Consider the following 143,235-nt stretch of genomic DNA (forward strand, 5'->3'; position numbering starts at 1 on the left):
GGAGACTGCTTATCTGAGTCCTGTGCACACAAATGAACGTAATGTGTCCAAGTTAATCACCAGTCTGGAAATCACCCTGGGCAGAGCAAATGTTTAACAAAGAACTAGGCTGGGGAGGGCAGCCTGAGGAGCTCGTCTGGGGATCCAGGCATCTAAATGCCAGGAAACCTGCACGATTGGATGCAAATCTTGGCCCTGAAGACATTGGAATGTAGATAGGGATACAATCCCAGGGGATGTGGAGGACCCCCGTGACTGGGGAAGTTTTTCATGGGACCCAAGCAGGCTGATCAACAGGCCTGAGTCTGGGCTGTATTAGCAAGCTGGCAGCCTAGGGCGACTTAAGGGCCAGTTGTCCAAAACTGGAGGAGACCCAGGGTCCAGCCTAGCTTCAGAGGACTAGAAGAATAGATTGTGGAGAATATCATTCATTGTAAGATCCCCAACAGCCCAACCTCCAAACACACAAACACACACACACACACACACACACACACACACACACACACACGCCCATACAGGATAAGCTCCCTACTTGATGAACTTTAACTGGTTTCCAGTCCTGTGCCGCCCGCTGTTCTAGGTGCTCGGGAGACAGAGACTGATAAGCTTCAGGGGGCTGGGGCCAGATTCATTAAGAAGGGCTCTTCTTTCTCTCTTCCTCCCCTTCACAAGCCCATTTGAGCCCCCTCTCAATTCCTGGCATAAGTAAGGCACCATATCATGACATTTCTGCCCTTTATGAAAAGGTCTCAGATATCCAATTGAAAAACAACAACAACAACAACAGGCAAATGACTCAGACTGGCACTTCACACAACAGGAATACCCAAATGTCCAGGATACATGTGACAAGATGCTCCACGTCAGTGACAACAGGGAAATGCACATTGGAACGGGAAGTGCTCTTATGGTGCCCTCCCTAGGATGGCTGAAATCACACCTCAGAAATATCAAGGTGGGCAAGGATGTGGAGCAACTGGAAGCTTACGGACGGTTGGTGGGAGTGTAAATAGGTGTAAGCACTTCAGGGAACTGTTTGGGCAATTCCTTCTAAAATTAAACATACACTGAGGCGCCTGGGTGGCTCAGTCGGTTAAGCGTCCGCCTCTTGATCTTGGCTCAAGTCTTAATCTCAGGGTCATGAGTTCAAGCCCTACATTGGGCTCCAGGCTGGACATGGAACCTATTAGAGAAGAAAAAGAAAAGGAAAGAAAGGAAAAGACGTTAAACATACACTCAACGCATGACCAAGCAGTTCCACTCCTGGGTATATACTCAGGAGAAATGAGCGTGTTTACGCACACCAAAGGACACATACAGAAACGTACATGGCGGCTAAATTGGTAGTAGCCAAAAACCTACCAATTGAAGAAGGATAGATACGTTGCGTACAGCACAGAAGGAAAATGAGTGAATTGCTCTTACACACAATAATACGGATGAATCTCAGAAACAACGTCAAGGGAAGGAAACCAAATACAAAGGAACACATCCCATACAACAATGTACAAAGTTCGAGACCAGGCAAAAGTCATGTGTGGCAATAGAGGTCAGGATTGTGGTCACCGGGTGGGGAAGGGGGAGGTGGGGATTGACCAGAAAAGGACTCAAAGGAACTTTCAGGAACAAGGGAAATGTTCTCTGCGCTGATCTGGGTGGTAGCTCCACAGATGTGTACATAGGTAAGAATTCATCAAACCACCCACTTCAGATCTGTGCATTTCACTGGATGTAGATTGTGCCTCAATAAAAGAGGGAACACAATTAAAAGTCTTGGGTGACCACACTTGATAGAAGCATAGCTGAACACCAAAAGCTTGTGTGGCATACGGTGGCAACAGTTGTCTAGGGAGTTTAACAGAACAGCCTCCAATTCAGTCATTTCCCAAAGCCCTTGGCCACAGTTTCAATCCTTACTGCTCTCTGGCACCAAAAAAGCAGAGAAACAGACGCGTTTCCTTCCCGCTGAGGAGGCTGTGGCCCCTGCACAGAGCTTACCAGGGACTCACTCCCCTGAGTTGTCCTCTTCCTGCTCCCAGAGTAAGCACCTGGGCCAAGCACTCTGGAAAGCCAGGCCTGCTCAGAGCCCCCGAGAGGGCCCCGCAGGCCCTTAGAGGGAATTTATGGTGACCTGAGTGCCCTGGACGCCCGGAGCTGGCCTGTAAGGGAAGACCAGATGAAGAAAGAAGATTCTGTGTTCAGAGCGCCACTTACACCACCGGAATCACACAGCTCAGCCCGTGGACCCAGAGTTACCAATCTCAGCTGCACATCAGAACCACCCGGAGCTTTCGAAGCGTAGGCTTCCCCCAGCCCGCCCACCCAGCCCCAGGCCAAGAAATCAGGACCTCCAGCACAAGGTTTCTCAAAGTGGATTCCAGAAGCAGGAACTTGTGAGAAATGCACAATCTTAGGCCCATTCCAAACTGGCTGGATTCTGGAGCCGCCCCAGCAATTTCTGGTCTCACCGTCCTGATGAGCCCTCCCATGATTTGATGCACGCTCAAGTGGGAGGCCCGCTGCTGTGGGTAGAAATCTGCCTTTCTGGGGATCCCTCCTACATTGTTGTTGGGAATGCAAGTTGGTACAGCCACTCTGGAAAACAGTGTGGAGGTCCCTTAAAAAAGTTAAAAATTGAGCTACCCTATGACCCAGCCATTGCACTACTGAGTGTTTACCCCAAAGATACAGACGTAGTGAAGAGAAGGGCCATATGCACCCCAATGTTCATAGCAGCATTGTCCACAATAGCTAAATCATGGAAGGAGCCGAGATGCCCTTCAACAGATGACTGGATTAAGAAGTTGTGGTCCATATATACAATAGAATATTACTCAGCTATCAGGAAGAACAAATTCTCAACATTTGCTGCAACATGGACGGCACTGGAGGAGATAATGCTAAGTGAAATAAGTCAAGCAGAGAAAGACAATTATCATATGATTTCTCTCATCTATGGAACATAAGAACTAGGAGGATCGGTAGGGGAAGAAAGGGATAAAGAAAAGGGGGGTAATCAGAAGGGGGAATGAAACATGAGAGACTATGGACTATGAGAAACAAACTGAAGACTTCAGAGGGGAGGGGGTGGGGGAATGGGATAGACTGGTGATGGGTAGTAAGGAGGGCACGTATTGCATGGTGCACTGGGTGTTATACGCAACTAATGAAGCATCAAACTTTACATCGGAATCTGGGGATGTACTGTATGGTGATTAACATAATATAATAAAATAAAATTAAAAAAAAAAAAACTAATGATGTACTGTATGGTGACTAACATAATATAATCAGAAAGAACGAATTCTCAACATTTGCTGCAACATGGACGGCACTGGAGGAGATAATGCTAAGTGAAATAAGTCAAGCAGAGAAAGACAATTATCATATGATTTCTCTCATTTATGGAACATAAGAACTAGAATGATCGGTAGGGGAAGAAAGGGATAAAGAAAGGGGGGTAATCAGAAGGGGGAATGAAACATGAGAGACTATGGACTATGAGAAACAAACTGAGGGCTTCAGAGGGGAGGGGGTGGGGGAATGGGATAGACTGGTAATGGGTAGTAAGGAGGGCACGTATTGCATGGTGCACTGGGTGTTATACACATAATGAATCATCGAACTTTACATCGGAAACCAGGGATGTACTGTATGGTGACTAACATAATATAATAAAAAAACATTAAAAAAAAAAAGAAATCTGCCTTTCTAGCATGATCCTAAGTGGTGCAGCTGCTGCAGCTCTGGGCACCACGCTTTGAGACACCCCCGCCCCCACTGTCCATCTCATGGGCAGAGCCAGGCTTGGGGACAGAAAGGGGGGATTCAAAGCTACCCAGGTAAGTGACTCTAACAGAAATGCAGGTTAAGAAGAGCTTCCATAGACTTTCATCATGTAATCTGGCAGGAGGCCCACACTTGGGCAGGAAGCCCACGCAGGTGAGAATGTTACAGGAGAAGAAATACAATTTACTGCTGAATGTGACCTGTTTGGGGGCCTCTTTTTATCCCATAAAACTGCAATTCATGGTTCCTGGTGGTGGAAGATTTACCTTCTAGGCGTCCATCCCTGAGAGTTTGTTTGGACACTACTGGACCTGGAGAAATTTCTGGTGGAACACTTTGCATAAAAGCAAATTTCCCCTCAAATTGGGAGAATTTCCCCCCAATTTGGGGAAAGGCTTGATTTCACCCTCAAAGGTTAATTTTTGGTCGAAGGTAGATGGAAAACAAGGGCAGGGGCAATTAAGGAAGAGTAAAGGTAATGAACAAAAAGAGATTTTGTGCAGGGCTTGGCGAGAGGCAGGGAATGAGGGGGGGAGTGGAAGGGAAGAGAAGAGAGAGGACCACAGGTGAGAAGGGCAGAAAGATATTCTCTTCTTTCCAAAGAGACATGACTCTTTTTTTCTTTCTTTTTTTTTTTTTTTACTGAGCACTGAGAGGAGTTTTGTGCACAAATGGAGGGAGGAGCTGGGCAAGCTGATCTGCAAAGCCAGAAGGGAAAAACTTGAAGTGAGTCAAGGGGAACTGCGGGGAGTCAGGGGGTCAGGGAGGCCAGCAAGCCATGGAGGAGGGTCAGCCATCACCAGAATTACAACTTCCTGCTCTGAAAAGGCAAACCACATTCTGGGAGAAAATATTCACAACAAGTGTATCTTTAAAAAGAAGAAGAAGAAGGGGGAGGAGGAGGGCAAGGAGGAGAGGGAGGAGGGGGAGGAGGTGGGAGGAGAAGAAGAAGACGACTTACGCTCTGAACATATAAAGAACTTGTACAAGTCACTAACAGGAAGGCAAACCACTCAATGAAAAACAATGGGTAAAAGAAATGAACCGCCACTTCACAAACAACATACGAATAACCAAAAAGCACATGAAAAGATGATGAACATCATTAGTCACCAGGGAAATGCAAAATAAAACCACAGCAAGATACCACATAACACCCACTAGAATGGCTAAAATTAAAGGTTTGCAAACCCAAGCGTTGGCTAGGACAGAGAGCAACTGGAACTCTCGTATCTTGCTGGCAGGAACTGAAAATACTACAACCATTCAGGAAACCACTGGAGTTTCTTTTAAACGTACACCTCCCAAATGACCCAGCAATTCCACTCTTAGATATTTACAGGAGCAAACAAGAACAACAACAACCCCACAAACATCCCCCCAGATGACTTGTACATTAAGTATAAATAGCCACACCGAGCCCGTGACTGCCATGTTGGACATGCCAACTCTACCTGATCGAGTTGCTCAAATGTTCATGAAGGTCTATATTAAAATAGATAAGTTATCTTAAGAAGTAAAAGGCTTGTACACAAATGTGCATAGCAGCTTTATTCACAATTGCTAATAACTGGAAACAATCCAAATATCCATCAACTAAGAAATGGGCAAACAAAATTTGATATGTCCACAGAAAGGGATCATAATAAAAAGGACAAAATTACTCGTAGATGCAACAACATGGATGAATCTGGAAATCACTGTGCAGGATACAAAGGAGATAGATGCAAAAGAGAGCCTACCCCATGATTCCATATAAAATTTTTAAACAAGTAAAACTGATTTAGAGTGACAGAAAGCAGATCGGGGCTTGCCTGGAATTGAGGAGACTGCAAAGAGAAACTAAAGAACATTCTGAGATGGTGGACAGGCTCCAGATCTTGTTAAGGTTCTAGGCATTGATCAAAAGTCATTGAACTCAATGTGTAAAATGCATAAATGGATTTCATTGGATGTAAATTACACCTCCAGTGAAACAGCAACAAAATTTAATGAGGCATACATCATTTTGTTGCACTCTGTTTTATTGTGTTTCACAGATACTGTACTTTTTTTTACAAATTGAAGGTCTGTGGCAAACCCGTGTGGAGTAAATCTATCAGCAGCATTCTCCCAGCGGCATTTGCTCACCTCATGTCTGTATGTCACATTTTGGTAATTCACCCAATATTTCAAACTTTTTCATTATTATGATATTTGTTATGGTGACCTGTGATCAGTGATTATGACTCACTGAAAGCTCAGATGATGGCTAGCATTTTTTAGCAATAAAGTGTTTTTTAATTAAGGTATTTACATTTCTTAGATGTATATTATTGTATGCTTAATAGACTATGGTATTGTGTAAACATAACTTTTGTATGCACTAGGAAACCAAAACATTCATTGGACTTGCTTTATTGTGATATTCACTTTATTGCACTGATCTGGAAGGGAACCTGAGAAATAGGTCAGAGGTGTGCCTCCGAGGAATTGCCCTTCATTCCTGTACAGCGGTGTTAACTGTAGTCATCATGTTGTACATAGCATCCCCGGGACTTATTTATCTTATAACTGCAATTTTGTACTTTTTGACCACCTTCACCCATTTCCCCCACCTCCCACCCCCGGCCTCTGATAAGCACAATCTGGTCTCTTTTTCTATGAGGTTTTTTTTTTTCAATTCTACATATAAGTGAGTTGATACAGTATTTGCCTTTCTCTGTTTGCCTTATTTCATTTAGCATGATGTCCTCAAGCTCCATCCATGTTGTCACAAACGGCGGGATTCCCTTCTTTTCATGGCTGAATAGTATTCCATTATCTCTATAGCTTTATCTGTCCAATTTTCTTTACCCATTCATCGTCAATGGACACTTAGGTTGTTTCCATTGTAAATAAAGCTCCAATGAAGAGTCATTCTTGAGAGGCAGATTGAGGAGTGATGATTGGGACTAAGGGAGCAAGGAGGGCACATTAGCCAAGCAGCTTTGTCAGGGTGCTTGAGGAAGGAGAAGGTGGGCTCCTACCAGAGCCTGCTATGAGAATCCCCAGGAAATCCCACCTGGCCACCTGAATTTCCCCACATCTACTGTGTATCAACTCTTCATTTCCACAGAAGGATGGACCTTAGTCTAACTGCCACTTGGGGGCAAACCATGCCGAAAATCCCCATGCCCTTCTTCTCTAAAGACTTGTCCTATATTCGCCCTGAGGAAGACTGAAGAAACTCCGTGAATGGTCCCACCTCAAGTTCCCAGGATTAAGGCTGGCTTGTCCATCCAGGGCTCCTTTCCCACTCACCTGTGCTGCTGATGGGAATACATACTGGAACAACCTCCGTGGACGGCGGTCCGACAAACATCTATCAAAATCACACGCGTACCCCACACTTCTACCTCAAAGCATTTGTTCTGCAGGAAAACTTGCACGCGTATGAAACCGTACACGCACATGGTTATTTCTTGCCTCACGTTTTGTAACACTGCTTGACCAGGAACAACACAAATGCCCCTCGGGAGGGTCATCCAAAAATATTAATATTGATTAAACTATTTATATTGAATATTTATTATTTAATATATTTTTTAAAGTATGGAACAGAACAACAATGGATACTAGTCTGGTAGAAAAAAGTAGTGAAGATGCTCTCTACAGACGTTGAAAGTTTTCAAGATATACATATATATTTTTTTAAGATTTTATTTATTTGAAAGAGAGAGAGAGAGAGTAAGATACGGGCTCAGTCCCAGAACCCTGAGATCATGACCTGAGCCGAAGGCAGATATTTACCCAACTGAACGACCCAGGCGCCCCACCAAGATATATTTTTAAGTGGAAAAAAAAAGCAAGATGCTTAACAGTCGTACAGTATAAAACCAATCATGTCTAAAAAATAAATAAAAGGTGTATAAGTCAGATTCAGAAGATTATATTTGTTTATGAATCCCCACAAAAGAGTCTTGGTAAGAGTCCTCTAGCCTCTTAGGTTCGGCACATGAGGGCCTGCAAATTAGACTGACAAGAGACAGATCAACAAGAGAAAAGACAGCTTATTCACACCTGCAACACACATACATGTATTACTCATTACTCATGCCCATTACTCAATGATGAGTGCCTTAAAGTGCTCATTAGAATTTGAGCCTTATATATTCTTATATACCTAACTTTGTAGGGGAAAGGGAGGGAGAGAATAAAGGCTTCTATGAGAAGAGCAAATAGGTTTCTTTAGGAAAGACAGATGGGTTTAAAGAACAAACTGGAGATCAGAAAGTTTGTGATAATGCTTGTTTATGCAGCAGCAGGTGGTCCTTCCCTGTTCTTCATGGCCATAAAACTTCCCTGGAGAGGGCACTTATGGCAGGCTTACTCTTGGTCTCTCTCCTGGAAGTAGAAACTTCCCGCAAGAGAGGATTTATGGCAGTCCTCCTTTCTCAGAAGTTTCTACTTTTAGTCAGATAAGGGAAACTCCAAAGGCTTCCTTCTGCATCTGTTGAATCTCAAATTGTCTTCAGCTTAAAATAATCTTTCTACCAACTCTGGGGTTCTGAGTGGGTCCTCACACAAAGATACACCAGAAACTGATAACAGTGGTAATGCATTTGTAGGGCAGGGCAGGGCAGGACATGGAGGTGGAGAGGAACTAGGAGGTTGGGGACAGTGGTATAAAGAAGACTTTCTGGGTACACTTTTTTTTATCTTCATTTATCAAATATTTTAGCAAAATGTGAATGTGTTGCCCATGAAAAATAAAAGTTCTAAGTATGTTCTGATCTATTTAAGGAGTGGTTTCCCACACACACTCTTTTTAGGAAAAGATAGATTTTTGCCTCATTAGTAAGGCCTAATGGGATCCAGCCCTGAGGGAGGTGCAAAGATTTTATCATCATTGGCTGCAATCTCTACCCAGAAAGGTTACAAAACAGAGTCAGAGCACCCTTTTCACTTTGCTGGGAGAGACACTTACAAACCGAAAGTCCCAAAACCCTCTTGCACTGTCCCCCTCCAGTCTCCAGAAACACAAAGGTAGCCACAGAGGATGGCGGGTGGGCTGGGGGTAGAGCCAAGACCCAGCGGACAATGGGAACCTGCCCCCTTCAAACAGATGTCTGGATTATTATTGGGGCTTTGTATGTGGTGGAAGATAAAAGGACTGGCAGAACCCCAACCAATGCCTAAATCTTGTCCTAACATCCTGATTCATTGCCCATAAAAGAATCAAAGTGCTTTCTAGCCCAGAGACGGAGACACTCCTGATCTGAAGATTCTGAAATAGGAATTCAAGATCAATTGAAGCTTTTTCAGATAGAATTGATGAGCCGATCTTAAATGCCCTAAAATTTAAAAAAAACAAGCCAAAGAGAGAAGGGATCAAGATTCTGTTCTGGGGACACATCTCAGTTCTGGAACATACCAAGCACACTCCCACCTGAGGGCATCTAAACCAGCTGTCCCCAGTGTCCACAATAGCCAAACTGTGGAAGGAGCCAAGATGTCCTTCAACAGACGAATGGATAAAGAACATGTGGTCCATACGTACAATGGAATATTACTCAGCCATCAGAAAGGATGAATACCCACCATTTACGTCGACATGGGTGGAACTGGAGGGCATTATGCTAAGTGAAGTAAGTCAAGCAGAGAAAGACAATTATCATATGGTTTCACTCATTTGTGGAATTTAAGAAATAGCCCAGAGGATCATAGGGGAAGGGAGGGAAAACTGAAGGGGAAGAAATCAGAGAGGGAGACAAACCATGAAAGACTCTTGACTCTGGAGAACAAACTGAGGGTTGCGGAGGGGAGTTGGGTGAGGGGATGGGGTAACTGGGTGATGGGCATTAAGGAGGGCACATGTTGTGATGAGCATGAATCATTGAACACCACATCAGAAACTAATGATGTACTATATGTTGGCTAATTGAATTTAAATTAAAAAAATTAAATTAAAATAAAATTAAAAACCAGGAAAAATAAAATAAAATAAACCAGCTGTCCCCTCCACCTAGAATCCTCATCTCAATCTTCTCACCCTGGCCCCAGCTTCTCAACCTGATCTCAATTTACACCCCTCTTCTCAGGGAGGCCTTCTGTGATCACCCAAAATATAAGTTCACACCGAACACTCTCCAACACATACATCCCCGTTTTCATTTATTCTCTTCATAGCCCTTACTACCCTCAAATTCTGTATCTTCTTGTTGTCTGTTTCTCCCAGCTAGAGTGTCCTCCAATGATACAGCCATAACTGGCTCACCCTCTGCACATCCCCAGTGTTTGGAACAGTTGCCAGGACATAGTGGCGGCTCAATCAATGCTCATGCAGCTGATGAAACAACGAGTAAACATTAAATTTGAGATGTCTGTGAACTATCCAGAAAGGAATGGGAAGTAAGGGACTTGTTGAGTTGTCAGCGTGGGGAAGATCCAGGCTGGAGGCTCATCACTGGACATCATTAGAACAAATTCAGTTTTTAAATCCATAGGAGTTAATGAACTTTACCCAAGGAGGGATTGAAAGGAAAAAGAGCCTGAGCTCCAAGGAAGCAAAAATTGAGAGGTTAGAGAGAAAAGGAAGCAAGCAAAGAAGAGCAAGAAGAGACCAGCGAGGTACAAGGAAAACTAGCAGCAGGTGCCCTGAGGCTGAGTCTAGGGTTTTTGGAGACAAGGAAGCAGCCATCTGTGTGGATCACTGCCCTCACAGCTGCCAGCCTGGAGGGGGTCAGGACATAGAGGAGAGAGACCAGTTTTGGTGCAGTGGTGGGACAAAAACCTGCCAGTAATGGACCAGATGACTGGTACGTGAAGGAGAAGTTTGGCTGAGTCAGACGGCAAATGTACTCAAGAGGCAGACAGATATGGATTAAGGGAAGAGTCTTCTCGTTTGCTCAACGTTCTATTTTGAAAAGTTCCAAGCCTGTAGAGCCGTTGAAAGAAGAGTACCACACACACCTCTTCACTCTTTACCTTAAAGCATCATTTGTAAAGACTTTGCCACATTTACCTTCCACACACACCCATATATATTCATTTTGGGGTGAATCATTGGAAATAAGGTTGCAGATACCTCTAAATACTTCAACATGCTTTTCCTAAGAAAAGGGCCATTCTCCTATGTGACCTCAAGTTCACATCCCACTGGAAGAAGTTTAACACTGAATCAATGACATCATCTAATAAACAGATCATATTCACATTGCCCTGACAGTCCAGAAATGTCCTTTTTAGCTGCTTTCTTTTTCTCTGGCATATGATCCAGTCAAGTTTCATGCATTCCATTCGGTTGCCACGTCTCTACAGTCTCCTTTAATCTGAAACAGTCCCCAGTGTTTTTTTTTTTTGTCTTTCATGGCACTGACATCCTTGAAGAGTTCAGGCCACTCGTCACGTAGCATGTCTCACATCCTGGATTTGTCAGATTGTTTCTTCATGATTGGATTCAGGTTAAACATTTTTGGCAAGAATACCACATAGATGGTGTGAACTTCTCAAGGGAGAGGTTTTTTTAAACATGGAAAATATTCAACCTACTTAAACACCGGCGGAAATGATGCAGTAGATCGGAGATGGATGATGGGGAAGGAAATCAGAATATTTAATGAAGTAATGAAGTACTTGAAATTGGAGGGAGGGGAGTGACTGCGTAGGTGGGTAGCTGTTGGTCCAACTATGTCCATACCAAATTGGAGCTTTAACTCTTTCCATATACATACTAAAGTAAATTTTAGCTGAGTTAAATTAAACTTATAAATGTCCATAGAGGGGACACCTGGGTGGCTCAGTCGGTTAAGCATCTGCCTTCGGCTCAGGTCATGATCCCAGGGTCCTGGGATTGAGCCCTGCATCAGGTTCCCTGCTCAGTGGGGAGTCTGCTTCTCCTTCTCTTCCCTGCTCATGCTTGCTCTTGCTATCTCTGTAGTTATCTCTGTCTCTCTCTCTCAAATAAAAAAATAAAATCTTAAAAAAAAAAAAGAAATGGACCAATTTATTGAAAGATATAACCTGCCAAAACTCACAGAAAAAGAAATAAACTATCTGAATTGGCTTATCTCTATTATAGAAATTGAATCAATAATTAACCTTCCAAAATAGAAAGTCTGAGGCCCAGATGGTTTCACTGGTGAATTCTACCATTTAAGGATGAGATTTTACCAATCCTTTACGATCTCTTTCAGAGTATGGAAACAGAGTGAATACTTCCAAACTCATTCTATGAGGTGAGTCTCCCACCAAAACCAGACAAAAATATTTCAAGAAAACTACAGTCCAATATCTCTCATGAACATAGATGCAAAAATCCCCAACAAAATATTAGCCAATTAAATTTAACAATGTATAAAAAAATTATATACCACAACTAAATGGAATTTATCACAGGTAGGCAAAGTTGGTCAACATTTGAAAATCAATTGATGTAATCCGTATATCAACAGACTAAAAAAGAAAAAAATCATATGATCATATTAATACATGCAGAAAAAGCCTTTGACAAAATCCAACACCTGTTCATTATAAAAACTCTCAGTTAACTAGGAATAGAAAAGAATGTCCTCAACTTGATAAAGAATATGTACAAAAACCCACAGCTAATATCATACTTAATGATGAAAAACTTGCAACCTTCCCACAAAAATCAGTACAAGGCAAGGATGTCCACTGTCACCACTCCTTTTCAACATTGTACAGGAGGTTCAAGCTAATGCAATAAGACAAAAAAAAAAAAAAAAGGAAAAGGAAATAAAAGACATACACACTAGGAAGGAAAACTAAAACTATTTATGGATGACATGACTGTCTATGCAGAAAATCTGAAATAATCAACAAAAAGACTCCTGGAACTAACAAGCAATTATAGAAGGTTACAGGATACAAGGTCAATACATAAAAATCAATTGCTTTTTTATATACCAGAAATGAACAAGTGAAATTTGAAATAAAAAATACAATATCACTGGAGTGCTGGGACAGACACAGGAACCGAGTGGATATCTGGCCTGAGCCCATCCTCCCAGATCCTATGTTCCCCAACTCTGCAACTTCTCCAGCCAATTCACAATCAACAAAGAAATCTCACACCCTCTCACTCCTTCCTTGTCCAACCCCTGCCTCTGTCCCTGCCCCAGTAACCACCACCACTTAATAAAAATATTGTTTGTTTAGAGAAGGGGGTGGGGAAATAAAAACAAAGGAAAAACTAACCTGGAAGAAATGAACCAGTGTAGAAAGCAGGAAAAAAATTCTCTATTACAGATTAAGCATGAGAGAGATATAAGAAAATAATGCAGGGGTACCTGGATGGTGCAGTCAGTTAAGCGCCCAACTTGGTTTCAGTTCCGGTTGTGATCTCAAGTTCTTGAGATCAAGCCCCCCATTGGGCTCCACACTCAGCATGGAGTCTGCTTAAATTTCTCTCTCCCTCTGCCCCTCCCCAAGCCCCACTCTCACATGTGTGTGCCCATGATCTCTCTCTCTCTCTCTCATTAAAATAAATAAATAAATAAATAAATAAATAAATAAATAAATATTTTAAAAAGAAAATAATGCATCCAAGAAACAAGAACAGGATGTCAGGAAAAAGGAAACAATTAGAAAACAAGAAAGATTCTTTGGAAATTAAAAATATGACAGCCAAAATTTTTTAATTCGATAGAAGTGGACTTCTGTTTCCAGGAATGTGGAGTAAACATAATTTTCCCTATTCTTCCTTCTGCATTTAACTAAAACCCCTGGACATTATACGTAAAAGAAATATAAGAAGACCTGAAATAGGTAGAAGGCACATGATTAGGGGATATGGAACCCAAAAAATGACATGGCAGTAAGTTTCTTGGTTTTTCTTTTTGCCCTATATATCCCATAGCTTCCTGACCACAATCCAGAAATGCCAACAGGCATCCAAAAGAAAAAAAAAACCAAAAACCCTCCTCTTTAACCAAAGGACTGGGGCAAAAGCAGCCTTGCAAGCAAACTGAAAGGTAAAACTGTAGAAATTACACAATCTGAATAACAGAGAGAGAATGGACTTTAAAAGAAGAAAAAAACCTTAGAGCCCTGTAGGACTATAATAAAATATCTAACATTTGTGTCATCAGAAGCCTGATGACATAAACCTATAGATTCACATAAGATTAATCTAAAGAAATTCACATCAAAACAAACCATATTCACACTTCTGAAAGCTAAAGACAAAAAAATCTTGAGGGGTGCCTGGGTGGCTCAGTTGGTTAAGCATCTGCCTTTGGCTCAGGTCATGATCCCAGACCCCTGGGATCAAGCCCCAAGTCAGGCTCTCAGCTCACCAGGGAGCCTACTTCTCCCTCTCCCTCTGCCTGCTGCTCCCCCTGCTTGTGCTCTCTCTCTCTTTCCGTCAAATAAATAAATAATTTTTTTTTAAATCTTGACAGCAGTGAGAGAAATTACATGTTTTCTATAAGGGAAAATTTGAATGTTACATATATATAATGTAATAACCACTAAAAAGAGCTATTCAAAAAGATGCACTCAAAAATACTATAAATAAGTCAAAATATAATTCAAAAAAGTTCACACCACCAACAGAAAGGCAAAGGAAAGAAAACAGAGAAACAAAAAAACAGAGACAGCAACAGAAAATAAAAATAAGATAGCAGATTCAACCCCTAGTATATCAATAATTACATTAAATGTAAATGGTCTAAATATACCAATTAAAAGACAGAAATTGGTAGAGTGGATCAAGAAACATGACCCAACTATAAGCTATCTACAAAAAACTCATTTCAAATATGATATAGGCAGAATGTAAAAGAATGGAAACAGATATAGAAAAAGCCTCTCCCCACCCCTCAAAGTTACACTGGAAATGGTTAAAGAAATGGTATCAATACCAAGGAATACTACAGGCATGAACTATTGGTACAATCAATAACCAGGGTGAATCCCCATTATGTGATTCCATTTATGATTCCATTGTTGAAATGACAAAATTATAGAAATGGGTTAAGAAAGGAATGGCTGCAACAGGCAAGTGGATGTACCTTCCAATAGTGCTACTAGAGAGATCCTTATGGTGACAGAGTGTTCTGTATCTTAACTGTAACAGTGTCAATGTCCTGGCTGTGATGTTGTGCTATAGTGTTGCAAGACATTACCAACAGAGAGAAGGATAAAGGGTACGCAAGATCTATCTGTATTATTTCTTACAACTACATGTGCATTTAATTGAAAAAAAAATCCAATAGAAGCATTAGAGGATGAAGTTGATGACATTTTCCAAAAATAGAACAGCAACAAAAATGATAACCTGGAAAATGGGAAAGAAAACATGAGAAAAATACAGCATTAATCCAGATGATTTGACATCCAGCTAAGAAGAGTTCCAGAAAAAGAACAGAGAAAACAGTGGGGGAGGAAATTATACAATGAAACTACCAGAATGGAAGGAAGTGATTTTTCCATATTGAAAGATTCATATAAAGGTAAATCATCACAAAATGTCACAACTCTTGGGTCAGAGAGCCCAGAGAGGAGAAAATAAAAGAGCCTTTGGGGGTTCTGTGGTGTAAGTCATGTAACTTTCCACTTCCCTACTGCCTCCTGTCTGCTAAGTCCCTCAGCAACTTCTCCATTAGCCTTCCAGCTCCATTCTCTCCATCTTTGTTGAATTTTGTCTCTCTCTCTGTCATTTGAGCCAAGATTCAGCAGGGAGCCAAAGCTGAATACCTGTGTTCAATCTACCCTCAGCTCAGAAGTCAGATGCTAGAGTTTTACTTTATATTTGAATCTAAAATCCAAATTCTTTCTTCCGCCTCTGGCCACCTCACAGGGGGCTCAGATGCAACCAACCAACCACTCTCCCAACTTCTCAGCCTACAACAGGGGCCAGGGTGCCATCTTTTTTATGTGAGTTTGCCCTTGATCCTTACTATTCAATCCATATTGCACCTGCATAGCAGAGCGGGTGGTGTGTTCCTCTCTCAGGAGGTAGGGAAGAGTTGAGAACATTTGGTTTCCAGTGTAACTTTGAGGGGTGGGGAGAGGTTTTTGCTTGCCTTAGATCAACCTCGCCTAGATGTTAAATTTGTTTTAATTATGCAAGTAATATTTAAATGCATTATTTTCATAAAAATTAAAACATTACAAAAGATTCCTCTTCTACCCACCATTCCTAATACCACAGGCATGCATTTCCAGTCCCTTTCTTTTTTTTTTAAAGATTTTATTTATTTATTTGACAGAAAGAGAGGCAGTGAGAGAAAGAACACAAGCAGGGGGAGTGGGAGAGGGAGAAGCAGGCTTCCCACGGAGCAGGGAGCCTGATGCCAGAGGGCTGGGATCATGACCTGAGCCGAAGGCAGACACTTAATGACTGAGCCACTTAATGACTGAGCCTCCAGTCCCTTTCTATATACTTTCATTCATATTTATGTACCTATAGGAAATATAGAGTGTTGTCGTCTTTTCCCACTCAATGTGTGTCAGCCACCTTTCCATGTCAAGTCTCGTGTCTTTATATTTTACTATTACATGGGTTTTATAGTAGGGACATAAAATGTTTATGTATTGATAAATATTTAGGTTCTTTCTGATTTTGTTTGTTTTGCAAGCAACACAGCAGAGCAGCCCTACCCAAAGACTGTGGTCCAGCACCTGGTGCTGGCCCATGAGCTGTTCATTAGAAGTCTCTGGTGAGATACGAAAAGAAACTAAGGGTAAGCACCGAGAAACTTATATTTGACAGAGTGATGTCATGTTGAATCCCACAATAAAAATCACAGACTTATATTTTGTAAGTCTTGAATTTTAAAATTTCATTCTCTAGTAATTCATTCTTATTGTAAAATTAAAAGTGTACATGTTTGCCACTGATTAGAAATAAAAAGCCTACAGATGGTTGAGAAGAGCTGCTTTGGTGAACAGGCTCGTGCGTACCTCCTTCCTCATGCTTGTGCACGAGGGTCTCTCTGCTGTAAGTGGAAGAAGTGAATCTCGGGGTTTTGGATATGAACATTTTTTTCATTGTACGGGCATACCTCAAAGGTATTACTGTTTCGTTTCCAGATCCCTGCAGTGAAGTGAGCCAAATGAACTTTTTGGTTTCCCAATATATATAAAAGTTATGTTCACAATATTCTGTCGTCTGTGAATTGTGCAATAGCATTATGTCTAAAAAAAACCAATGTACCTAGCTTAATTTAAAAATATTTGATTGCTGGGGCGCCTGGGTGGCACAGCGGTTAAGCGTCTGCCTTCGGCTCAGGGCGTGATCCCAGCCTTCTGGGATCGAGCCCCACATCAGTCTCCTCCGCTATGAGCCTGCTTCTTCCTCTCCCACTCCCCCTGCTTGTGTTCCCTCTCTCGTTGGCTGTCTCTATCTCTGTCGAATAAATAAATAAAATCTTTAAAAAAAAATTTGGTTGCTAAAAAATGCTTACCATCGGGGAGTTGGATGGGGGGGATGGGTAAAATAGGCGGTGGGGATTTAGGAGTACGCTTGTCGTGGTGAGGCGCACCAGGTGATGTATGGACCTGTTGAATCACTATATTGTACACCTGTTACTAATATAACGCTGCATGTTAACTATACCTGGAATTTAAAATAAAATTTTTTAAAATGTCAACACTTAAAAAGATTAACAAAAATAAAATAAAAAATACTAACCATCATCTGAGATTTCAACAATTCATAACCACTGATCACAGATCACCATAACAAATGTCATACCAATGAAAAAGTTTAAAATACTGCTAGGATTACCACAGTGTAATACAGGGACACCACGTGAGCCAATGCTGTTGGGAAATGGTGCCAATAGACTTGCTCGGCACAGGATTGCCACAAACTTTCAACTGGTAAAAAATACACTATCTGGGAAGCGTCATAAAGCGAAGCACAATAAAACGAAACACGCCTGTCATACCTGGGGTCAGCTTGCTAGCTAGACACCCTCCCCCCATTCCTAGGGTCTTGTTTTAATTCTCGTGTTCCTGAATACCCGTGAGGTGGAGCTGCTTTTTATATGCTTATTGTCTGTTTATAGGTCTCTTAAAGCCTCAAGCCCAGGAAGTCAGCCAGGCCCTGGGTGGTAACAATCCTTTTGTACCCTCATCTGCTTTGATGTTCCAGGCATTCCTAGGAGGTGTGCTGGGGAAGGGTAATGTCCCCCGCAACACCGCAATTCCTCTGGTGGGAAATGGAGGCTGGGGCTCCACACGTGTATCTGTTGGCAGAGCCCAGGTCCCCTGGCCCAGATGTCCCTCTCTGGACTCAAAAGGATGGCCTAGGTGCAAAAGGCAAAAGTTCACCAGGAGAACAGCCTGGGAATATATGGAGGGTCAGGGAGTCAGAATAAAAACCAAGAAGTAGATGGGGGGGCGGGGGGGGACAGTGAGAAACTGGGACACATCCCAGTGCATCCCAGTGCTGGGAAATTGCAGCTGCTGGAGATTCAGAGGAACCTGTGACTAGCGATTAAACAGGTTCTCTGTCCGCCCAGCAGTCTAAGCAAACAAGAAGCCAGGAGTTTCTTCCGTCTATTTGCCTAATCTTTTAACACAGCTTCCTGGTGGGTTGACATAACTCTAGCTTCCTGAAATAGTATGGGAGCGCGTCCCCACCCAAGTCACACAATGAATGTACAATGACCAAGACATTAGGGCGAACCATCACTCATTCTGATGGGATGTGACATTGTGCAAATATGCACCTGTTTCCGAGTCAGTCCACCTCATAGCAAGTGAGCAGGCATTGAGTGGAGGAGGAACTTGACATGAGAAGCGGAGGCAAAGGGAGAAGATTTCAGGGTCAGATGGAGACTTAGAACCATTTCATGCAATCCTTACCCGAATCATAGCGCTCAGTACCATTTCTGCGTATCTCAGTTTCTTCATCTGTGAAATGGGGATATGCCTATAGTGGGCGCTATTGGTGCCTCACCTGTGTCCTGCAGAAGACCCTTATCATCTCCAAAAGCACAACTTTGCCTGAGGACTTTCTCTAGCATCAAGAGCCCACTCTTGCCTGCGTGCTTAGAAGTGCTAGAGAATTAACATGCCCAGGAGGACGCCTCAACCAAAAACTAACAGGAGTTGGTATATAAATACCCCAGCTCATGAGGAACAGAAAATCTCTTACATACTGTCTCCCTCGAGGTTCTCCAGCAGGACTGAACTCCAGGGGCACGCAGTGATAATGTGCTTGATGATACAACAATGGCTGCGCTCCACTCCCTGTCTCACTTTCCCGCTCCCCATTGAGATCACGTCCCAAAGCAAATACTTGCACTTTAATCCATATAACAAGGTCAGCTTCTGGGAGAAGCCAAACTAAGAAACTTCCCAGCTTTCCCAGTTGTTGGTAAGATCAGGTGAAGCTCTTGGACAAGGGTCAAGGTTATCCAAGAAATCTTGGCGCTATTGTGCATGCCAGGCAAAGGGAGCTAAGGTCAATACGAGTTGGGCATTCCGGGGCTTTTGAATGCTGGGTTTCACTGTACAGACACTAAGGCAGAAGGAACATAGGTTGTAGAAGACAATAGACATGGAGCCTCCCAACACAACAGTCACAACGTCCAAACTCCAAATGGTGGAAGTTTCTTCCAAAGAACCAGCTCTGCCAACACACCAGTCAACTAAGGAGTAGGTTTTGGGCACGATCTGGCCCCTAATTGATATCAAACAGAAGATGTACTCTGTGACCACAGTAGATCACAATCTACTACGCAGCACACAAAGAAGGATACCTGACAGGGGCGCCTGGGTGGCACAGTAGGTTCAGCGTCAGACTCTTGGTTTCGGCTCAGGTCGTGATCTCAGGGTTGTAAGATTGAGCCCCAAGCCGGGCTCCTCATCACTTGACCACAGATTTAGGCCATCAGTGTGGAGTCTGCTTAAAAGATTCTCTCTCTTGGGGTGCCTGGGTGGCTCAGTCTTTGGCGTCTGCCTTTGGCTCAGGGCGTGATCCTGGCGTTATGGGATCGAGCCCCGCATCGGGCACCTCTGCTGGGAGCCTGCTTCTTTCTCTCCCGCTCCCCCTGCTTGTGTTCCCTCTCTCACTGGCTGTCTCTATCTCTGTCTAATAAATAAATAAATAAATCTTTAAAAAAAAAAAAGGGGCGCCTGGGTGGCACAGCGGTTGGGCATCTGCCTTCGGCTCAGGGCGTGATCCCGGCGTTATTGGGATCGAGCCCCACATCAGGCTCCTCTGCTGTGAGCCTGCTTCTTCCTCTCCCACTCCCCCTGCTTGTGTTCCCTCTCACTGGCTGTCTCTATCTCTGTCAAATAAATAAATAAAATCTTTAAAAAAAAAAATAAAAAAAAAAAAGATTCTCTCTCCCTCTCCTTCTGCCCCTTCTCCCACCCTGCACTCGCGCCCTCTCTCAAATAAATAAATAAGTCTTAAAAAAAAAAATGGGTATCTAACAGTTAGCTGAGTGAGGCCAGCAGCAAATCCTGGAACTTCTTGTGAAGCCATTAAAAAAAGGGCCTGTTGAAAGAACACAGGAGCTCCGAACAGCCAGGGTTGAAATCATCTGAACAATAAAATAATGATGGTAGGAGAGTATAACCCCCAGAATAAAATATCCATGAGTCCACACCGATATAAATAACTACTTGACTAAATAAATCAATGGAGCAGAAGTGACAGGTCTTTCTTGCAATGGAAATTCAGTGAATAAATGTGGGAGGATGGAGAGAAGGGGAAAATCAGCACTGGGCAAACAGACGCCTACTACGGACCTGATCTGCTTATAGATGCTAGAATCTGTGGAAGGGTTAAGAAGAAAAGGGATTCGAGTAGCCTCAAGGCATCTCTCCCAGGTTGTTAACTAGTCAGGGGGTGGCGAGTACATATAATCCTACAGAAGAAAAACCCCTCAGAGATTACATGACCACAGATCCAGGCCATCAGCGCAGAAGTAAGAGGCGTCAACTCCATGATGCCGCGGCATGGTGCCTTGAGCTGCACACTGCCCTTGCCTGGGATGCAAGACCTCCACCCAGTCGTGAGAAGCCCCAGACAGGCCTGCACGGAGGGGCGTTCTGTGAACTAACTGCTCAGTAGGTCTCTGTGGGCATCCAGGTCCTGAAAGACAAGGAATGACCCTTGCAGACAACAGCACACCAGAAAGAAAAAAAAACAAGTAAATGCCAACATGGGGTCCCAAATCCTTTCCTGGAGCAAAAGAAGGACATTAGTGTAAAACCATGGGAGGCTTTAGTTTGATTAAGATGTTTGGGGCACCTGGGTGGCGCAGTCGTTGGGCGTCTGCCTTCGGCTCAGGGCGTGATCCCGGTGCTTTGGGATCGAGCTCCACATCGGGCTCCTCCACTGGGAGCCTGCTTCTTCCTCTCCCACTCCCCCTGCTTGTGTTCCCTCTCTCGCTGGCTGTCTCTCTGTCAAATAAATAAATAAAATCTTTAAAAAAAAAAGATGTTAATACCAAGGTCATTGTCCCGGTTTTAATCACTATGGTATGGTTTTGTAAGGTTGGGGCGAGGTTGTGGGAAGGACATAGGGAAACTTGGATTTTTTTTTAAAGATTTTATTTATTGAGGCACCTGGGTGGCTCAGTCGTTAAGCGTCTGCCTTCAGCTCAGGTCATGATCGCAGGGTCCTGGGATTGAGCCCCACATCGGGCTCCCTGCCCCGCTGGGAGCCAGCTTCTCCCTCTCCCACTCCCCTGCCTGTGTTCCCTCTCTCGCTGTCTCTTTCTCTGTGTCAAATAATAAATAAAGTCTTTTAAAAAAAGGCTTTATTTATTTATTTGAGAGAGAGAGAGCACGGGGGGGGGAGGGGCAGAGGGAGAAACAGACTCCCCGCTGAGCAGGGAGCCCCACGCGGGGCTCAATCCCAGGACCCTGGGATCATGACCTGAGCCGAAGGCAGATGCCTAACTGACTGAGCCACCCAAGTGACCCAGAAACTTGGATTTTTGTCAATAAATACAGTACAAGACTGTAAATGTATTTTCTCTTCCTTATGATTTTCTTAATAACATTGTCTTTCCTTTAGATCACTTTATTGCAAAAATGCAGTAAATAGGGACACCTGGGTGGCTCAGTTGTTTAAGTGTCTGCCTTTGGCTCAGGTCACCCATCACAGGGTCCTGGGATTGAGTTCCGCATCGGGCTCCTTGCTCAGCGGGAAGCCTGCTTCTCCCTCTACCTGCCTCTCTCTCTCTTTGACAAATAAACAAATAAAATCTTTTAAAAAACCAAAAAACAGAAAACAAAAAGAAAAAAAGAATACAGTGTATAATACATATAACTTACAAAATGTGGTTAATCAATTGTGTATGTTATTGGTAAGGCTTCGGGTCAACAGCAAGCTGTGGGTGGTTAAGTTTTGGGGGGAGTTAAAAGTTATACGTGGTTTTGGACTACAGGGGGGTTGGAGCTCCTAACCCGCCACCTTGTTCAAGGGTCAACTAGATTTCAAAATCCAGTAGTGGGGAGGAAAGAGCCAAGACATTCTCTCTCTGAAACATGCCCCTGAGGTTCAAAGGAGACAAAAATTACAAGATCTCATCTGAACAGATTTGGAAAAAATAAGTGTTCAGTGACCTGTGTGAGGGCTTCACGCATTTCTCAGGGGCTCCGTGGCTCCGTGGCTCTGTGGCTCCAGCTCAAGTCTTCCTGGCCTCAGCCAACGCCAGGATCTGATTTCACAGAAAATGATGCTCACATCTGTCTCAAACCACACAGCCTTTCACCACAATGACCTCCCCAGGGCTTGTGAGGACTTGGGTCTGGAGCCATGCTGTAGCCAGGGGATTTGGGGAACATTTAGAATGTTCTGAGTTCAGGCCCTTAGTGCAGACAGGACGAATATGGAGCCAGAGGACAGGTCGGGGGGGTCTCTGAGGGGAAGTGGAGTCAAGGGTGATGTGAGAAAGCTCTCCTCAGGCCTTGAGCCCTGTGCTGGAACCAGAGGCAGAGGTGGGCTGCCCGGTGAGTGGAACGTGCCGAGGACCAGGCCACCTGCGCAGAAACGCCAGGAAGCAGAGGGCAAGGTCTGCCACATCTGTTCCTGCCCTTTAAGCAAATACCAGGCTGTTGGAGGCTGTGGAAGAAATAAATATTGACAAAGGCGAGAAGCAGCACGAGGCCCAGTGGCTGAGGCCGCAGAGAGAATGTGGCCTAGAGGGGGTCCCCTGGAGGGCCCACAGAAATCCCCAGGCCAATGAGCGTCCCTTCTCTCTTACCGAGGTCCTTGATGCCTTTCAGCCGATGCTCCAGGGCCCTGGCAGACTCTGAATCAGGCCTCCAGGATGGGGGAGCCGTGCCAGGGGCTCAGCAGCTTCTTTGGCCAAGGTGTAGCCCCAAGGGGCCACCTGTAATCTCTGACGAGTGCCGGCGCTGGGAGGTCCCAGGTAAACAGTGGTCCTGCGGCAGCAGGGTGCTTGGCGGATCCCAGGTCCAAAGGGCCAGCTGGCAACCTCAGTGAGTCGGGATGAGCTCCTCAAGTGTGGGTGCAGGGCTCTCATCAGAGGCCTCCGGGGTGCTTGGACTGCCCCTACCCCACATCTGTCCCTTGAGACAGTCAGGGATGAAGCCCGGGAATGTGCATTTTTAGCACCTTTCCTGGTGATTCTGATGCCCTTCAGCTGTGAGGCCCATCAGACCCACTTGACAGAAGAGTAAGCCAAGGCCGGAAAGGGGGTGAACTTTCTTTGGCCGCACAGGCAGTGAGGGGCAGTGAGCGAGGAGAGCCCCGGGGTCCTGGCTTCTACTTCCTCTCCCCACGGCCCCGCGGGATGGAGCAGTCAGACCCGCTTTCGTCACTCTGCTTGCCCCTCCCTCCCGCCCAGATGGTCCAGACAACTTCTCCGAGCCATGGAAGTCTCAGTCCCTTCCCACAGGAAGCCTTCCCTGACCTCCCAACCCCTGGGCTTCCCACTCCTCTGGCCCTGGCCGCACCGGAGTGTGACAAGCCACCGACCTGTGGCTGCCCCACTGCAGCATGGTGCCTGGCACGTGGACACGGGCAGGGGCGAGGTCATCAGGGGTGTCTCTGCAGTGGCCCACAGGAAAATCTGGGGTAAGGAGGTTTACTCGGGGTGGGAGGTGCATCACCCCAAAGAGAGACGGCAGCTGGTAGGCAAAGCCCAGCCCACATCTGCATCCAGCCCCACCTCCCCTCCTCTCCTCCTCCTCTCCTCCCCTCCTCCCTTCCCCCCACCAGGGGGCTCATCGTCCTGAGGGCTGTGCTGCTGATCAAAGTTCTTCAGGATCGAATCCACTCCTGTCTCCCTGTCTCTCTTACACCAGCTTCTGGCTTTTTAGGGCTGCCCAGAACCACCTTTCCCTTTGTTGGCCTGATAGCCCTTTAAGGATTTGCTGACAGCTCTCATGTCCTCCACCAACCACCCCAACGGCCCTCCCCTCACATCGGTGAATCCCTGGCCCTGCACTCCCATTTCCTCTGCCCAAAATTCCAGACCCCTCCCACGCCCACTGCCCACCCAGCCCTGGACACCTGGTGTTCGTCACAGAGGCACCACTCCCCTTCTCCAACCCTCAATGGCACCCCATTCTCTGCCATTCCAACCCTCACTCTAAGATCCAACTAAACCTGACTAGCAGTTAGTCATTATCCCAGAAGACTGTTCTGATGATTTATAATAAAAAAGGTAAATATCTCCAAATTCTCTAACCCTACTAGAGATTGGACCCTCTCATGGGCACTCTTTTCTTGGGCAAGCTCCCAAGACAGCAAGTGGAAACTCCTGGGAGCTTGCCTGGCTGCTGAGAGTGCAAGCCTGGTCTAGCCCGCGGCAGGCGGGGGTGGGGGAGGATCACATGGAGCAGAGGTGAGCCAGCCCAGGTGGGGCCATTCTAAACCACCAGCCCCAGACCACCTGGCAGGGGGCCTCAGACAACCAAGGGAGCCCAGCTACCAGAACTGCCCAGCTGGGCCCACCCATTCAAAATACACATTTTAAGCACTGGAATAGTTTGTTATGTAGCAATAGCTAACTGAAAGCATACTGGAAATGTCCCTACTTCATGACCTTTACCCTTGCTCTTTCCTCAGCCTGGAATCCCCTTCCCCCAGATAGCCTCATGCTGGTCTACGTCATTGCCCCCAGGTCTCTGCTCAGTGAGGTCATCCTGGCTGGTCCGTATAAACCACCCCCATTCACTCTCCCGGATAGATACCTCACGATAGCACGCATCACTTCTCCTCTTATATTGGCCTATTTGTTTGTCTCTCCTGCCCCAACGCTCACAGTAGAGTCTAAGCTCCATGAGAGGAAAGATACTATTTTCTCCATGCTAGCCCTGGTACCCAGCACGTGGGGGCTCAGCTGCTTGTGGAATGAACGAAGGGCTCATCTCACACCCTGGTGATTCCTATCCGGCTGGACACGGACCACCACCGTTCTGGGCATCCCTGCACCTGCCCGCCTTGCTCTGGGCCGTCAGCTCCCCTGAATCACAGCTGTCCTTGCATTTGAATAATCCCATTAGGGTGTAAAAGGGCCCTCCGCATTTATGTGCTTGGTCCTCCCTTCCCCTCAGTCCGCCAGTGGAGGACATTCTCACTCCTGCTTCTCAGATGAGAAACCAGAGGCTGAGCAGCTTACAGAAGGAATATTCTGAGGCCCGTACTGCCTGGAGCTCCCGCAGATCGCCAGACAGAGGTATCTCCAGCTACCACCCGAGGGCCCCCCAGACTCCCGGTCAGGAGACCCCGCTCTGAGCCCCTGTGCTGGGGCCTGGCCTGGCTTTCCCCCCCCCCCCCCAACCCCCACCTCCCCCACCTCCACCCCACTAGTAAGAAGCCAGACAACCCCAGCTCCTGATTAAATGGACGTTCATGGTGTCTAGTGCGAGGCGAGCAAAGGATAAGGGAACAATGGGCTACCAGGTCTTGGCTGTGGGCCCCTCCACTCAGAGCTGGAGAGACTAAGAGAGAGGGGAAAGGAGGGGGCTCCCCAGCAGCCCCAGGCTGCTCCCACCTGCATCTCAGCCTCCCTCACTCCCTCGGGGGCGCCTCAGGGGAAATGCTGGGAATTTGGGAGGAAAGCCACAGAGAGCAAGTCTCTGGAGTTCACTGTAACGTTTGCCTTTGTCTGGGCTCCTTCCAGGGTGGACACTTTGCTTGGGCGGTAGCCCCAGGAAATCCTGGCGGGGCTGAGGGACTGGGCAGCACCCACCTCCAATTCATCCCACCAGCTCCCACCTCTGGCCAGGTGAGGGTCACTCCTGGGTGCAGCAGGCAGGCGCTCCCTGGGACAGAGAGCCAGGCTGCTGCGTGTGCAGGGACAGCTGAGGTGGCCTCCGTGGCCAGGGCCCCGGGGGAAAACGGATAACCCCGAGGATATATCAAAGAATGGCTCCCGAGGGGGTCTTTCTGCAGAGCAGGCCAAGGCTTGGCCCAGGACTGCTGCAGGCGCCCTCCACCCTCAGGCTGGGTACTAGTGCGCTGTCCAAGCCCGCCCGGCCCACAGAGGCACCTGCGCAAAAGCGCAGCAGGGTCCCGGCCGCTGCGGGAGCTGTTGCCTCCGGGTGGCCTCTGGGAACCCTTCTTGGGCAGAGATGGAATTCCTAGAATTAGCCCCCAGGGAAGGTATAAACCCACTAAGTCGGCCTGAGCACAACAGGCACAGCCCCCAGCCAGGAGAGGAGCAGGGACCAATCGTATGACCACAGTCACATTTATGAAGCAACAACTGTATGCCGAGCACGGTGCTTAGAAGGCTTTGCGTGGACTCCCCCCACCTTTGGTCTCACAGCCCTTCAGACTGGTCTGAATTATGATCTTCATCACAGAGGGGACCGATATTCCAAATGCCTCTTAGGTGCCCGCGAGGGGGCCAAACTCTTCACCAAAGGGACCACCTCCTTGTGCTTAGAGTGAAGATCCCCCACTTCACGAATGCCGAAAGGAGTGCGCCCCCGGTCACCGCTGCTGGGAAGGGAGGCAGAAACCTACCCCTGCAAGGCCGGGACGATTCCAGAACGCCACAAAATCCTTTGCCATGGGAGCCACGGTTCGGTGGGGGAAAACAAGACCCAGAGAAGTTAAACCCCAACACAAAGCGGTCACAATGGAGAGGCTCCAACCCGGAGTGGGCACCCAGGTGTCCTAGCCGCTTCTCCCCTGGTGGGGGACCCCCTGCTCTCTTTACATGCTCTGTGAAGTTTCTAAGAAAGTGTCTGAAAGACTACTCTGAGTGGCACTTGGTGGACACAGGCGCTGTTGCCTTCTACTCTGAAACATTTGCCACCGGATTTTGCCACCCACTGTAGGTCTCTAGAGCTGCTGCCCCCCCCAACCCTATCCCCCCACCCCCCCAGGACAAGCAGCCAGCTGCAGGAAAGCAGCCCCTTTCATTAAGCCAGGGAGGGGCCTCCCGCTGGAAACGGAGCCCCCAGGTCCTGGGAAACTGCTGAGGAGGCAATAAAATTAGAGGGAAGGGCAGAGAGCAAATTACAGAGGGGGAGTGGGCGGGGCCAGAGAGCCTCTCATTAGCCTGATTAGCTAGGGTGAGGGCCCGGAAGGAGGGAGGACGGGCGCTGGGGGAGGTGGTTATCCGCCCCCTGTGGGAATACAGAGCTCTTCTGAAGACCTCGGGGCCCTAGCCCCAGGCCTCTGCCTTTTGGTCAGACCCTGTCCCCTCGCTGTAGCTCTGTAGCGGGAGGACCATCTGGACTCCCAGATGCACCACTTCTCACCCTTTGCCTCTGGGTACGTGGCAGAGCCTCTGAGCCTCATTGTCCTCATCTGTAAAATGGGGCTGGCTCACGGGCAATAACCAGAATTCATGTAAACAAGTGGTTCTATTTTTTTTTTAAGTAGGGCCCACCTCCATGCTGGCCTTGAAGTCAGGACCCTGAGATCAAGACCTGAGCCGAGATCAAGAGTCGGATTCTTAACCAACTGAGCCACCCAGGCACCCCTAAACAAGTGGTTCCAATCCTGCCTATACGTCAGAACCACCAGATAAATTTTGTGAACTGCCAACATTTGGGCTATACCCTGTACCATTGAAATCGGAAGCTACGGAGGTGGGCCCAGGCACCAGCATTTTAAAAAATCATCCCTGGTGACAGGCCGAGACAAGACCATGCCTAGGAAAGTGGCTACGACGCCTGTGTTCATGTCACCAACACCAAGTTAAACGGTGATTTGAGGGTTGCCCTCCCAGAACCTCAACCTCTTAGAGGAGAGACTACCTGAGGACAGGGCCGTCACCTGTCATGGGCACCTCTGTATCCCCAGGTCCTGGGACAGTACCCGGCATGGAGTGTTTGTTGAGTGCCTACTCTTAACAGGGAATCTAGGGACAGTGAACAAAACAACCACACCTGAGGGGCATCTGGAAAGATGTCACCCCCTCATCCCCTGAACAATCGTTCACTCATTCCACAAATATCTACTGACTACCCATTGTGTGAAGGGCACTCTTCTCGGCATCTGGGGCACATCAGAAAACAGGAAACGTGAAGAGCCCTGCCTACCCTCCTTGATCTTATGGTTGAAAAGAAATAGATGGAAAATAAGCTATAAGTATAGAGTCAAGATGGAGAGCCTTGTGAAAATTTTTTTAAATACAGTAAGGTAAAGTGAATCAAGAATTAAATTGGGTGGTCAGGGAAGGCCTTACTGAAAAGTGAGCTTTGAGCAAAGATTGGAAGCAGGTGAGGACGTGAGCCAGTATAGGGGGAGAACATTCCCTCCCCATCCGGGGAAAGGGTGAAGCAAAGGGCCTGAGGCAGAAGTGTGCCCAGAGTTCCCTAGAGTGGAATGGGGGAGCAGTCTAAGGAGGAAAGATCAGAGAGGTCAGGGGAGTTCAGCCGCTGTTGCTGAGAGCAAACCACCACAGTGTCATTACCTGAAACGACCACCACGTCACGCTTCAAGACAGGGTTTAATGGTTACACAAAGTCTGGGGCTTCAGCTGGGGGGACGAGACGGTCTTGGGACAGGAGTGCCTGGATCTGGAATTTTCTAGAGTGCTCTGTCCAATGCAGTAGCCACCAGGCACATGTGGCAAATCAAATTAAAATTTAAATTAAATAAAATGTAAAAGTTGCTTCCTTGGTGGCACTAGCCACCTTCCAGATGCCAGACTTAGCCAATAAACATGGAGGACGCCCAGGAAATGTGGATTTCAGATACACAATGAATAATTGTTCTTAACGTAAGTATATTCCAAACAGTGCATGGGACATGCTTATACTACAGATTTACTGTTTAACTCAAATTCAAACTGAACAGGGTGTTCTGTGTTCTATCTACACCTTAGCTAACATGCAGCTATGGCCACTGTATTGGACAGCACAGATAGAGAACATTTCCATCACACATGAAGTTCTATGGGACACCGCTGATCTAGAGACCTCTACAGACTTGTCTGGTTCCTGGGCTGGGATGACTGGAAGGCTAGGCTTAGCTGGGACACATGGCCTCTCCCAAATGAGGCTTGGCTTCTCCCAGCACAGCAGCTGGATTGCGAGACAGAGAGAGAGAGAGAAAGAGATAGAGAGACAGAGAGTTCCGGGGGGAACAAGGGTCATCCAGAAAGCGAGGCTGCACAGGGCATCACCATCTCCTGTCCCCAACTCTGAGGCAAGTCACATCCAAACAGCTCAGTGTCCCCTGCCCCTCCTAGTGGGACAAGGGCTTTCACAGTGCAAGAGGGGCCCAAAGCGCTGCAGACACAAACCAGACCTTAGAAAAACACTCTGTGCAAGCCCCATAGGGACTCAGCGGGCGTTTCCAGCGTTTCCCTCACGACCGCCCAAACGGAATTTCCTGTCTTCTGGGGCTTTCGCGCTGAGCAGGCCAAGATCAGCTTCACGGAAGGAGGGAAGGAAGGAAGGAAGGAAGGGGGCTTTATCCATCGCCTATCTGCACACGCTCCCTGGCTCCTTCTCCTCTGCCCCCCTGAGGATCCTTTCCCTGTATTCCTCCTCCTGCTGCCCCTTTTTCTGCCCCCTAACACAGGCTCGGCCACCTGCCTCTCAGCACGACTGAATTATGGGCTCGTGTGATACAACCAGCAGCTCCCAGGAGCAGAGGCCCTGGGAGCCACAGCTGGAGCCAGCTGGAATCTCGAAGGCTGCCTCTGGCTCGACGTTTCCACACCCAGCAAACTGCTTTGCAGAAACCTCCCTATACTGGCAGGACAGGCCAATGGGGAATTGCAACTTCCACCAACTATGCCAAGAATGACCGTGTGTATCAGGCCGGAATCAGGAATCACTGGTACTAGCCTAACGCCCCCAGCAGCAGTCTCTATTTGCTATTCTGGAATCTTGCCTCGTCTTGGCTTCATCATCCAGGGCATGAAAAGTTCCTTCGGTGGCTTTGCGGTGTGGAGGGGACATGGCAAAGAAAGGACAAACAATCTCCATTCCATCTGCAAACAACTCTAAAGTGACAGGAGAGATCTGCGACGTGGCAGCTAAAAAAATACCAGTAACAGACGGTTTCTGAAACACAAACAGCCCACCAGCCTCTGCCACGTAATCAAAGTTCAGTGGGAATCTCACACCCCGACTACCCAGATCCCTCCCCTCTGACTGAGGCTAAAAATCCCCCTGAGGCTGAGGGTGCACCTGATGAATTAATGCAAGGGCTGAAGAAAGAAAAATGGCTGTGGGCTGGGATTATGGGTCTCCTTTTCCCGAGCGTTTTGAATATTACAGGTCCCATGGCTTAACAAGCTTTAAAGTTTTGTAAAGCGTAAAAGACCCAATTAAAATTAAAACCCTCCTAAAATGACCACAGACTTCATTCATAGTCTAAGTAATGAAATCTTGGCAGGGGCAGGGGAGTTGTCTGCTGACAGAATGGGGGTGGGGGGAGGATGGGCAGTGGAAAGACAAGATTCCAAAGAGATGTTCAGACTGCAGGGCCATGGAAACCATTCCAGGGAGATACCCAACAGCTACGAACCTCCCAAAATCACCCCAACTCTGGCATCCCTAAAATTGCTTTCTGTAAACCACACTACACATATGGCTAGGGGGAAAAAATCAGAAACCTGCTTAATAACTGACTTTTTAAAAAGTTTTATTTTTTAGTAACCTCTATACCAACGTGGGCCTTAAACTCATGACCCCCAGTAGCACACTTCCAACTGAGCCAGCCAGGTGCCCCTGTAATGTAATGGACTTTATGGGATGCATAAAAAAGAGGACTTTTACTTTCTAGTTTATACATATTTTGTTTGGATTGCTTCTAAGTATGTATTGCTTTTACAGTCAGAAACAAAGATTAAAAACAAAAAGTAAATGCCTTTGAATGGTGACAAAACAAACCTCTGATAAGGAATCTTGCTCTGTCCAAGGGGAGCCATGTGTTCAGGGGATAGGATGGGGAAGTGTTCTCCCGGCCTTCCTTCCAGGCATATCACTTGACCCAGCTCTGAACCCCCCCCAACCCCATTACCTCATAGCTGTTTGACACCAGTCCCAGAAGGTGAGTTCCCAGAACAGAAGGAGCAGCCTCAGTAATAGAGGTTGTGTCTTGGATCACCAGGGATCAGAGGCCCACACGAATCCTGGAGAGGACTGCTGGTCTAGGAACACACCATTCGGAGTAACTCGAAACCTTGGGTCCCATGACATTTCCTACCTCAAGATGATCCTTTGAAGGGTGCCTGGGTGGCTCAGTTAAGAGTCTCCTTTCAGCTCAGGTCATGATCTCTGGGTCCTGGGTTTGAACCCATTGGGCTCCCTGCTAAGTGGGAAGCCTGCTTCTCCCTGCCACTACCCTTGCTTGTTCTGTCAAATAAGTAAATAAAATCTTTAAAAAATTAATTAAAGGGGCAACTGGGTGGCTCAGTCAGTTGAGCATTTTGCCTTCAGCTCAGGTCATGATCTCGGGGTCCTGGAATCAAGTCCCACGTCGGGCTTCCAGCTCAGCGAGGAGCCTGCTTCTGCCTCTCTCCCCTGCTCGTGCACTTTCAAATAAATAAAATCCTTTATTTAAAAATTTTAAAAAAAGATGATCCTTTGAGCAACTCTGCAGGACCACCAGGCTTTCCCCCTTCTCACGCGAAGAGGCCCACAAGAGGGCATGTGGCTGCCCTGGGAGCCTCTGCCGCCTACAGGCGGGAGGCTGATGGTGCAAGGCGTTTACTTTCCTGTCTGCAGGAAAGAGCTTCCAAGTAAAAATCCACCCCTTACAGGGCTGGGTCTAGGCATTCTCTCAAATGAACCTCACAACCCCAAAAACGTTGGCAAGGTAAATACACCAAAAAAAAAATGGGGGTGGGTCAAGTGGGGACGTAGCTGGCCCACAGCTTGTGCTAAGTGACTGAAGTTTTACAGACCAGAGTGGTCTTCCCTTGTCAGCTTGGAACCATGGCTGTGCATGCTGCAATTCAACATCCCTAGGGTCACCAGCGGTCACTCACTGAAGCGTTACCGACACCCCCACAAATCATTCTGAAGTGACCCCAACTCACCCAATGGCCTTAAAACATTTTGGAAGGTTCTAAGCCCACCTTCACTCCCAGTAAGCTCCTCAGCAGCTAGTTTGCCACTTGACTTTCCCTGTCGAGGCCCACACAGAAGCCTTCTTTGCTCTGCACCCCACCCACACAGGCTCTGCAGCATGTGGGAGACACGCCAGCCCCCAGCACACTACCTCGCCTTCACGGTCCAGGATATTGGCTACCTCTCTGCCAGTCTGCCTGGTTCCTCCGGAATACGGAGCACAAAGCAGCACAAAGGCAGTGATGGCACCTTGACCGACACCCGTAGGAAAGGGCTGGAAACACCCCTCACCCACTCAGAACCCCATGGTTTCATGGAAATGACCGTCGACCCAGCTGTGACAAAATTATCCTTGAAACCGAGATAGTACAGAAGGTGCACACCTGGAAATGTGCCCAAGATTATACTTGGAAGTCACTGGTATAAAATTGAGGGGTATCTAAAGAATTGCTTCCCTCAGGACTCAGGACCCCAGCGTATGGCTGCCTGTTTGACACCCAGCCAGACCTAGTCCGAAGTGCAACAAGGCCCCAGTCAAGCCTTGAAACATGGTGGAGCAGCAGCTGGAGCTCCTTAGACCAGTTGTGACCCTGGGACACTGTTACCCACCCCAAACACGCCTAACATTTGTGCTACTATGAACAGTATAGTATGGGGCTGTCAAGTAAGGAGAGAAACCCAGACTGGAGTTACAACTGTTTAAATTCATTTTGTGCACCATGATTCCTAAGTATGTTCCTAAATATGGAAGAAGCAAGCTACTGTGTCTGGCATGCTTAGTAAATTTAGGTACCTGGTTCATTTTAGTAACGGGCTGGGTGGGGGAAGCAAGCCTTCAATGCCAGTTTAATAGAAGAAAAACTGCTCCCTGCAGTGTTCAGACACCAATATTCTGCAACCCTTATAGTTATAGCTAATCCAAGAACAGGGTAAAAGTGGTGGGTAAACACCTTTTACACAGCCTCAAAGGATCTTCCCAATAGTTACCTACAAAGGTTAAGATGTAAATCCTCACAGGGAACCCCTGGCAGGTACTACCTTAAATGCTCAGTCATCACAACAGAATCGATGCAGCCTTTCTGAGAACACAGCATCACTTATGCTAAGCCTGTCAAAAATGCAAACCCAAATCGAACCCATGGGCAAGCCAGACAAACCCAGATATGGGGAACCTTCTAAAAGATGGGACATCAGTAGTCCTAAAAGAAATTAAGATTAGAACGGAGGCGAAGACTGTGGGCAGAGACCTTGATGCCCTCAGCATCATCGAGGGTTAGCATCAACTGCAGTCTTGGGACACAGCTGGGCCCTGTTTTCCACAAAAATACTCCATATGGTAACATGATTTATTATTTTATTATACACTTTTATAAAAAGTCCACACACATACACGCACCTCCCCCTATGGTCAGGAAGGGGGCTCACATCTTTCTTAATGTAGACTGGCCATCTTCTAAAGTAGGCCATATTCTTTATACCCTAAGATATTTATATCCCAACTACAAAAAAAATGGAGCTGCAAAGGGTATATAAAGACAAACAAGATTTTCTCGCTCTTGTTACAGTACAATCACTTGAGGTGACTAAAGAACCGTGAGTTTAATAAGGGAGGGGGGAAATCACGTTAAGGAATGGAATGTGTGTTACCTGCAACAAGCAGCTGACTTACTTGTTGTCAGTGGCTCCTACTCTAGATTAACTGTAGGGACATGGGCACATGAAACTGTGAGACATGTGCCAGGCCATTGCCTGTACTTGGTTCCAGAAGGCACATGTTTCCTGCACTCTTTAATAACTAAAGACAAATTACAGGAGGACCCAGCATGTAGATTCTGCCCACTTTGAGGTATTAAATGCATAAGGAAAAAATTAGTTATGTCCAAGTAGCATGCAATAGAAATATTTTTAAACCAACATGGTTAAGTGTTAAGATTTTTAGAAATCAAAATATTTATTCACATAATTTTAAACTAAAGTCAAAGGTAATAAATCTTCTGTGGTAATGATTTAAGTGCAAGTGATGCTGGCTTTCTTTCACATTCACGTCCTTCATTCAGAGAAAAGGCAGATCAGTTGTTCTTGAACAAGTCGATGCAGCTCTGCAGGAGGGAGACATTGTTCTGGAAGAAAGACGAAGTCGAGACAGACCAATGAATCTCTCTAGAGTCCAGACCTCCTACACATCTGTAAGAACTCAACTCAAATCTACTGACTTAAGCTTTTCACAAGAGATTTAAAGCCAGCCCACCCCAATTTCATGTTGGCAAGTTCCTCTCCCTGAGGGTCTGGGACTGCCACCTGGAGAGGCTCACAGCTCCAGCCCAGGTCTGCTCTCAATGCAATCCCGGCCAATTTTGCTTACTGTGACTTAACCTAAAGGCTATAGAAGAGTTGTTCTTTGAAATCGAAGGCCTTGGAAAGACCAGATTAAAAAGTTGCTAAAACTGGGGCGCCTGGGTGGCACAGCAGTTAAGCGTCTGCCTTCGGCTCAGGGCGTGATCCCGGCGTTATGGGATCGAGCCCCACGTCAGGCTCCTCTGCTGTGAGCCTGCTTCTTCCTCTCCCACTCCCCCTGCTTGTGTTCCCTCTCTCACTGGCTGTCTCTATTTCTGTCAAATAAATAAATAAAATCTTTAAAAAAAAAAAAAGTTGCTAAAACTTAATTTCGAGTGAGATTATATAGATAAATATTCATAAAGAACTTAGCACAAATTGCTTTAAAGGAATTGAGTTCTTGCTTTAAAGGAATTGAGAAAACGCAGAACACCCAGAATATTACCATTATGATTTACACATACAGGACACTCCAAAACCCCAATTTAAAAGGTCATACACAACAGGACTTGGACTTAAAATCAAAAAGTAAATAAATGTTGTAGTCAAAATAAAGAAATTCAAAATACACACATATGTTCAAAGTCTTCCTGCTTTACCAATGCTGACTGGCCAGTGACAGTTCCCTCCTACCATGGCTCCCTGCTGATCCTGCTGCCCCGGGCCAGACAGCACTTCTGCGACTCACAAGGAGCTGTACCCAGGAACCATGCCCAGAAACCGAGCACCGAAAAGTCTTTAAAAGCTCCTTAAGGAGATTCGAATGTGTACCCAACATTGAGAACCATTTTTCATCGTCTTTTCTGTACCAAATTAAGCTACAGACATTAAACACACAAGGAAGTTCTTTCCTGTCTAAACAAAAAAAAATTTAAATATCAGAAGACACTAATATGCTCTTCTCAAAAGCAGTTATTTCATCATGATGTTAGAGAATTTTGGTTTGCAGCAGAAAAAATAATCGAACAAGTAACTCCCACCTACATCACACGAGATTAATACCATAAAGCAAACCTTATCTGCCCAATGATACTGGGACAGTGAACCGGGAAAGTAACTTGAGACGGGGAACCCTACAAAGTTTCTGGCTTAATTTGAAGGAAAAACACTTACCCTGGCATGCTTTATTTCCAGTTCAGACATTTCAATTAGATTCTTTCTAAATGCTGCCACTCTCTTTCGTTTGAAATTGATTAGTTCTGTAAAAGAAAGTTTACCAACAAAAGCTGAACAATTTTCATTTTTAATTTCCAAATATCATTCTTAAATATAATCTCCAAAGCTTTGACACACACATTTTCTCATATTTTTATCATCTCTGCCAAATGGGACACATATCTGACATTTTATGAACAATGTAGTGATGTGCCTGCCATTGCCATTATTTATTTAAAGATTTTATTTATTTACTTATTTGAGAGAGAGTGGGAGGGAGAACGTGAGCGGGGAGGCAGTGAGAGGGAGAAGCAGACTCCTCTGCTGAGCAGGGAGCCTGAGGCAGGGCTCAATCCCAGACTCTGGGATCATGACCCAGCCGAAGGTAGACGCTTAACCAACTGAGCTACCCAGACACCTGCCTTTGTTTTTTAAGTTATCTCTTCACCCAACGTGGGGCCCAAACTTACAACCCCGAGATCAAGAGTCACATGCTCCAGCTACCGCGTGAGCCAGCCAGGCGCCCCTGCCATTGCCTTTAAAATGAGCACCGCACCCATTACTGAGCATTAAAATTCAGAGAATGCCACAGACTACTTGGAGAATGAGCAGTTTTGCCCTGAACCTCTAGCTACCAGCGCTTGTAGAAAGAAGGCTGGGGAGGTGGTGAGCCAAACATACATATCTGCACCAGTGGCTATTTCTTCAATGATTACTTTTAAACTTTGAAACTACCGCTTATGTTCAGACAGCCTCTCTGTATATATGATCTATACAATGTCACCTTTGTATCTGTTCTTTCCTATCACCAAACACTATTCAGGATTAATGCTCCATTAAAAATTAGGATAAAACAAAAGTAAGTACTTCCTCCCTTGGATTCCTTCCATAAACCTGTAGTTCTGATCATCACTCCTTTGGTCAAACCCTCCCCAGCTCAAGCTGGTGCTCCAGTCCTCAGGAGAAACTTACCCTCCTGTACCGAGCCTATGTAGCACTGACCAAAAGAAAAGATCAAGCAGCCAACAGTAAAAAAGTAAATACTTGCAGAACAAATCTTACCATGATGGGTTATGACATTACCTTGGATATGCTAAATAGGTCTTCCCAAGGGTCAAGATAAACTCGCCTTTCCTCTAGGCCGGCACCCAGGACCAGGACTCAAGGCTAACCTGTCTCATCTCCCGTGATGTCTGTCCACACCACCACCATTTATACTATGCTCGTTCAACTGACCAATCAGTTCAGCCACGATTAAGAACCTGGACCAGAGGCAAACTAGTTAAGACCCATTCACTGCAGTATTGTACACAATACTGTGCTTTTACATATAGTATACCCAGCCTTACATTTTGAATAGAGGGTAAAATCTAATACAGGGACAAACCTTAGGAAAGGACAATCCTCAACCAGCACTTCAAAGCTCTGTGGTTTTTCTTTAATCCCCTTTGAAGCTGTCAGAGCTAATAAACTCTGGCCTATGTAATAACCTAAGATTTCGACTCTGAAGTTTTGAAGTTTGTTCTTTTCCTTATAAATTTAAATTAGCTAATTAAACAAAGGGCGAGAATTTATTTTCCTAGGGCAGCAAGGAGATTCCTTTGAAAGAATCCAGAAGACAGCCATGTGAGCATATCTGCATGCCCTTTTCAAGATTTTTATACAGAAAAACTCTGTTACAGCTAAGCAATGATAGTACTGAAAACAATGAGCCAAGACAAAGGAATTCTACTGGCTCATTGCTAGTATGAGGACATTTTCAGATAATGCTTATCTGATTCCGGAACCACAGGGGAGGGGGGAAAATGTTCTGAGAAAACAAAATCTTAAAATGAGATAGGGATCTCTCACAGAACCCGAGTTTGGGGATGAATCAGGTACAGAGTATCACTACAACTATATTCACATTCAGGAAAATACATTCTTCGGCGCCTGGGTGACTCAGTCAGTTAAGTGTCCGCCTTTGGCTCAGGTCATGATCCCAGGGTCCTGGGATCGAGTCCCACATCTTCTCCCTCTGCCTCTGCTTCTGTTTCTCATGAATAAATAAATAAAACCTTACAAACAAACAAACATGTTCTTTACTTTTCATGTTCTTTTACTTCTTACGCCCCCTAAGAAGACTACAATATACACTCCTGTCCTGTGGAAATGGAACACTATCTCCTTAATAAAGTTAAGCCATATTCCCCCCTACTCTGGAATGAGGTAAGGCAAGAAAGAAGCCCATGGCTATGGACTGGCACTGAGTCACCACCATGGACTCCTGATTTCTGAACACAGAGTTACACACCCCTCCATTTCCTGGCTCTGTCATCTGAAGGCCTAGAAGCAGATATACCTCAGGAAGAATGAGCACTTAGCATCCAAATCTTGTCACAATTCTGTAACTAAACAGAACCTGGGTTTCTGGAAGAAATGATGATTTCCAGGGCTAAAGAGGGACACAGAACATCTCAACTGCTCAAAAGATTGGACACACCAACTTAAAGGTGCTTCCCCCTAACTCTGGACAAACTGAGCACCAAAACAATGGAGTACAATAATGAATTTAAAAACTATTTTCAAAAATAGAAACCTAGGGGCGCCTGGGTAGCTCAGTTAGTTAAGCGTCTGCCTTCCACTCAGGTCATGATCTTGGGGTCCTGGGACCAAGCCCTGCATCAGGCTTCCTACTCAGTGGGGAGCCTGCTTCTCCCTCTGCTTGTACTCACTCATAGGCTCTGTCAAATAAATAAAATCTTAAAAACAAAACAAACAAAAAAACCCCATGACTCTTAAATAATGACAAGGAAGGAAATGTGGGAAAGAAGGGAAGGCTTATGTTTAAAGGATTGTGATGCCAAGGGTGTGGAAAGAGAACGCTAGAACTGGGGGAGGGGAACCGCCTTTCTGCAAACATCACAGTAAATAAAGGCTGGCTCAGGTAAGAACCAACACAGACTAAATTTAGGGAAATGAAGAGCAGGCTATCTGCAAGGTCTTACACCGTCTCCCCTCACGTTGCTGATTAGTGGCACAGGGGAAAAAAAAATTATGCAGTGGAGAAACTGGGCAATACCTTGATTGGGCAATCAAAATTAACACCACAAATGAGGAGCCCTCAGATGTTAACACCTGAAAGACACATTACTCGCATAGTATTCTGCTGGAAATGCCTAACCAGAACCTACTCATGAGGGAAGACATTCTGAAAATGAGGAACACTATTTGTAGAGACTGGTCCCCAAAAAGGCAAATGTCATTTAAAAAAAAAAAAAAGGCAGAGGCAGGGGTCCCCGAAAAGGGTTCCTTCCAAATTAAAGGAGTCATAAGAGCTATGATAACCTAACAGCAACCCCAGGAGATTATTGGGACAAACAACAAAATGAGAATACAGACAACAGGTTGGAATGTATTGTATCCAAGTTTACCAAAGTCAATAAGTATACCACAGGGATGTAAGAGAAATACACAACAAAGTTTTTTTAGGAATAAAAGGACAGTAGACACAACTTAATCTCAAATGGCTGAAAAAGGGAAAAAAAAATTCCACCCTGTGTGCATTTATAAACATAAACATGTGCCACCACATGTGCGTGTGCAAGTGACAAAGCAGAAGAGGCAACTGGACAGCGAGGGGACTCCAAGTAAAGAATGCATGGGTGTTCTCTGTATTATCTGTGCAACTTTTCTAAGCTTGAAATTATTTCCAAATAAAAAGCAAAAAGTAAAGAACAGCCCTGCTCAACCTTCTTTCGCAGATTCAGAAAGCTGTTCAAATTTCTGGCAGCATTCCTGCTGGTGTGTCTCAGCCAACTTAACATCTTTGCTTTTCAACCGGGCCTTATCCAAGGCTTTGTTTGAGTTCTCATAGTCGGTGAGGGCTTTGGTGCGTCTGTATAAGAGATCCTGAGGAAAAAATTGATAGGACATGGTAGTTAAACTTATCCTGATAAATTGATAGAGAACAAAACAGAAGACTAAGTATCTAAACTACTCTAGAATTTAACAAGGCCCAAGTACCACGGTGCCAATGCGCTGCCTGAAATGTCAGAAAGCNCTGTCGAATAAATAAATAAAATCTTTAAAAAAAAAAAAAAAAAAGAAAGCAACAATCTAGTCCACTTCAGCCTCCCCCTTCCATTATGGTTTGTTTTTTTTTTTTAACCTCAAGATTAACCTGGGAACAGCAATTCTTGCGGCACTGTTGACAGCTTTTTGAAATTCTTTACATGGATCAAAAAACCTCAAAAAGCTAAAAACAAAAGAACACTCAACAGTGAGAACTAAAGGATTGAATGAATCATTTCCATGATTCAATCGTGGAAAGCAGTTTCACAAAACTAACCAACGTCTACTGAAACAGCAGGCACTGCTGGGCGTGTCAAGTGATGCTACTAGAAGAGTGAGGCAGCAGGAAGAACATCTTCTAACCTCACCCCACTGCAAGCCCTGCCTCAAGTCCGTCAGAGGCTCTCATCTGAAATAAAGACTATCTCCAGCAATGTACAAATTACCTCTGTATTTAAAATAGAATAGATACGGGAGGTTCAACATACATGTTTTTGCGTACACTCAAAAAACTTGGGTTTATCATCAGCTCAAATCTATTGGAATTCGAAATAAGAAATATAAAGCATACAAAAATATATTCAAATAGAAGACTAAGGAAACATGCCAAGCAAGACGAATTAACTAAAAACAACACTATGAGGAAAATAACAAATTTCTATTTCCTAATGACATTCAAGGCAGTGTTATGCCCAGTGAATGCATGTTTCATTCCCAAAGGTCATTCTACTTACCACTTAGTCTTGCTTTTTTGCTAAGTAATGGTTTATAGACTCCAAAACTACAATTCAATAAAAAAACTCACCAAACCCCAAAACCTTCTCTCTCAAAAATAGCCCTTTCGGGGGGAACCTGGGTCTCAGATGGTTAAGCGTCTGCCTTCAGTTCAGGTCATGCTCTCCAGGTCCTGGGATCGAGTCCCATGTCCAGCTCCCAGCTCAAGGGGGAGTCTGCTTCTCCCTCTCCCTCTGCCTCTCCCCCTGCTTGTGCTCTCTTTGAAATGAATAAAATCTTAAAATCCCCCCCCCAAAAAATAGCCCTTTTGGAATGTGTTCAATTATACCCGCATCCAATAATCTTTAATTCCCCAAATTACTATCTGTCCACTCAGCACCATCTCTACTGCTCCTGATAACAAATTAAGGACACAATGCCACAAAAAGGTATGTTACTGTAGAAAGATTTCAATCTAAAATGGAACCAGAGACTATGAAATGGGAGACTCTCACACACGTGCCCTCAAAAGAAGGGAACCTAAGAACTAAGGGACTGATTTCAAATGCCCAATTTACAGAAGACCCAGAAGATAAAGACTTCTCTCCTGACTGATCAACTCACTTCTTGGCACAAACATCCTCAAGCCAATGAACTTACTGCTTGGACATCCCTCTCTTCACACCCCTGCTAAACACAAGCCCAGCCCAAACCCTTAGTGTACTTGCCTATAGCTCGCTACAGCATGTGTTTCCTGAACTGCGATTCCTCTGCTATTCCCAAATCAATTCAATTTCTGGTCATTCAGACTTGTCTCAGTTTACCTCTTTATTTAGACTAGTACTACTTACACAAACAATCCTGACAATTCCTATCTTCTTTCATTTTCAACAACAACAAAATACATCTCTAACCTGAGACCTCCTCTGGGTCACGGCAAGGTGGTCTTGTATTACTCCGACGAGTTACACAGCTGCTGCCTTACCTTAGCAGCCTCTATGTTGAGCATGTAGTATCGGAGGAGCTCCGTCAGCTTTAAGTCTTCATCTGAGGAGACTCGACTTTCTACTTTCTATTAAAAAAAGGAAAGGTCACCATCATCTAAGCAGCAATCTACAGATTATAAAATACACATTATAAAGACACATAAAAATCCTTACCCTAAGTTTTTCAAATAGTTCAGCGACCTTCAATAGATACCTGAAAAGATACACGGTTTTGGATTAAGGTCTTAAAAGCATGTATGAAATAGAACCTCATCAATATGAAATGAATGAGTAAATGCAGGACTCTGAGCCTTTGGTGCTTTAGAAGTAATTTATCAAAGTAGTACTTTCATCACCAACTGGCCCAATCTAGTAGAGAAGGTGGTTACAGAACTGAGAACGTCTACAGTGCCACACTCGTGGCTATCAACCTCTCTCAGTGCCCCTCTGCCACCTTGTCATGCAAACACTGTGTCCCAAGACAGTCTTTAACCAATGTCAAAGCTGTGTTAACCAAGCGCAGGTTCTAATGAGCTGCCACCATGGGTGCCCCAAAGCCATAAATATGCTATTTAAATAAGCAAAATAAATAAAAATAAAAAATTTAAAAAGCTACATTTGGGTTTTGACATTACCCTGACTTCCATCTTCAAATCAGAAATACCACCACCTGTTACACGAAGCCCTACGTATTAAGCAGAATGCAGTCTCACAGCAGAAATGCCCAGGATGAAGAAACTGTGAAAAATTCACAGTCAAAACCAGACTGGGATCACTGCACTACCCTTAAGGCCACCTTAACCAAAACATATTTCTTAGGTCCAGGGCACTACCAGGTGAAACACCATCCGCCAGAAAACATATAAGGCAAACTTCATTCAGAGACAATTCCAGAATTAAATCAATAAAAAGAGACCGTTTGACAAAAAATAAAGGCTTTGACAACAGTTACCATGTTTGGTATAAAAGTGCCCTCTGAGTACTCTACAAACACCTTAAACATGTCTATGTTCAGAGGATGTGTAAAGATTTAACCGCTCGACTACACTTTCCTCTACTCTTGATGAGCTGGTACTCAAAAGGAGAAGTGAAACTATACAATCATTCTCATTATACCCTCAGGAGTTTTTAATTAGGGGAGGAGGGAAAATGCTTTTCCAACAAAAACTTACTTTTTGATGACCGTGGGCTCTTCTAAAGCCAGGCTATGCAGACAGGCTGCAGTGTGGATATAGTCATCTGCAACATCTGCAGAAACAAGGACAGTCCTTTTTATAGGAACAGAGCTAGCACATTAGCAAAGTTAAGTGGCTAGTGGGTGAATAGTATTTACTTTTATGAGATCGGGTCATTTTGTCAGCTTTTGCACATGAATCCTTGATCCTATTATAATAGTTAATGAGGAAATTCTTCTCTTGCTCAAAGAAGTCATCTACCTCCTAAAAGGGGAAAAAAGATATTTAAGAAGCAAAACTCTCAGAAATATGAATGTATTTTGCATCAGAAGAAACATTAAGGAAATTAGCTCATGCATAAGAACTTTAACCTCCATGGACCAGGGAAACCCAAACTGATAAGACAGCATTTCATACCCAAGATGAGCAAAACTCAAGTGCTGGCAGGAAATGTCAAAAGAGAAAACCATTTTCAAGATCCATTCAACAATGCCCAGGAAAACTCTGGTATCCTAACATCCAGCAATCCTGGCAGAGAAGTGGTTCTGCCTGGCACTAGCAGTGAATACCCACATCTGTTTGTATGGTGGGCACCAGTCAGGGACGCCAAACATCCTGTGATATGTGGGTCCAGGACAGCCCCATACACCTTCAAATGCACCAAGGAGAAAATTCCTAGAGTTTCCAAATTCCTGACAATGCCCTCTACTCAGCACCTATACTCTGGGCTCCTGGCTCAAGGCCTCAACAAGTGGCAAAGTTAGACACAAGATGGTAACTCAGTTAAAAAGTGGAAGGGGCTGAGGAGTGAGAGATAAATATCACCTATGAGGGTAATTAGAGACCTGTTTGTTAGTCTTTTAAAACAGCTCTGTCCAACAGAAATATGTGAACCACATGTGCTATTTAAAAATTTTCTAGTAGCCACATTACAAAAAACCCACAAAAAAACAGGCGAAACTACTGTTAGTATCTTACATTCTTTTCTTCACATCAGATCCTTGAAATCTGGACAGGCAAATAAAATTAAAAATCTGGTGTGGCTGAGACTACCAAAATGGACAATACAGTTCTGGAGAATGGCATGTAATACTAATCTTGTAGCTTATTTTCTTTTTAAGAAATGATTGAGTAACCGCTCTCTGTACAGAAAAGGAGAAAATTAAGAATTAAGTGTGAGACTGTTCTTTTCCCCTCACTTGAGAACAGGGTATTTTAGGAATATAAGTGAAAATACAGTGAGTAGATAAAAATAACCAAAATTTAAAAAATTATTTACATTTCTGTGACATTAATACCATTTGTTTCACAAATATCTCTTGTGAAGAAATAGAAGGTCAGCTATTCACATGAAGTGAAGAATTTTTTGTAACAGCTAAAAGCCCTTACCTTAACTCCAGAAAAAAGGACCTCATCAGCACTTTTCACCACACTTTTGAAAAAGCCACCAAACATCTCTTTGGTATTTTTCCGCCTAACACTTAGCTGGAAGGAAAAAAAAAAAAGGAAAGAAAAGAAAAAAATTATGAAAAAGTAGTTTATGGCATACATATTTCTCTAAATACTTTAAGCTCTAAGTATCTTCCAAGTGATACTATGTACTAACATAGGAACACACCTAAGATACCTATAACTCCATCTTAGCCATGAAGTCTAAAAACACAGGTCATAGTTCTGAACGCATGACCTAACGATATTTTGAAAAAATACCTGGCACTAAGTCTCAGTGGCTTTTATTTTGTTTTGTATTTTAGTTTAGTTTTTTTTTTTTTAATTTTTTTAAAGGAGGCTCTGCACCCAACATGAGGCCTGAACTCATGGACCCAAGATCAAGAGCTGCAAGCTCTTCCAACTGAGCCAGCCAGGCATGTGTTAATGGCCTTTAAATCCTTGGCTGAATTATTGTACTGTTCTATGTTGTTCACTGAACTTCACTGGTTAGAAGATGCTGAGGAAATTTTTAAGCCAGGGCTTGCCTCGCACATATTTAAAAACAAAAAAAAACAACCCCACACCATTAAAAAAAAAAAAGGCAACAGGGTGTCTGAGGGGCAGAGATGGTTAAGCATCTGCCTTCAGCTCAGGTCATGATCTCCAGGTCCTGGGATGGAGCCCCGCATCGGGCTCCCAGCTCAGCGGGGAGTCTGCTTCTCCCCCTCCTGCTCCTAGATTGTGTGCACATGCACACTCTAACAAATACATAAAATCTTGGGGGGAAAAAAAAAGGCAAAACCTAGAACTCCTTCTAACAAACCGGTAACCAGAAACAAATGTGAACTGAAATTCCTCTTAATCCCAAAACTGGGGTGCCTGGGTGGCACAGTCAGTTGCATGTCTGACTTCAGCTCAGGTCACGATTCCCACATCAAGGCTCCCTGCTCACTGGGGAGTCTGTTTCTCCCTCTCCCGCTGTCCCACATCCGCTTGTTCTCTCTCTCTCTCTCTCAAATAAAACCTTTCAAAACAAATAACAATCCCAAAATTAACTGAGGGCAAAAACTGGTCCTTTATTTTTTTAAAGATTTTTTTATTTATTTGACAGAGAGGCAGCCAGCGAGGGAACACAAGCAGGGGGAGTGGGAGAGGGAGAAGCAGGTTTCCAGCGGAGCAGGGAGCCTGATGCGGGGCTCGATCCTGGGATCACGCCCTGGCCCGAAGGCAGACGCTTAACGACTGAGCCACCCAGTTGCCCCCAAAATTGGTCCTTTATTAAAAGGGGAAAAAGTAATCTTTAAGCAGCATTTTATAAAAATGTCTTGAAATGGACCTATGGGGGAGATGGAAACCGTATCTAAAAAGGGATTCCATTATGCCACTGAAAATTCAGTACTTTAAAAGTCAATTTTTCAGAAAATGTATCATCAGGCCGTCAAGTATATTTGCTAATTTTTTTAAAGCAATCTCAACACATAGTGTGGGGCTTAAACTCATGACCCCAAGGTCAAGAGCTGTGTATGCTCTTCTGACTGAGCCAGCATGGTGCCCCTCAAGCCTTTTTTTTTTTTTAATACAGTCATGTGGGGCCCCTGGGTGGCTCAGTCATTTAAGCATCCACGTCCAACTCTTGATTTCAGCTCAGGTCATGATCTCAGGGTTGTGGTATTGAGCCCCAACATCGGGCTCCGCGCTGGAAGTAGAGCCTGTTCCGGATTCTCTTACTCTCCCTCTGCCCCTCCCCCCTTCCCTAAGGAAAAAAAAGGAAAAGAATAAAAAAAAAAATTATCATGTGCACTTTCACTCGATCATGGAAATGGAACAAAAATGCCTTACATCCTGATCATACTCCAGGAACACATGGAAGTTGCGATCTTTACTGAGAACAGGGTGAGAAGAGAGCCGCTGCAGAAAGACTTCATGGGAGGATACAGTCTTCTTAAAGACCGCGAGATACTCACTGGAAGAGAAGCACACAAGGCATTCAGCTGGCACCGCTCGACTAAACGACCAGTACTGGTCCCGGTTTATCACCACTGTTCTGCTCATGCCACTAAGGAAAACACCTGAACTGGACCAAAACATTTTGGTATAACCTTTCATCTAATTAGTAATAAGGCATTTGCCATTTGGGAACCTGTGGAATAAACCAAAGAAAGGGGAAAGTAATATTATAACTGGAGTTGAGAGAGCAAGAATACAAAGCCCAAACCTACATGCAATATGCTAGTATTTAGCAGCCACAGAACACTGGTTTCTGTCCAACAATGAAAACGCCTTAGTCCTGCAGCCACATACATAGCGCTGAAGTCTAACAAGGCATGGAATTATCAGACATTATAAAGTGACTTTATCTCAACCTAGGCATTACAGATCACTCTAAACTTCTCAATGGTAGGACTTCAGTCTGTTGTGCTCAGTACCTTATCCTCAGAACAAGCCACGACAGGTACTCCAGCATGTGCAGAATGACTTAGTACCTGAAGGTGTGAACACTGGCCCTAGAGAATATGGACATGGGGCAGAGCACAGAGGACAAATGCTGAGATGACCACCATACTGATAGTGGAAGGAGAGCGGGGGCAAGAGAAAGAAGGGCAAGGATAATTTCACAACTAACTTTAATGCAAATATCCAACTGTGATACATTTTTGTTCGAAATAATTATAACCAAATTAAAATATGCTTCCTGTGAACATAGGACTTCTTTCAAACCATCAATGTGATTATTTTTCAGAGTGCTTCTCTGTAACCGCATCACTGCAATCTAGTTTCAACTGTACTTCCAGTCACCAAACTTCAGGGAATAAGACTTATAGTACATTATCAGCAGCCTAAAGAGTTCTTTATCCATAAAGACACAAAGGCTTACTTCTTCACTATGCCAGACCAGCATTCCATAACAAGTAGTCCACACGGGAGAAAACAATCAGTCTATCCAGTGCCCGTAGCCCCCAGGGAATCAACTGCAAAATGTAGTTCTACCAGACAGCGAGCGTGCTAGGCAACTACTTAACTGCCATACTTTAAGAGAACTGCCAGCTTCTCCTGATTTCTGTACACATCACTAGTTTGGTTCTTCTCAAAGGATTACAGCCCCATCAAGAAAACCCACTTACGCTTCCAGCTCTTGCTTCATCTTAGCAAATTCTTCTTTGGTCATAGACCCTTCACCCTCTCCCAGTTTCTGCATCTTTTCTCGAGGGCCATCGAAGTCAGGCTTTGTAGGAGCAGGCGGAATCTGTAGGAGAGGCAGGTTAACTCTCAAGCATTCCTGTCCTGGCAGTGATGTTCAACTCAGTGCCTATGCACAAGGAGGAAGCCAGCCCAGGGGGCTAACAGGTCAACCTCTGTTTTTCTCTTAACCGTATTCCTTTTGGCTGTATAAAAGAAGTCTCCTCCTCACAACTGGGCACTCGGACTATAATCACTTGTTCAGGTTACCCATTAAGGATTCGTACGGGATAACAGTGTTTAACCTGCTTCAATGTCAGTTTAAAATGTATATATTACGATCAGTGCTAAAATGAAGTCAATGAAGCACCATCAAAATTAGTCTCTAGACATCAAAGGCAATTTTTAATTCCAGAGGAGAATGAAAAGATTCCAATTTTGAGGGAACAGAATATTCTCAAACACAAGCTTCAATACTACTTTTATTAGCACAAAGAAAACTGCTTCCTCTACTCTTGAGTGGATGACAACACTTGTGAGAAATCTATCATACACCATCACCACTACTGAGGATTTCCTAGTAATCAATTCTACTTGATGCCTGAAAGTACCAGAGAAATACCAAACCCAAAGGTAGAGAAGATTCAAACCATGAAACCATTTAGTCTATTATACAGGTCTTAAGACTATGCTTCCCCTCATAGCTGTAACACAATTCTCATGTAGTTTAGCCTTTACCAATAGCACAGGCTCTAGTTGGTACATGAAATCAGTTTTCATAACCCATTATAAAAAATGGGTAAAAGTCAAAATGAACAAGATAAGGTAGAAAAACTGGCTTCAGTAACTATTTGATTTTCCAAAATGCACTTACGATAAGCCCAGCATAGTCTGCAGTTTCAATAAGAGTGTCATGTAGCCACACAAAGTCTTCATGTTGCCTTGTAACAGAAAACTCTGGGCTCTGAAACGTGGGCAGCGTGGTCTGTGAAAAACAGTAAGAAGTTAACTGGGAACCACCACTTTTTGATAAAGTGGTTTGGGTTTCCTGGACTGTGTTATGGGAAAATTCTGCATAACAAAACATCTCAGTGAGACCCAGTCAAGAACAAAAGCTGCAACACATGATCTCACTACAGAAGTCACTGCTGAAGATTCAACATGTTCTTTAAGGAATTCTTTTCACAAAACACCTCTCAGGTCATCTCAGGCAGATATAATCACATAGTGATCACATTGCCTCCTGAGTGAGGTATGCTAATCAAGCCACCAAGGTATTAAGAGAAAACTACATGGAGGAGGACCGTACAGATAGCATGTCTGTACGCTGGAGATGGCATGTAACCCAGAGGCTTTGTATAGCATCAAACTGCCCAATTCAAATCGTGCCTCAGCCATTTATTTTACTTAAACCTGTGGCTCGGTTTCCTCACCTGTATAAAAGGGGATAAGACAATACTATCATAGGGTTATTATAAAGAGAAAATTAAATCCATGTAAACCCTTTACAACAATGCCTGGCATAAAACAAGCATTCAAGACATTTTAACTAGTATGGAAGAAAGGACACTGAAAATGTTCCTGAAAGGATGGACACTGAAACATTACATATACTCTCCGTATTTTTCAGACTGGCACACTGCCTTTGTCAAATAAAAATTTGTATATGAGGCTCTTCGGTGGCTCAGATTGACTGGATTTTTGGCTCAGATCATGTTCTCAGGGTTGGAGATGAAGCCCTACACAGGGCTCCAGGCTCAGAGAGTCTGCTGAAGATTCTCTCTCCCTCTCTCTGCTCCTTCCTCTGTTCATGCTTTCTCTCAAATAAATATATTTCTCTAAAATAAATAAAATCTTTTAAAAAAATTGGATAAAGAAAAAAGTGTTTTGAATCACAACAGGAGGGGCAAAGGCCAACTTAATATGGGAAAAAGCAAGCACTTCTCACTCATGCAAATAAAAACAAAGGTGGATGATTTGAGCTGTGTAGGTAGTGGCTCCACGTTATCACTATGCCTGGTTTGCTTCCTCACAGAGCAGAGTATAAGCCACACAACCACCAGCAATACCACAGCCCTAGGGCTCCAGCCCAGTGGAAAATGCTGAAGGAAGAGCATTTATCTGATGCTCACTACAAGCAAGATGAGGGATCAGCAGTAGTGGTACTGCTGCAAAATAACAGCAACCATTTCAGTTCGGGACATCTCTTCTTGCTCACGGTGAATCACATAGCATTGCTTTGATGGCTAAAGTCATTCTGTCACTTACCTTGGTGTGCACTGTAAATTTGACCTTATCTCTCTCACTGAGTGCATCGGGTATGTCAATCTGAAGCAAGGGATCAACATTCAGGTCCACAGATACAGATCTCAGCTGAAATACATTTTTTGGCTATTAGTCCCAATTTCACTGTAGTGTTAAAAAGTATACTTCCAAAAATGAAAGCTAGGAATTAAGAAGCAGTCTATACAAGATCATTTATAACAAAGTCAGTTTAGATCTCTCAAGTTTACTTGAAATTGTGGGGAAACCTGCTCTTTAAATGAATGGGTAGGTCCAAAATATTCCTGTATTTCTGAACAAAGCAATCACAAGATTTTATGTCTACATGAAAAATACACTTAACCAAATATTTCAACTAAAGTTGCCTGGAACTAGATAGAATGAGACCTTGAACTTTTCACATAAATGCCCCAACTACAAAGAACATTCAAAAGGCATTACTAGATAGTACACCAAACTGAAAGAAGTTAGAAACTAAGAAAACAAAGAGAAGATACAAAGAACAGTCATGTGGTATGGGATTTCTAGGTAGAAAGATAAGAAAAATCAGCTCGAGAGAACCAGGATTGTTTCAAAGAGATGAGAAATCTAGACACAAGACGTGAATTATTATAAAAACAAAAGCCTCAATTAGGAGTACCCACTGTGGTGACACATGAGGACAAGTGTGAACACTGTCCTGGAAGCAAAAGTAACAGATTTTGTGATCTGTAAATACAGAGTGAAAAGAATACCCAATTTCTTTTTCCCAGTTTAAGAATTCTGAAAGAACTAGACTGTTGCGGGGGGATGTGGTTAAAATGGCTTCCTACTAAATTTAAAACATGATAAATTACCTAATTCTGAAAGCAGACAAGCTGATGGTCAATCTGAAGATCTGACACAAACACAGCATGACAGTATATGTGGAGTAAGCAGCTCATCCCCCGCTCACCCAACTAGTAAGCTGGTGCTGAAGTGTCACAACACTTTAGATTACTGAACCCCGGGAATGCCAAGTGAAGACTGGCTTTAAGAGGATGACAGAGCAGGGAACACGGACGTATTTTCCTTTGGATTCTTTGCTCCAAAATTTGAAGTTCAATACCAAGGTTTAACTTCTGAAACTAGAAAATCTGGTTAAATCAGTTCTATAAAGATTAAATATATTCACATACAAAAAATGGATTATTTCTTTCTATCTTAAAATCAAAAAGTACTCTCCTTTCCCCATGAGCACTGCAACTAAAAAATTTTAAACTGCAGGGGCGCCTGGGTGGCACAGTGGTTAAGTGTCTGCCTTTGGCTCAGGGTGTGATCCCGGCGTTATGGGATCCAGCCCCACATCAGGCTCCTCTGCTATGAGCCTGCTTCTTCCTCTCCCACTCCCCCTGCTCGTGTTCCCTCTCTCGCTGGTTGGTTGTCTCTATCTCTGTCAAATAAATAAAATTAAACAATGGCTCCCCTCTTAAGAAATCAGCTTCAAATAATAAAAAATAGTTCTTATTCAAAGAAAGGCTTCAGGTATTAGTAAGATCACAGTATACTTAACAGTCCCTGATATCTCAACCTCAATACTTCTTTCGAATGGATTCTTGATGACTCCTATGAAAAATTTGCTTGTTTGGCTTAATAGTCACATGTCCATTTAGGATATCTCTGCAAACGGAGATAAAGCTTCAAGGTCAGGGATACTTCATTTTATCACAACTGTGACTCTAGCTCTGACATTTCTGATAAAAGCTTCCTTCCTTCTATTCATTTACCACTGAGGAAATACAGTGTTGGAAAAGACAGCAAAATACACACCAAACTGATTGCAGAGAATACTAGCCATCCCATCTATCTTATGTTTATATCTGGTAGTCCAGGAAATAAAGTAGGCCAGGTGTAAAAGAGGCAAGAGATACTGCTGGAAAGACAGCGTAGCCCATGGGACAGGTCTAAGGTGCATTTAAACAACTTCTCTTTCCTAAGATTCCAGCTCCCAAGGATGTCACAAATCCTAGCCAGCTCTCAGTTTCTGAACACTGACAATTCCAGCTCCCAAGGATGTCACAAATCCTAGCCAGCTCTCAATTTCTGAACAGACAATTCCATTTTAGCCCATTACAACTGAAGCAAACTCCATGAGCCTACAAACACCACATGGACTACATTTTGAACTAAGATTGAATGACCCAAGGGGAACACACTCTAGTAAATGGGGTTCATTTAAGCACCTCAGTCAAAGCTAAAATGGACTTTCCCAACTGCTTTTTGTTCCACTCAACAAATTATTCTGGTTTCCTCTCTTCCCATACTTTCAACCATATAGAGGTAAAACCCCAGACTATTTACTGTATTACTACCTTCCTTTCTTGTCAGCATAGAAATATCGGGGGTTTTGTTTTTTGGGTTTTTTTGCAACAAGTACACAAAGAAATAGCAAAAACCACTGGAGATTTCAAAAGACTTTCCATCATAGGATATCAACCATCCAAGCTTCTCTAGCACGTAATCATTTTTGCCAGGGCACATCACCCTACAAAGGGATTGAAACAAAAATCCAACCACCCGACATAGTCTTAACCAACAAAAAAACTTCACATAACAGAAAGCCTGCATTTGAGCCTTAAAGAATTATTGTCTGAAAAAAAGATACTAGCAAAATTCCAAGCATTCAGGCCATTACCAACTCAAGAGTCCTCATTCACAAGTTAAGTGAACTTTCTTGTACTAAGAAGCATGTGCTGCGGGGCGCCTGGGTGACACAGCGGTTAAGCGTCTGCCTTCGGCTCAGGGCGTGATCCCGGCGTTATGGGATCGAGCCCCATGTCAGGCTCCTCTGCTGTGAGCCTGCTTCTTCCTCTCCCTCTGCTTGTGTTCCCTCTCTCACTGGCTGTCTCTATCTCTGTCGAATAAATAAAATCTTAAAAAAAAAAAAAAAAAGAAGCATGTGCTGCTTCCAGATAATGCAGCAGATACACCATCAAGGAATAAAAAGTTGTGAAATGTTCAAAGCTTCTAAGTCAGCACTGCATCCTGACTCCGGAAGCAAAAGTGTGACTAAAAGGTCAGCATTCCTTCTGCTTAGTCAACAAAAACAACACCCGGCAGCCCCATGCCACAGCATTTGCTAATAAATCACCAGGACAGCACCCCTCCATATACTTTCCCCCATGCACCCACCTCCATCCCCTATCCTAAAGAAGTATTCATTGTACTGCTTAGTACTGCAGGCCAACACTGTCAGTCTTTGACTTGGGCCACAGATGCCAAAAATGCCTAGAATGGCTATTTAAATCAGCAAGGAGGCAGACTTGAGAACTATCTGACCTTAGGCATATTAATTTTTCTGTTTCCCAGTTCCCTTAGGTACCTCCTGAGAATCGAATTTAAAATGTTACCTACTCTCAAACAATGGAAGTTTTAAAACTTTCTTTTGTAGATTTCCATAGAAACCACTGCATCACATACCCAAAGTTTTAGATGGCGTTTCGGCCCCCAGCGTACTTCCCTACCAGATTAATTCTTAGTTAGGATTACAATAATTTTATGAGAAGAAAAAAAGGGTGGGGTGGTAAACAAGCATTGTTCCATTTAGAATGTGAATTTTGAACTGTTTTTAAAAAAACCTGAATGCTGGGGCGCCAGGGTGGCTCAGTCAGTTAGTTAGGCCTCTGCGGCTTGAGTCGGCTAGGGTCATGGTCCCAGCTCTGGAGTCAGGCTCCCAGGGAGCCTGCTTCGCCCTCTCTCTGCCCCTTCCCCCTGCTCGTGCTCTCTCTCTCTCTCAAATAAATAAAATCTTAAAAAAAAAATCTGAATGCTTGGAAAGAGAACCTGAAACGGAGAAAAACTGACACAATCCCTGTGCATTTCCTCACCTATTTATTACCTTTACAGCTGGGGCACCTGATACTGCTACAGGACAATTCAGCAGACTCTGAGCCACTAAGGACCGCTTTTGGTCCAAATCTTACTTATGACTCACCCTGGTACAAGACAACACCATCTGCAAAGCTCCCTCTTCAAATGGCTTAATGGGTTACAGATGGGAAAGGGTAGCTACCTGTGACCGGATGACACAGAAGGCTAGATTCTGAAATTCAGAACCAACAGAGGGAACCGAGAAAATACTTACATATGGCATAATAAATGTTATGGTGACTACAGACTCCAGTTTACACTAGCACCATACAACCAAAATGCCAAGACACAACACAATGGGAAGAAATTATCTCACAGTAACTGTTCTGCTAGAATGGGGCTAGCTGAATAGCCATTTACATTGAACTATTTTGGGACAGGGGATGGGCTAAATAAATGATGGGTATCTGGGGTGCCTGGGTGGCTCAGTCGTTAAGCGTCTGCCTTCGGCTCAGGGCGTGATCCCAGGGCCCTGGGATCAAGCCCCGCATCGGGCTCACTGCTCTGCTGGGAGCCTGTTTCTTCCTCTTCCACTCCCCCTGCTTGTGTTCCCTCTCTCGCTGGCTGTCTCTCTCTGTGTCAAACAAATAAAATCTTAAAAAAAAAAAATTTAAAAAAAATGATGGGTATCAAGGAGGGCACTTTCTGATGAGCACTGGGTGTTATACTAAGTGAATGAATCGCTAGATTCTTCTCCTGAAACCAATGTTACACTATATGGTAACTAACCACAATTTAAATAAAAATTTGAAAATAAAAAGTTTAAAAAACCAGTTTTACATACAGGAAGAAGCTGGATATGCTAGCACATGCGACACCAATGAGTCTTCCCTTCAAACTGTTTCTTTTCTTTTTTTGAAGATTTTTATTTTTATTTATGTGACAGAGAGAGAGAGAGAGAGCCAGCAAGAGAGGAACACAAGCAGGGGGAGTGGGAGAGGAAGAAGCAGGCTCTTAGCAGAGGAGCCTGATGTGGGGCTCGTTCCCAGAACTCCGGGATCATGCCCTGAGCCGAAGGCAGACGCTTAACGACTGAGCCACCCAGGCGCCCCTTCAAACTGTTTCTATCTCCTAAGGATTTTGCTTTGTTATCCTTCCTACTGCCTAGGAACTAAGACCCTTTTCAGGGATGGGGGCAATATGACACGTCATACATGAATGGTCTGTTAACAGCATGTAGCCAAAACAGAGGCAAAAACAAGGGCAAGAAGCCTGCCTTGTAAACCAGATTTTCATTTTGATCACAAGAACCAAGAAATGGTATTTAAGCTAGAAAGGTATGCACACCTTGCCTAGTCCAATACTCATTAGTGAGGAAATATATCAAAAAATGCTCAGCCGCAGACTTACTCTAGATTTGTATTAGTTCTGAAAACAAGACTCACATGATCATACTTACGAAATACACTTTGCTACTGTTTCAATTCGTTAAGAAGTGCTCTATTAGAAATTCTAATACCATATCCTCCAAACCCCTCTATGGTTCAAGTATTGCTACTCCAAGTGTTTGTTATAGTTTCCTCCATCCTGAAAGGTAACCACAACCTATTTATTATCTGCATTCAATTCGAACTTTTCATCATAGCACTGGCGCATGAAAAACAATTCAATCAACTATAAGCAATGCCTGGGCTCTGCTTTTACAGATATTTGTCCTCATCTCCTGCCTCCCTCCCCCCACACCAACTGGATCTCCCCTTCCTATAATTCAGGCCTGCCAATATCATCTTAGTCCTCAAAGATAACAGGACCAAAGACTTCTGGAAATTTTCAGACTACACACATAGGTAGTAGCCATGGAAGTCATATGCTTTTACAACTAGATGAAAGCCTGCAGCAAGTGATCAGATTTCCACCACTCATCTTGGTGAGATGGGACCCAAAGGGACCCATCCCTGCTGACACCAACCATTCTAACCAGTAGTCTACCAACACACAAGCTGCCCACGGTAGAACACCGCAGACTGCAGGGCATTTGGAGGCTACATAGCCCCAAGTTCCTAGAACAGGAACTGAGACTTGGAAGAAGGTCAGTGCAGCGCACTCAGCGAATGGATAAACTGAATCATCACTTCACAAAGCTGCAAGCCTATGAACTAGTCAAATTCCAACAAGGAACCAGAAGAAATTAAGTTGAATTACTGGCTTAAATACATTAATTTCAAGAAATCCATCTATGTGCAAGATCCCTGAATTATTTTCAAATGAGTGCACAAAACAAATGGGTTGAACTATATGATCTGTAATGATCTTGTAGCACAGAAGTTCTACTAGGAAGCAATAAACCAACACTACAGAGGAAGTAGCTCCAACAAATCCATTCAAAAAGCCCCCAAGTCCTTCACCACCCCCCCAAGGCTGCTTGCTGCCAGCAGTTTCCTGGTCTATCAAGACCAGGGCCCTCTGAAACAAACCTGACATTTTACACACTAGTCATGTTGATGAAGATGTTTAGACATTAACCACCATGCTTGCTTAAGCAGCACATGCAGCACATGTAATAGAAACATTCACCACCTGATCCTCGTGAACTTACTTTATGGTCAACCCAAGATGAAATAGACAGGTTTGAGAATAAAAACAATTTACCTTTACTACCAATGAAGTGGTTCAGCAACATGGACAGAGAAGTATCTGAGGTTAAGCTTGCATCATCTAAATTTGAGACACAAAGGATAACACACAAAGAGAAGGAAGCCTGCTTTGTAGTGGTATTTCTTCTGCTTTGAGTCAGAGGTCAGGCACATTTCCCAGATCATTCAGATGCAAAGACTGCAATATTAGCTTTTTAAAACTGTATCATTTACCAGCTCCCCCTATACACTGGCACAATGTTCAAGCTTTGTAGTGCTCTGTGTGAAAGGTCAAGCGAAAGCCTTGGAAATTGGTGACATCCGCCTTTGTGCTCTTCATGATTTACACGGACGGGTCTGCCCCACCGCAATAAGTGAACTGTAAACTCTTCAGGCAGAAAATGCACATCGCAAGTTAACATAAGCAACTATCTTGAGGGGCGCCTGGGTGGCTCAGTCGGTTAAGCGTCTGCCTTCAGCTTGGGTCATGATCCTGCGATCGAGCCCTGCGTAGAGCCCCCTGCTCGGTGGAGTTTGCTTCTCCCCCTCCCTGCTGCTCTGCCTACTTGTGCTAAGTAAAATCTTAAAAAAAAAAAAAAAAAAAAAAAAAGCAACTATCTTGTGAAAATTACCCTTTCTCTCCAGATCACAGTAGTACCTTGAAAACTACCAAATTTGTGAAAGGAAAAAGCAGGTGGGAATCAAGCCAAGGACCCAATTTCTAAAAGTGAAGGAAGTTCAGTCATTTCTCTGCTCCTCCAGCTACAACTTACACACACCCTCTGTGTATTTATGGTTTGCATTTGGGGTGTGAAACAGCTGATGATTCCCACATTCCTCTTTTAGGGAGAAGATCTCTTTTTAAGAGTTAACTCACTGGCCAATTATAAATAGGTGTTAAGAGGTAAAGAAATAGCTTTTTGGAAGGCTAGATCATGCAGAGAAACTTCAATTTATACTTGTGATAAGTTTGCCACATTCGTGTGAGACAAGATGTCCTGCAGCTGTCTTCCTGCCGTTTCAAAAAGTAAAGGCAGAATTTTACAAAGCTCTGAAATACTTTCCTCAAAAGAACTGGGTTCATTAGAAGTTAGGCTGTTTCCTTAAATACTACCTACCTTCACTGCATGAGACTTTCACCACTGGCTATTTGAAGCATTTGGAGTACTAACCTACAGAACTACTCTTGCCTAATTTCCTCAAACATTCAGGCCCTGACAGACAAAGCAAGATGTTCAAAAAGCAGGACTTTATACCAGTTCTACCCACAGCACGCTTCTCGGCCCACAATGCTCTGCGAGTGCTGTGTCAGAGCCTCAGCAGCCTCAGGTTTCCAAAGTGGCAATGAACTCCACACCATGGTAGACACAGCTGCCCCTGTAACCTTCAATTGATGAAGAAAACCACCCTTAACCATCTTTGGATATGGTTCCTCAATACAAGTGAGAAAGCTAATTTCCAAAGATGGTCAACAATGCTTATTATTGCCCTAGAATTTATCAATCCTAAATCTGACAAAATTTAAAATGGGCTTACTAAATATTAGCCTCCGTAACACAACCTGACCTACATATATCACACATTTTAGGGAGAAAAGTTACCAAGTGATTCTCAAAGGACGTTGACAATGCATAATTTTTTTTTTTTTTTTAAAGATTTTATTTATTTATTTGACAGAGACAGAGACAGCCAGCGAGAGAGAGAACACAAGCAGGGGGAATGGGAGAGGAAGAAGCAGGCTCACAGCAGAGGAGCCTGATGTGGGGCTCGATCCCATAACGCCGGGATCACGCCCTGAGCCGAAGGCAGATGCTTAACCGCTGTGCCACCCAGGCGCCCCGACAATGCATAATTTTATTCTCACTACTGAAGGAAAGGGAGCGATCACCTAAAAGGGGCCAGGAATACTGCTGAACACCCTACAATGCACAGGACAGTTCACCACAACAAAAAATTATCAAGCCCAAAAGGTTCACATTTAGGCTGAGAAATCCTGCTTTAAACTAAAGCTCTGTATTAGATGTTCAAGTCTCACCAAATGAGAATTTCAAAATGACGAAAATTCTCCCTTGGCCATTTCTTCTCACAGCCAAAAAAAATGTGAACAGATTATGACCTGCTAAAGTAGTATTCACAAATAAGGATCTGAAGACACGGTGTACAAGTTACTGATCCAGAACTAAGGTTTGGGCAGTTCTGATTAAGTCATACTTCTGGCGTGTAGAAAATTAAGAGAAAAATGAAGTCAACCATTTAGTAGAAACTTAAGTCTACAAAAATTAGTAATTTGGACTTGCTATAGTATTGTTAAAAAGTTCAAGATTGTTCCTGTAACATGAATTGTAGGTCACTCTTCATCCAAGCTGAAAGAGAATAGTGTCCCTACAACTTCCATACCAGTTTAAAAAGACATGGGGTGAGGTTCCACACCAGGCTCAGTGGGGAGCCTGCTTCTCCCTCTCCCTGCCACTTCCCCTGCTTGTGCTGTCAAATAAATAAATAAAATCTTTAAAAAACAAAAAAAAAAAAACCACAGGGTGCCTGGGTAGCAATCCATTAGCATCTGACTCTTAGTTTCAGCTCAGGTCATGATCTCAGGGTCCTGGGATTGCACCCCATACTCAGGCTCCACGCTTAGCATGGAAATTGCTTAAGATTCTCTCTCTCCCTCCCCCTCTGCCCTTCCCACTCGTGCTGTCTCTGAGATAAATGAAATCTTTAAACAAATAAAATAAAAACAACTAGCTGCAAATCAGAGCTGCATCATAAACATTAATGACTGAGGAGTCACCATTCAATCAAATTCCACATAACCAACTAGTGAAGGGCCAAGCTGTAATAGCAATAGACAGGGAGGAGTATTCACAGCTTTTCTTAAGTGTTATGCTTAACTTCACTCTAGTAGCAATTTATCATTAAAAACAAAAACCTCCTCGGGGCGCCTGGGTGGCACAGCGGTTGAGCGTCTGCCTTCAGCTCAGGGCGTGATCCCGGCGTTATGGGATCGAGCCCCACATCAGGCTCTTCTGCTGGGAGCCTGCTTCTTCCTCTCCCACTCCCCCTGCTTGTGTTCCCTCTCTCGCTGGCTGTCTCTATCTCTGTCGAATACATAAATAAAAACTTTAAAAAAAAAAAAAAACCTCCAAGAAGCAATCAGGACCCACATTCAATTTACCATAGGTTTGCTAAACTAATAAGAAATGAGACTCATCAACTTAGAAAGACACACATTCACTCTTTAAGCAGAAACTCAAACATGCTGCCCATCTATTTTAATGACTTTCTGGCAAAGGGAAGGCCCAGGAAGCCTAGAAAGTACAAAATGACCGAAAGCCAGGGTAACTGTTTTTGCAGGAAAAAGGTTCTGCATAATCTCCAATTATTTTCCCCTACCCACAAAAAACTCCAAGACACCAGAGAACTCTGGAGGAATGGGGAATCTCAGTACTAGTTTACCATGTCGATAAGGCCTAAAATGATGTTAATATTTTAAACCTTTCAGAAGCTAGACTTGGTAAAACCTTACTTTTCTAAAGATCAAAATACAATCTTTCCTATCTGTAGAGGGTGAGTTAAAAAACAAAATTAATCATGTTATCTCTTTTCCTCAACTGCTTTCTGGGAAAGGAGACAAATCCCAACACCCTCAACTAACGGATGTTAACTAAACGGAAATATCAGGCTACCAGACACAAACCAATACTCCTTTTAGTTTTGCTGAACAAGCTGAAAAAAGTAGTCACTGCACCAGCATTCAAAAATCCTCAGGAGTCAATTATGTTCCCTACTTTACTAGTGGATCTAAACGCCATGAACCCCTATCCTCACGTAAATCCCTAAGTGAGAAGTTCACACTTAAGCTATTTTCTGTAAAAATGTAAAATACTTCAGCTGACTAACAAAGCTGTATTATGGCAAGAAAATAGTTTGCCCAAAATTTGACTTCCTGTTATTTCACATTTGTCCCAAACTCCCTTTTGCTGAACAGTGAAAACCACCTAGACTCGATCCACAGCGCAGGGCTAGCTAGCATCACAGACATAATAAAGCAAAATGAGGGCGCCTGGGTGGCTCAGTCTTAAGGTTAAGCGTTTGCTTCCAGCTCAGGTCATGATCCCAGGGTCCTGGTGAGTCCCACATCCAGCTCCCTGCTCAGCGGGGAGTCTGTTCACCTTCTCCCTCAGCCCCTCCACCCTGCTTGTGGCTCTCTCAGATAAATCTTAAAAAAAAAAAAAAAAAAAAAAAAAAAAGCAAGCAAGCCAAAACGAAGCCATGAGTTAGAGTGGTATTTTATTAAGCTTTTTTATATCCTGATTTCTGTAACTTAAAAATAACGCTGTATAATCCTGTAACCACTAAAACAGGCAGGAAATAGCCTTTACAGTCCTCCAATTCTGCTGGAGCATCAGAGTGGTGGGAAAATTACTTTAAAAGGCAGCTACAATATAGTGCAGTAAATAGGAAGGTCAGTTGAAGGAGTTAAGTCCTTTTAAATAGCCGTATAAAACAGATTCTGGATCAAGAGGTGAGGTACCACACTGGGGAGGAAAAAAATCAAATTGCTGTCAAAATTCCTATTCAGCATCTAAATGTCTATAGAAAAAACTATGCCTACAGTATTCTAGAAAGAATCATGATCTCAAGCTCCCACTTCCGGTTTAGTTAAAAAAAAAAAAACCAACACTTTACTTCAATATTCAAAAAAAGTAAATACCCAGTCAAGACCGTACCCTCACACACAAAGCTGCATTTCAATAACTAACGCAGCAATGATACCCAGCTAGCTGTGTGTTAACTTCGGTACTTCCTAGATGAAAAATAGTCTCTCCACACGTGCTGTGTGTGGTTCAAAGGTTGCCTTTGACTTCTAAGTTAGATGGAACTCTGTAAGATGCCTTCCAGGTTACTTACACTTGAGAGCACTTTGTAGTCTTAGACTTTCTCATTTTCTGTCAGAAAAACTTCCATGGTGATGATTCTGCACATAACGTTGTGGCTCGTACCCGCCTCTATTAATTGCGAAACTAACATTCGTAAATGACCAATGGAAAGATAACCTGAACTTATTGCATTAGTTATCTTTTAGACCTCAAGATTTAAGGGGCATGGAGATAGCCTACATAAACACGTAAGTTTTTAGAAAGAAAAACTAAGTTTAACAAGTATTTGAGTACCTACTAAAAATGACGAAAATTCCCGCAGTGTCGCATTTGGCGTTTATAAAGTTCTAAAGAACATGCTTCAAATTTGACTTGATGGAATTTCCCCAGTAGATGGGCCAAAAAGCTTTCCCAAGGCGGGGGGAGGGGGCAGTTCGAAGGCATCAAGACCAAAATATGCCATTTGCTGCATGTCAAATGGATTTCACGTTCATCGTCAAATCCTTACAAAGCCAAGAGGAGTTCTCACAACTTTTTACGTGAGAGTACTTTCTCGAGTCTCTAGAGAGGAGCTCCAGAGACTCGCCGCGCGCCCTCGGTACCGGACACCCGGGTGCGCGCAGCCAGGACCGGTCCCGCGACGCTGGCTCTCACCCAGGGTCCGCAGCCCTCAAAAAGGAGGGAGCAAAAAAGCGCGGGGTCCGGCGGGTGCCTCCGCGTGGCGGAGGCTGGGGGGGGGGGGCTTTCACGGAAAAACAGGGCTGCAGGATCAGCCCCCGAAGGATAGGGGAAGGAACGTGGGGCTCCGGGAGGTCGGCAGGGCCTCCCGTCCTGGAACATGAGGGCGAGGAGGGCCTCACCTTGCTGCGGTCCTCCTCCTCCTGCTGCAGCAACTCGGGAACCGCGGCCATGGCGACGCGGGCCTCGAGCGGGGGCCGCCTGGCTGTGCGAGGAAAGAAGAGGCTGGGCCGCCGCCGCCGCCGCCTCCGGGGCGCCTCTCAGGGGCGGCCGCGGCCCCGCCTCCGCCAGCCTCCCTGCCCGACGGCGGCAGGAGGCCTTCGGACTCCGCCACCATCCCAGCAGCCCCGAGAAAGGCCAGCGGCGCGCCACGTGCTCCCCCAGAGCGGCCTCCCCCGTCCCCGCTGCCGTCCATCTTGGAGCCGGGCAAAAAAGCTACGAGTGGCCTACCCTCGCTCCGGGCCACGCGGAAATCGCCGACCGCAGGGCCGCGACAAGGACTCGGAGCAACAGGTACTCGCACGGCAAGGCACGTCTTAAGAAAGCCCGCGCTCTATTGCGGGGCAATTTATTACTCAGCCAGAGTCCAAGATGGCGACGGGCTGTGACGTAAAGAATATATCGTGAGAGCGTAAGGGCGCGATTTGGAGGAGCCCGCGCTAACGCCCGAAGGGAGGGACTCCGGAAGGATCGCGGGAGTGTCTACAGCGGTGAAGGAGAGCCTAGCAGCGGGGCGTAAGCGCCGCAGTGCATGCCGGGACCGCCGCCCCTTAGGCGGGGCTTAACTCTAGATCCGAGCGCGGGACCGAGGAAAGTACGGGTCCCGGGAGGTTGTCGGTGCTCTGGAAGTTAAGTGAAGTCTGGTGGCTTCTGAGGTACTGACCCGGGCCGTAAGCTGGGCTTCTGTGTAAGCCGTCTTATCCTTAATCCCGACTCCCACAGCAGGGGCCCCAGCCGTCCTGTCCCCACCGTGGTTCCACACGTAGGGCGGAGTGGGAGGCCCCCTTCTGGAGGTCACGGTGGCGGGCCCCGCTAAACACCGCGTACCCGCTCTTTCTTGGTGGGACCCTTCAGAAGTTCAATTTTCATGTCTGTAAATGGTGTCGCAGAAGCAACCACCTTAAAGGGCGTGAGAGTTTAGTGAGAAGTCTTCTCCTGGAATACTTAGCAGGGAGCCTGATATCTAAGGATCAGTGGTTTACCTTGACCGTCGTGTTCGCTCGCTATAGGACGGACTGTAGCGTTCTGTTTTTCTCTATGTCATACATGTTCCCTTCCTAGGCGTTCCCGTTCTTCAGATTGAATATTGGGGACGTCTTGCTCCCAAGCTGTACCATTTCACATTTAACAAGTGCTGGTCGTTCTGGCTATTAAAGAGAATGTTTAGAAATAGCTTTGTCCAAACATGTCGAAAAAGCTTAGTGGAATGCAGGTTAATGTGCCTTATCGTACTGATGCAGCTTCCATTTCAGACGTTCAAGTATTTCGTACATTTGGTATCTAACTCCACTTTTCTCTTTAATAGGAGTGCAAAAATTTTTAAAAGGCCCTCAACATTGCAAGTAGACTAGAGGGAAGTGAGAAAGCATCTAAAGATGAAGGCGTTTCAGACCATCTGCAGGCTGCTCAGAAGTTCAAAGGGGTTTTCTCTAAAACCAACCGCCCATGTGGATTTCTCCACTTCCTCTTATTCATGTAGCAGGAAGAAAAAAGTGAACCCTTACAAAGAAGTGGACCAAGAAAAGTACTCTGATTTAGTACAGTCTGTCTTGTCATCCAAAGCCCTTGCTCAGACTCCAGAATCATTGTTTGAGGAAGATAATTTACTCTATGGACCTGTGAGTAAGTGTAAGCCCCCAAAGCAAGACGAGGAAGCAAAAGTTCCACGAAACTGGTGTCCTCTCTTCAATCCAGACAGAAGCATAAAACCAAATGCAACAAGTACTCCTGCAATTCCTTTGAAAATCCCTTTGCAAAGAAATACAATACCAAGTGTGACCAAGATCCTTCAGCAGACCATGACATCAGAACAGACTTTCTACTTGGAGAGGTGGAAACAGCGGATGATTCTGGAACTGGGAGAGGATGGCTTTGCAGAATATTCTTCAAGTAATTTTTTCAATCCTGGTTCTATATGGTTACTGTGTTTTCTAGAATATAGAGCACCTGTGTGAAAAGAGGGTGTTTTTTGACCTGAACTAGTGAGGCGCTGTTTTCGAATGATAATTAGCATTAAGTAGCACTTTATGTGTATTAACTCAATCATCATAACAACCTTATGAAGCGTATATACTATTATTCTCATTTCTCAGATAAAACTGAAGCACAGAGAGCAAATAGTTTGACCGAATGATGCAGAAAATTCTTTTTTATAAGCTACAGACTTAAGTATTGAAGTTGCCTGTTTTCTTCTTCTTTGAGTAAGGGAAAGACTCAATCACCTGATAATGGAATTCTACTTGTTTGCTAGGTATTCTATTCAGAATGTAGTAAATACCCCTTGCTCTACTTATCCTCATTGACATGTAAATTTAAAGAGTAGGAATAAACCGGAACAAGTGATTTGTATTTAGATTTTGGTAAATTGAGATAATCTGATGCTCTTGATCATTGAGAAGAAATAAACTTTAGTTTTCAACTCCTAATTTACTAAATTCTTAGGTGAGGAGAATAGCTTCCTTCAAACAGGCCACATTCAGTAGCAAGGTGAGAGACCATTGGCACAGGTGAATTAGCTGGTCCTCATCAGGATTATATAATTGTCTTTTATTAAAGCTAGGTTTTATGTTGTTCATTCCTTAGCCCATGCTTCCAAGAGAGCAGTAAGTGTACCCCAGTGGTTGGTACAGAGCACTTTTAATTTTAAGAGTAATGCACCTATTTTGTGGCATCCTAGAAAAAATGGTGTGTGGTTAACACATAAAACATGTAGTCACGTATATTAAGTATATAGACAGCACCTGGATGTGGCAAAAAATGGTCAAGGTCCTCTAGAACATTCCTCAGCTGTGTGGGGGGAGGAATATATGCAGGAGCTAACTACCTTTAGGTAATAAGTAACAACCACTAAGCTATTCTTTGCTTTCTAAACAAGCAACATAAAATGAAATCTTTTAATGGCATCTCCTGTTTTTTATTTGTACCACTAGGACTTAGAATTGACATTGCTTCCTCATAGGAAGTTGTTTTTGATTTTCCTTAAACCTGGAATATCATAGTTTGTGGGAATCCTGAAATCACTGATAGAAAAGTAAAGGCAGAAACCTGCTAGGAGTTTGGGAACCTAGGACTTGTAGCCCTTGGCACAAAGTAAAAAAGTACTCTGGAAACCCGCTTGATAAAGGAAAGGAATTTCTGTTGGGAATGTGAAGGTGCTCCACTGTCCCAAGCAGAGATAAAACTGGTTGTTTTCCATATAATCAACTTTGTTATCTAGATTATTACTCTGATGTGTTTCTCAGTTAACTCAGGATAAATTCTAAGAAACAGGCAGAATCACTTTTTTTTCGTAAGGGGCAATCACATGAGGATTAGTGTCATGCTTCCCCCTACCAGTAAAAAAGAAAGGAAGAAGAAAAAGCATGTCATAACCCACTAAATTGATTAGTGGTTCAGGAGAGGTAGTTTTTAAAATACTGTACTGATAAATTCCTTTCTACCTGCTCTTTCCAAAGAGCATGGAGATGTGCCCAGAGCTGGCATTCTCAACATTTGGTCAATTTCTCAACCAGAAGTTTACCTTTTGAAGATTGCCAAGGATAAGAAAGTCTGACCTGGATTTATATTTAAGTGTTTATCATAGTGGAAAGGGGTGGGGTTTATCTTTTCAGTTTATTGCTGCTGTGACTTTTTAATCTTAAAATATTACCCATCCTGCCAGTTTGTCAGAATCTTGGAGACTGATGGATTTTTTTTTTTAATGCACTTTATATACTGGGACTTGAAAACATTTCACTTTCATTCCTTTAATTTGTTGAATGAATATTCTAACTTGGTGCTATCTGCAATAAATTTTGTGCCTTTTAAAATTTATTTAGACAGGGGTGCCTGGGTGGCTCAGTCAGTTAAGCGTCTGCGTTCGGCTCAGGTCATGATCCCAGGGTCCTGGAATCAAGTCCCATATCGGTCTCCTGCCTCAGTGGGGAGTCTGCTTCTCCCTCTGCCCCTTTCCCCTGCTCGTCCTTGCTCTCAAATAAATAAAATCTTTAAAAAATAATAATAAAATGTAAAATTTACTTAGACAAGTTCAGTCATATTTAATGTTCTGAGCCTTACAATCTAAGAGATCCTATAATCCAGATTCCCATGTTTGTTGCCTCTTATATGTGAAGAGGCCAGCCAGGGGTTAAGTCCGCAGTGGAGAAGGAATTATTTGCTTGGCAATTGATAAAGCAGTTTGTTTTCTTCCCTTTTTTGACCATGTTTTGTGTTCTGCTTTAAGATTGTCTATAGGTGAATGCTGTAGTTTTACCTAGATTTTAATTCCATCTGTCTTAAATTTCTTGTAGGCCTTTCATATGCTAATAAGTCCAATTGAGCCAAGTAAATTTGGAGTGTAATAGCTCAGTTCTTAGTTGCATTTCATTGAACTCTCCAAGTAATTTCCCAGAAGTGAGTCCATTTTTTGACGATGGCAGAACTGACCTTTCAAAATCTTCGTAAAATAGTATTTGACAAATGTAATATATGGTTTGAAGTTAACTTATTAGATCAGATTTTCCTCATTTTCAATGGGTCTGTCTCCACGCATGTATATTTTCTACTCTGCTTCTGTGTATTTCTAAATGATGGTCCCTAATTTTGCCTTCCTCACTCTGTTGTGTGATGGACTGGAATTGAACATGGACTCTGGTGCCAGGCTGCTAGTGTACCTTTTCGCTTTGGGGCAAATTAACAGCATTGTGTATCCCTCACTCATTAAACTGGGAGGAACAAGTCTTACCTTGCTGGGTTATTGTGTTTGAAAGTTAAATAGTATTTTGAAAGCACTAAGGCCACTGCTTAGCACAATGCCTCCTCTTTGTTTCCTTCCCTCATCAAGGGTGAAGTGAGTATGTAGAATTTCTTGGATTTGTGTTTTCTTTTTTTTTCTTTTTTAAAAGACTTTATTTATTTATTTGACAGAGAGAGAGACAGACAGCGAGAGAGGGAACACAAGCAGGGGGAGTGGGAGAGAAGAAGCAGGCTTCCAGAGGAGAAGCCTGATGTGGGGCTCGATCCCAGAACGCTGGGATCACGCCCTGAGCCGAAGGTAGACGCTCAACGACTGAGCCACCCAGGCGCCCCTTGTTTGTGTTTTCTTAACTTAAAATTGTGTGAGGATATACAGGTATCATTATGTTGTATACCGGAAACGAATACAATCTCATATGTCAATTATACATAAAAATTTTTTAAGCATATGAGGAAAAATTTCCGGACAGAGCAAATGTCTTAAGAGGTTTAGCCCCCCCAAAAAAAGTACAGAAGAGTGTTACATATTTTCTCTCACCCCAAAGTTCCAAAACATCCAATTTGTTTTTAATTTGTATATGCCTTGATTTTTATTTCTTGCCATTCATTAAGCCTGTTAGCAAAAGGATTCCCCCACCTATGTTCATTAATTCAGTGTTGGTTGTAAAAAGAACTGTGAACAAGCACAGTTCCTTAACTTTCTAATAATTATTTATCATAAGCAGTTAGGTTACTAAAATGGATACTTAAATTCACAATGTGGTACACTCAGTGTGGTCCTGTTGTCCCCAGATCTTCACTTGTAGCTTTGGCTTAATTCTAGAAATTCTTTATTTTAATTCATTTTATTGTTCAAACTATTTTAGTCCCTTTCCTTTTCAAAGTGCATTCTTAGATTTCACAAGAGGCTAACATGTGACCTTAGCAGTTGTCATGTAAAGGTAACTTACATAATTTCTAATTTTATTGTTCAGAAGTTTTAAAGTAACTTGTTTTTTAGTACTAGCTTTGTTCTTGTTTTTCTTTTTCCCCTGATTTTCTTTTCAGACGTATTTTTACAAGGGAAACGGTTCCATAAAGCCTTGGAAAGCATACTTGCACCCCAAGGGGACTTGAAAGAGAGAGATGAGAATCTCGAATCTGGATATATCCAAAGTGTCCAGCATATCCTGAAAGATGTCAGTGGAGTGCGAGCTCTTGAAAGTGCTGTTCAACATGAGACCTTAAAGTATGTAGGTCTACTGGACTGTGTGGCTGAATATCAGTAAGTATTAGATTTTTGTTCTATCAAAGTGTGGAGGTAAAGTAATGTGGGGCGGAACAGATGATGCCTGTCAAACACTATTTTTTCCTCTGAACTCCTGCTTCAAGGTACAGCCCTGTGAAGTCAAAACCTCTATGATACATAAAAGAATTGGGTATGGGGCAGGAGGTAAGGACAGATACAGGAGGAAGAGCCTCATAATTCTTGTAAATCTGTGTTCCAGCATCAATGTGTTTGGTGGAGAAAAGGTATAATTTTTCAATATCCAGCATGTTCCTCCTTCCCTACCCCCAAGCAAGCTACTAACCACTAGATCCAATTTGATGGCGCACCCAAGTGGCTCAGTTGGTTAAGTGGTCAACTCTTGCTTTTGATCTCAGGGTCCCAAGATTGAGCACTGGGTTGGGCTGTGTGCTAAGTGTGGAGTCAGCTTAAGACTCTCACCCTCTCCCTTTATCCCCCCCAACCCCCCACAACACACATGCACGCTCTCACTCTCTCTCTCTCTGAAATAAATCTTAAAAAGAGATCCAGTTTGATTCCCGCATTTTCTTTCCCATTTCCCTAAAAATAGCACCTTGATCTGTTAGCCCTGAAAATCATTTCTTTTCCTGACTTCCAGGTGGTATTTGACATGGATAGGAACTCTGAGCTTACTAAAGCTTCCTGTGGTTTTTAAATTGCTGCTCTGTTACTGTTTTTCCCCCCTTAACTCCAGTTTCCAAGGGGAGATATAACCTGCAGATTACCCCTATTCCAAAAAAAGGATGTGGGCGACACACTGGGATAGGTAAAAACCTGTGAGTGTAACTCTTGGAACTCTAGTCAAAATTTAAATTAAAAAAAAAAGTGACAATATTCATTAGTCTGAAAACTGTTTAGTTTTGTGCTATAACTGCGTCATATCTGAGAAGAGCCTGTGTGCCTAGAAATTTAATAGGCTATTTTTAGCTGCCCTTTAGATTAACCAAGGTAGCCACACAATCAGTTCTACTCAAGGCCTTCCAGAAGTTCCTGATACTGAGGGTGCCTGGGTGGCTTAGTCGGTGGGTGGCTGCCTTTGGCTCAGGTCATGATCCTGGAGTCCCTGGATCGAATCCTGACTCAGGCTGCCTGCTTAGTGGGGAGTCTGCTTCTCCCTCTGACCCTCCCCTTTCTCTTGGTTTCTCTCTCAAATAAATAAATAAAATCTTTATTAAAAAAAAAAAAAAAAGTTCCTGACACCAAACTCTTCACAGTGCTGTCCACAGTACTGATGTTTGTTTTCTTCTCTTTAAGTGGAAAGCATTGACATTGAGAATATGCCCATTGAATATTTTTGAAAATTAATAAAGCTTATTACTTAATAATAATATTATTTTTAATAGGTAATATATGTGTTTGGTTAACCGAAGCTACTAAAAGTAAGTCTCCCATCTCCACTTTTTCTTTAAAAAAGGTTTCTAATGTGGCAAAATACATGTAACATAAAATTTACCATGAACTTCACCATTTTTAGGTATATAGCTGAGTATCATTAAATACATTCATAATGTTGCACAGCCATCAATACCATCTACCTCCAGGGCAAAGCATCTTATAAAACTGAAATTCTGTGCCCATTAAACAGTAATTACTTACTCTCCCCTACTTCCAACCCCTGGCAACCATCATTCTACTTTCTGTCTCCATGAATTTACCTACTTCATGTGGGTAGAATCAAAGTATTTGTCTTTTTGTGACTGACTTTATCCTTGTGCTTTACACAATTTTTAAAGTTTTTCCTGTAAGCCGATTTGTTTATTTTGTTGTCGTTGTTGCCTGTGCCTTTGGTGTCACATCCAGTAGTAAATCACCACCAAATCCACTGTCGTTAAGCTTGGGCCCTATGTTTTCTTCTAAAAGTTTTACGTAGTTTTAGGTCTTACCTTTAGGTCATGGATCCATTTTGAGTTAATTTCTGTATGTGGTGTTAGGTAAGAGTCCAGCTTTGTTCCTTTGCATGTGGATGTCCAGTTTCCCCAATACTGAGTATACGTGGCACCTTTGTCAAAAATCATGTGGCTATGTATGTGAGGTTTTATTTCTGGGCTATTGATTTCCATTGGTTATGTGTCTGTCTTTATACAAGTACCATACTATTTTAATTATTATAGCTTTTTAGTAAGCTTTGAAATTACCAAGTGTGAGTCTTCCAGTTTTGTTCTTTTTCAAGGTGGTTTTGGCTTTTCTGAGTCTCTTGAGATTCCATGTGGATTTAGGATAGGTTTTCGATTTGTACAAAAATCGTCCTTGAGATTTTTATAGATTGTATTAAATTTATAGATCATTTTGGGTAATATGAACATCTTAACAGTATTAAATCTTCCAGTCCATGAACAGGGGGCATGTTTCCATTTAGGTCCTTAATTTCTTTCAGCAACGATTTGCAGTTTTCATTGTGGAAGTCTTTAGTCTCCTTGGTTAATTCCCAAGTATTTTATTCATTTTGATGTTATTATATGGAATTGTTTTTATACTTTCCTTTCCATATTGTTCGTTGTTTATGTATAGAAATGTACTTGAATTGTGTGTTGAATTTGTATCCTACTACTTTGCTGAATTTATTTATATAGTCCTACCAGCTTTTGTGTGGATTCTTTAGAGTTTTTAACATAAAAGATCATTCATCTGTGAACAGAGATCATTTTACTTCTTCCTTTCTAGTTTGGATGCTTTTTTATTTCTTTGTCTTGCTTAATTGCTCCGGCTAGAACATTGAGTGTCTTGAATAGTAGGGGTGAAAGTAGACAGCCTTGCTTTGTTCCTGATCTTAGAGGAAAACCTTCCAGTCTTTCACCATTGATTACGATGTTTGCTGTGGGCTTTTCATATATGGCTTTTATTATGTTGAGGTAGTTTTTTTTCTATCCCTAGCTTGTTGAGTATTTTTTTTCATAAAGGGTATTTTATTTTGTCAGATGCTTTTTCTTCATCAGTTAAGATAAGTGGTTTCCTTCATTCTGTTAATAAAATATATCACATTGGTTGATTTTTGTGTGGTAAACCATCCTTGCATTCCAGGAATAAAGCCCACTTTGTGATAGTGTATAATTCTTTTAATATGTTGCTGAATTTGATTTGCTACTATTTTGTTGATGATTTTTGCAATCCGTGTTCATAAGGATTATTATTCTGTAGTTTTCTTGTAGTGTTTTTGTCTGGCTTTGGTATCAGGGTAATGCTGGATTCATAGAATGAGTTAAGAAGAGTTCTCTATTTTTCGATTTCTCTGGAAAAGGTTTAGCTTTGGTATTAGTTATGTAAAATTTGGTGGGATTCACTCATAAAGTCATCAGGTCTAGAGCTTTTAGTTGCCAGAAGATTTTTGATTACTGATGAAATCTTTCTAATTATAGAGCTGTTCAGATATTCTCTTTCTTCCTGATTTAGTCCTGGTAGGTTTTGTGTTGCTAGGAATTTGTTTATTTCATCTAGGTTATCCAACTTGTTGGCATATGATTTTTCATAGTGCTCTCATCCTTTTTATTTCTGTAGAATTAGTAGTAATGTCCCAGTTTCTTTTCTGATTTATGTAATTTGAGTCTTCTTTCTTTTTTCTAAGTCCATCTAGCTAAAGGTTTGTCAATTTTGTTGATCGTTTCAAAAAACCAGTGTTTATTTTCATTGTTTTTTTTCCTGTTGGTTTTCTGTTCTGAATTTCATTTGTCTTTTCTCTAATCGCTTTTATTTCCTTCTATAGGCTTTGGGTTTACTTTGTTTTTTGGTTCCTTAAGTTGTAAGGTTAGGATATTGATTTGATTCTTCCTTTTTTTTTTTTTTAATTATTTATTTATTTATTTATTTATTTAACAGAGAGACAGCCAGAGAGAGAGGGAACACAGGCAGGGGGAGTGGGAGAGGAAGAAGCAGGCTCCCAGCAGAGGAGCCTGATGTGGGGCTCGATCCCAGGACCCTGGGATCACGCCCTGAGCCAAAGGCAGACGCTTAACGACTGAGCCACCCAGATGCCCCAAATTCTTCCTTGTTTTTGAATATAAATATGTATTGCTGTATTGCTTCCTTAATACTAATTTCACTGTGTCCTGTAAGTTTTGGTATGCTGTCTTTTCATTTTTATTCACCTCTAAGTATCTTCTAATTTCCCCTGTGATTTCCTCTTTGGTTGGTTGATTATGTTAATTTCCACAAATTTGTGATTTTTTTCCAGTTTTACTTCTTTTATTGATTTCTAACTTCAGCTTGTGATTGGAGAAGATACGTTGTGTGATATCTGTCTTTTTAAATATATTGAGACTTAATTTATGGCCTGATACATGGTTTGTCCTGGAAAATGTCCTGTGTATGCTTGAAAAGGTGTGTATTCTGTTGTTGGTTAGAGAATACTATGTTCATTAGATCTAGTTGGTTTATTGTGTTGTTTTAAGTCCTTTATTTCCTCACTTCCTTCTGCTGGTTCTGTCTATTATTGAAAATAGGTATTGAAGTTTCCAACTATTATTATAGACCCGTATTTTTGGGGCACCTGGCTGGCTCATTCAGACGAGCATGTGACTCTTGATTTCAGGGTCAGAGCCCCATGTTGGGTGAAGAGATTACTTAAATAAAAGTTAAAAAAAATAACTGTAGTTCTCCCTTCAGTTTTGTCAGTTTTGGCTTCATATAGTTTGCTAGTCTGTTACTCGGTGCATAAATGTCTATAATTGTTGTATCTTTTTGATATTGAACCTTTTGTTAATACATAATGTCTTTCTTTATCTTGTCTTTTTTATTTTTTTTTAAAGATTTTATTTTATTTATTCGACAGAGATAGAGACAGCCAGCGAGAGAGGGAACACAAGCAGGGGGAGTGGGAGAGGAAGAAGCAGGCTCATAGCAGAGGAGCCTGATGTGGGGCTCGATTCCAGATCGCCGAGATCACGCCCTGAGCCGAAGGCAGACGCTTAACCACTGTGCCACCCAGGCGCCCCTATCTTGTCTTTTTTAATTTAAAGACTATTTTGTCTGCTGTTAGAGCCACCTTTGCTCTCTTTTGGTTATGATTTGCATGGAATATCTTTTTCTGTCTTTTGACATTCAGCCCGTTTGTGTCTGAGTATATAGTGAGTCTCTTGTAGACAGCATATATTTGAATCATGTGTTTTATCCATTCTGCCAATCTCTGTCTTTTGATTGGAGAGTTTAATCCATTTACATTTAAATTAGTTACTGATAAGGAGAGACTTCTGTCATTTTGTTATTTATTTTCTATAGGCATTATAGCTTTTTTGTCTCATTTCCTTTATGTTGCTGTCTTCTTTTGTGTTTTGTTTCCTTTTTTGTAGTGAAACATTTCAATTTCTCATTCCCTTTTGTGTATATTCTATATCCAATTTCCTTGTGATTACCATGGGAATTACATTTAACATCCCAGTTATAACCCTCTGATTTGAATTTGTACCAACTTAACTTCAGTTGATTTACGAAAACTGCTTCTATCACAACTCTGTCCCTGTCCCTTTCAGTTGTTGATGTCACAGAATTGTCTTTATATATTATGTGCCCCAAAACATAAACTCATAATTTTTTTTAGGTTTACTAATCTCTTAAGTTATGTAGAAAACAAGGCACTCACCCTCCAGTCACCTGTCCATGGGCCCCTCCCTCTTTGCTGCATGCAGTCTCTGGTACCTGAGGTGCATGGCTCATTGCCAGCAATGGGATGCTGCTGGCAGGTTAAGGTTAAGAGTTAGAAAGGGAGTCAATATATCTTCAGAAGTACCTTGGAACATGTCTGCCTTAGGGTCTTCCAGAAGTGGCAAGAATTTGATGGATCCAATAGAATGTATAGTATTGTGGATTTACAAATACAAGGAAATGTGACTGTGGGGCAACTGAGACAAAATGGACAACTTGGAGCATGAATGAGAACTAGCTCTGATGGGGCAGGAAATGATGGAGAGACTCAAGTCAGAAGACCTCCTGTTTCAGCAGCAACAGCTAATATTCCAGCTGGAGTTGGGAATGGAAGAAAAAGTTGGATTAGGAGAACTGCAGAGAGCAATTAGAGAAGGAGATGAGTGGGGCGCCTGGGTGGCTCAGTTGGTTAACTGTCTGCCTTCCACTCCAGTCATGATCTCAGAGTCCTAGGATCAAGCCCCACATGGGGCTCCCTGCTTCTCAGGGGAGTCTGCCCCTCTCCCCCCACCCCTCCCCCCCACGCTCGTGCTTGCACGCTCTCTCTTAAAAAAAAGAAAGAGATGAGAATGAGTATAGAAAATAAGAGTGAAGATGTTTCCCATCAAAAGGATACAGCAGCAGACTCAGGCAAAACACTAGTTGAAGTTAATGCTCTGATGGGGCAGCTCACTTGAGCAGAGTTGGAAGAACATAATGAACCAGTGCTTTCATTAAACATTGATCAAGATTTGTATGATCAACCAACCGAAGAGCAATAATTTTTTCTGCTTGCTTCAAGTTTTAAAAAAAGAGCTGCAGAAAACAAAAAGTGGAGTTACAAATCATTGTTACAAAAATGCTCGCTTTGATAATTGCCTACGTATTTACCTTTATTGAGGTCTTTGGGCATCTTTAAGACTAAAAAGGTCTTTGTCTAGTAGAACTGCCATCACATCTTTTTCAGGGATAGTTTCTGTTGATTTATTTTTTTTCCTTCGAATGGGCCATACTTTCCTGTTTCTTTGTATGCCTTGTGATTTTTGTTGTTGTTGAAAACTGGATATTTGAGGGATGCCTGGGTGGCTCAGTCGGTTAAGTGTCTGGCTTCAACTTGGGTCCTGGGATTGAGTCCCACTGCAAGAAACAGTGATCCATGTCAGAAGTCTTTCTTTTAGGGTATTTTGATTTATTCCAGGTTGAGAACTATGAAGGTCCCTGGGAATACTGGGGCCTTCTCTTCATTTGCATAGGTTATAATTATTTTGTAATATTGCAAAGTTTGACAGAGACAGCAACACTACCTCTAGACCTGCACTGTCCAAGAGATTACCCACTAGGCACATACGACCATTAAATAGTTAAGTGTGGCCAATCTAAAGTGAGGTATGCTATAAATATACAAAGTAGGTTTCAGTGATTTAGTACAAAAAAGAATGTAAAGGATCCCATTAATAACTTTTTTATGTTACACAATGAAATAATATTTTTGGTATGTTGGGTTAAACAAATTATTAAAATTTCACCTGTGTTTTCTTTTTTGATGTGGTTACTAGAAAATCTGAAATAACATGTAGCTTGCATTTTATTTCTTTTAGTGCTACTCTAGGTTGACTTTATAAATACCTTGTGTAAGTTGTAATTGTAGAGCTATGGTGACAGGTGAGTAACATACATACTTTATACAAAATCTCCCTCTAAAATGCTGGTTTTGAAATTGAAGTTCATGAAAGACAGAATGAACAGATAGTAACCAGTTATCAGTCTGCTTACCCTGTGATTCTTCTGATATCTGCACTTGGCAAGTATAAAATCCCACTGGATGAGGGGTAATGGGGAGGAATGTACTAGTTGTTTGACTTTTTTAAGTGGCAGGAATTTTTTTATTTTCCGAATATCCCTAATAGTAAGACACCCTACCCTGTGTGTAAACTTTCAGGGCAGGGAGCAAGTCTTCTTATTTGTATTTCTGCATATAATTAGTGCCTATTAAATGCTGATAGATCTGAACCCCAGCTTTGGTTTCTGAGCAAGAGAATCTCTGAAGCACCATGATGCTTTTGTCCTTTATGATAGGGACTTTGCTACTGGTCTCCTGTGGTTCATCCTGATAGATACTTGAAATAAGATCAACTAAGATGGTGATAGACATAGTTCCAATTCACGTGTCAGCTATTAAGGAAACAAGGCCGTGGAGGTCCAGAGGACTTTTGAGATAGTTTAGAAACTGGAACTGTGGGAAAATCCCCCAGTACTTCAATGGGTCCACCCCTGTAGCTCTCACTGGTATGCTTCCAGAAGCATTTCCCATCTTACCCCTGACAGGCACATTACTGACCTGAATATAGAACTCAGAGGAAAGAGAACATCACACTTCTCTAATTCTCAGAAGTAAAGCTCAGAGCAGCTGTCTTTTTGGAAAGTGGAGAACAGAAGCAACAGCCATTGAGCGATAAGTAGTAAACCACACCTAAGAAGAGGCTTAACCTCTTAGAGTTTCTTAGTTTGAACTATTACCAATGAAGACTTCCTTTGGTTTTTCTTTAGGGGCAAGCTGTGTGTGATTGATTGGAAGACATCGGAGAAACCGAAACCTTATATTCGAAATACATTTGACAGCCCGCTGCAGGTTGTGGCCTATGTTGGTGCCATAAATAATGATGCCAACTATAGCTTTCAGGTCAGGACACTGAGCCTCTACTTGCATAAAGCCATGGCTACTTCACTCCTTGTGATTTTTATTCTGTCTGTGTCCCACTGCTTGCTCTGTTTCTTGTCCTTCTACCACCTTAAAAAGCACTTCCCCCCGTCGGAGCTTTCTGTCATTGCTAATAGTGCTTTAGTGTTTACAGTCCATTCTTCAGTATCTTACTTGTCATCTTTGTGTTCTTATGTATCCTGGTGCCATCTTTCATCAACCCCTCTTAGAAGCAGTTAGGAGATATTACTATAGATTGTTTTGTTCTGAGTTTGCCCTAGAGCAAGAAGGAAATGAACCTCAACTCTGGTCCTACTGTATAAATGCTGCAACTGCCCTGTGTTTCTTCCTAGGTTCAGTGTGGCTTAATTGTGGTGGCCTACAAGGATGGATCCCCCGCCCACCCACATTTCATGGACACTGAGCTCTGTTCCCAGTACTGGGCCAAGTGGCTTCTTCGACTAGAAGAATATACAAAGAAGGAAAAGAATCAGAATATTCAGAAACCAGATGAGGGGACAGAGTGATGTCTGGGAACATTCAGTAGTTCCTTACAGTTTGGGAAGATCTGTTGCTGTTTATGGTAGAGATGGCACAGGATCTGAGAGCTACATAACCCAAGTGGAAGTATTTGTTGAAATGTATTACCACTAAAAAGATCGAAAAGCCAGAAAAGTTTAGATTTTAAGGGTTAGACTTGAGCACATAGAAGAAGCACGAGTAAGCATGGTCTATCGTTTATCTGAAAAAGGGAAGCAGGATTCGCACAGCGTTGGTGGCTCTTGGACTCCCCTGTAGAACTTCTGTATCCTGAGCGGAACGCCCAGTCCTTGAATTGAGATTGGAGGGTGAGGCTTGGCGTGCAAGAAGTTCCCCAGGGTACCCCAGGAGGGAAGGGGTCACATGCCCCCACGCTGTGTGTGGAGGGAGAAATCACGTGGGCCAACTCCTCCTGCCAACGTGGTTTCCTAAAACTGGTTTTATATGCTGAGGTTTTCTATATATTTCATTTGGGGGAAAAAGCTTCCATTTACCCTTTTTGAAAAAATTTATTTTTTTATATTTAATGTGATTCCTTAGCCTCAAGTAAACTTTGCTCTCTGGAAAGATGGAACATTTTCATATGGTTGACAATCCCCCTTAGCATACCAGTAAATAACCCCCAGGAGTAGCCAGACCCCAGTCTGAGATTTGTAATGATGGATATTTTAGTAGCTCTGTTCTGGTTTGAGTCAGTGAACCATGTACATAAAGAAAAAGTATCATTTGTGAGATTCTTCAGCTGGGGGAACAGTAATTTTTTGTGTATTTGATAAGTAATAAAAAGTATTAGTTGTCACTGGGATCGGGAAACTTAAATGCCCACTATAGCTTTGGGGGAAGGCTCCCTGTTTTATGGAATGGGATAGCATTTAAGTTACAGTTGTGGTCTTAAAATAGGGTGCTACAATTAGTTTTTTTCTTTAGCCATTAATTACAAGAAATAAAATATAACATGAGTAAAGTAATGAGGCTGTTGGTTCTGTTTCTTTTTAGATTTGTGTGTTTATAATTTCGTAAACCTGGAAATTGTTTAGACTTTGTATTTAGAAGCAGAATTCACAGTTTTGCCACTGGCCCAGTAGCTTTGGCATGAGTTCTCCATAAGTGCGTAAAAGAAGGAGGCATCCTCTGCCATGGTCACCTGGCAAGGAAAGTAAGCTTCAGGTAGGAGGGAGGAGGATTGCAAGGGACCTTTCACTAATACACACCTCTGCGTTCTCTTCAAACAGCAGATAGTCACGTAGCCTGGCCTTTCCAAAGTCAAAAATCAAGGGAGATTTTAAAAGTTTTAACAGCAGATTTTTCCACACTGGAAAAAATCCCTCCAGGATTTAGGAGACTAGGCCCCGCAAGACTGCATTTTAATACAGTTCTCTAGGGCTCATAGAAGTGCATGTTGGACCTGTTGCTTTGCACTGACTCTCCCAAGCTAATGGCATGAAGAGTTTCGTGCAAGACCCTCAGAGTCTGACCAGGCAGCCAAGGTTGCATGAGAACAACCAAAGTTAATCCCCAGGCAGGCTTCCTAGAAAGACACAAGAGCATACCAGCTTCTCACTACAATCCTGATACTCCTCAGATCTCACTGACTACAGAGTCTCAATCCTCTTGAGAGGGAAATGTCAATGAAAAGTTATTTTCCCTGCTAAGGCATAGGAGGAGAAAGCCAAATCAGAGTTTCTAAATGAGAGAACTTTTCAAGAATTACCATGTATGTTACTAAATTGGAGGTACCACCCATTCCCCTAAGTGATACAGCATATTAAACTCCAGTGAAATGAAGATTTGTAATGAGGAGTTCTCTAAATGAGGATAATTTTAAATTTTAAAAAAATTTTTTTTAATTTATTTTGAGGGACACATGGGTGTCTCAGTCAAACGTTTGCCTTTGGCTCAGGTTATGAGCCAGGGTCCTGGGATCGAGTCCTGCATCAGGCTTCCTACTCAGCAGAGCCTGCTTCTCCTGCCTGCCACTCCCTGCTGTGCACGTGCTCGCGCTCTCTCTCTCTCTCTCTCTCTCTCTCTCTCTCTGACAAAAACCTTTAAAATTTTCAAAAAATTTTATGTATTAGAGAGGACAAGGTGGGGGGGGAGGGCAGAGGGAAAGGGAGAAGCAGACGCCTCGCTGAGCAGGGAGCCCATTGTGGGGCTGGGTCCCAGGACTCCAGGATCAAGACCTGAGCCCCAGGCAGACGCTTCACTGAGTGAGACACCCAGATGCCCCTAAAATACTTTTTAAAGGAGGTAGAAATTGCTCTTGTGAGGAGGCTTCCTCAGAGTACAGGACACAGTGTTACAGTCTTGGGTTTGGGGACAAGCCGTTGGGTTCAAGGCTATCCACATACCCTTTTCCTCTGCAGTTCTACACATTCTTAGCGCATTCAGCAGCTGACAAAAGCTCCATGCTGGTGGCACTAAAAACCAATTTTCAGTTTTATACAAAAGTTTTGCCTTCCCCCTTTCCATCCTCACCCCCAGAACTGGCCTCTTGCTCAGAGCCATTATCCCCTTTCAGTCGGAGAGCATTAACCTCTATCAACCTACTGTAGTTCTAGGAAAACTTGTCACCATATGACCGTGGTTTCATATGTGTTGACTTTGGTAAATACAGGAAGAGGGTTAATTGTAAGTCATTGTGTTTCTAGGAAACCAATTTGCCTACTGGCTTTAAATGGAGTTAGAGAAGGGTAATTTGTTTGAATCACTGTGTCTTTCCACCTGAGCAATTAAACATTAGATTATAACCTGCCTTCCCCTCCACCCCCACCCCCCACACACACACACAAAAGTGAAGCAAGGGAATAGATGGAACTTCACTTGAAAAACACTTCAGTTGCTTGGAGCTGGTGCCCTAAAAAAAAACCACTGTCTTAAGTCAGTCAGTAAGGACAAGGCAGAACGCTCCCTGCCCCCTCTTCCCTCCCTTCCTTCCAACCTCAGAGGCCTCCGGGTTTGTGCTGCTGCAGGAAGTCCAAGGTATGGAGCCTCAAGTGGTCTAGGCTATAGAAGGGAGCTTGAGAAAAGCTCTGGGGAGATGACCCGATGAAGCAAAAGGTTTGCAGGGTTGCTTGACAATAACAGTTGTCAGCGTTGACGAATGCATTCGTGAGGCTCCAATCATAAAATGATATTCTGGATTACAGTAGGGTTTGAGCTTTTGCCTTTTTGCTCAAGAGACAGGTAGGTAGAAGGAGAAAATAACTGCACATTACAGATACGCTTAAAAGCCCTTGTCTTCTGTTTCCCTCGTCCTATTTCCCTCACGCATGACACACCATGGTAAATTTGGTATGTATCTTTCCAGTGTATCCTTTTATAGTTTTAGTCTCCAGGCTGGTCTCCATGAATAAAAGGCAGTTTTGCTTCACGTCTTTTTGATATTTGCTTGCTTTGTCGCAACATTTGTTTTGCCGGGTGGACCACTTCTAGATGGAGTGCGTGTAGTCCCTCAGGCTTTCTTGTCTCCCTAAGGCGGTTTGGCTAACACACCGCCGCAGTGAACACCCTCCTGTGTGTGTTTCCTGGGGTACATGAGGCACGTGCAGTGCAGTGTACTGGAAGCGGGGTGAGCGCCGGAGCTCTGCCACTTACTGGCTCTGTAACCTCCGTCAAGGTGCCCGTCCTCTGTGTGCCTGGATTCCTCCTTTGTCAATTGGGAGGGAAATCATCGTACCTGGCTGCACGGAGTTGGGAGGACTGGCTGAGGTAAGCTCTTAGGGCGGGTCCTGGCACATAGGCGGGACAAAATAAACGTTAGCCGTCTTCATCCTTCTCAAATGATCAAATCCAGACGTGCAGGGCTGGGTCACACGGTGAGCGCCGCGCAGCGTGAACGTGACTCTCAAATTCCTCCAACACAGTGCTACCCGTTTACGCGGCCACTAGTGCTTTCTGAAATTCCCTGCTCTCCCACATAGCCACTAACACAAGAGTTTTAAGACTTTTTTTTTTTTTTTTTTTTGCCAACATCATGGGGTGAAAACTGTTACTTTTTATCTTGAGCCGCGTTAGTGCTTGAATACAGTTTGCTTTAAAACGGGATTGCCATCTAGTGGTGGGAGAGTAGACTGCACTGACACAGCACAAGCCAAATCTGGGTGGACCTACGTGTAGCTCGGGGTACTTTGGGCATTCGACTCACTACCACGGGTCTGGTTGCTTTAATTCCACTGTGTGAGGGTTCTATTATCTTCCCCTATTTTTAAGCAGCTCGTGATTTTCTCCTCATTTTTTCCAGCACGGCAACATGGAGACCCGTTTGCACAGCCCTGTGCGTGCAGCCTCACAGCCCCACTAATCTGGGTCACTGGCTCAGAAAAGAAGAGTGAGATAAATTAGGAACGAGGCTATTTACAAGCTGGCAGGAGACTGTGCTCCCAGCAGGGCGGGCTTTCCTTGAGCCATCCCAACTCCCCAGTGGAGAGGTGCCCAAATGCCTGCATCAGCCTCAATCCCTCAAACCGCCACAGAGGACTGAGCACGGTCCCAAGCACCGTCCTTCCAAATCAGGCACTCGGACTGTCTGCTGTGAAGACTTTTAAAATCATCGTCTACGAAGATTTAAAAGTGCATGACAATGTTCAATATTAATCATCAAAGACATAGGTACATTTTTATTATTTTTTTAAGATTTTATTTATTAGAGCGAGCGAGCATGAGTGGGGGAAAGGGCAGAGGGAGAGGGAGAAGCAGGCTCCCTGAAGAGCAGGGAGCCCGATGTGGGGCTCGATCCCAGGACCCTGGGATCCTGACCTGAGCCGGCTTAACGAACTAAGCCACCCAGGCGCCCCACATAAGTACATTTTTAAAGATCTGTAATGTTCCATGAAAGATAAAGGTATAAATAAAGCAATATCACTGAAAAGCGTATACAACATGCATTTAATGAAGTACCATTACTAAAATAATGGGATATTAAAAGTTGAAGAAAGCAAACAGTCTCAGCAACAACAAGCAAAAGTCAGCTGTGATTAGAAACACCCAGCAAGGCTGATCGAGACTGTCCCTCAGCACCAGGCTCGTGCCCATATCTAAGCTGTTATTCGTGCGGATGCCCGGGCCTAAAATAACTTCCCTTCTTCTGTTCAGCCAGATCTTAGTTTTCGAAGTGCTTGGGCCTGAACTCCAGTCCTCCCTCAGGTCTCACCAACCCTACAGGGAAGGAGATGGCTTAGCGTAGACGGCACGAGCCTCAGAACAGGCAGACATTGAATCCAGCCTGCTGCCTGTTTCTGTACAGTCTGTGAGTGAACAATTGTTTTCACATTTTGAAACGGTGGAGAAAAATCTAAAGTAGACGATTTAGTGACACAAGAAAATTATAAAAATTCTAATTTCAGTGTCTAAAAATGAAAGCGTTATTGGAACACAGCGACACCCACTTGTTTACATATTGTCTGCAGAGTTAAGTATTTGCAACAAAGGCTGTATGACCCACAAAGCCTAAAATATTTGCCCTCTAGCCCTCTACAGAAGAAGCTGGCCAACTCTTGGTCTGGATGAGCGCCGATGGTGGCTTGGGCAGGAGAGGTGGCAGGAGATGCTGGGCAAGAGTCAGACCTGAGATGGGCTTTGGGAGCCTTGCCTGGCCATTTGGATGGGTAGAGTTGAGGAAGAAGTATCAAGGTGATTCGGGGCTTGAGCAGGTGGGTGTTATTTGCTGGAATGGGAAAGACGAGAGAGAGAGAGAGAGAGAGAGAGAGAGAGAGAGAGAGAGAGAGAACAAACCAGGAGAAATCCTAGCTCTTTCCCCATTGCCAATGCCATCAGCTAGCTCTGCTGTGTTACGAATGAGCCCGACATTAGTGGCTTAAAACTTATTTCTCATGAGTCCGAGGATAGGCTCTGGTATGGGGACTCAGCTGGGGGAGGACGATCTAAGATAGCCCGTGGTTAGCTCAGCAGTAGCTGGGGCCATGGAGATGGCCCTGCGTCTCCTGTCCACCAGCAGGCTAGCCTGGCTCGCTCAGAAGGCAGTGGCGGAAGGGTTCCCAGGAGCAGGAAAGGAACAAGCCCCAGTGCACTGTGCTTTTCAAGCCTGTCTGGGTCCTGTTCGCTGATGCCCCATTGCCCCAAACAAGTCATGCGACCAAGCCAAGATTCTGGAGGGGGTGGGGGATGGGCAGGGGAACCGTTAATTACATTTATCACCCCTTGACGAGAGAAGCCAAAAAGTCACATTGCAAAGAGAGGGTGGATCCAGGGAAGGAAAGACCTGGGGGCATTTTTACAATCTACCAAGCTGAAGGTGTGACTCAGGCAAGTTACCCAAAGTCTGAGCTTCGGTTTTCTCATCTGTAAATGGGCAAGACAACAACTTCAAAGAATTTTTATAGGGATTAGAAAGAGCAAATTTAAAGTCCTTGGCATAGAACAGATACCTGCAGGTAGCTGTTTTATTGTGGTAATGAACAATGATCAAGTTTAATCTCTATTGGGTACTAGCATTTCCTAAACTTCAGCCCCTCCTGTGCCACCACCTGGATTTTTGCCATCTTTGAGGACAACTTAGACTTGTATTTACACAGTATTTCTCTTTAAACAGGTTCACTCTTTTTATTTAAAGAATTTTATGTCAGGGCGCCTGGGTGGCTCAGTCAGTTAAACGGTTAAGCATCTGCCTTCAGCTCAGGTCAGGATCCCGGGGTGCTGGATCGAGCCCTGCCTCAGGCTCCCTGCTCAGCGGGGAGTCTGCTTCTCCCTCTCTCCACCCCTCCCCTCTCACTCGTGTTCTCTCACTATCTGTCTCTCAAATAAATAAATAAAATCTTACAAAAAAGAATTTTATTTCAAAAGCAAACTTCATCTTACTACCACAATAAAAATAGGCCATGGCTTGCCATAAATAGAAGGCTACCATAAAATAAATACAGTAAAAACAAAGCAGTGCTATTAACCCTAACTCAGTTCTCTTGCCTTGCAAAGGCCAAATCTGAGGTCTGCTATCTTTTTGTTAGAAGAGGGTATTCAAGGGGTGCCTGGGGGGCTCAGTTAGTTAAGCAGCCGACTCTTCGATTTCAGCTCAGGTCATGATCTCAGGGTTGTGGGATCAAGCCCTCGTCAGGCTCTGCACTTAGTAAAGTCTGCTTGGGATTCTCTCTCTCTCTCCCCCTCTGCACCCCCCATCTTAAAAAAAAAAAAAAAAGAGGGTATTCAAGAAAAAGGTGCCAAAGAAAACCTGCAGAGGTTTTCTTCTCCATCTAACCAGCAGGATAGAAGACTCGCTGTGTTATCTCCAGAGCAGCACATAAAATGTGCAGGACAGAAATGGTCTGAAGTTTTAGGAAACGTAAGGGCAGACCAGAGACGAGGAGAGAATTGCTTCCCACCGTCATGAAGGCTCAGTGGGCCTTCGAAAGGTAGTAAGAGGAGGGAGAAAAACGGGACATGGGACAAAGACCCGGGAGTGCCTCAGGGACCTGCCGCTTTCTAGCCTTATAACATCTTGGCCTAGCTGATTGACATTTGGGGCGCCTTGGTTTCCTCAACTGAAAATGTAGTTGGGAACATCGTACCTGCCTCAGAGAGTTGCCGTAAGCACCTAGCATGAGTCTGTACGTCACATTGCTTCTCCATCTGGAAAGTGCTATCTACGTAGAGCAGATCGTAAGATATTCCCAGAGGCTAGGCATGAAGAGGGGGCACAAGGAGATGCCATTGGGCCGTAGAGGATGGGCCACCAGGACACATGACCAAGCGTTGGCTCACTCCCTTCCCATTTGCTCTTAAAATCAAGGAGCCAGCAAGTCGTAGAGCCGGGGTGGGGAGAGAGGGTCTCCCCAACCACCTTCCAGCTCCAGGACCTCTGATTTGTCACAGGACCATCGGCCAGCTCGCCCTCCTAGCCTGGCACCTCACATGCCACCGAAGGACGTGGCATTGACTGAGAGGCCCCGGCCCCCTTCCGGTGTAGGCTTCGGTGCTGAAGGCCCGGGAAGAGTTCACGCATTTAGAATTCCAGGCGTCCAACACCCCAGAAGGCAGCCACCTGATGAGTGCAGTAGTACACGTTCGCAACCCCAAATTCATATCTGGCTCTCAAGACCCCACTCCTGCTCCCTGCTCGGCAAAGGTCCCCGGTGCCATCAGTGGTGATTCGCCCCCCACAGCCTTTGACACGGGCCTTTGCATCAGTGTTCGCGGGATCCACTTTATATCCGTCTCCCCTACTAGACTACGAGCAAGGGTCCAGCTTCACATGCAGAGCGCCTGACTGGGGCAGGCGACAGACGGTGCTGCGTGGTGGAGAGACGCCGTCCGGTCCTGCCCGTCCCCCCTTGGCATTCACTGTCAATGATGGCTGCAGTGCGCTGAATGTTTGTGTCCCCCCCGAATTCATATGTAGAAGCCTTCATCTCAGTGTGATGGGATTGGGAAGCGGGGCTTTGGGGGGGTGATGAGGTCACGAGGGTGGAGCCCCGGGGGTGGAATTGTTAGTGCCCTTCTAGGAAGAAGCCAGAGAGCTAGCTAGCTTGCCCTCTTCCCACCAGAAGGCGAGAAGGCGATGGCAGCCTGCAACCCAGCAGTGGGCGCTCACTAGAACCCGACCACGGTAGCACCCCGGTCTGGGCCCTCCAGCCCCCAGAACTGTGAGGCAGAAATCTCCATTGTTCACAAGCTCCCCGGGGCGTTGTTCCGGCAGCCCAAAGTAAGACAGACGGCTTCTTCCAAGAACCTGAGTGGGGCCTGAAGGTTTGGTCTAGCCGCAGGGCAGGCCTCAGTTCCACGGACTGAGGCCCCCGGGGCCCCCCCTTCGCCAACGGGAGAAACAGGAGTCGGTGGATGAACAGCCCCGCTTCCTCACACCTCGGACAGCACAGCCCGGCGGTGTGCTGTGCCCAGCCGCCCGCAGTGGTCACCCCTCACTGCGACACCGCACCCCGTGTAGCCTTTCTCCTCTGCCCTGCTTCGCTGCCGCCCGCGCCACCTGTCACACTGCGCGGGGTCCAACGAGCTCCTGTCTCGGGGTCTGCTTCGGGGACAGTTGGTGAGTTGGTTGATGGGTGTAGAGGAAGACGCTCAGCAGCAAAGAAAGAAATGGAAGCCAGCTCGCCCGCTGTCCCGGAGCACATGCTGAGGCTTCCGCAGTGTCTAGACTACGCTGGAGCACGTGCACCGCCGACAGCTCTGGCACAGGAAAAGCACTTCTCAGCTGTCCCCACCATCCTGCTATTTGTCATCCCATCCATCTGCTGTCCCCACGAAACGCTCACCCACGTCAGCTAAAATGGTGCACTGCGCTTGGAATCCGTTGAGAAAATGTCAGGCCGATGGAACAGAGGAAAGAACAGAAATAGCAGCTGTACGCACCATGGGGACCACACAGATCTGCCCCTTGGCCTGGCAGGCGGGACTCAGCGAGCCCGCAGGCCCCTCCTGGGAGGTCGTTATGGAGTGGGGGAGGTGCAGGGCGGGCCCTGGGAGTCATGAGGAGCCGGGGCAGGGCCTTCCCCTCTGTTCTTCCACCCGGCCCCTGGGTGCTCTTTGCCCCTTCCTAAGCCAGGCTTTCGTCCCCTCCTGCTTCTTGCCCTCTCGTCGGGGACACGGGGGGAGGGGTCCCCAAACACAACTGGATTTGTTTAAAGTTGCTGCTGATTTTTAAATGTATTTTAGTCTTCCAGTCAGCATTCCCTGTAGAAAGAGCTCAATAAAAATGTGTCGATTTCATGCCCGGGTCAATGGCAGGATGTACCTCACAGCGTGTGGCCGGACGCACTGGGGATGGGCTGTTCTTCCTCCGAGGAAAAGGGCCCTTCTGAAACCAAGGCTATTCTGATCTTAGGAGAGTGGATACTTATTATATTCATTCAACACGTTCATTCATTGTTATTCATTCATTCGTGAGTTATTCATTCACGGAGCGCCTGTGCCGAGCTAGGCACTGTCCTGAGCTCCAGGAATGAGCTCAGTGAGCAGAACGAAGAAGATTCCCCCCCAGTGGAGATCATGGTGGGGTGGGAGAGAGGGCAGTAAACCAACGCCTGGACCAATGTCAGGAAATGTGAAGTGGGGTGAAGGAGAAGCCGGGGCAGGGAAGGGACAGAGACCACGAGCTGGGTGGTCAGGGAGTGTTCAGGGGAGCTAGTGCTGCAGGACAAGCCACCTCAAAACGAAGGGCTCCAAACAACAGTCTTTGTCTTCTCTCCCGAGATTCTGCGGACTGACTGGGCCCAGCTGGGTGGCTCCTCGGTTCCCCACCGATCTTCACTGGGGCTGTAGTCTTCTGAGGCCTCACTGAGTGGGAACGTCCAAGACCACTCACTCCCACGTCTGGTGTCTCGGCAGGGACAGCGAGAAGGCTGGGCCCCGCTGGGATGTTGGCACGGCCCGGCCCCTGTCTCCAGGTAGTCTCAGGGCCTTTCCCTGCCCGGGTGGCCTGTCCAGATGGCCCTTCCACCTCCTGTCCTTGCCAGCAGGGTAGCCAGACTTCTCCCACGGCAGCCCAGGGCTCCCCAGATTCAAAAGGAGCTGCCAGGCCGTCTTCAGGCTCAGGCCCACCGTTGGCACAGCCTCCCTTCTGACACATTCTGTGGGTTAAAATGGGTCACAGGGCGGCATAGATTCCGTGTGTGTGTGTGTGCAGGAGGCCATGCCGGGCAGGGGGCACTGGGAGGCAGCGCTCGCTGAGCATGGGACGTGGGAGCGGACAGCAGAACAAGGTGGACGAGTGAGACATGCAGCGATCCGCGAGCATACAAAGGCCCTGAGCCAGGAGCGTGCTCGGGGTGTGTGAGGACGGGAGGTTCCACCGAGGCAGGAGCTGGGCTGTGAACCATGGAGCCCATAGGCAGCTGGAGGCCAGACCACCTCAGCGGCACAGGCCCTACTTGGGAGCTGGCCGTAGTGTGATGGGAAGCACGCGATGTGCCGCGGTCCACAGCGGTCACCTGATCCCAATGCCGCCGGGTCCTGACTGTGGGTCAAGACTCCCCCTCAGCTTCTCACTCCAGCCTCCCAGGATCAGGCTATTTAACTGCGGCCCCCTCCCCTCGCTCTCTCCCTGCGCCTTCTCTGCCGGATGATTCCTCCACAGCACTCAGCACCAACTACACACGTGACATGCACTCTTTCATCTTAGCTGTGGTCTACCTTTTCTCCCTAGCATGTACACTGGAAATAGGCTGGGGTTTTCGTCCATTCTATCTGCAGGCCCTCCGCTAATATCTGCTGTAGGAATGACAGTCAGGTGAGCCTAGCACATTTCTCCTGTGGGGACCATGTTCCTGGTAAATACTGAACGACTGAATTAATTTGGCAACAAACTAACTTTTATAGTTGGACTGTGCTTATCTAGAAGTTACCTTCCAGTAAGCAATTATCCAGGGAAAAATGAAGAAGAAAGGAAAAAAGCCTTCAAAGCAGCCTCAAGAGTGACTAAAGGTCACAGGACAGCCCCTCAATTTACGATTCTAGTGTGCTCGATAAGACGGTTATCGAGCGATTGTGGCCTGGAAAGATCTGGATTAAAGAGGGAGGGCCTCTGCTAGGACAAAAGGAAAGCGACACCTGCCAGTGAGGGGAGGCAGAAAACTCCAAACGCACACAGAAGGTGTGGAGCCGAGCAGTCCCGATGTGGGCCCGTGGGCCACAGAAGCCATGCCCACACGTGGTCTGATGACAGGCCACATGTAGAATGACAACTAAGTCACTTCCAAAAGGTCAGATTGTGCTCACTGTGCTCTATTTAAATTTTTTTAAAGATTTTATTTATTTGTTTGAGAGAGAGAGAGCTCACGAGCAGGGTGAGGAGCAGAGGGAGAAGCAGACTCCCCGCTGAGCAGAGAGCCTGAGGCGGGGCTCGATCCCAGGACTCCAGTATCATGACCTGAGCTGAAGGCAGACGCTTAACGACTGAGCCCCCCAGGTGCCCCACTGTGCTCTAAGATGAGGAGGTACACCTATCTGAGAAAGATTTTCATTCAAAGGACCCCCACTACCTCTCACTGCATCCCCCCCTTCCCTAGGCAACTCCTTCTTACTCTCCATGGGGGGGGGTTCTTGTTCACACCCCAGCTTCTGCACTGGTGTGCCCAGAGCTCTTCTCACGGCCTCAGACGACCGCGGCCAGCCTCCTGGATTCATTTTTATTTATCTTTCTCTGGTCAAGTAACACTCACATTCCTCTGCCCCAGACACCCCACCACCTACTCACCTGTCCTCGTGCTCATGAGACCCTCGGACGTCTCTGATTCCCTGAGGCCACGCCTCCCTGACCAGCGACGTGCAGTCACTCCATCACAGTAAAGGGCTCCATGATGCTTCCAGATGCTCAGGCCAAAAACTTTAAAGCTGTTCCGGACTCCTTGCTTTCTTCTCAAAACTAGAGTGCCATGTCATTCATTACATACTCTAGAGCTGTCCCGGACAAACCAGGATGTGTGGTCTGGCCGTTAACCCACATCCAATTCATCAGCAAATGCAGCTTGCTCTACTTTTAAGTACGTATCTAGCCTCCGGCCATTCTCCCCACGTCCTGCACTATCACCCTGGCCCAAGCATCCATCCTGTCCTGCCTTGATTTTTGCAAGGCCTCCCAACCGGTCTCCCTACTTCCACCCGTGCCTCCCACCTCCAAATCTGTTCTCACAGCAGCCACAGCAAGCCCATTAAAGCTTAAGTGAGATCACGTTACTCCTCTGCTCAAAATTCTCAATGGTTTCCCTATTCATTCAGAGGAAAAGCCTCGGTCTTTACCATAGCTTTGCCCTTGCGGTTCCCTCAGCCTGGATCGCCTCTGCCAGGTAACCGCAGCGCGTGCTCCCACTTCCTCCAGCCGCGTGACCCTGCTCCCTACATAAAACACCAGTAATCTCCACCAACATCACCTATGCCTCCCCACCCCAGCCCTCCTTGCCTAATGCAACAGACTGCATTTTCTAAAAATGGCCATTGCAATTCGTGTGGTCCCACAAACTCTTCTAGAACCACTCCTCCCATCAAAAAGGAGTCTTAATCCCCCTTCCCTTCCATATGGACCCGCCTTAGGAACTCACTTCTAACAGATAAAATGCAACAAAGTGACACCTGCCCGGCTCCGGAGGTGGCCTCTTCCTAGGTGATAACAGCCTCCTCCTGACTCTGTCTCTCCGGACCTTCTGCCTGGGAACCCAGCACGCCAGAGGAAGCCCCAACTAGCCCGCCCAGAGAGACCAGAAGGCAAGGAACCAAGGCCCTAGCCAACAGCCACCATTAACCGCCCGCTGCACGAGTGAATCAGACTTCAGGGGGTGCGCAGGCCCCAGGCTTCCAGCCTTACAGCTCCAGCCCTGGACATCATAGAGCAGAGAAAAGCCACCCCCTCGCCCTATTCTGTGCCCCGTCCAAAGACCCGACCCACAGAACTCCCAAGTTCTGGCACTGTTTGTTCCACAGTCATAGTAACTGAACACCAAATTTGATTTTTCTCTCTATAAGCTAACACCGTGTGTATCTACTTGCTTATTTGTGTCTCCCCGTAAGAGAATGGGAACTCCTGGAGGGCAGGTACTTGCGTCCATTTTTCCCGAGCCTCAGTATCTAGAAAAGTACTTGGCACACAGCGGGCACTCGGTAAATACTTGTTGAACAAACGAGCCTTTGCTAATTAAAGAAAACTGCTCCGTACTATAATTGCGACACCTTCTGCTGAGGCACGCGACCTTTTCCTGAAGAAAGCGTTCTCTGGTGTGTTTTGGACCAGCTCCCTGCTAAAAAATATCTCTTGTCAGCCATCTGGAAAATGATAAAGTTGGATCTATACCTCCCACTAGACGCCAGGAAACAGTCCAAACGGATCAAAGATTTATACGTGATAAAACGAAACCATTAAAATCCTAGAAAAAGGCACGACAGAATTCCGATATAACCTTGGAGTGGGAAGGCCTTTCTAACGACGACTCAATCTCTTGCAGCCATAAAAGAAAAAGATGGATCAATTCAAACTGCATGAAAATCACAAAACTTCTGTTTGGCCAAGAAAAAGCAGCATGAGCAAAATCGAAAGATAAATGACAATCTGGGAGGAAAGCCAGTAGCTTCCATCACAAACAGCTAAACTTCCTGATATATTTAAACAAACAAACAAATGCCTCAAGGTAGGACAGAAAAAAGAGGCCAACAACTCGGTAGAAACACGGCCATTCAAGGCAATGCGCAGAAAGGGCCTTTAACCGTCTGAAAAAATGCTCAACATCTTTCTCTCACACATAATGAGAGAAATGTAAAGTAAAACCACACTGAGCAACTATTTCTCGCCCATCAGATTGGCCCAAATCCCAAACCGCGGCAAATGATGTCCACAGGGTGGCGAGGAGGGGGCTGCTCTCACGTGTCACTGGTGGGATGGCGAACTTGCCGTATCCATCAGTGTTACGGTGGGTATACCCTTAGCCTGAACAATGACATTTCCGGGAACTGATCCCACAGATCGGTCCGCACATATGTGAAACATCATGTATATGAAATCCCTCACCTCCCATCCTTCAGAGCAGCCAAACATGGGCAACAGCATAAACACCCATCGGCAGAAGATCGATAATCTACATTACGGTACATGCGTACGACACAATACTAGAGAGCTGCAAAGAAGAATGAGAACTTTGTTGTCCTATTATAGAAAGAGCTAACAGATGCATTGTAAAGAGGAAAATGCAAGGTTCCAAACAGTATGCATAATGTTATCTGCTAATTTAAAAAAAACCTGGAGAACAACAATACTTCTGTTCCTGTGTGCTTATACATGAGTAAAGAGACTCAAGAAAGTGACACAAGGGGTGCCTCGGTGGCTCAGTGGGAAGAGCGTGCGACTCTGGATCTGGGGGTTGTGAGTTCGAGCCCCATGTTGGGTGTAGAGAGTATGTAAATAAATAAATAAAAACTTAAAAAAAGAAAGTTACAGAAGAAGCTAACAGGGGTTGACTATAATGGTAGAGAGGCCTGACAGATGTGGGACAGATTTGGAAGGAAGACTGTTCTTGGGTATGCATTTTAATATATATATTTTTTTATTTCTCCCTAAAACACAACATAATTTGCAGGGAGTGATTCACTCCTTCAGCTCTAAAAGAGGTCCCTTATCAAAAAGTAAATAATCCATGGAGAAATAGCCAGAGCTTACAGACCTCAAGCTTTTTCACCCCTAACAGTCCATTCCTGTGATTACACCCCCAGCTGCTTAGAGCACAGGCAGCTAAATGGCCCAGTGGTCATGTCCTTTTCCTGCTCCCCACCAGGCATAACCCAAAGTCAATGACTGGTTCCCCGGCCTCAAAGAGGGACAGCGTCTAGAGTGCCATTCACCCTCCAGAGTTGCCCTGGGATCAAGCTGAGGCTAGACTCCGGGTGAGCCCACATCTTTGCCTGGTTTATTCCTGTTGTAACTTATTTCCATCTCCTCCTTACTGGTTTCTCCTGAGAGCCTTTCCCAAGAAATCACTTAGCCCAGAATCCCTGTCTCAGGCTCTGCTTCTAGAAACTCAACCTGAGACATCAACCAAATAAACCACCTTAACTGACAACAGATCCCTTTTTCCAAAACCCACCACCTGTAGGCACTTCTGACTAGCACATGCGTGAGTTTCCATACCATGCTGACCTAATACCAACCAAAGGCGAAGCTCCTGCTGGCTGGGCTTCACACGAGTTCATACATGGCTTTCGATGCAGGATAGACAATATTGACAATAACTCATGCATCCACGCATATGCCCAGCACCCATGGACCTAAGGTCCTGAGGCCACCAGCCTGAGAAGTAGTTCCCCTGAAATCATGATCCCAGACACTTTAGCTGGATTTCCTGACAACTCGCTGAGAGTAGGACAGGCAAACAGGGTTGGGAAGAGGGGGCCAAAGGCTAGGGTGAATGTCAGCTGGCTTTGCCTGCTATCGCAGAGACTTCGAGACGTCCACCACAATCCATTCCCTGGTCCTGGCATACAAGAGTGTTACAGCTGAAACGGCTGCATTTTCCTGCCCCTCCGGTAATGTGGCGAGATCCTCACCCTGGAATGGGAATGGAAGGGCTATGTTGCCATGTCTGAGCCAGCAGCTTCAGATAGTGGCTGTGACCCTTCCACACCTGTTCCAGACCAGTAACACATCCCGCACCACTCTGCTCAGATCTCGGCACTCGGCTCTCTGTGCTGAAGACTGCTTATGGCCAACCCCGTTAACTGCCTGAGAGCTTCTCCTGGCATGGGAAGCATGCTTGGCCAGGGGAAGCTGGAAGGGCCCGAAATGAACGTCCCCAATGCCAGCACCCTCAACTAAATCCCCAGGGATGCGGAGTTAGTGGACCAATGGTTTCCTATGCTCTCAAGTGGGCTAACACTGAGGCACGTCTATACTGTTTCCCAGAAATCCCCACTAGGATCAAGCTCCCAGTCGTAACTTCCTTGATTGTATTCCCTTTATTGGCTATCTGCTCTCTCCTATCACACTTTTCCACTCCCACTACAGATGCTTTCTGGGATCGCCTCCTAAGCAGTTGACTTGAACTTGAACCCTTGCCTCAGAACCTGTGGAGAAACCCAAAGCAAGCAATTCTCCCACCAGATGAAACCCACAGAGACTCAGCTTCAGCCATGCAAATGATAGAGGTGTCCCGGGGCATGGCACACCAACAAAGGAAAGAAGTCCAGGGCTCTGGGGAGCCTGGGGGGCTCAGTCAGTTGAGCATCTGACTCTTTATTTCGGCTTAGGTTGTGATCTCAGGATCATGGGATCGAGCCCCACATCGGGCTCTGTCCTCAGGGTGGAGGTCCATTTGCGATTCTCTCCTTTTCCCTCTGCCCCTCCCCCTCACTTGCTCTCTCTCTCTCTTTAATAAGATTTTTTTACTTATTTGAGAGAGAGAGTGTGTGTGCAAGCACAAGCAGGGGGAGGGGCAGAGGGAGAGGGAGAAACAGACTCATTGCTGAGCAGGAAGCCTGATGTGGGGTTCGATCCCAGGACCGTGGGATCATGACCTGAGATGAAGGCAGACACTTTACTAAGCCACCCAGGCACCCCAATAAATAAATCTAAAAAAAAAAAAAAAGAGGAAGTCCAGGTCTCTGAGTGACGGCATGAGGACAGCCACCACCAGCCCAGAAGTGCTAGGTGAGAAACAATCTTCTCTCTTCTTAAAGCCACAGAATTTGTAGGGAATCTTTGTTAAGGTAGCTGTGGCTTTTCCCAGCTAGGAAACCTGCCCAACATCCGTTTCCTCTCTCATCACGACACCAGCTTTTCTGCTGGGGAACCACTTTCCTACTCCCAGGCCAGTGGTGTAGCTGACCTGCTCATGCCACCCTGGCTTCGGGGGAGGCAGGAGCCTATGGCTCAGGCCAGGGCCGACAAAGCCCCCTATCTCCCAGAGCACAGTGACAGTATCAGGGGTAGACCCAAGAGCCAAATCAGGCCACTAAGACACAAGAAGCATCAGCCCAAGATCTTTGGCTGAAAGACAAACCCTTCTGCTGAGCTGTTGTGCTACAGGAAAGGAGTCCAGAGCAATGGGTGGCCATGTGGCCCCCACTTGAACCTGCCTGAGAAAGAAGTCACCTGTGGGAAAACCAGATATAACACAGACAGAAAGATGAGTGATAACATAATCCAGCCATCCCTGAAGCTGGAACAACCCTAGATTTGTCAGCCAATATATTCTCTTTTCTGTTACAGTCATTTTACTTTTTTAAAGATTTTATTTTTGCATAATCTCTACACGCACAGGGCTCAAACTCACAACCCTGAGATCAAGAGTTGCATGCTCTACCAACTGAGCCAGCCAGGTGCCCCTGTTAAAGTCATTTTAAACTGAGTTTCTGTCACTTACAAGCAGAAGAGTTCTGTTTAATAAAAATCTATCACAGTCTCAGGGACATGAGTTCAAGCCCTAGGTTGGGTATAGAGCTTACTTAAAAAAAATTTTTTTTTAAATAAGTAAATAAAAATCCATCCCTAGAGAGAACATCATGTCAGCTAGTTCACAATTCCCTGTGCAAAGCAGGCCACAGGCAAGCTGACCCAGCTAGTCGTTTAGACATTCCCTTATAGGAACACTCATTTTTGTTGTCAAAATTACCCAGATAACTGTGGAAAGCAAATCAAATGTAGCAAGCGCTAGGAGACCTGCCAGGACGTCAGCAAGCGGCCACCCTCTGTGCTGGCTGTCCCAGGTGGCTACACCACGTAGCCTTCTCAATACCCCACCCCACTGCTCTGGGTCCCAAGCACATCTCCAACCACAGTGGATGCTTGGACATGGCCATGCAGACCACATGGTGCTGCGGCCTCGGCCCAAGCTCCTGGACCTTCACGTGAGGCAGAGCAGGACCATGACGACCCTTCAGGATGCTCCAGGGCACTGAGCGTTGCTGATCAGAGAAACCAGAGGGGTGAGGATCTCCCAAAGCCTGCCCTAGACTCATGCCCGCCTCTTGTGTAGTCCAAACTGAACCTGGGGAGTTTTCTTTCTTTTCTTAAATGTGGGGAGAGGGAAAGGGGGATTTTGACCAGGTTCAGGATTCCCGGCCCTTTCCTCCAGCCACCAGCCGATGGCCCCTGCGGCTGGCTCATCTGCTCCTGGGTACCGGGACGCTGACCCCCTCCCCCAGGAGTGCTCTGAGGACTGTTGCAGAGAATGTTCTGCAGCTAGGGGTGCCAAGCTGGGTGCCCCACATCATAGGTGCTCCACAGAACCGTTTATTTCCTCCCCTCAAAAAGAAAAGAGCGGACTAGCAAGGGAAATGTTAACTCAAGTTATAGGCCATGCCACAGGAATTGTCCAGATCTTGGCATAATGCCTGGCCCACAGTGTGGGAAAGGAGGACACTGGCGGGTGGGTGTATGGGGAAAGAAGCAGAGAGAGAGGTGGAAGGAGGAGGAAGAGGGAAGGAGAGGAAGAGGTGGGGAGCAAGAAGTACAAAAATGGCCCCATCACCCAAATGCTCCCCAGACCAAGAAGCAGCCTGGTCCTGATGCAAGATTTTCTTTCTCTTCCAGGGTGGAAATGAAACTGGGGCCCTCAGACCTGGGGCACCAGGGGAAGGCAGCCAAAGGACTGCAGGGTGGAGCAAATCAGCACTGACTCAGTTCCTGCAGCTCCTAGGACTGGGAAAAATCTCTCTCGGCCACCAGGGTTCCCTGAGGGTTCGGGCCCTTCCTGCTACCCCTCCATTCATGAAAGGACCCTGGAAACCACCTCGCCTCCGCTCTCATCCCCAGAGGCTGCTGCCTCTCCTTTGCCCCATCTCAGTCTCAGGCCTGCTTTATTGTGAACCTCCTGGCCTCTGGGGCCAGGCCACCCAGGTGAGGAGATGCAGGTGGCCAAAGGTCACAGCGCTCGGCAGTCATATGCCCCGAAGGAGACTTCTGTCCCTCCCACAAGAGCACAGCGTGCACCCGGCCAGCGAACATTCCTCACGGTCCAGCGTTTGTGGCTTCTCCGCCAGGGCCAGACTCCAGGGAGGGCCAAGCGCCTGCAGCCAGCAAGTCCCGGCCCCAGAAAGCCAGAGCATCTCCACAGTAACCCCAGGGCCACAAAAAGTGACGAAAGCGTCCATGAGTGATCTTCCCCGGCCTCCCCCCGCATCTCTGCCCATCAGCCTTGGGGCACCGGTCCATCTGTCCTCCTACCCAGGGCTCAAGATCGGCTTCCTCGAACTCGCCCGCCAATACAGAATGACCCCCCCCCAAACAACCTGAAGTTGAATGTCACGGGTTAGGTAGGCCCTACACAGGGAGCTAGAACTCAATGTTCTGTTTTGTTTTTATGAGGAAAGTTCCACAAGAACATTTCATTTATTAAAATAATTCCTGTAAACTCTTTCGGAATAATACAATGCATTTCCCTTGCTTGAGCATCATGGCAAGTGGAAGTACTTTTATTTCAAGGCACCATAAAATGAGCGTCTCTCTAAGAAACCTCTGCCTACACATGTGAAAGTCCTAAAAAAAAAAAAGAAAGAAAGAATAAAGAATAAAAAGAAAGAAAAATGTCTCACAGAGATCGTGACCATCCGCAAACATCTGTTAATGCTACTGTTGGACAGGATGTGGGTGACGGGGGACCTTCCAAACCCCAAATCCCTGTAAACACGGCCGCTCTGGCTGCCTCCTCCTCCTCACTTCTCCTCCTCCTCACTCAGGTTGGCATTCCCCTGGCGCGTGGACATCAGCTTGGTTTGCAAAAGAGCCGCTAGTTTTTTGGATGTCTTTTTGAGAAAGGCGCTGCCCGGGTGGGCACTGTTCACGTGCAGGTACAGGTCCTCCTGGGTGGGGCCCGTGTAGCCACAATCCTCACAGACGTAGAGTTTGTCCCGGCGTTGCTTGTAGGCATACTGCTGCTGCACCCCGTGGATCTTCTTCAGGTGGGACTCCAGGGAGCAGCGCTGGGTGAAGGCTTTGTTGCAGATGTCACATTTGTAGGGGCGAATGCCTGCAAGGTCGATGGGCAGACACATCAGCAGTGGGTCACGGCCAAGCCAGAGCCTCCCAACCATAAAGCCATTTAAAAACATGACGCACAACCCAACAGCCAAAAAACAAACCACCTGGTTCAAAACCAGGCACCTCTTTCCAAAGAAGGCATGCAAAGAGCCAACAGGTATATGACAAGGTGCTCCACACGGCTGATGGTCAGGAGAACGTGAATCACGGCTGCAATGAAATACCACCTCCCACCTGTTAGGATGATTATCATCAAAGACGAGAGATAGCAAGGGTCCGTGAGGATGTGGAGAAAAGGGAACCCTCGTGCGCTGTTGGTGGAAATGTAAACTGGTACAGCCATTATGGAAACCAGCATGCAGGTTTCCCAAAAAATCAAAAATAGCACTACCATATGATCCAGAAATCCCACATCTAGGATATACATCCAGAGGAAATGAAAAGAGGATCTCAAAGACACATTGGCACACCTGTGTTCGCTGCAGCATTATTCACAACAGCCAAGAACATGCAAATAACCTAAGCGCCCACCAATGAATGAACGAATAAAAAAGACCGGTATATTTATATAATGGAATATTATTCCGCCACGAGAAAGAAGGAAATCCTGCTATTTGCAACACCATGGATGAACCGTGAGGGCTTTATGTGAAATAAACCAGACTGATAAAGCAAACACTGCGTGGTACAACTTTATGTGAAAAACTCAAACCCATAGGAACAGAGTGGATAAACGGTTGCCAGGAGCTGAGGGGTAGGAAAAATAGGAAGAAAAAAAGAAATCAGCATGACCAGGGATTCAACACGAGGAAAATGATTAAGGCAGGAGACAAAGTGTATCTACAAGGGTTCACAACATCCATGTGAGCAAACAAAAAGGGATACAAACTTAGTGAAGAAATCCCACCCGACTTTGGGAGAAGGGTTTCAGTCTTCCCACTTGTATGCCTTACTGTTTTGACTTTATAGTGGGCAAAGTAAATCTTGTTTTTATTTTAGTTGCGGTTTTCCTGGAAACAGACCCTGTGACAACGATTCCAGCAGTGCTTGTCGGTGAGTGAAGTGGATCAGTGAGAGGAAGGAGTCCTACAAGGTGGGGACAGCAGGGCGGTCACTGCCATGGGCGACCAGAGTCCAATTCCACTGGACAAGGTGAGGGGACAAGGGAGAACACTCACCTCTGCGTCATCCTGCCCCTCACGGCTAGGGCTCCCACCCCTGCCCTGCCCCGCTCCAGCAGCCTGTTAGGGGCCGTCCCTGGGTGGTGCCGCTTCTCCCGCCCTGTCTTGTGCCAGCAAGAACACTTTCAGGCAGAGTTGCAGGTGTGGGCAACTGCGACATGGACGGGTGTGCCCAGAAATGGCAGGAGCCAGGGGCGTGGGCTGGACGTGGGTGGCACCTGCTATAGTTATGAAAGCATTTCCAAACTAGATCTCATGCTAGCCTCAGCATGGGGCTAATTCAGTGGGGCCTGCCTTCTAGACGGAGAGTTCCCATGTGCCATCTACACCAGGGAGCTCAGGCTCGTGAAAGCACAGACCTTCCTATTTCCACTAAGAGCCCTCATCCTGACTGTGAGGTCGGAATGTCACATGGACTGATGTAAGTCACACCTAACGTAGGCTTGCCTTTAGAGGTACAGGGAATAGAGAGGGGGTGGCCCCCACTGTCGGACCATCTTAGAGCCCAGAGGCCAAAAGAGCTATCCACTACGGGTATCTCCAAAGCCTTAGATGCAAAATTTAAGGGCATGCCAAAAACTCATCAGTCAAGTAAGGTAATATTTCAAAAATCAAAACACATTTAAAAAAATCCATAGAAACCAGTTATCAAAATCTTAAACAGGACAAGACCCAACAATGCTGTCCTGGAGCCTGAGGTGAAAGCAAAGACGAGCGTGCTATGAGATGTTTTCATGTATTTTTTAAATGGTTATTCTTTTCCCCATAATGTTCTAGCTGTTGAAAAAAATATACTGAACAACCAAAAAGTAGCTGAATTAAAACTCACATTTAAAAATGCTTAAATATTTTTTACACAAAAACAGAATTTATGATGATTTTACTATCCTGGCTCTAATGGAAGCAAACTTATCCAAAGATATTTTCAAAATCTACTTTTTTAGCTTCACAATAACCTGGAGGATTTTCCCATGTTGGTGCCTACAGCTCAGTTTCATTCCTTTGCAGCAGCACCGTGGTGTTTTGTTGGACGGCTATCCCCGAATGCCACCTTTCACAAGCCAGAGAGAGACTGACTGCCTTGTACGTCCGGGTCCTCACGCGTCCTGCTCAGACCAACCGTCGAACTGCATCCCCTGGGAGCTTGTAGAAAAAGCAGAGTCTCAGCGCCCCCGACCCCCCAGACTGAATCAAATGTGGAGCGGTGGTCCTCCAACCCAGGGAGCTCGTCAAAACTCAGATTCCTGGCCCCAGCCCTGGCGTTTCTCATTCTGGGATAGGGCTGAGACTCCTGCATTTCTAGCACGTTCCCAGATGACATGGAGGCTGCTTGTCCCGGGACCTTTTTGGGAGTCACAGGTCTAAAGCCATGCCAAATGAGGTGTGACCAAAACTGAAGCAGGAAGAAACAGAACATTTGAATAGACCCATTACCAGCAAGGAGATTGAATCACTAATCAAAAAACTCCCAACAAACAAAAGTCCAGGACCAGACGGCTTCACAGACAAATGCTACCAAACGAGGCATGAGGATGGCACTTGGAGTCTGAAAGCAACTCTGGCCCCAGTATTTTCTCTCCCAGGTTCAAGGTCCCCACTTCCCTAATGGGGGCTCATGGAGAGGGGCCGAGAGAGCCCCTCCTGTTCACAAAGTACACAGATGATAAGGGAAGCTGAAATGGAAAAAAATATTTCCTCCACCCCCCATCCAACTACCCGAACAAACCAAATCGCTTCCACTTTTCATGCAGGCCACATCCGGAAGCACACACGTGAAGCATGTTCTATACATTCACGTGAAAAAGGTGTACTGGGCCAATGCAATTCTACTCAAGCAGAATGCTGGGCTATCTTATATTCCACACATTCTAGAAAAACTGTCGGAAGTTAAGAAACTCCTTTATAATCCTCGGCATTGGGTACATAATAGGTGCTCAGTAAATACTTTTTAAATGAAGGAACCCCTCCTACTGGCCCAGAGAAAGAGATTTAAGAAACAAACTTAAGGAACAGCGCTGCTTTGGATTTCATGCTCACGCCATAGAGGGCTGTGTATCTCTTTGGGCCTTCTGGGCCATAAGAACAGCTGGCTCCCCCAACCTCTGGAAGATCAAGCAACAAACCTGATTTCAAACCCACAGCTCGTAACAACAGAAATGCACCCAGAGGGACACCTGGGTGGCTCACTCAGTTGAGCATCTGTCTGCCTTCGGCTCGGGTCATGATCCCAGGGTTGTGGGATGGAGCCCCGTCTAGCTCCTTGCTCAGCAGGGAGTCTGCTTCTCCCTCTTCCTCTCCCCACCCTGCTCTCTCTTTCAAACAAATAGCTAAAATCTAAAAAAAAAAAGAAAAAGAAAAAAAAGAAATTCACCCAGAGACCGGTTACTCCTTTCAATAGTTATTGGAAATAACCCACTACTGTTCTAAAACATCCAAACTAAACATGTGGGGAGAACGGTACACTTACCCCCCCGCNCCCCCCCCCCCCCCCCCCCCCCCCGCAAGTTCCTCGGACAAGCTCCTAGCCCCAGGGAAAGGATGCTTCCAGTCCCGCTCTAGGAAGCCCCACCCCATCGGTGACCCAAAAAGGTGATCTGAAGTGGCTGCTGACCAGGGCTTTGCCAGATCCCTGTCCCCGGCAGAGGTGAGTGTGCCAGGAGCACATTTCCTTCTGCATCCAACAGGTCAGCCGACACCTTCCGCGGGCAGAGACCTAGCAAGGCCTGGACAGCAAAGGCTAGAGATTCCAGAGCCCTACACCACCCAGATGATGGAAAGAATGGGGATGACTGCTGCGGGTGGGCTTTTCCCAGGGAGGGTGGGATGTGAGCCAGGCTTGGAGGACAGGGGACTCACAGACACCAAGATGGATGGAAGACAGCAGGCACCGAAACCCCAGTTAGGGCAGTTCTGACTTTTGCACACCTGCTTCACCTCCCCTCTCTGGAAATACCACACTCATCCATCACTCACTGGTGCAAGCAGACGCTGTCATGCAGCAGCCCCCAAGTGACCCTTTCTGGGCTTGGGAACAAACCCCTTCCTCCTGGAGCCCCCATCCTCCCATGAACTCAGGGGTGGGTGGGAGATGAAGGTGGCCAGAGAGGACCCCTGGGCAAAGGGGACTGACGCCAAGGCCTCCTCGACTTTGGGGACTCACCCACTCTGGAGCCAAGGCCAACCTTGTCCATGTCTGGAGTGGGATAACAGAACTGTAAAACACCGTGCCCACACGAGACACCATTAACCTCCTGACACCACACAGCAATAGTCCGAGACCTCTGAAAACCCACGCATCACACACCCGCTTCTCATCACGGGAGCCCATGACAGACGGCTGAACCCCTCCAAACCTCAGTTTCTTCACCTGTAAAATGGGGATAACATTCATACCCCCTCATTAGGCTGCTCTGAGGATTAATGGAGACGTCACCTGCAAAGGGCCCAGCGCGTATTAACTACTCAGTAGAGTACAGCTCCAAAGAGTTTATAATTCAGCTCAACAAAACACAAAAAGGCTCTATTCATAAACTGGCGGGTGGGCACTTACGTAGTACTTGTCCTAACGTTGGCTCTCTATACACACTTTTTGTACTTGCGCGCACATTGGGATGTGTTGTTTATTTCAGTGGGGGAAAAAAGGGATATTGTTTTCAATGTGGTCATTAGGTATCTGGTGGAGAGACCTGTGACCACCTGCGACCCTTTTGAATGTTGCGCCGTTTGGCCTCTGTGACCTCATCCAAAAAATACTGCATTGGGTTATCCCAAAGGGTTTCTTCTCTTCAAATTTTCTATTCCTATTACCGAATCAAGCTTCATATCCCACATCGCCAAAGAAAATTCTTCATGACTGGTGCTTTCTGCTTGCTCTCCTTGCCGTAGCCCTGTGCTCCGTTACTGAACTTCATACAAACATGAACTCCAGCGAGAAGCCTTTTACGGGCCTCCTTGGGCGAGCCTCCTCCGGAAGCAATGTGGCCATGTCCACCAAAGACCACCACGGGTCTACCCTTTGGCCCACTTTAGGGAAATTTTCTACAGAAAGGCTCACACAGGTAGACAAAGGATGTATAAGAGTATTCATGGTAGTCTGATGTTTAAAAAAGGGAGGAAGGGAGGGAGGGAAAGAAAACTCTGAGAATGGAAACAAGTTCATCAGTTGGGACAAGGGGAAAACGATGGTGCCTCTGTATTTGAAATCGTAATCTCATATAAAAAAATGCTCTGACAACAATTAAAAAGAGGTGTGTCTACGTGCGGATATGAAACAGTGTCCAAGATATATATGACATGAAAAAAGCAGTGTGTGTTAACAACTTCGGGGGAGAAATATTAAATGGTGTTTGCTTTCAGGTGTGGAACTTTTAGGGCTTGGTGGGAGAGGAAAGCTTACTTTTTTTTTTTCTTTCATTTTTTCCCCCCTTTCCTATGAGTTTTTTAGCTAAAAAGTAAGTCAGAGTGAAATAGAGCAGGGACAGCCTGAAGGAGGTGATCCCACCAGACAGCCTTGAACCCCCTAGTGGTGGAGTTTACCTTCTTTTTTTTTGTCATCTGCCCCACTGCAAACTTCTCCCAATCTGCATTTTCCCCCACCAGTCAATCCTTTCCTGTAGGCTCCAAACAAAGACACCATTGTTTCCTCTTCTTCAATCAAGATGGGATTTGTTTGCCTTCCCGTCCCTCTCAATGTGGCCCGATGGAAGATAAGGCCAGAGGGCGTCCCAAGGGGTGGGGCAGATACTGCAGCCTGGGCCCCGTGCCCCCTCCCCTCTTCCCGGCCATCGAATCTGCATTCCTCAGCTTCTCTGTCTCTGGAACTCTAGAAGCTTCCACAGGATTGGCAGGCGCCTTGAACGGACTCCTTTATTCCAGTCATAAAGTTATAACCAACGTGGGTTATACTTCATGACACAATCCCCCTAAAGGCTGAGCTGGGGACCCCACAGATGCGTGTGCCCTTTTCAGCTGTTTATAGTGGCTTACACTTTCTGGTCTGCATTGGCTGGAGTCTCTTACAGAATAAGTAGCCATTTTCCGAACAAGAAAAATAAAATAATTTCAATAAATGCTGTACTTGTCTGAAGGGCCTGGCACATCTGACCACACCAGTAAGCAATGCCCACGCCACACCTGACGCTCTGGGGCCCTCCGTAAATGTGGTTCTGCCCCTCCAACACACGCCCAGGTGCCACTGGTGGTGCTGGCTCCCAGGCAGTGAGGTGGGTACTTGGTGCTGAGTCTGGCACATGCAAATGCCGGGTATTACGTTTTATTCTAGAATACAGGTCTCACCGCACTCCCTCCGAAAGCAAATCATTTCCTTCCATGGAAGGCCATTCTTAGGATGCATCCCAGCTGGTTCAACCTAAACATTTAAACAAAGCCAAAAGAATCTTCTCTAAAAACAGGCCTGTGATGGTTTTCACAGGCAGCAAACTGAATATGCATTTTTTTTTTTTTTAGGATTTTATTTATTTATTTGAGAGAGAGACGGAGAGTGTGGAGGAGGAGGGGTAGAGGGAGAAGGAGACACCTGGCTGAGCAGGGAGCCTGATGCAGAACTCGATTCCAGGACCCCAAGATCATGACCTGAGCTGAAGGCAGATGCTTAACCGACTGAGCCACCCAGGTGCTCCACATTCGTGTTTCTTAAAGCTCATGGCCCCTGCTCTCTATTTTGACCAGAATCTCCCACGCTGGCCTCAGTGGTCCTGTCAGTTAAGTAGATCAGTTTCCTCTACTATGTGGGTAATGGATGAGCCCCCTTAACTGACATCCTAGTGTCCCCCACTTGCCTAGAGTGCCGTTCACACCCCAAAGCCCCGTGGGACCAGGCTGAGGCCACATCTCTGCTCACCCCCTGCCCCTGCCCTGTCCTGCTCCCTCTTCCCTCCAGGTTTCCTCTGACTCCTCCCTCAAAAAATCATTTTGTAAGAATCACCATCTCAGAATTCGCTTCTAGGGAACCTGACCCAAGACAGTCTGGATTGAAAATAGCCCCTTGTTTGCTGATCTATTTTCACAAAATGTTAGTTTTTTGTACATCAGTTTCTGTCTTCCAACCTTGAATCAGATGTCATTTGACTAACGTCCCCCCTTCCCCAAGACTAACATCCCCCTCCCCATCTCACTCACACACACACACACACACACACACACACACACTGAGTTACTTTTTTCTTGGTGAAGATATAAAAAAAAAAATCTTAATCTTTTCTTTCATCCACTTGGATATTAAGGTAAGACATTTACAGGCTCTGGTTTCCCTGGGTCTCTTCCGAGATATCTACTTGTGTTCTGAGTCTTTCCTTAGATGCCCTGTCCCTCCCAGCACAGGACAGGGGATGTGGGGGAAGGAGAGATTAATCCTGGCTCTCTACGCCTCTCTCTTTGTCCACCTCATTGATAACCGTAGCTACAATTCTCAAAAGAAGGGTCCTGCGATCCCAGGTAAGTCTTTAAATTAGTCATGACCGGTCCAGTCAGACTAAGCAAACACAGCCTTCGCTCATCTGCTGTCTGCCGTATCTGTGTTCACACATCTTCGCTTCTGTTCTAAATACATTTACTTATAATTGTCAATAGCAAAAATCCGACTTTCACGTCTTAATCAAAACCCAAATTCACAGAATTCTGGTAAGATCTTTTGGAATCACGTTGTTTACATGAACTTTGAAAATGTTTGAGAATCCCAATTTTTGCTCTTTTTGCTGATAAACCATTTCGTGTAGAGCTCAAGAGAAGGCAGGGCAGGCCCCTCACACCAGGACTCGATGGCGGATCCTCCCACTGCTGGCGTGGCCGCATCCCCAGAGCCAGGAATCCTTTTTCCGTTGGCTACTGCCTAATTTGTCAGTAAGCCCTTTGCTCCTCATTCTGGTCCCTTATTACTTGGAGGCACAGCTCCAGCAGCAAATAAACCAGGGCAGGAAAAACAGGCTCAAGACATTTCCTTAATTTTATTTGTTGATCACTTTAAAAGTCAAAATTATGTTTCAAAATTTTTAAATCACTACCTGTAGATTTGATCTTATAGTCAATGCTGCCCAACAGAAATTAAAACGCAAGCCACTTTCTAATCTTAAAATGTCCAGTAGCCTCATTAAAATAAGTAAAAAGAGGGGCGCCTGGGTGGCTCAGCCGGTTAAGTATCCGACTCTTGATTTCAGCTCAGGTCATGATTTCAGGGTTGTGAGATCGAGCCCCACACAGGCTCCGTGCTAGGTGTGGAGTCTGCTTACGATTCTCTCTCTCCCTCTCCTTCTGCCCCATCCCTTCCCCCCACCATGATCACTTTCTCTCTCTAAAAACAAATAAATAAGTAAAAAGAAAACAGGTGAAATTAATTTCAATGATATATTTTAACCCAATGTATTCAAAATGTTACCATTCCAACGTGGAATCAACATCAAAAACTGAAATGTTTTACTTCTTATTTTGCATTGAATCTTCCAAATTTAGTGTCGGTTTTACATGGAACACCACATCTTAATCCGACCAGCCACATGCTGGGGGCTCGGCGGCTACCCACGGCCAGGGGCTGCAGTGCTGGCCAGAACGGCTGCAGCTTTCCCCCTCCTAGATGCCGCCCCTTCATGGGGTAAACCGTGAAGCTCTTCGAGAAAGCACTAGGTGGAAGGCATTATGATTCACCAACTTCAGTAATCTTCAGCCCCTCTATGAGTCACTAGAAATGTCACCATTGAGGAGCAAGAGAGGGAGGAGCTTAGGAGTCTGAGATGCTGGCCTTCTTCCTTGCTCGCTCTGTGGGTATCCTGGCACCACTGGCACCACAGAACACGCACATACTCAAGCCTCCCGTGCAACCTGCCCACCCCCAGGCTGCAGCGTGCAGTCTGTGCCAGGCCTGAGTGGCCCCTCATCGCACCTTCTTGCAGGGCAAGCAGGCTTCCAGAAACTGGAATGGGGCAGGCTGGTGAGGCCCCAGCCTCGGGAAGACACCTGAGTCAGGAAGGCCCTGGGAGGCAAAGGGGACAGCGAAGGGGACTGAGAAAATGGAAGACCATGAAGTCCAGCACCAGCCGGTCTGGTTCCCAGCTCCACCACCTCTGGTTATTTGACCTCCCTGAGCCTGGTCTCCTCATCTGCTAAGTGGGGCTCGCTGACGCCTTGGGGTTGACAGAGCAGCGCAAGCACTGAGGGCCTGGCATGGAGGAAAGTGAGCACTCGTGGCTTGCTGCCGTCTAAAGAGGCTGTGTCACCCTCCGCAGGGACTCCCAGTCTCTGCCAAGCCACCCCCCTGGCTTGCTGACCCTTCTTCTCCCGGAGAGGACACTGTCAACACCTCACCCCCACCCCCCAGCCTTCCACCGGGTCACCTCAATTCCAGGAAAGTCAGCGGCTTCCTGCATCTCTCTGCGTGAGGAGATTCCCCAGGACACACCAGAGACCTGCAAGGGGCTGCCTAGGAAATGAGGTTCCCAGGATGGACCCCTATCGAGGGACGGGAGTTCCTGGATAAACACCCCTGCTTCCTCACCTCTAGAGCAATTCTGCAGTCATTCTACATGGTTCTTCAGAGGGTCCCTGGGGGGCTTGAGCCCCACTTGCCCACAGTGATAACCTGCTCATTAGCTTGCTCTTGTAGGCTGTCTTCCCCTTCCCGTCTCCCCTCTTTAACTCCTCACTGTGCTTCCTGAGATCACCACCCAAAAACACAGCTTACACCCAAATCGTTGGGTCAGGGTCTGCAACCCAAGCCCACCCGACCCCCGTCAGCCCACCACTCCCTCAGCATTCTCCTTGCCCCAACCTCAGGTGCCAGCCTGGCCACACAGGGATCAAACTTTTCCTGATGCACTGGTGCTACGGACTAAGAAAGAAGCCTTACAGCCAGACCCCGGAGAGTACCCGCCATGTGACTCCATCTCTACTACGCTCAAAATCAGGCACAGTCATTAATGCTGTTACAAGTCACACTAGTGGTGCCTCTTGGAGGGAAGGGGATAGTGACACAGGGAAAAGCGGTGACTTCTGGGGGCTGCAAGCACGGTAGCTCCCCTTATCTGTGGGTTTGCTTTCAGTGATTTCAGTTACCCACGGTCAACCACAGTGCAAAAGCAGCTGGCTCTCCCTCTGACCTATCACCAGAAGGTCAGTAGTAGCCTAACGCTGTGTCACAGTGATGCGTCACAGTGCCTCGGTCATTCACCTCGCTTCATCTCATCACACAGGCATTTTATCATCTCGCATCATCACAAGAAGGGTGAGTATAATACGATAAGGTATTCTGAGAGAGAGAGACACCACTCACTTAACTTCTATTATAGTATATCGCTATAATTGTTCTATTTTATTACCAGTTATTATTGTTAATCTCTTACTGTGCCTAATATATAAATTAAACTTTGTCGTAGATAAGTATATATAGGATAGAGAGGGTTTGGTACTACCTGTGGTTTCAGACATCCACTGAGGTCTTGGAATGTATCCCCATGAATAAGGGGGACTGCTGTATTCTGTTTCTTGGTCTCGGTGCTAGTTATATGGGTGTGTTCACTTTGTAAAAATTCCTAAACTCATCAAACTATACATTTATGATTTGTGTGCTCTTCTGTGTGCATGCTACATTTAAATGAAAAATCCACGTTAGAAAAGGTTTTTTAAAAGGAAAAAGGGAACTTTTGAGTATGCCAGCCCACTCTCTCAGGTGGAGGGGACTCTTCCCAGGCCGGGAAACTGCTCTTGGCCAGCACTCTCAGAACAAGACAGTGTGATAAGAGCTATAAAAGAAATCTGAATACACAGGACTGGAGAAGGGCCCTGTGTGAGGACAGAAGAGCTGGGATCTCCATTTGGAGGCGTGGACATTCTCCTATCCCACCAAGGTGCCAGGGGAAACCCCAAACTCTGAAAGGGCTTGAGGGTCAGTAAATTCTAGGAGGCTGTAGGGAGAATGGGTCATGAGCAGGACGGGGCTGAATGGTTAGGACGGGATGGGTTGAAATGAGATGAAATGGGACAGGACGGGACAGGGATTTGAAGATGGGACCCAGATTGTACTGAGGAAGGACCAAGGGGAAGAAGACACTTGTCAGCCTCACACAGGAGCCGAGCATTTCCTTCTCTTCTTGACCTCTCAGGAGCTCATTCTGAGACAGACTTACACCCCAACAAAGGAGCAAGAGACACCCGCAGGGAGACCACGGGAATCCATTCTGGCAGTCAGCCTGAAGGTGGCTGAACTATGCCCTCGGGGAGCCTTGTGCCGGACCGCAAACTCAGAGAGTCAGAAAAGGGGCTGGCCTGGCCCAAGGGGCTCAGCTGGCTGGTGGCATAAGCAGGAGGTGAGCCCGGATGCACTGGCCTCACACGCCCCAACCTGCCGTCTTCCCAGAAATGCCACCCTGCCCCATGCTCCTGATCTGGTTCCCTGGTGGCCAGGGAGCAGTAGTGCCACCGCCCAGAAGGACAAAAGCAACCGCGAAGCACGCGGCCCCTTCCTCACCTGTGTGCGTGCGGACGTGCCTCTTCAGGTCGAAGGTGTCATTGAAGCCCTTGCCGCAGAAGGTGCACAGGTGCTTCTTCACCTGGTTGTGGCACTTGAGGTGCCGGTTAAGCATGCGCTGCAGGCGGAAGGCCTTGCCGCACAGCTCACAGCTGTGGGCCGCGGGGTCGCTGCACGTACCTGTGGTGAACTGGGACAGAGAGACAGGGAGGGTGAGGGCCCCGGTGCCGGTGGGCGCACCCAGTGGGCTCAGCCTGGGAGCACACCTCCCTGTGTGTCTCCAGGCTTGGCCAGACTGGGGCTCCCGACCCCTAAAACTTCCAAGCGGGTTTGGGAAAGAAATAACTGGCAGCTCCCCCCAGCATTCATTCTTCCCTCCTTCCTCAGAACAGACTTCTGAGTTCTGGGCACAAGGGCCCCCAGCCCACCGTCTACCCTTGCCAGCCTGACGGCAAGTCATGCAGCAGGACTAGTGGGCCAATGGCATATACCCCTTCTGTGGGGGAACATGGTGCCCTCTTCCTGCTTTGCTCCTTCCTGCTGGTGGGAGCTTCAGCAGCCACCCAGGACCATCGAGGGGAAGCCAGTGCTGGGGACGGAAGAGCAGAAAGAAAGGAGTCCAGGTCCTGATGAGGTCGTGGAGCCTGTATACAGAGTCCCCGAAGACAGACCTACAGTCAGTTCCTTCCTCCCAGTGCCTGCACGCTGCTCCGCCCATCAGGAGATGGAAACCCTGTCCTCTCCCCTGGGATCTGGGCGGGGCTTGTGCAGGTCCTAGGTCTCAAGACACTTCGCAGCTGGGGCGCCTGGGTGGCTCACTCAGTTGAGCATCTGACTCTTGATTTTGGCTCAGGTCATGATCTCTGGGTCGTGAGATCAAGACCCACTCATTGGGTCCGTGTTAAGCGAGCACGGAGCCTCCTTGGGATTCTCTCTCTCCCTTTCTCTCTTCCCCTCCCCCACCCCATGTGTGCAAGTGCTCTTTAAAAAAAAAGAGAGAGAGAGAGTCTTTGCATCTTCTGCCTGTTCCCTCTTGGAAGCCAGCTTCCATGTAAGACATCTAGCACTACCATGCTGTGAGGAAGCCCAAGCAGCCATGTGGAGGGCAAGGACCCTGGGAGAGGCACTGAGGTGTCCAGCCCGTGGCTGCCATCAGCTAAGTGGCTCCAGCCAATGCCACCCAGAGTAGAACTACCTTGCTGGGTCATGCCTCAGCTCCTGACCCACCAAAGTATGAACACATAAAATGATCATTTTGGAAAGTGACTTGGTCAGGATCCCACAGCTTGATTCTCAGCAAAATAATCAAACCCCAGGCTCGGGGATTCCCATCCCATGTTCCCCCAACCATGTTGGCCGCCTCTAAGGCAGAAACTTGAATCTATAATTAAGTGGTGAAAAACACCAGAGCTGATATTTTCATCAAAGGTTTCCTAGTTACCAAATCAAATCCTTTAGAAGCTTGAGCCAATTGCTCTGCTATTTACAAAAGGGCCTAATAACCTGATTTTCATACAAACATCACTAACAGGAAGAGTTGGTCCTTGCCTGGCCCAACACCTCCATAGCCTCCAACACCCTTCCACTTTCCTCCGCCCTCGGTAATAGCCCTCCACTAAGACCCAGCTCAACTGCTCCCTCCCTGATGTAGCTTCTCCAATTACTGCAGCTTCTGCCCAAACTGTGTTCTGTACCCCTAAGATCAGGGCCCGTTGCAGAAGTCAGCACATGTCTGTGCACATTCCTGTGCCCCGCCCCCCAAGCTCAGACTCAGGCCGGTGCAGAGTGGTGACTGGCAATGGCTCACAAGTGGCAAAATACTAAGAGACTTGGGGAAGGCACAAGACCCCAGAACACAGTTTTTCGGTCGGCCTCCTCGTCCGCGTGGAGCTTAATTTGTCTCAGCTGACATATGGAGTGCCCAATCTGCAACAGGCCCTGTACTCAGAGCTGGAGGCAGTGCAGTCACCAGGATGGCTTGTCCTCAAGAAGCTCCCGGTCGAGTGGGGAAGCAGACCCATCAAAAGGCCACTGATATCTGGGAAGCTCTGGGCATAACGGATGCCTTGGAGAGGCACCTAGCCCAGACGTAGAGTATGAGGGAAGGTGCTTTCAAGAAAGTGAGCTCTCAGCCAGGCAAAGATGAGGAGGAAGAGAAGGGCAATGGCCAAGAATATTCCAGAGGAGGGCAATGGGCAACAGGGAGACTGCGTGGGGTTCCACATGGCTAGCCTGAGCCCAAGAGAGCTGGGGCAGCAGGGCAGCGCAGTGTCCTCCTTGGGGCTCCACCTTGGGGCCCTAAAGAAACTCAGCTGTATTCAAAAGGCAGAGGGGTCACTGGAGAGCACACAGGAGGATGGCCTCAGGGATCGGGTTGTTGACCCAGTGGGTAGCCAGCCTGGGCCTCCAACTGCTCACACCCCACCTCTGCCCTGTGTCCCCCAAAGGGGTAGGGCCTGGCCCTCATCCTGAGGGAGACCTGGTTGAGCCCAAGACTTTCTTCTTTCTGTCACCAGGATGGGGCAGGTCTTCTCCTTGCCTGGAAGTCCCCATTCTGGGCACTGCAGCCCTTGAAGCAATGTGAAAAGACTCAATACGACCCGGGGTGCCTGGATGGCTCAGGTCATGATTCCAGGGTCCTGGGACCAAGTCCAGAGCTGGGCTCCCTGCTCAGCGGGGAACCTGTTTCTCCCTCTCCCTCTGCTCCTCCCCACTGCTGCTGCTCTCTCTCACACACTCTCTAATTTTTTTTAAAAAATATTTTATTTATTTATTCGACAGAGATAGAGACAGCCAGCGAGAGAGGGAACACAAGCAGGGGGAGTGGGAGAGGAAGAAGCAGGCTCACAGCGGAAGAGCCTGATGTGGGGCTCGATCCCATAACGCCGGGATCAGGCCCTGAGCCGAAGGCGACGCTTAACTGCTGTGCTACCCAGGCGCCCCTCTCTCTCTCAAATTGATAAATAAAATCTTAGAAAAAAAAAAAAAAAAAAAGACAAACATGACCCAAGTCTTGGCAAACTGAATACCTGGAGTATCTCAAGGCCAAGTCTACACAGGAGAAAGGTCACTGAGAGCTGGTGAGTGCCTAATAAAACAGAACACAGACACCGACCCAGGTAGTTTAAGAACGTGCAGAAAGCTAGAACTGTTCCCGCAGAATGTTCTTAAGGACTTGCCAACTTATAGTCCAATCCTGAACTCCTGTCTACTTTAATCTTTTGGTAAATGCCTATTTTTAAAATGCTCTGCATGTAATATGGACACCTTCTATCACAGTCCAGGATGAAAACCTCAAATCACTGGCACTATTTTGTTTGAAAAGAATAAAATCTTGAAGGGTAGAGAGAAAGGAGGTTAGTGACAATTTAAGGGAGTGCAGGGCCAGTGGATCATCTGACCAACATACAGAAAGCCTTTTAACAGAGGGGAGAACATGAGAATGGGTGAGGAGACTGGGGACTAAGTCCCCCCCACACCACCCCAGTCCCAGGAGGAGTTTTCCTCTGGTTTTCTTGGAACGAAAATAGAAATTCTCCAAGTGTGCCTCAACAAAGGCAAATTTTCCATTTCTCCATCTTCCTATACATCCCCATTCCACAGGAGGGCAAACTGAGCCGGCACCAACGGGCTCATTTAGGGAATCCGAGAAGCACTGTTTGCCACCTCTCTCTATCTATGACCAATCCGGCACCCAGACATTAGTGAATTATATTTGAAGCCTTAAAAGGGCCCTGTTGAAAGATGTAAAGTTAAATGCCAAAAGACCATGGCTAATGAAGCCAGCTTCTGCTAGACTATTTCAATTCTCAGAAAGGAAGCACTATTTGTAGGAAAAATTCCTAAATGTGAAATTTATCCCAGAGTATATTTCACATGTCAGGTGCCCTAAAATTCTGTCTGTAATGGCAAAAGACCAGGAATAACCTATATGTCCATCAACAGGGGCTTTAAAAAGATGGTAGAACCATATAATTAAAGCAGCTAGAAAAAGGAAACAGTGTCAGCTGTCAGACACGTGATCCAGCCCAGTCAAGCCTCCAGAAGATTCCAGTCGGCTGCCATCTGACCGCAACAACGAGAGAAACCTCAGGCAAGAATGCCAGCTAAGCCCAGTCATTCCACAGAACTAGAATACAGGATAATAAACTAGGCTGCTAGGGGCGCCTGGGTAGCGCAGTCGTTAAGCGTCTGCCTTTGGCTCAGGGCGTGATCCTGGCGTTCCGGGATCAAGTCCCACATCGGGCTCTTCCACTGGGAGCCTGCTTCTTCCTCTCCCACTCCCCTGCTGTGTTCCTTCTCTCGCTGGCTGTCTCTCTGTCACATAAATAAATAACATTTAATAAATAAATAAATAAATAAACAAACAAACAAACAAACTAGGCTGCTAGGGGCGCCTGCGTGGCTCAGTCGGCTTGGTATCTGCCTCCAGCTCAGGTCATGATCCCAGGGTCCTGGGATCGAGCCCTGCTTCAGGCCCCCTGCTCAGCTGGGAGCCTGCTTCTCCCTCTCCCTCTGTCCCCTCCTCCCCCCAACTCTGTGCTGGCATGTGCTCTCTCTCAAATTAATAAATAAAGTCTTAGGATAAATGTGGGGTTACTCGTGAAAGCACAATAGGGAACTGGCCCAGGAAGAGATGTATCACATTCTCTCCAGAGCACCAGATCTGCCACATTTCCTAACGTTCTCTTCCAGGATGGGCTGCAGGATTCAGACGACACATCTGATTCCTGGAATGACAGCCCACAGGCCAGAGCACCAGCAATCCCTCCCCAGGTCACTGGGTCATCTTTACAATGTTTACAGAGGTTTATACCTAACACCCGACCTCCTAAAAGTTCAAAATAAGGTTGACCAATCTTATCTTGTTAGGCTACTTTGCAAGTAGTAGACCCGAGCTAGTTACATCTTGGCCTACTTAGTTATAACATGAGAGTGGAATGAACAGACAAGGAACGCTGAGCATCAAATAAAAGCTTATACCTGCCGTCACCTACTTGTGGGATGTCATTTAATATCCCTGAGCCACAACCGCCCACGTGTAAGTATGATAAAACGATGGGATGCCTGGCTGGCTCAGGTGGTGGAGCATGTGACTCTTGATCTCAGGGTTGTGAGTTCGAGCCCCACGTTGGGTATAGAGATTACTTTTTAAAAAAATGATAAAATGGTTTTAGATCAGCCATCTTCAGCAGTCTGAGGATCTAAGAGCAGAGTCTGTTTCCTCTTTCTTAAGTTCAAGCCTTGCCCTGCCACTTAAAGTCTGTGGGGCCTAGGCAGGTTACTCCCCCTCTCTAAGCCTTAATTTCATCACCTATAGAACGTGGATAGTAACTGTATTTGCCTCTCAGGATTGTTAAGGAATTAAATAAGAAAAGCTACTTAAAAGGGAGGGGTCACCTGGATGGCACAGTCAGTTAAGTGACAAATTTGGTTTTGGCTTTTGGCTCCAGTCACCATCTCAGGGTCCTGAGGTTACCCAGAGTCAGGCTCCATGCTCAGCGTGGAGTCTGCTTAAGACTCTCTCCAGACCGTGCTCTCTTTCTCTCTCTCAAATAAAATAAATAAACCTTAAAAAAAAAAAAAGGGCATGGAGGTCAGTAACTCGTAACTCATAGACCAGTTCCAAAGTTCTGTGATCCTGAATAAAAGGTAATTGGTCAAAATCTCTTGTTTCTCTGTTGCCCTTTTGAATTTCTCTCTGATGGAGAAAAAAAAAGGGAACTAACCTTCAGTGTGAGCTGCCAAGCCCCAGTCCTTCCTCCACGACTCTGAAATCCAAAAAGCTCTGAAACCAACATTCTCACATATCTCCCTTTGGCAATAAAAGTGGGCCCGAGCAGACACGGAGCGATGCAGACTTCATCCCATTTGGTGTCAATATTCATGTGTTTTGATACGGAAATTACTAATGTGTTTAATTATAGGGTACCACTCCAGACCTGCTGGGGGTGGTATATACACCATGCTACCTTCTGGAAAAGCTTAACAGTCTCACCCTTTATCCAAAATTAATACTTCGCAAAAGGCTTATTAATGAAATGGGGGAGCTACCATGGACGGTGGGAGATTAATCGGTCTGGAGATTAATTCAGGGAAAGAAAGATGAAGAGAGACTGAGTGATTCTCCAACCCCATACCCGGGGTTGGGGGGGGCGGTTTTGCTTTCTGTCCTGTTTTCTGCAGGATCTCGACTTTCATTTTAAAAAACACACAGGTTTCCCTCTAGTTCTTCTAAAAAAACAGGTCTTTGCAGCAAAAACAAACCGATCATTGTATCAGGGCTGCTGAGAACTGCAGGAGTGTCTGGGGAGATAGGGACTTTGGCTGTCCCTCTGACCAACTTCAAAGCTGGCTAAGGTCACTTACCTGTCAAACTTCTAAAGCAGAAAAAAAAATCCTTTATTTTCTGTTGACGCTTCCCCCAGACAAGTTTATTAAATAATTAATGGTCCTATTTCCTGTGGGAGAGTACTGTGAAGGTGGTGGCCATTTGAATAAGATTCCCATGGACACATTTGCTATGCTTCAGCATTAAAACATGCTAAGCAAGGGGCACCTGCTTGGCTCAGCTGACAGAGCATGGGACTCTTGATCTTGGGGTCACAAGCTGGAGCCCCCCACGTTGGGCAAAGATTACTTAAAAAAAAAAAAAAAAACAGGGCCGCCTGGGTGGCTCAGCTGGTTAAGCGTCTGCTTTTGGCTCAGGTCTGATCGCAGGGTCCTGGGATCGAGCCCCACATCTTGCTATTTGGAAGAGAAGATAAGCTCTGTCCCTAACTCCTTGCCTGTTGTCTTTTATCTCCCGAGACAGAATTGGATGCCTCTTGCCCCTGCCCCCATTGTAGCTCACTAACCGTGTCCCTGATGTTTGGCTGACCAGACTTCTTCTTGACTCTAAACCCACCAATGGCCGGAAACATTCCTACCGGGCTTGTATCCCCAGCACCTGGTACAGTAATGCCTGACTCATAGGAGGACACAGGTCCTCCCTCTGCCCCTCCCCCGGCTCGTGCTCTCTCTCTCTCTCTCAAATAAATAAAATCTTAAAAAAAAATAAAAATAAAGAAACAAATAAACATGTTAAGCATATTGCCCAATTCTCTTGGTATAAAAAATCCCCTCCTGGTCCCTGTACCACTCACTTCTTGAGGGTTCACAACTCCACTATATGGTAGAATGGAGAACCTTCTCAAATGCAGAGATAATGAAGAGAGTACATCCTTCTAATCCAGGAAAAAACTGAGGCTCCAAGAGATCTAACCTGCCCACGGTCACACGACTTGTAGGTGTCCACACTGAGATTTTGGATGTGGCCTGCTGTCTGCAAACACGTGCCTACACTTCCTCTGGACAGGCCCATGGGTCTGGGCAGGATGTGGGGGAGAGAAAGGCAATGAATCCTACTATTTGTCTCATATCATGGTGAGAAATAGCTTCATGTCGGACTGTCAACGCTAATGGCTAAGCTGTCAAAGGTACCTCCCACAGTGCAATGCAACCACCCTAAAAGAGTTAGGATCCTTGGGTTGGGCTCTGCTACTAAAAACTGTCGAATTCAGTGAAACACCTCTGGGCTTTCCCCTTCTTTTCTTAAAAATGAGGGGACTGGACGACACAAGCTTTAAGGGTCCCTGTAGTGGAGCCTACAGATGGACACTCTTTTCAGCATCTATTCCTACTTTTTCTGGTGGGCCTTCCTGTACTGCAGAGGCTCAAAAGCTACAAACTACACTTCCCACACTCCCTTGCAGCTGCACGTTTTAGATGTGACTGGGGTTCCACCAATTTACATGCACTATCAGGAGATTTGAATGTGGGCCTGAGTTCATTGGGCAGAAGCATCCCCATGCAGGAGCAGGCAGCCATGGAGGCAGTAGGGTGGAGCTCCCTTAGAGGCCCAGTTCTGCACTGTGGCTCTGGGATTGTATCCTGGTCTTTCTTTAGCGAATTTATTACCCTATCATTAACCATGCTCCGCTGAAGCTAACTACAATGGATTCTGTTGTCTGCAACTAAACCCACTGCATCCATGCTCAAATTAAAAGCCAGTGCAATGAACACTTAACATGGTTCTCCTATTCCTTTTTCCCCTCTTAATTAACTTAGCCTTTTTTGAGCATCTATTCCAGATATATTTCCCAGATCTATGTTTTCTTCTTGCTTCCTATTTTCTTCCAAATGCTGTCATTTATATTCAGGGACTGCTGACTCCTCCTCCCCACCTGTACTTCTGTTCTTTGTTGACCTATGTCCTCCTATGAGTCAGGCATTACTGTACCAGGTGCTGGGGATACAAGCCCGGTAGGAATGTTTCTGGCCGTTGGTGGGTTTAGAGTCAAGAAGAGAAGTCTGGTCAGCCAAACATCAGGGACACGGTTAGTGAGCTACAATGGGGGCAGGGGCAAGGGGCATCCAATTCTGTCTCGGGAGATAAAAGACAACAGGCAAGGAGTTAGGGACAGAGCTTATCTTCCCTTCCAAACAGCAAATGGATGGGTTTTTAAAAGCCACTTAAATCCACGATTCACAACAATATTTTAAAAATAAACAAGCTGGCCATCGCTATAGAATTCTGGTGAACGAAAAGATTAGCTTGAAAACTGGTAAATAAAGGGAATCTTGCTTGGTCTTTCCTAAATGAACTGTCTCACTGGGAACCAAACAGCAGATGAGGGGAACTATATCTCTACACAAAAATATTGGCTAAGAAATGAAGGGCAGAATATCACAGCCCCTAAAAACCTAAAATATTTAGACCCTGAGTATCGACAGCTGCTAACGGCACAAAGAGACAACCAAATATTGTGTGCTTCTCGATGCTAATAGATGACCCTCCCCCCGACATACTTTTTAGCTAAAATAAATACACCTGAGCAAGCATCTAAAGCAGTGCTGCCCAAAAGAACTTTCTGCGATGACAGAAATGTTCTAATCTGTACAGTCCAATACGGTAGCCACTGGTCTCACATGCTTACTGAGCACCTGAAACGTGGCTCATGCAACTGAGGAACTTAATTTTTAATTTTACGTAGTTTAATTTAAACAGTCACGTGTGACTTTGGCTACCATAGCGGGCAGCGCAGCTATGGAACCAACTACCTGCGTAGAGAAAACACAGAAGACCAAGGAGCGTTCGACTCCGTAGTGATGCATTCCTCAAAATCCAGATTGTTAGCAACTCTCCAAGCAAATTACTCATCTCTTCAGTGATTACCTTGCAAGGACATGGAAAAGAGATGAAGGGAACGTAGACAAATTATAGGAGAACTGAAAGACGTGTCAATCAATTACAATGTGTAGACATTATGTGGACCTGATTCAGCGAACCGAAAAAAAATACAAGTTTATGAGACAATCGGCAATGTGAACACCGCTGTTGATGTGGGTGTGATCATGTATTTTGGCCTTCATCTATTACAGGCACATTCTGGGGTATTTATGGTTGAAAATAATATGATAACTGAGATTTGTTTCAAAATCAGGTGTCGGGATGGGTGGGGGCTGGATAAGCAGGAATGGCCACGGATTATGGGTTGTTGGGGCTGGGTGACAAACGATGGGAAGAAAGGAAGAAGACTATCGCACGTTCCTACGTCTGGCACGACTTCAAGACTCGGACAACAGAGCCAGGTAAAAGACCCAAAATACTTTAGAAGGAACTCTACACTCAATTCCTTTTGAAGTTTCCTTGGGAGAGGCCAACAGAAGGGGAAAAGGGGAGAAGACAGATTCACCTGCTACTCTGTACTTGCACCTGAGTCCCACCAGCCACTGAGTCAGGAAGGAAAAATGTCCGTCAACTAACTGATTTAACTTCAGAGTTACTTAGTCTCCGATAAACCTTACATCGCTGTTAGCTAACTCCCTAGTGCCATACATCACTGTTAGCTAACTCCCTAGTGCCATACATCACTGTTAGCTAACTCCCTAGTGCCTTCAAAGGAAGGGCAATGATTATCAGGGTTTCTGGGGGGCTCTGTCCTGCAGCTGGAGTCCTGCAAATGGGACCAGCACAAAAGAGACTGAAAGCCACCTGGACCTGTCACTACCGCCTTCTGAGATACACATGATCTCTCCACCCCAATCTGTTTGGAAAATTACTGAATCCTCAGTAGTAAAGAGACAGTTTTGCAAACTGCCCTGAGGCACACAGTCATAAGGCAGATAGGCTGGAAAAGGCCAGTTTCCTAACCAGCACCTGCAACTCCTTTCTAGATCCACTCACCAGCACAACGATTGGCAAATCCCTTGTCCCCACTGTAAGCAACAAAATATTGGCCATCACTATAGAATTCTGGCGAACCAACAGATGAGCTTGAAAGCTGCCATACATCACTGTTAGCTAACTCCCTAGTGCCAATTTACACACACAAAAGTGCTAGGCCCTCTGCACCCCTCATTTCATCTAACCAACCCTTCTGAGAGGCCGATTCTACTGCTTTTCCATCTTACAGGTCAGGGAAACTAAGACTCAGGACAGATAATGTATCCCTAACATGGCTGGTTAAGATGGACCCAAATGAGTGAGGTCTTCCTTCTCAAAACCCTTCCAGAACCCCCCCCCCACCTCCGGTGCCTGTGAAAGGAGCATCCAAACCTCTTGGCTTGGCCCCTTCATCATCTCGACCTGTCCCAGCTCCTCACCTCCCACTTTTCTCTTCTCTCTGACCCTACCAGGTCCATTTTCCATCTTCAGGTACCAGAACTTTGAGTCCTTTACCTACTCAAGCTTCGGGCTCAGCCCATGCCACTGCCCTAAAGCCTGCCTCTCCCCCTTCTCCACTGCCCTCAAATCCACACCTGCTCAGAACTTAATACATCTTGGCCTGTGCTTTAGCAGTCCCTTTGCTGTAACAGAGTTAATAATTAATATTTGTGTCTCCCCACCAACCCCGATAATTCTAGCTGGAGTTAATGGGCACCTACCATGTTCCCCTCTTCACTCATTTATTATGTTCACCACTCTATAAGGTAGGTATCATTATTATTCCCATTTCACGGACAAGGAAACTGAGGCCCAGAGGGCTTAGCAACTTGCCCAAGGTCAGGCAGCTAAGACGTGACAAAGCCAGAGCGTAGAGGCTTAACCGTTACAGTCAGATGATTCTAGAACACCACGCAGGGAACATTTTTATCTCCTGGCTGCCTGGCACAGAGCAGGCACTTAATGTTAGATGGGACGTTGTCTCTCTGCAGGGCACTGGCTCAAACCTGCCAGTCCTCTAGTCCTCTGAGCTGACTGCTCTGCTCTGTGAGTGTCTTGAAGTAATTCAAACTCAGTCATTATGCATCATAGAGGGGTCCCATCCTGGAGTGGCATTCCTTTTCTTCTGGTTAAGAAACGAATTTTTAAGAGAGCAGCAGGTTTTGCAAAGAACTCTAAAATTACGCAATATATTAAGTCACAGGTGATTTGGACAATCATTTGAAAACAGCCAATACCACAGATGATAATACTGGAGGCTTGGAGCATCTTAATGCCAAAACGTCTCCTATTTTTGGATGGAGGCTGAGAGGGAAAAGGAATCTGAACATCCTCAGTAAACAAATGAAACCTCTCCAGAAGCTGTGCTAAATTTGAGGAGGTAACACTCTACCCCACCCCCCAGCCCCAGGGGCAACATGTAGGCAAGATCATAGAAATAAGACTGTGGTGTATTTATTCCTTTAATCCAGGGTTCCAATGGCGCTGTTTGCCTGGGGCAAGAGAGAGCTCCTAAAAGGTTGGTTAAGGGACTGGATCTTTTTCCCTTGCCACTTTCTTCCCAGTGTAATCTGGGAAATTGGGGGGACAGAGGGGCAAACTGACTACAGTCAATCCCAAAACAACGTTGCAATTGTCCTTCCAGCCCGGTGATAAATATGCAAGTGGGACACTTTGTAGAATTTCCTGGAGGGCAGAGCTACCAGCCAGCCTCCGGCAAACTGTCCCCTCCCATTTAACCCCATCTGGCCCAGCAAAGCCTCAGGCCAGCTGACTTTGAACCTCAGCAGCCCACTTAACACCAAGCAGCGGGCGCGGTAGCAACCTTTAAAGATGTCTCTCCAGAGGATTTCGGCTCCAGCCTCTAGCCTCAATTCATAACCAAATGCACCCTAGCCAGCCCCCAAGCCAAACCCCAGGAACCAGTAATATGCATAGGGAGGGATGGCCTCGCCCAGGAAAAGTAACCTAGTCTTACCCAATCCACAGCAAACACTAGAGTTCCTCCTCCCCATCCCCCCATCTCCCGCCGGGGCTGCAGGGCTGCAGGACCGCCCTGGCGCGCGCAAGAATTATCGCTCACCACCCAGGGCCTGGAGCCCGCCGAGTTCCACCAGGCTAGGAAATGGGGTCATGTGATTCCTAAAACACCACTCCCTGGCTCCAGCCGACCAAATCAGTGGAACGGGAATCCTTAATCTTGCGGGTAGCGGATACATTTGAGCAGGCGATCATAGAAGTTCTACCCAGAAAAGCCAGATGAATGTCCCGATAAAATGTCGCCTACAATTCTAGAAGACTTGGGGAGGGGGGCACTGAAGAATGATAATGCAGGGTAACAAACACTCCAACCCACTGGGGGCGGGACACTGAGGCAATCTGCAGCTGAACCCCTTTATCCATCAATTTAATTCAAGAAGATTTGAGAGACAGGACAAATTTAAAGTGCCCAGCACAGACCTCCAGTCTAACGGGCACTCCATAATTGTCAACGGGAATAGCTGTTATTGTGAGAGGTCCACTGTGTGCCAAACTGCCGCCACTGTCTCCAGAACGCAAGGAAATGTGTGAAACTCGGAATTCACATAGCGCTAGGAATGCGCCGCGGAGAATGGAATTCACGAGAGCCTGGGTCCCCCCTTTCCGAACCCGGGAACCCCGACGGCCTGGTGATTCTTCAGGCTCTGCGCATAGAATGGGCTGCCGGAGCGAGGAAGCTGGGCCTGGGTCTTTTAGGCAGTTCCAGAGGCCACCCCAGCAGTCGGTGCCGGCTCAGGAGCCGGCCTCCAGGGCTCAGTGGCGCGGGCGGTTGGCTACCCAGCAGACAGGAGGACGCGCAGAGCCGCCCTGGCCGAGACCCAGACGCAGGTGCAGGAGCGGCGCAGAGGGCGCGCTCGGTGCCCGGGTGCACGGGTGCCCGGGTGCGCGGGCGGGCGCGGCAGGGAGGGGCGCGGGCTCCCGGAGCCCGACGCCAGGGCGTGGTGCAGGTGGCGGCGGGGGCAGAGTCGACACCATACCTTGATTTTCGACCTGGCGACCGGGCGCTGCATCGCCGCCAGGTGTCCGCCCGGGCCCTCGGCGTCGCCGGGCTCGGGGATTTCGCGCTCGGGGGCGCGCGGGGACGAGCTGCTCTCGGCGCCTCCAGGCTCCCCCGCGCTGCTGCTGCCGCCGCTGCTGCTGCTGCTGCCGCCGTCGCTGCGGCAGTCCTCGGAGGGGTCGTGGAGCAGACGGCCTAGGCCCACTGCGGAGGGAGGGGCGGCGCCCCGACACACAGACACGCGGCGTCAGGCCTGGGCGTCCGCGGCAGTTTGACCTGCGGGCGGTGCCGCCGCCGCCCCGCCCTGGACCTGGGCACCTGGCCAAGTGGGCAACACGCGGGGGTGGGCGAGCGAGTACCCGGCTGGGCCTCCGGAGCGAGCACGGGGCTCGGGGGGCGGCTCCTCCGTTCCAGTCCCCGTGCCCACAAGGAACCAAGGGCCTTGGGCGGCTGCGGACCCCGCACGCCAAGTTTCCTCTCGCTGGGATAGGGGGTTAGGGGTCTGACCTCAACCCACCTAGCCCGAGGGGCTGACGGATCCTGGTGCAACCCCATGAGGACGTGGGACTGAGAGTAGCCCCTACCGGCCTTCAGTCTCCCCTCCTGGTTTACCCCGGCCCGCGCGGCAGCCAACGGTCCCGCCGCCGGGCAATTACCGGCGCCCACTAGGGGGAAGGGGGCGCAGGGCGTCCCGGGTTCCCCAGCCTCTCACTCTCGATCTTCCCGCTCCTCCAGGACCACCCCCCCGTCCGGAAAGAGGGGGCAGGAGTGGGGAGTCCAGCCCCCGCCGAGGAGCCGAAGGGAACGGACCACCCCCGCCCCCACCCCGGGAGTCCCGCGCCCAGGCCCGGCCCCCGCGCGGCGCTCACCTGGGATGTAGGTGTCTGCCCTTTCCTCATCCGGGAGCTCATCCCAGCTGCGGACGGAGACCCCGGGGCTCCTCCTCTTCACCAGGAAGACTTTGGGCATGGTGTGGCCCCCTCCCCGGCCGGCGGCCCCCTCCTCCCGGCTGCTCCCCGCTAGAAGCTGCGGCAGGGACTCGGTCCCCGGCTCCCCGCGGCCAGAGCCCACCTTCCCGCCTTGCCTGCCCTCTCCCTCCGCCCCCCGCCGCGCCGCGGCCCAGGCCTCTCCCCCGCACGCCCGGCGACTCCCAGCCTCCAGGCTCGGCGACACCTATGCCTTAAATCGCCGGTGAGACCACGCCGAGGAAAAAGTTTCATAAGGTGGAATAGAAAAGGCACCAGGAAACTTGGGAGTGAGCATGCGCCCTGCAACATAACGGTGTCAACAAGCTCGCTACCTGTCCGACCGGTTCCGGCGGCCGGGGCTGCCTGTTCCAGCCCTTCCTTAGGCATGAATGTTTGCAAAAGAATTTAACGTCTGATTCTATCCCCCCTCCCCTTTTTAAAAAGGGAAGAACGTTTTTTAATCAACCTCTCGCCCCAGTCCCCATCACATGCACCTCAGGGCAAACTCTTAGAGGTAAGCCCCCAGGTCCGCTTCCCAGGGCATCCATCCTAAGAGTTGGAGCTTTCTGCGAGTTGCACCCCCCTCCCCGCCCCCAGGTGGATTTGTCTCCGACAGGCAAGCAAGAAAATGGCTCAGTTCCTCCGGACTTGGTGGATGGTTTCCGCGGCTAGCTGAAATCTGGGAGGGTGGAAGGTGGAGGCGGTGGGGAGCCTCTCCAGGACTCTGATCTCGTAAAGGGGGAAACTTGGGGGCTTAGGCTCCCCATCATTTACAACAGTCCCCCCAATAAAGACAGTAATGATAAAATGTAAAGTTCGGCAGCTTTAGAACACGTCGTTATTACTGATTTGTGCTATACAATCTAGGAAAAACAAGTCGGCTAGCTCTGCTAAAGCAGCTTCCAACCCAAGACCTACCACCCCAAGAGCCCCATCAACCCAAATAAACACACAATGGAAACAAAAGCCAAGTGCATGTGATGCAAACGCAGCTTCGTAACAAATTTCTTATCCTCGCCCACTCCCATTATAGTCTCCCCCTAACCGCCCGCTCCCCAAATTCCGAGGCTGGGAAATAAGTTTCCCAGTAAAGTGAAGTTGGGCTGTTACTGGGGAGGTGCCTGGAGAGCTTTGAATTTATTTTTGGTTTTGGCTTTTCCTCTCTGCCTTTATACCTGGAGGGGGAGTTGGGAGCGAAGGAAGAGGAGTTGGGAAAAGATGCCAAGTTTCTAAGAGCAGCAGTGCCGGCATTTGGGGCGCGCGCTGTCCCTCTCACGGCCGCTGCTCGGGTGCGCCCGGGGACGCGCAGCAGTGCCTGCATAGCTGCGGTGGGCTCACCCCTCCTGTGGGCGATCAGACTGGCGCGGGCTCCGGGGGCTACAGGGGCGCGTCTAGCCTGGAGCTCCCTGGCGCCCGCAGCTTGCCCATCCGCCAGACTCACCTGTCTGTAACCTGACCCGCTGCGCGCCCAGCCCACAGGGCCGAGCAATCAACACAGCGGTTTTCCCCGTCCTCTTCCGTCCTGGAATGGCCCTTGGGGACACAGCAGCCTGGTAACGGATTTCTCGGCCCGGCTGGAGTACTCTCACCGCGCACAGGGAGGGGGCGCAGCTCTCCTGGGTCTGAGAAGGGGGGAGAAGCGCCATGCCTCGGGGTCTGCCCTCAAGAGGTCACCCTCTCCTGGCTCAAGCCTGTCTGGACTCCAGATTTTCTGAGATCAACTAAGAATGAAAAAGACTTTGATCCGGTTAAACCCGGAGTGGAGAAGGAAGACATTTCTATAGCGGCACAAGGAAACGAGGCTTCTTTTTCGTCTATGAGGCTGATGGCGCAGCTTCTGGGAGAATCTGAGAATGTATTTTTATCTACCAACAAACGGAAGATTTTCTAGAAAGAAGGAGCTTGGTTGAATGAAAGTAAAATAAAGTAAAACTATGAAATCACAAAATTACCTCCCATCTCGTAAAAATCTTTAAAACCTCCCTTCTTCCAAAATTCCTTATACTGTGAAAAAGGCAGAAATACCATTAACAGATTTTTTTTTCTTTTATTGGGTTTCAAATCAATGAGTGCCTGAACCACTTTGTCCTTTATCCGAAAAAAATATAAAATTAGCAGAATATAAGGCTGGACACCCCAAGAAGCAGATTCGGGATGAAAATTAACAGGAATAACTACACTTTTTTCCATTGATTGTTGGATGCACACTTACTATGATATTTGCTGGCTGTTTCTTTGGGAGAAAGGAATGGTAGTGTGTTATCTTTCTCTCTTTTTCTCTCTTGATCGGACTTGAGAGGGATTGATGGGTATTATTAACATTTTCAGTGCTTTGCTGTTGTTGACTCTTAGTTATTTTATAGTTAGTTAGCTAGTTTTCTAAGTATTATGAGTAGCTGATAGAGCATCCCCTAAAAGTAGGAGAAGAAATAAGCTCAATTCTTTAAAAATCTCAAAGCTGGTAGTTTTGAAAGAGACAGAAGGCCTGATCTGGCCCACACCCTGCCCCCCACCTCTCCATTGGGAGGTCGGGGTGGCCCTCTCTAGAGTCCTTAGTAGGTGTGTGTCCAGCCCTGCTTGAATACCTACAGGGCTGGGAGCTCACTTTTTCAAAAAGCAGTCTATTCTGGCTAGGTGACAATACTGTTGGAAAGCTTTTCCTTCTGCTTTACGGAAGTCTGTTTCCCTGCAATTCCATTTCCCCTCTGCATTTTGCCTTCTGGGGCTGCTGAGACTCCCTCAGCCTGTGCCCTCTCCCCCTGGTAGTTGTTCAAATGCATGAAAACAAGCATGGTATTCTCACTTAAGACTCCTTTTCTCCAGTAATAACGTAGTCAGGTTGAAAATAGACCAGTACAAACCTGCTCAGTGACATCCTTGGAGGATAAGGAAAGGTTAGGATGATGGGAAAATGGTCCTAATTTTTTTTTCTTTTTACCAAAGTATAACATAGTGTTTTTAAAAAATGCAGAAATCATAAGTACACAGCTTGGTCAATTTTTACCAAAAAAATTGTAGGAGACAGCACCCCAGAACGAGGCCAAGCTGCCTACCCTCACCACTCCACTTCACGTGAGACCAGCTATTTTGTGGGTACAGTGACAGAGAAGAAGAAATAAAGGTATAAGGATCTTAAAGAAAAAAGGCAAAACTATCATTATTTGTAGTCAGCTAGCTACGTGGTGAACAGAAGAATCTACAGATAAATGATTAAAATTAATAAGAGTTTAGTAAGTTTTTATAGAAAATCTATGTATGTCAATTGCATTTCTAAATGTCAATAGCATTTAGAAATCTCCCCAAAGTCATCTGTGGATTTAATACTTGAAAAAAAAGATCTTTTTGTGAGAATGACAAATTTGTCCTAAAGCTTATAACCAAAACACTCCTGGAGAACAAGGTATATAGCTTCATTCTAATCAGATATCAGGGGCGCCTGGGTGGCACGGCGGTTGAGCGTCTGCCTTCGGCTCAGGGTGTGATCCTGGCGTTATGGGATCGAGCCCCACATCAGGCTCCTCCGCTATGAGCCTGCTTCTTCCTCTCCCACTCCTCCTGCTTGTGTTCCCTCTCTTTCTGGCTGTCTCTATCTCTGTTGAATAAATAAATAAAATCTTTAAAAAAAAAAGATATCAATAGTAATTAAAATAGTGTGGCATTGGTGCACAGACAGATGGCCAGTACACAGTAGAGAGCCCAGGGACAGACCACACACATGTGGACTTCTGATTTATGAAAGAGGGCATTGCAGAGCAGTGGGGAAAGATGGAAAATGGGAATGACTGGTTATGCATTTGGGGAAAAATAAAGGAAATTGAATAATGCACACACATATCATCAATTTCCAGTGGATTAAGCATTTAAATGTGTATGTGCATACATATGCATAGATAAATAGATAGATAATGGAGAATATCTCTATGACCACAAGATAGAGCAGAATTTTATTTATTTATTTATTTATTTATTTATTTATTTATTCATTTTCCTTAGTGAAGTAAGTTGACACAAAACGGACCAGAATTTCTTTTTTTTAAGTTTATTTTATTTTATTTAAATTCAATTAATTAACATATAGTATACTGTTAATTTCAGAGGTAAAGTTCAGTGATTCATCAGTTGTATGTAACACCCAGTGCTCATTACATCACATGCCCTCCTTAATGGCTATCACCCAGTTACCCATCCCCCCACCCTGGAGCAGAATTTCTTAAGGCACAAAGAACAAACCATAAAAGAAAATATCTGATAAATCTGACTGCAGAAAAATTAAGAATGACTGTTTATCAAAAGACACAGTAAGGAGAATGAGAAACCAAATCATAAGTTGAGAGAATTTTTGCAACACATTTATCTTATAAATCATCAGAATTCCGACTATATAAAGAAATGAGATGTCAGAAAAAGAAACATAATTTAAAAAAATGGCAAAAGACCTGAACAGGCATTTTCCAGAAGAGAAAACATGAATGGCCCATCAACATATAAAAAGATGTTCAATGTCATTAGTAAACAGGAAAATGCACATTAAAATGACAATGAAATACTATTTCATGTTTACCAGACTGGCAAAATTAAAAGGTTTGACAATACCACTAAGTGTTGCTTTGGATATGAGAACAATAAGTTCAGGCATTGCTGATAGGTATATAGACTGATTCAAACATTTTGGGAAAGAGTTGGATTTTATCTGGTAAAATTAAACATGTGCATACTGAATGAGCCAAAAATTACACTCCAAGTTTTTAACTTTAGAAAAAGTCTTGCACTTTTGCACCTAGAATTACAGGCAAGAACATTCGCAGTAGCATCATTCATCATATTCAAAAACATAAAAACCTGGACGCAACTGGAATGCCCATCAATAACTAATTGGATTAATATATTGTGATAAATACACCCCAATGGAAATGAGTGGCCCACAGCCACACAGATCAACAAAGGTAAATCTCAAATACATCTTGTTGAATGAAAAAAGCAAGTGACAGAAGAATTGTACTATAAGATTCAAATTATTATTAAAAAATAATCAAAGTAAACAATACTTTGCTTAGGAATTCAAACCCACGTGTTAAAACCATTAAGCACCAACCAACCACCTGGGAGAATCTCTGGAGAGCTATGCTGAATAAAAAAAGCAATCCCAAGGTTATGTATTATCTGATTCCATTTATATAACATTCTTGAAATGAGAAAAACATAAAAATGGAGAAAAGATTAGTGGTTGGTTGTCAGGAGTTAAGGGTTTATAAAAGGGCTACACAAGGGACCCTTGTGGTGATGGAAGTGTTCAGGGTCTGCGGTAGTTGATACCAAGCTTACCCATGTGATAAAGCTGTATAGAACTACACATACACACACACACACACAAATGAGTACAAGTCAAACCATATCAATCTGAGTAAGCCCTGCAGATCGTCTCAATGTCAGTATCCTGCTGGTGATACTGCACTCTAGTTCTACAAAATTTACCACTGGGGGAAATTGAATGAAAGGTACACAATTGCATGTAAATCTACATGATCGCAAAACAAAAAGTTTAATTTTTAAAAATGTCAAAAGTTGCTGAGAGAGTAGATCTTAAAAGTTATCATAAGGAAAAAATACATAATTATGGGTGGTGATGAATGCTAACTAAACTTATTGTGGTGATCATTTTGCAATGTATACATATCTCGAGTCATTACGTTATACACCTAAAACTAATAAACTGTCATATGTCAATTTTATCTCAATTTCAAAAATACTAGGCAAAGCAAGAAAATGATACAAAAGTCAGGGTAGTGGTCATGATCACCTGGGGAGAGGAACAAGTATAAAATTAGGGAGGGACAAATAAGGGCAGGGGTCCCAAAATACTAGTAATGCTGTATTTCTTAACCTGGTGGATAAGAATGATCATTATTATTTAACCATGTATGCATATTATAATCACTCTTGTCTGTGTAATATATTTCACAATAATTTTTTAAAGATTTTATTTATTTATTTATTTATTTATTTATTTGAAAGAGAGAGCACGTGCAAGAGCAAGGAGAGGGGGCAGAGGGAGAGGGAGAAGCAGACTACTCACAGAGCAGGGAGCCCAACCAGACTGATGCAGGGGCTCAATTCCAGGACCCTGGGATCATGACCTGAGCCAAAGGCAGACACTTAACTGAGCCACCCAAGCATCCCTATTTCACAATATTTTTAAAAAGAAAACCAGGGGCTCCTGTCTGGCTCAGTAGGTAGAGTATGCAACTTACAATCTCAGGGTCATGAGTTCAAGCCCCATATTGGGCATGGAGCCTACTTTAAAAATAAATAAATAAAAATAAAAGAGAAAACCAGATTAACTGGCGTAGTGAAGATGCACCGTTTTGGAGGAAGCTTAGTACTGCTTGTTCACTTTTGGGTAGTTTTCTGTTACGAGTCTCACTTCCTCACAAGGGAGCCAGAAAATAGCTTTCCCAGACTCCCTTGCTACGGGGCCACAAGAATGTAACCCAGGTTCTACAACTGGGATATACATTGTGCTCCGGAAGGGTGGTAGGAACTCAGGCGCTCTGGGCCAGAAATGGCAATGACAGAGCCCCTACTGGAGAAGCCGGGAACTGCAGTTTGAGCAACGTTTCAGGCTTCTCCCTTCTAGACTGATTCATGGTTCCCCGGAGGTTCCATGAGCCACCTAACATACTTTAAGGAATCGCTTTTCTGATGCAGCTAGCTACCGTGGGTTCTGTTGCCACATCTTGGCTCATCTCTCCTGTAAGTGGATTTGTCCCCTGGACAGCATTAAGACCAAGTTGGCTCTCTTCTAATCCAGGACAAGATTATGGTGTCTCATCATCCCTGCTTTACTGTAATTCAGAATAAAAACACCACTAACCCCCAAAATATGTGTGCTTATTTTAAATCTCTTCTTTCTAGAATAATTTGCAAGTCCTGGCTAAACTCATTAAAGCAAAATCCACATCTTTCTTCCCCTAGTCCCTTGTCTTTCATACTCCTGCTTTTCTTTTCTTTTTTTTTAAAGATTTTATTTATTTATTCGACAGAGATAGAGACAGCCAGAGAGAGAGGGAACACAAGCAGGGGGAGCAGGAGAGGAAGAAGCAGGCTCACAGCAGAGGAGCCTGATGTGGGGCTCGATCCCACAACGTCGGGATCACGCCCTGAGCCGAAGGCAGACGCTTAACCGCTGTGCCACCCAAGCGCCCCCATACTCCTGCTTTTCTAAAAGGAGCCGTAGATATATGCCTTATCTGCCTCCAGTCCTGCACTAAGCCCAGCGAGAAACACTGGTTGGTCACATGCGGCTCTTGAGCACTTGAAAGGTGCCTGCTCTGAACTAAGATGTGCTATCAGTGTAAAATACACACCAGACTTCGAAAACTTACTATGAAAAAAAAAAAACTAAACTATTTTGTGAATAGTTTTGTATACTGGGGCACCTGGGTGGTTCAGTCAGTTAAATGTCCGCCTTCGGTTCAGGTCATGATCTCAGGGTCCTGGGATCGAGTCCCGCATTGGGCTTCCTGCTCAGCGAGGGGGGGGGTCTGCTTCTCCCTCTCCTTCTGCCCCTCCCCCCACGTGCTTTCTCTCCCTCTTTCTCTCTTCTCTTGGATGAATAAGTAAATCTTTAAAAAAAATAGTTTTGTATACTGATTTACACTTTGAAATGATAATATTAAGGATATATTGGGTTAAATAAAATACAGTAATAAAATCAACTTCCATTTTTTTTGTTTGTTTGTTATTTTGGGTTTTTATCTTACTTTGTTTTGACTTTTTTATGTGGCTACTAGAAAATGTAACATTACATCTGAGGTTCTTTTTTTTTTTTTTTTAAGATTTTATTTATTTATTTGACAGAGAGAGAGACAGCCAGAGAGAGAGGGAACACAAGCAGGGGAAGTGGGAGAATCAGGGTCCCAGTGGAGGAGCCTGATGTGGGGCTCGATCCCAGAAAGGCAGGATCACGCCCTGAGCCGAAGGCAGATGCTTAACAACTGAGCCACCCAGGTGCCCCTACATCTGTGGTTCTTATCATATTTCTGCTGGGCAGAGTTGGTCTTAGACTACGATGACCGGCATGAATAGCCCGTGTTGTTCTGGAAGGCTGTCCTTAGGTATCCCCACATTTACTTGGTGAGCTTTGTGTTTGGGCAGTAACAGGGAGTAGCTTTGAGAAGCGAACGACTTGGCTTTGAAGTCTAGCTCTGCCACTGAGAAGCTCTAAGGATATGGCAAAATCATTTAAATTCTTTGAGTCCCAGTGTCTTCATTCCTAAAATGGGACAATAATGTGTCTCTCACCTACCTTACAGGGTTACTATGAAAATCAAATGGAATCATATTGGGGGGTGGAGGGATGGGGTAACTGGGTGATGGACACTAAGGAGGGCATGTGATGTAATGATCACTGGGTACTACGTAAGACTGATGAATCACAGGGGCGCCTGGGTGGCTCAGTCGTTAAGCATCTGCCTTTGGCTCAGGGCGTGATCCCGGTGTTCTGGAATCGAGCCCCACATCAGGCTTCTCTGTTGGGAGCCTGCTTCTTCCTCTCCCACTCCCCCTGCTTGTGTTCCCTCTCTCTCTGCTGTCTCTCTCTCTCTGTCAAATAAATAAATAAAATCTTTAAAAAAAAAAAAAAGGAAGACTGATGAATCACAGACCTGTACCTCTGAAACCAATAATGCATTATATATTAATTAATTGAATTTAATTTTTAAAATGTTTTTTAAAAAGCAAATGAAATCTTATTCGTGAACGTGCTTGAAGGAAGTATTTTTCTATTGTTCAAATAACAACAGCCAGGGATGACTGGGAGGCTCAGTCGGCTAAGCATCTGCCTTCAGATCAGGTCATGATCCCAGGGTCCTGGGATTGAGTCCCGCATCAGGGTCCTTCCTCAGTGAGGAGCCTGCGTCTCTTTCTGCCTGCTCCTCCCCCTGCTTGTGCTTTCTCTCTCTGACAAATAAATAAAATCTTTTAAAAACCCCATAACAACAGTCAATGTTAATCGAATGCCTTCTCTGATCAAAACACTGCCCTAGACCTACTGTTTCGCTAAGCAATCTTTTGTGAAAGAGAAATGCGCGTTGTATACCCATTTCACAAGAGAGAAAACAAAGGTCTAGAAAGGTCAAGAAACCCTGCTCCTAGGCCCCTCGTTAGGGATGCACCATGAGGCCAAGATGTGCATCCTGAACTCAGCAGAAACAACAGGGAATTTGAGCCTTCACCTTGGCCACAGTGATTGCTTCAAGTGCAGACGTATGAGATCCAAACTGAGACTCCCTTTCCTTGGGCTTGAGAGAGGAGGGGATGCAAGCCTGGGGCAACCAGCCCCCCCCTTCACCACCAGCAGCCGCCTGAGGTTGAAGCCAACCCAGAGAAAGCAAAGCTATGAGATGGGGGAGCAAGACTGAGTCCTCATGACCATCCTGGATCTGTTCCTGCCTGAAGCAAGTCTACATGGTCAAATAAACGCTTCTATCTCTTGGTCTCTCTCTTATGCTTGAGCCAGTTGGAATTGTTGCTTTCTTACTTGCTGCCAAGACTTTCAACTAAACACCTATTAAAATGACACTGCCTTTCTTCTCTGCTCTCCCGTGACTCATGGAAAAGGCAATGTGTCCTTTCATGATGAACTACAAGCTGGTTTTCCGAAAGTCACCAGACCACAGTTACTTTTCGGCTTACTCCTGTGAGACAAAGGGACGTAAATTAAGGGCATGCGTGTGACACAACAAATCTCTATTATTTTGGGGACCACAAAAATGTAAATGTAAATGGCTGACTTGGAGTGAGCTATCACTATAAAACTCACTGATGTAATATTCTTAAGACGCTTAGAGGTATATATTAATCCAGATCCACAAACCAGGGTGGGAGACAATGTCACATGATTTTATTGTCTTTATTTTGACTCAAGGGTCCATCCCAATGTGGTGGGTTTGACGCAAAGCCACCTTCTTCTCCCTCCCTTCTATAAAACCAGCGCTCCAATCCCTGACCTATGAAGGCACCCCACCCCTCTAGATTCCACCTCTAGCGGGAGGGTCCTCATTGCTCTCCGGAACCTGGACCACCGTCCTCCTCTCTAGCCCAAGTGACCCCTTCTCTCCCTTCACGCTGCTGCCTTCACGCCTCTGTTCCTCACTCACGACTTTAGGCTTTCTTTAAAGACTGCAAGAGGGGTGCCTTCTAAAGACTTCACTTTTGCAACACAGACCTCCCCAAAGACAAGACAGCATGAAGGCGCATTTACCTGATTGGTGTTAATGGAGACAAACGTACTGCTAGAAAAAAACACAAATTAATTTTCCTACCACAAGGCTTACTGATAATGAAATCATCATTGTCAATCACGTGCAAGACTCTCTGACTTTTGAGGTGTTTTTCTTGGTCTACAGTTAAGAGTTAACTTGGAAGTTTCAAGTGAGAAAGTTATTCTCTTTTTAAATTCTCTTTTGGGCTTTCTGACTAGGTCCAGGAGAAAGTCTTAGCTTGGTGCTAAGAGGTTTTTAACACATCTCTAACACTGACCAGACCCCCTTTAATGCAAGCCAACCTCAGACTTCGATCCTATAGCAGGCAAGCAATGGGACCCGCCTAAAATTTAATCACATAATTTTGTTAGTCTATGTTTCTATCTCTATGTTCAGCTTTCCTTCTGTTTATGGCAAGTGATATTGGATTTCTATTTCTAGCAGTGAATGCAAAATTTCCTTTCAAAACACATTTATTGAATGACTTATTTAAAGACGAGTATTTTTTTTAATTCTATTTATTTATTTGAGAGAGAATAAGCAAGGGAGAGGGACAGAGGGAGAGGGAGAGGCAGACTCCCTCTGAGCAGAGAGCCCGATGAGGGGGCTCAATCCCAGGACCCTGGAGTAATGACCCAAGCTGAAGACAGCTGCTTAACTGACTGAGCCACCCACATGCCCCTAAAGATAAGTATTAAGTAGGTAATACGTGATAATCTAGATTGCCTAAGGATCGGATACCAAGCAGGGGTTAAATGCACAAGACTCTTATAAGGGGGTATGCCTGTGAGAGTAGATGGAGAGGGAACCAGGAGGAGTGTGGCGGGCGCAGCAGTCAATCTGGGTAGACAGCTCACCCCAGTGAAGGAGAGGAGAAAGGGAGGGTGGAAGCGTTGTATGGAGACTGCCAGGCAGATCTAAGGAAGGTTCAGCAAGGGACTCTTCAGTCACAGTCAGGGACTCTTCAGTCACAGTCATCTGTCAGAGGGGCTCCATGTCTCCCTGGGGGCAGGCCTGACTCAGTATCCCTGCTGTGCTCCAATACCAGCTCGAACAAGCCATGGGTAGCATGGCCTCACCCACAATGCGGTGATGGATTTGAGAGGAGCAGTGGGGACCCAGGGCTGACCACCTCCCTGCAGTCGGAGATGTGAGTGGCACATTCTCACGGCCACCCTATGATGACATGGGTGTGGCCTACGGAGAGCTAAGGTGACGGCAGAAAGAATGATTTGGGGGCAATACTGTTCTGAAGGAAGGCCCTTTCAAGTGGGGGAGGCTGACACAGTGATGTTCTCATCTCTTCCTTCTTCGTCTCTCCCACTGTAGCAGGCTGCAAAATGCCCCTTATCCCAAAGAAATGTGTACCCTAATCCCTGGAAGCCGGGATGCAATATTATTGGGCAAAAGAGATTTTGGAGATGGAATGAAGTTAAGGTTATTGAGATGAAGAGGTTATCCTGGGTTATCTGGGGCAGGGGCCTAAATACCATCACAAGGGTCCCTACAGGAGAGAGACAGAGGGATGTCACACAGACAGAGAGGTGGAGGCCATGTGACCAGAGGGGCAGGGATAGAGTGATGTGGGCACAGCCAAGGAACATCAGTGGCCACCAGACCCTCCAGGAGGGAGCATAGCCCTGCCAACACTTTCAGCCCATGGATGCTGAGTTCAGATTTCCGGCCTCCGAAACTGTGAAAGCATAAATTTCTGTTGTTTTAAGCCACCAAATTTGTGGTCATTTGGCCACACGAAACAAATATATTGTTTCCCTTCCTTCTTTCCCTTCTTTTCTTCCTTCCTTTTCTTCATTTTGATTTTTTTTTAAAAGATTTTATTTATTTATTCGACAGAGATAGAGACAGCCAGCAAAAGAGGGAACACAAGCAGGGGGAGTGGGAGAGGAAGAAGCAGGCTCATAGCAGAGGAGCCTGATGTGGGGCTCGATCCCATAACGCCGGGATCACGCCCTGAGCCGAAGGCAGACGCTTAACCGCTGTGCCACCCAGGCGCCCCCATTTTGATTTTCTTTAACCACTTCCTGTATTTTTTTTCCTTACTCTTTTTATGGAATCGGCAGAAATTAATTTTACATGCTAACTCATGTCCCTTATATCTCTGTTTTTCAAGAAAACTCTGACTGGTTCTGAATGTTTCTCCTGCTTTGCTTTCTCTTTCTCTGACTTCCTCACCCTTCCTCAGTAGGTCTTCTGCCGTGAAAACTTTCTCCAAACCTGTAACTCAATATCACGTTCATTTCCGCAACCTGTGTTAGGTGATGAGGACCCAAAGGATCACAATCTAGAAAAAGGAGACAGAAATGTAAATTTAAAAGAGTCCTAATGCCTTTCAAGCACTTTTTTTTAAAAAAGATTTTATTTATTTACTTGACACAGAGAGAGAGACAGCCAGAGAGAGAGGGAACACAAGCAGGGGGAGTGGGAGAGTAAGAAGCAGGCTCCCAACAGAGAAGCCTGATGTGGGGCTCGATTCCAGAACACCGGGATCACGCCCTGAGCCGAAGGCAGATGCTTAACGACTGAGCCACCCAGACGCCCCTTCAAGTAATCTCTATGCCCAACATGGGTCTTGAACTCACAACCCCAAGATCGAGAGTTGCATGATCGGGGCACCTGGGTGGCTCAGTGGTTGAGCATCTGCCTTCGGCTCAGGTCATGATCCCAGGGTCCTAGGATCGAGCCTGCTTGTTCCTCTCCCACTTCCTCTGCTGGTGTTCCCTCTCTCGCTGTGTCTCTCTCTGTCAAATAAATTTAAAAATCTAAAACAAACAAACAAACAAAAAAGAGTTGCATGCTCTTCTGATTGAGCCAGCTGGGTCCGCAAGTGCTTTGATAAAAGTCTGTACTGGGTATTGTTGGGCAGTGGATGTGGTTGTTAATTCTATTGCAGGGCGAGGAGTAAGGAACCTCCCTTAGAGGAGGTGACCTGGAGTCCTGACTTCCCAACCCGTGATGGCCACCATCCCAAATATTGTATCATACCTACTACTTACCATGTACCCAGCAGTGACCCACACACATAAATGTGGCTGACATAATGTGGTACAGCTTTTACCTATTAAATATCCGCTCCCTACTTTTTCCTTGATAATGGACTTCAAATATTGTGTGGCACAGTAATCTTCCAAGCTCCATTCTCTCTTTCTTAGCCTCCGTTTCAGCTAGTTCTGACCATGTGATGTATAGTTTCATCCAATGTGTCCTAAACAGAACCCTGTTCAGATTTGATGTCTGGAGGTGTGGCAGCCATCTTGTGACCATGAGGATAAGCACGATGATGAAAGCCCAGATATCAATGTTGGCAGAGCAGAAAGAGAGAGCATGACCTTTGAAGGCAACCTTGAACAGCTGAAGCAATGCCTACAACTTTTTGTTTTCATATGTCTTATAATGAGAGAAGACTATCTTCTATTGTTGAAACCACTGTCATTTCTTGCAGCCAAAGGAGTACTTAGCACATTAATATTTTGAGAAATTCTGATTTAGAAAATGTTGAGGGGTAGGAAGAAAGAGTGGGAAAGACAGAGAGAGTGTTTTTAGAACAGACAGTAGTAGGGTTGATTTCTGAAGACTATGAGATTTTCTCCCTGGCACTTCACTAAGGCCCTTCATTGGAATCCTGGCAGGCTCTGTGACAGCTTTGACCTACTGATTATGATAAAGTGATGGGCCAGGTTTGTGCTATAAGGGACACAAGTTTCCATGTCCTATCTTCTTGAATGCTCACTCTGTGGGGAAGCCAGCTGGTTTTTGTTGTTGTTGTTCTTTTTTGTATGCTTATTTTTCAAGATTTTTATTTATTTTTGAGAGAGAGAGCGAGAGAGCGCACAGAGGGAGGGGCAGAGAGAGAAGCAGACTCCCCGCTGAGCATAGAGCCAGGTATAGGGGCTCAATCCCAGGACCCTGAGATCATGACCTGAGCCCACAGCAGACACTCAACCAACTGAGCCACCCAGTTGCCCAGGAAGCCAGCTGTTATGTAAAAAGTCTGAGTATCCTGAGAAGAAACCCAAGCTAGCTACAGGGGAGGCCACATGGAGAGAGGAGAAGTACCCGAAGAGCTCCAGCCGCTCCAGCCACCCCAGTCTAGGGCCAGGCATGTAAGTGAAGGCAACCTGAGCCTTGGGCACCACCTAACTGCGGCCACTTGAGGGACCCCAAGAACAGCCACCCAGCTGAGACCATCAATCCTCAGAGCCATAGGAGATAATAAACTGCTTCAAATTCCTCAATTTGGGGGCAGATTGCTACATGGCAGTAAGTACCAAGGAAGGTATACTCTACTATTATCATCATTTTAGGGGGGGAGATGGAGAATAAAAGGGGTTCTCCAGTAAAATCAAGCCAAGATGTGGCCAGCCCGGATGTGAGCTCCTGTTGTCTGACTCCAGTCATCCCGGTTTGGAGAGAGTTTAAAAAGGTGGATATGGCCGACAGCGTCAAGGGAGTGCAGGTCCTGGGGACATTGGCCTGAGCAGGTCTGGGGAAGGAACATGGGCAGATGGAGGAGTGCATGGTTAGAGGCATGAGCAGAAAGTAAGGGTGTGAGAAAATCAGCAGAGATAATGCCTTCAAGATGTTTGGCTATGAAAGGAAAGAGAGATGCAGGATTATATCTAGAAAGAGTATCCAATATAGGAAGGGTTATTTTTATTTAATGTTTTTATTATAGAAATTTTCAAATGTTCATAAAGCGGAAAGAAGCGTATAATGAAGGCCCAGGTACCCGTCACCAGCTACACTAATCATCAAACGGCTTTCTTCTCTCTTTCTTTCTTTCTTTCTTTCTTTCTTTCTTTCTTTCTTTCTTTCTTTCTTTCTTTCTTTCCTTAGATTTATGTATTTATTTTAGAGAGAGATTGAAAGCGCAAGCACACATGTGCTCGCGGGAGCATTGAGGGAAGGGGCAGAGGGCAAGGGAGAGAGTCTTTTTTTTTTTTTTTAAAGATTTTATTATTTATTCGACAGAGATAGAGACAGCCAGCGAGAGAGGGAACACAAGCAGGGGGAGTGGGAGAGGAAGAAGCAGGCTCATAGAGGAAGAGCCTGATGTGGCTCGATCCCATAACGCTGGGATCACGCCCTGAGCCGAAGGCAGATGCTTAACCGCTGTGCCACCCAGGCGCCCCAAGGGAGAGAGTCTTAAGCAGACTCTGAGCTGAGCGCAGAGCCCGATGCAGGGCTAGATCTCACAACTCTGAAATCATGACCTGAGCCGAAAACAAAAGTCAGATGCTTAACAAGATGTACCACCCAAGGCCCCTCTCTCTTCTTTTTTTTTTTTTAAGATTTTTATTTTTTTAAGTAATCTCTACACCGGGCATGGGGCTCGAACTCAGAATCCTGAGATCAAGAGTCACAGGCTCCACTGACTGAGCCAGCCAGGTGCCCCGCCCTCTTCCTTCATTTATGCCCCCACTACTGAGATTATTTTGAAATACATCCCAGATATATAATTTCACCTGTTAATATTTCAGTATGTATTCCTAAAATATAAGAACCCCTAACAGGGGCACCCCTAACGGGTGGCTCAGTCAGTTAAGCGTCTGCCTTCAGATCAGGTCACGACCCCAGGGTCCTGGGATGGAGCCTGCTCAGCCGAGAGTCTGCTTCTCTCTCTCCCTCTCCTTCTGCCCACTTATGCTCTCTCTCTTGCTCACTCTCTCTCAAATAAATAAAGAAAATCTTAAAAAAAAAAAAAACCAAAACCACCTAACATATGTAACAATATCATTGTTGACGTGTCTTGCCATCTCTTTTTCTCTTCATGCAACTAATTTGTTGAAGAAGACAAATTGTTTACTTCGTAGAATTTTCCAGTCTAGATTTTACTGATTCCATCTTCTCGGTGCTAACATGTTCTGTAGATTGGTTGTGGGACCTAGAAGCTTGATCAGACTCAGGGTTGATTTTTTCCCAAGGACACATCAGGGGGTATTGAGTTCTTCCAGCAAGAGACACAAAATATCCTGTCCTTTTTTGTGGTTTCAGCAGCCATTAATGAGCACTGCTTATATGAGCCTTATTTCATTAGTGACCTAAAGATTGTTGATGCTTTAATTCTATCACTCTTTTCTTTATTAGCTGGAGTGTTGTATAAAAAGAAAGTTCCCCTTGTCAACAATTGATCTCTGAGATGGGGTTTATAGAAAAGCTAAGATGAATGTTTTATTCTGTTAGGGTCCTTTTTACATTTTTACATTTAAGGACCCATGTGAGAGTCCTTTGAGCTTCATGGCTTTTCTTGTCCGAGGTCCTGCAGCAGACATCCCACAGTCCTGAATTATTGTCACTCCATCCCCAATACCCTTGATGCTTTGGCCCTCTCTCCCTTGGTCCTACCTATCTGGAACAAGCTCACCCTAAAAGGCCTGTATCACCCAACTTCTCTGGGCCTGTTGCTGAGCTGGCGACTGTTGCTGGAGGAAAGTCACAAACCAGGGCTGCTGGTGTCACAAATCTTAAGCACCTCCATGCAGCTCCACAGGCTGACTTTCCTCTCTAAGAGCGCGCCACTGATCCCTAAGATGTGACTAGTGAGTCTGAGGGGCTACGTTTCTATTTTTACTTAATTTTAATTGACTTAAATTTCCATTGTGTCACGTGACTAGCGGCTACTACACTGGACAGCACAGATTATAGAACAATACCCGATTACAGACAGTTCTATTAGGCCAGTCTAGGAGAGTTGACTTCCTGGGCCCCAAGATGACCAGTTCATACCTTCTCCCTTTGCCTCAAATCTTCTCCAACATTTACTACACTCTCTCTTCAGTCTTCCTTGAGAATATAGAGCCAGAAGCTTGCAGATAAAGTCTTCGTTCTTTGTCAACACTACAAGCAAGCTTGCTCAATCTCCCCTTGTTAATCTTCAAAATCTGTGCACACTTGCTGCCTTGGGGTAAATGTCCATTCTCCTATCAGAGCCCAAAGTCCCCACGATGCTCCAAATCCAGCCCCCTTTTGAGTCGCCAAGGGCTGTCCCTTCATTTGTCCCCTCTCGTTCTGCACCATCCATCTCCCCCTCCCTACTGGGTTTCTCTGACCAGCAAACAAATATGTGCTACTGTTAATCCTTAGAAGTCCTCCTTTCTCCCCACTTCCCACCGGTTCTCTCAGGAGCATTCATACCCGAGCGTAGCTCATTCTGGCAGTGGTTCTCAAAGTGTCCTCAGGCTAGTGGCATCGACATCACCCGGGAATTTGTTAGAAATGCAGATACCCAGTCACCACTCTAGACCTCCTGAGTCAGAAACTCTGGGCCCAGACATGTTGGTTTTACAAGCCCTGCAGGTGTTTGCTTGGTTTCAAGAACCACAATCCGTGTTCTAAGATAAGTGCCTGCACTTTTTCGCTTTGTGTTCACTCTTCCTCCCTTGGAACCCCCTCCAGCCTGGCTTCTGTTTTCAGCTCTTCCTCAGAGCTTGGTCCTGGCCCTTTTCTTCTTCCCTGTTCTTCCCTAAGGACCTCTCGCCCATCCGTTCACGTTATGTCCCATGACCTTCAAAGTCCTAAGTGCACTCCCCGCCTTCCTTAGAGCTCCACATTTCCCCAGATCAAGTTGTTTATTGCTGACTCCATCTGAATGTCTCCAAAATACCCTAGTAAGTTGGAAAAAAGCATGATGTTCCCCCTCAACTTCTCCTTCCCCACGTCCCTACCCCAGGCTGCCCCGTCTTGATAAACGGTATCTGTCCAGCATGCCCAGCCAGAAGACTCCAAGTCCTCCTTGATTCTTCCTTTCCTTCACCGCCTTGCACATCCTTATTTGCTCAGCACTGTGTAACACAAGGACAAGCTCTGAGGAGGAAGACATGGACCTCTTGGTTGAGGGAGGGGGTAATTATCCTGCCTTCTGCACCATTTTCTAGGTGAGACATCCCTCTCCATGCCTCAAGTGTGACTTCCTTCCAAACGGGACAGTATAGAAAAGAGTAACTTTATAGTGGAGAAACCTGACAAGCACTGTCTCAACCAGGTGGTCAAGACCAACGTCAGTGGTGATAAGTCATGCGGTTAATATGCACTGTTGATAAGATGTGGTGAGAATAGCACTTTACCTCCATTATCTTTCCCCCCAAAACCCATCACCCCAGTCTAATCATGAGGACAATCTCAGGTAAAGTCCAATGAGGAACATTCTACAAAATACCTATTTGTACCCCTCAAAACTGACAATGACATCAAAAACAGGGAAAGTCTGAGAAACTGTCACAGTCTAGAGGAACTTAAGAAGGGGGTGCCTGGGTGGCTCAGTTGGTTAAGGGTATGCCTACAGATCAGATGATGAGCTCAGGGTTCTGGGATTGAGCTCAGCAGGGAGTCTGCTTCTCTCTCTGCACTCCCCACTCCAGCTCATGCTCTCTCTCTTTCACGCTTTCTCTCTTTCAAATAAATAAATAAAATCTTGAGAAAAAAAAAAGAAAAGAGCTTAAGGAGACATTATGACTAGATGTAAAGTGATGTCCTGGATAGATTCTGGCAGAGAAAAAAGGGCATGATGTAAAAACCAAGGAAATCTGAATAAAGCATGGCTTTCAATTAATAATAAGGTGTCAATTTTGATTAATTATAACAAATATACCACACATTTAAGATGGTAATAATAAGAAAAATGGGTATAGGGTGTAATGGAAGTTTCTGTACTATCTCTGTAATTTTTCTGTAAACCAAAAATTGCTCCAAAAAAGAAAGATTATTTTTCGGGCCCCTGGGTGGCTCAGTCAGTTAAGCCTCTGGCTCTTGATTTTGGGTCAGGTCTGGATCTCAGGGTGAGACCAAGCCTGGTGTCAGGTTCTGCACTCAGCAGAAGGGAGTCTGTTTGAGATTCTCTCCCTTTCCCTCTGCCCCTTCCCCCTCACGTGCATGCGTGCTCACTTTCTCTCTCTCTCTCTCTCTCTCTAAAATAAATAAATAAATCTTTAAAAATAAATAAATCAAGGGGCGCCTGGGTGGTGCAGTCGTTAAGCATCTTCCTTCGGCTCAGGGTGTGATCCTGGTGCTCTGGGATTGAGCCCCACATCAGGCTCCCNTCGAGCCCCACATCGGGCTCCTCTGCTGGGAGCCTGCTTCTTCCTCCCACACTCCCCCTGCTTGTGTTCCCTCTCTCGCTGGCTGTCTCTCTCTGTCAAATAAATAAAATCTTAAAAAAAATAAAAAATAAAATAAAAAATAAAAATAAATCAAAATTATTATTATTATTTTTTAAAGATTTTATTTATTTATTTGACAGAGAGAGACAGCCAGCGAGAGAGGGAACACAAGCAGGGGGAGTGTGGGAGGAAGACAGGCTCCCAGCAGAGGAGCCCGATGTGGGGCTCGATCCCACAACGCCGGGATCACGCCCTGAGCCAAAGGCAGACGCTTAACCTCTGTGCCACCCAGGCGCCCCCAAAATTATTTTTTAAAAATAAGAATTAAAATTTAAGCCCCCATTTTAAAGATAAATACTGTTTGCTTCCAATTCAGTTATACAAAAAGACACACCTAAAATAAAAATTTTTTAAGTTTAAAATACCTCTTAGAAATGACTTAGAGCTAAACAATTTACCACTGAGATCCTTCAAGTGTCCAAGTTATAAGGATCAACTAATTTCCAGGTCATACAAATTACTGTATAAAAAAAAGAAAAGAAAGATGGGGCGCCTGGGTGCCTCAGTCGTTAAGGGTCTGCCCTCAGCTCAGGTCATGATCCCAGCGTCCTGGGATTGAGCCCCGCATGGGGCTCCCTGCTCAGCTGGAAGCCTGCTTCTCCCTCTCCCACTCCCCCTGCTTGTGTTCCCACTCTTGCTGCCTCTCTCTCTGTCAAATAAATAAAATCTTAAAAAAAAAAAAAAGGAAAAAGAAAAAGACATTTTTCTAATGTCCCCCCATTCCCAAAAAGATCAGAAGACCCAGACACCATGAACGAAGTAAACACGATAGTAAAATATTTTTTAAAAATAAGAAAAAACCCCACCATAGCTAAGAAATCAAGATAAAGAAGTAT

At 45.7% G+C, this 143,235-nt stretch overlaps 3 protein-coding genes and 1 non-coding gene across 8 annotated transcripts; 1 reads left to right on the plus strand and 3 right to left on the minus strand.

Moving 5' to 3' along the window:
* Positions 1 to 33,550: 33,550 nt before the first annotated feature.
* Positions 33,551 to 62,203, minus strand: SNX5 (sorting nexin 5). Of its 3 annotated transcripts, none has more exons than XM_002925076.4 (14): positions 62,052 to 62,199; positions 61,724 to 61,806; positions 49,508 to 49,612; positions 48,114 to 48,224; positions 47,185 to 47,306; positions 45,902 to 46,025; positions 44,021 to 44,116; positions 42,790 to 42,895; positions 42,629 to 42,704; positions 41,631 to 41,670; positions 41,456 to 41,542; positions 39,435 to 39,594; positions 35,662 to 35,747; positions 33,551 to 34,334 (listed from the first exon to the last, which is right to left on the minus strand). In XM_002925076.4, exons 2-14 carry the CDS (start codon positions 61,772 to 61,774, stop codon positions 34,284 to 34,286), a joined length of 1,215 nt encoding a protein of 404 aa, XP_002925122.1. In that variant the 5' UTR covers positions 61,775 to 61,806; positions 62,052 to 62,199; the 3' UTR covers positions 33,551 to 34,283. The 3 variants fall into 3 exon arrangements, with proteins under 3 accessions (XP_002925122.1, XP_034497826.1, XP_034497827.1); XM_034641935.1 differs by having other exon boundaries at positions 61,724 to 61,802; positions 62,052 to 62,193; XM_034641936.1 differs by lacking the exon at positions 61,724 to 61,806 and having other exon boundaries at positions 62,052 to 62,203.
* On the minus strand, positions 55,251 to 55,487 carry LOC117795845. The gene has a single exon (XR_004619998.1). It is a non-coding gene; the product is annotated as a small nucleolar RNA SNORD17 (small nucleolar RNA).
* A 126-nt stretch (positions 62,204 to 62,329) lies between the features above and the next one.
* On the plus strand, positions 62,330 to 77,669 carry MGME1 (mitochondrial genome maintenance exonuclease 1). Of its 2 annotated transcripts, none has more exons than XM_002925072.4 (5): positions 62,330 to 62,476; positions 63,127 to 63,710; positions 67,602 to 67,818; positions 76,000 to 76,132; positions 76,504 to 77,669. In XM_002925072.4, exons 2-5 carry the CDS (start codon positions 63,197 to 63,199, stop codon positions 76,675 to 76,677), a joined length of 1,038 nt encoding a protein of 345 aa, XP_002925118.1. In that variant the 5' UTR covers positions 62,330 to 62,476; positions 63,127 to 63,196; the 3' UTR covers positions 76,678 to 77,669. The 2 variants fall into 2 exon arrangements, with proteins under 2 accessions (XP_002925118.1, XP_019661340.1); XM_019805781.2 differs by having other exon boundaries at positions 62,336 to 62,508.
* An 18,842-nt stretch (positions 77,670 to 96,511) lies between these two features.
* Positions 96,512 to 123,250, minus strand: OVOL2 (ovo like zinc finger 2). 2 transcript variants are annotated; one of them, XM_034641357.1, is made up of 4 exons: positions 122,866 to 123,250; positions 121,977 to 122,200; positions 108,753 to 108,942; positions 96,512 to 97,089 (listed from the first exon to the last, which is right to left on the minus strand). In XM_034641357.1, the coding sequence occupies exons 1-4, from the start codon at positions 122,963 to 122,965 to the stop codon at positions 96,776 to 96,778; spliced, it is 828 nt and encodes a 275-aa protein (XP_034497248.1). In that variant the 5' UTR covers positions 122,966 to 123,250; the 3' UTR covers positions 96,512 to 96,775. The 2 variants fall into 2 exon arrangements, with proteins under 2 accessions (XP_034497248.1, XP_034497249.1); XM_034641358.1 differs by lacking the exon at positions 122,866 to 123,250 and having other exon boundaries at positions 108,753 to 108,932; positions 121,977 to 122,271.
* Positions 123,251 to 143,235: the final 19,985 nt, after the last annotated feature.

The sequence above is a fragment of the Ailuropoda melanoleuca genome, chromosome 13 (assembly GCF_002007445.2).
Source record: "Ailuropoda melanoleuca isolate Jingjing chromosome 13, ASM200744v2, whole genome shotgun sequence".
In the NCBI taxonomy this organism is placed as follows: domain Eukaryota; kingdom Metazoa; phylum Chordata; class Mammalia; order Carnivora; family Ursidae; genus Ailuropoda; species Ailuropoda melanoleuca.

Bases quoted from the DNA above. Each gene is read 5' to 3' on its own strand.
- OVOL2 (XM_034641357.1), bottom strand. From the start codon at position 122,965: ATGCCCAAAGTCTTCCTGGTGAAGAGGAGGAGCCCCGGGGTCTCCGTC. The intron at 108,943-121,976 runs GTATGGTGTCGA...TCTCTGTCCCAG, and splicing joins TCGCCAGGTCGAAAATCAAG to TTCACCACAGGTACGTGCAG. The intron at 97,090-108,752 runs GTGAGGAAGGGG...TCGACCTTGCAG, and splicing joins GCACGTCCGCACGCACACAG to GCATTCGCCCCTACAAATGT.
- MGME1 (XM_002925072.4), top strand. From the start codon at position 63,197: ATGAAGGCGTTTCAGACCATCTGCAGGCTGCTCAGAAGTTCAAAGGGG. The intron at 63,711-67,601 runs GTAATTTTTTCA...TTTTCTTTTCAG, and splicing joins CTTTGCAGAATATTCTTCAA to ACGTATTTTTACAAGGGAAA. The intron at 67,819-75,999 runs GTAAGTATTAGA...GTTTTTCTTTAG, and splicing joins GACTGTGTGGCTGAATATCA to GGGCAAGCTGTGTGTGATTG.
- SNX5 (XM_002925076.4), bottom strand. From the start codon at position 61,774: ATGGCCGCGGTTCCCGAGTTGCTGCAGCAGGAGGAGGAGGACCGCAGC. The intron at 48,225-49,507 runs GTAAGTGACAGA...TGTTTTTCACAG, and splicing joins AATTTACAGTGCACACCAAG to ACCACGCTGCCCACGTTTCA. The intron at 39,595-41,455 runs GTAAGGCAGCAG...TTTTTTCCTCAG, and splicing joins TCAACATAGAGGCTGCTAAG to GATCTCTTATACAGACGCAC.